The sequence below is a fragment of the Centrocercus urophasianus genome, unplaced genomic scaffold (genome assembly GCF_019232065.1).
Source record: "Centrocercus urophasianus isolate 14NV4802_14NV808 unplaced genomic scaffold, USGS_Curo_1.0 seq_10, whole genome shotgun sequence".
Taxonomy (NCBI): domain Eukaryota; kingdom Metazoa; phylum Chordata; class Aves; order Galliformes; family Phasianidae; genus Centrocercus; species Centrocercus urophasianus.
The window spans coordinates 94,431,754-94,573,515 of NW_024884142.1; the positions used below are offsets into that span (position 1 = coordinate 94,431,754).

At 42.7% G+C, this 141,762-nt stretch overlaps 7 protein-coding genes, 2 long non-coding RNA genes and 4 other non-coding genes across 14 annotated transcripts in view; 4 read left to right on the top strand and 9 right to left on the bottom strand.

Annotated features, from left to right (window-relative positions):
- The window catches only part of PCARE (photoreceptor cilium actin regulator), an 8,155-nt gene extending 811 nt beyond the window's left edge, over window positions 1–7,344 (top strand). The window contains exons 1-2 of the mRNA XM_042810170.1: window positions 1–2,953; window positions 6,997–7,344. The exon at window positions 1–2,953 is cut by the window's left edge and continues 811 nt beyond it. Coding sequence (XP_042666104.1) covers window positions 1–2,953; window positions 6,997–7,126 — 3,083 coding nt within the window. The 3' untranslated portion in view covers window positions 7,127–7,344. The remainder of the gene's footprint in view (window positions 2,954–6,996) is intronic.
- A 10,132-nt stretch (window positions 7,345–17,476) lies between these two features.
- On the bottom strand, window positions 17,477–53,258 carry TOGARAM2 (TOG array regulator of axonemal microtubules 2). The gene is made up of 20 exons (XM_042810183.1): window positions 52,983–53,258; window positions 47,859–47,984; window positions 46,759–46,893; window positions 46,001–46,195; window positions 45,487–45,707; window positions 43,801–43,973; window positions 42,503–42,549; window positions 40,520–40,710; window positions 39,573–39,732; window positions 38,461–38,625; window positions 36,577–36,718; window positions 35,303–35,408; window positions 33,366–33,601; window positions 32,054–32,212; window positions 30,963–31,080; window positions 29,984–30,084; window positions 28,460–28,658; window positions 27,230–27,446; window positions 22,103–22,189; window positions 17,477–19,769 (listed from the first exon to the last, which is right to left on the bottom strand). Exons 2-20 carry the CDS (start codon window positions 47,884–47,886, stop codon window positions 19,513–19,515), a joined length of 2,937 nt encoding a protein of 978 aa, XP_042666117.1. The 5' UTR covers window positions 47,887–47,984; window positions 52,983–53,258; the 3' UTR covers window positions 17,477–19,512.
- A 15,668-nt stretch (window positions 53,259–68,926) lies between these two features.
- On the bottom strand, window positions 68,927–91,256 carry WDR43 (WD repeat domain 43). Its single transcript, XM_042822843.1, has 18 exons — window positions 91,030–91,256; window positions 87,272–87,406; window positions 86,373–86,494; window positions 81,818–81,938; window positions 80,511–80,650; window positions 79,893–79,995; window positions 78,763–78,827; window positions 78,223–78,394; window positions 77,702–77,788; window positions 76,699–76,830; window positions 76,137–76,274; window positions 75,218–75,304; window positions 74,628–74,659; window positions 73,837–73,900; window positions 72,841–72,954; window positions 72,329–72,398; window positions 70,206–70,261; window positions 68,927–70,108 (listed from the first exon to the last, which is right to left on the bottom strand). The coding sequence occupies exons 1-18, from the start codon at window positions 91,249–91,251 to the stop codon at window positions 69,989–69,991; spliced, it is 1,980 nt and encodes a 659-aa protein (XP_042678777.1). The 5' UTR covers window positions 91,252–91,256; the 3' UTR covers window positions 68,927–69,988.
- On the bottom strand, window positions 77,252–77,330 carry LOC122166652. Its single transcript, XR_006170855.1, has one exon. It is a non-coding gene; the product is annotated as a small nucleolar RNA SNORD53/SNORD92 (small nucleolar RNA).
- On the bottom strand, window positions 80,319–80,402 carry LOC122166667. Its single transcript, XR_006170859.1, has one exon. It is a non-coding gene; the product is annotated as a small nucleolar RNA SNORD53/SNORD92 (small nucleolar RNA).
- LOC122166673 lies at window positions 81,559–81,642 on the bottom strand. Its single transcript, XR_006170860.1, has one exon. It is a non-coding gene; the product is annotated as a small nucleolar RNA SNORD53/SNORD92 (small nucleolar RNA).
- LOC122166656 lies at window positions 85,869–85,945 on the bottom strand. Its single transcript, XR_006170856.1, has one exon. It is a non-coding gene; the product is annotated as a small nucleolar RNA SNORD53/SNORD92 (small nucleolar RNA).
- A 122-nt stretch (window positions 91,257–91,378) lies between the features above and the next one.
- Window positions 91,379–99,333, top strand: TRMT61B (tRNA methyltransferase 61B). 2 transcript variants are annotated; one of them, XM_042822089.1, is made up of 7 exons: window positions 91,379–91,940; window positions 92,021–92,123; window positions 93,803–93,993; window positions 94,982–95,073; window positions 95,504–95,742; window positions 96,199–96,279; window positions 96,547–99,333. In XM_042822089.1, the coding sequence occupies exons 1-7, from the start codon at window positions 91,407–91,409 to the stop codon at window positions 96,588–96,590; spliced, it is 1,284 nt and encodes a 427-aa protein (XP_042678023.1). In that variant the 5' UTR covers window positions 91,379–91,406; the 3' UTR covers window positions 96,591–99,333. The 2 variants fall into 2 exon arrangements, with proteins under 2 accessions (XP_042678023.1, XP_042678032.1); XM_042822098.1 differs by lacking the exon at window positions 96,547–99,333 and having other exon boundaries at window positions 96,199–96,424.
- On the bottom strand, window positions 97,624–101,569 carry SPDYA (speedy/RINGO cell cycle regulator family member A). The gene is made up of 6 exons (XM_042822107.1): window positions 101,543–101,569; window positions 100,984–101,224; window positions 100,709–100,767; window positions 100,370–100,455; window positions 99,012–99,183; window positions 97,624–97,973 (listed from the first exon to the last, which is right to left on the bottom strand). The coding sequence occupies exons 1-6, from the start codon at window positions 101,567–101,569 to the stop codon at window positions 97,641–97,643; spliced, it is 918 nt and encodes a 305-aa protein (XP_042678041.1). The 3' UTR covers window positions 97,624–97,640.
- Window positions 101,570–103,116: 1,547 nt separating this feature from the next.
- LOC122161718 lies at window positions 103,117–104,639 on the bottom strand. Its single transcript, XR_006169259.1, has 2 exons — window positions 104,297–104,639; window positions 103,117–103,432 (listed from the first exon to the last, which is right to left on the bottom strand). It is a non-coding gene; the product is annotated as an uncharacterized LOC122161718 (long non-coding RNA).
- A 1,415-nt stretch (window positions 104,640–106,054) lies between these two features.
- Window positions 106,055–111,121, bottom strand: LOC122161723. The gene is made up of 2 exons (XR_006169263.1): window positions 110,972–111,121; window positions 106,055–108,996 (listed from the first exon to the last, which is right to left on the bottom strand). It is a non-coding gene; the product is annotated as an uncharacterized LOC122161723 (long non-coding RNA).
- EPCAM (epithelial cell adhesion molecule) lies at window positions 110,737–115,697 on the top strand. The gene is made up of 9 exons (XM_042821299.1): window positions 110,737–110,842; window positions 111,173–111,277; window positions 111,779–112,019; window positions 112,309–112,374; window positions 113,490–113,553; window positions 113,934–114,035; window positions 114,192–114,383; window positions 114,639–114,680; window positions 115,180–115,697. Exons 1-9 carry the CDS (start codon window positions 110,779–110,781, stop codon window positions 115,219–115,221), a joined length of 918 nt encoding a protein of 305 aa, XP_042677233.1. The 5' UTR covers window positions 110,737–110,778; the 3' UTR covers window positions 115,222–115,697.
- Window positions 115,698–118,485: 2,788 nt separating this feature from the next.
- Window positions 118,486–141,762, top strand: part of MSH2 (mutS homolog 2) — a 27,774-nt gene continuing 4,497 nt past the window's right edge. The window contains exons 1-14 of the mRNA XM_042814843.1: window positions 118,486–118,723; window positions 119,653–119,807; window positions 120,166–120,444; window positions 120,541–120,687; window positions 122,004–122,153; window positions 123,414–123,547; window positions 129,640–129,839; window positions 132,682–132,791; window positions 135,215–135,338; window positions 136,057–136,207; window positions 137,637–137,734; window positions 139,054–139,299; window positions 140,915–141,119; window positions 141,508–141,755. Coding sequence (XP_042670777.1) covers window positions 118,486–118,723; window positions 119,653–119,807; window positions 120,166–120,444; window positions 120,541–120,687; window positions 122,004–122,153; window positions 123,414–123,547; window positions 129,640–129,839; window positions 132,682–132,791; window positions 135,215–135,338; window positions 136,057–136,207; window positions 137,637–137,734; window positions 139,054–139,299; window positions 140,915–141,119; window positions 141,508–141,755 — 2,485 coding nt within the window. The remainder of the gene's footprint in view (window positions 118,724–119,652; window positions 119,808–120,165; window positions 120,445–120,540; window positions 120,688–122,003; window positions 122,154–123,413; window positions 123,548–129,639; window positions 129,840–132,681; window positions 132,792–135,214; window positions 135,339–136,056; window positions 136,208–137,636; window positions 137,735–139,053; window positions 139,300–140,914; window positions 141,120–141,507; window positions 141,756–141,762) is intronic.

Here is a 141,762-nt window from a genome sequence, read left to right on the forward strand (position 1 = left end):
GTGATTTGAAGGAGCACCCTGATCTTCTGCAACAACTACTGCAATACACAATCAATAAAATGCAGTTACTGAATGGAACGCTAGCCTCTCTCACCTCCGATGCCCTGCAGGAGACATGCAACTACCTGCAGACCGCTGCAAGCAACTTGGAAGGAAAACTGAAAGCAAAGCAAATGTTTGATGAGCGCCTGCTTCAGACAGTAAGGCTGCTTGAAGCCTCAACCGTAGGGAACCCTCAGTTCCATGGTGATGACAGGACTCTCTGTTCTGAGGACAGTGGCATTGGTGTGGACAATGAATCCCTCAAAGACTTCAGTCCTTTCAGCCATCTTGGAGCACAAGCAAGCCTTGATTCCTCTGCACATGGTGTTCTGTCCCAGAAGCACAGCAGAATGATGGAGCATATCCACAATGGGACAAGGCCACCAGGCACAGCCACATCTCATAACTCCACACTCGAAATGCATTTTAAAGATGTGCTTCATTCATCTGTACAGAGTAGAGAAGGAACTACTTGTCGGGGAGGAATACCAGAAGGTATTTCCACCATGGCACAAGATGCAAGCTTGAGTAAAAGCCACTCCTGTAACTCCTTCCAGTCTGACTCTACTCAAGAACATGAACATTTCCAAGTTGGTGAATCAATAGATTTTCCTTCAGATGATGATGATGAAGGGAGCACCCTGGGGGAGGATGACAACACAAGTTTATCAGAAATGGGGAAGGATGCCCTGCCAAAGAGGCCCCAGACCTCACCTGAAGTCACTGATGACACAAAAAGGCAGTCTATCAAAAGGACAGAAAATGCAGAAGCAGAGGAAATGATTCTGAAGATGAAAGATGCCATCAGTGAAAAAATCAAATTTGTCCCAGCTAAGTCTAGGCATAAAGAGTGGATGGAGGATGAGAGTGGAACTGCCATCTTAACAGCAAGGCCCAGTACAGCAACAGGCAGACAGAAAACCTATGGTAAACACCGACGATCCCGGTCAGAGGAGTCCCTCAGAAGCCAGGCAGAGGACCCAACCCTCCTAGAGCTTCAGAGAACTCAAAAGGAGCTCAGCAAAAGGCTAGAAATGTTTTATGAAAAGAAGGAGACAGATAACAACAAAGAGCCTAGGAAACTAAGAACAACATGTTACTTGCAGGATGAGCAAGTTACTTCTAGGTCTTCTAGCAAACTGAAGGCATGCCTCTCAAAAAATTTCAGCATCCTGCCTAACCAGGATAAAGTCCCTTCGTACATAGTTGATCAAAATCCTGCCCATCAGCTGGATGAAAAAAGAGACAAGAAGCCTTTGAAAGCTACTATGCCCACCCAGGAGACGTCATCAGGGAATGAAGAAAACAAGCCTTCTGGAACTCAAACGCTCAGTGGCAGCAGTTGTGCCCCCCGCCAGTCTGTCAAAAAGCTCATTGAAACATTCAGTCCCACTGATGAGTTTGGAAAAGCCGCACCTTTGAAATCTTTAGGACCAGTAAAATGTGTCAGAAAGTTTGGACTTCCAGTCATCCCACCCACTGTTCCCTTTCAGAGAGGCCTAGTGCCTTTGAATGTTAAGCATCGCATTTCGCCAGTAGAAGGCACAAACCTTTCAAACAACAGTGGAGTTTGTTCTAACTTTCCAAATGCCTTTCCTCCTATACCAGCAGCAGCAGAATTAAGCAAGGACGCAAAGGAAGAGACAGATGAAGATATTGAGAACTTGCCACCACCACCCCCTGAAATGCTCATAGACAGTACTTTTGACTCCTGTGAGATGGAAGAAACTGCAAGAATAGAAGGAAGCTCATCAGAAGATGCCAAAAAGCCTGCCAAAACAGAATTTCAAGCTACTAAGAGAACACAAGTCTCCCCAAAAATGAGGGCCTCTCTTCAGTCCATTGACTTATTACCAAGCAAAAATATCAATGGCCCCAATGTGGCTGCTAACAAAGTTCTAAGGAACAGTGAACCCAGGGATGATAAACTGCAGATATATTCTCTGGAGTTGAACCCTACCAATGTGCACATCCCTAGTCAGGAAGAGATATTAGCGACCCAGAGAAAAGAGGCTGCAGATTTGTACAAGCAAACGCATAAAATTATTCCTCTTCAAAATCCCAGCGGGGTTTCAAAACCACACAGCAACAGCTCAGAGAGCATGGAGGCCAATTCACCCACAACTTCAGTGCCACACCAGAAGCACGGCTCTCCTGACTCTCTCAGGAGAAACGAAAAAGGCTCAGTGTTCTCCAGGAGGGTGTCCCCAGCGAGAACCCCTCCTCCTTCTCCGCCAACTGAGAAACGGCTTTTCAGCCCTCCAACACATCATAGACACTCTCTGCAAGCTTTTAGCAGCCCCCAGCCCAGCTCGCCCACCATGCAGAGGAAACCCAGCCCCCCTGCCAGCCCCAGAGCACCCAGCCCTCCCTCACAGAAGAAGCTGCCCTCTCCACCAGCCCAGCGCAAACTGCTCAGCCCTCCTGCAGAGCATAAGCAGAGCTCATCAAGCCCACACCGGCCACCAGGCTCCCCAGCATACCGCCGTGACACAGCCCCTGCTCCATTCCCCATCGCCCCATCCCCACCAACCTCCCCATCTCGCTCCTACAGAGGATCAAGAGCAGGTCTGGATGCCGGGGATGAACCCCAGCCTTCCTCCACCAAAAAGGGCAGCAACGTACATTCAATATTTTGCCCAGCCACCTCTTCCTTATTTGAAGCAAGACCTCCACCAGCACCCAGCAAACCCTCAGAGGAGGTCACGGGTCAGCCTGAAGCCTCAAAACCTTCCCAAAAGAGCAGCCTGCTTTTCCAGCAGCTGGGAGCTCGAACCAGAAAGCTGTCCCTGAGCGCTGCCAATCCTCAGCCATTTGTGAAGAGAAGTTTCTCTGACCGACGACCAGGGGTCCGGTTCTTCCTTCCAGCTCCTGTGTCAGCTGCCAGTGAACCCGCTCTTAACCAAGCAAGGTAAGAATCTTTCAATTTTACATCAGGACAGTAGAAATATTGTATTGCCTTGGCTCTATAAACTCTGATGGGAATTTATTGTCTTTAAGAGATTCCTCAGAAAAGTTCTCTTTTCCTGCATGTGACAGATGGCTGGGGAAAGACAACATCATCTTGCCCCAGATTTCTATAGACGCCTGTCAGAGTAAAGGGAACAGCTAACCTTGCACAGCTTGCTCAAGCATTACACTGCAACCAGAGAAAGTTCAGTGTTGGGTTCATGGTATTGAATTTCCCTTATTTGCTTGGGGACTAAGAACATCCACATTCAACTCTTAAAAGCTATGGAATAGTCCTCAAGTGATAAACATCTTTAAATAACTGTGAGAAAATAGGCTGAGGTGTCTTAACTAGCATCAGCTTCTAAGCCAGTAAACTGCTCAACAGAAATCTATGTTAAAATATTTCAAATCAACTGGCAAGAATAATGTGCAGATGTAAACATCTGTATGACTATAATTATAGCTGAAACTTAGAGCTTGTCGTGTAGGCTTTCAGATCGAGGCACTAATGTCAAGTCTGGTGCTTCCAAAGATCAAATTCAGTTTTCAGAGTGAAGAAATTTCACATGGCTTTCAGGGATTCACTATTATGAAAGCATTAGATACAAGAAATTCCATCTTTGCAACCACTGGTGGACAGTTTTGAAATACCTGGGCTTGACTTTAAATTTTCTCTATCAGTTAAAAAGAAAAGCAAATAAGCTATAAAATACATGTGAGTATTTGGGAATAGTTAAAGATCAGGGTAGCTGTCTGGAAGTACAAAATGTTGTTATTCTAGTTTCTTAGCATCTTAGGATGTTTTAGCCCATTAAGCTTTAAGCTACGCAAGAGGATTAAGACCCTTCCCAGGCAGGCTTTCCTCACATGAGGAGTATTTTTAGTCTTGCTGCAGAAGAGCTAAAATCACACAGATTGTCCCCATGAGTATAGCTTGCAAGATCAAGCCCAACTGGAAATAAAATTGCACTTAGGAATGCACAAACATACCCTGCACTGAGTGCAGAGACACTTAACTATACTGAAATCAAGTGTACAGGCATTCTCTTCCCGAAGACAGGACAAGAACCACACTCATAGTAGAGGAATTAGCTAAACAAAAGGAGTGAAAGCTGCTAGGAGACAGTTTTGCGTTCTGGATTCTAATTTTGTGTTGTATTCTGACATTTGAAGATCATCTGAAAGTTGTCTACGTTGCTGTTGGGATCTCTGCTGTTATGTGTGGTGTGAAGCCAGCTTTGTCTACTCCAATGCCCACTAGAATTAATTAATGTTTTTGCAAGGCAGCTTTATATCAAATATTTTAAGACAAAAGTCCTGGGAGTTTTATGGCTCAATTTTAAAAACAGTCTACTATAAATTGTTAAATAATTCATGCCTCAATGGTGTGTGTTATCTCTCTATTGTAGTCTGTCACAACGCAGACAGTAGTATGAAGAAAAAACACTGTAAATAAAATCATCCCCCTGTCATGAAAAATATGGTATCTAATGTTATGATATACACCATTTCTAGTCATTTTAGAATAAATATATCCTGAGCCAAATTCAGCTTATCACTTATATAAACAGAGATCAAACGTTGTCCTATTGAGTCAGCTCAAATTTATATCACTGTAAATAGAAGGGAAACTGAGCCCATTCATTACCATGTACTCTGACTCAAGATTCAATATGCTATTGTTTGCTTTCTTACAGTTAAAATAAGCTGCTTAGAATTGACTTTTACAGACCTTGCTTTGGCGTAATACAAATATCACAGCAAACGTGCTGATGGGCAGAGAAGGGCTATTTTAGGAAGCAGCACGTAGCAGAAGCTCTGAGAGCCCCTCACATCACTGCTGCCTGTCTCTTCACTGAGCTCTGAGCAGCTGCCACAGCTGTGAGCACCTCACACCATGTGCAGATGCTGATCTTTGCTGTTATAGCAGATGCCACTCCAGAATAACCACCACACTGATCCATATTTCTCCTTCCAGTTTTTAAGCCATGCAAGGCTTCCTCTGCTTTGCAATTCACTCTGCTAACAAAGGACAGTTTCAAAAAACATCTCCCTCAAACATGTTATATTCCTAAAACTCTTCATTCTGACAGCGTTTGCATCTGGTCTCAAATCGCATGCTATTCCCACCTAACTCTCAGTGTCCTTTCCTTCCTTCCCTCCCTTGCTCTCCCTCTCCTCTTCAAGTTCAACAATGCTTCTGTGCATGTGAGTTTTTGTAAGTTCTATGAGCATTTTCATTCCTTATTTACAGGAGGGAGGGGAGACAGGCAAACCTGCAGTGGCATCACACTTGCATAGGTAAAGAAGTTTGAAAATTGGCAATGTAGCCAGTTTCTCCCATACTTGTGCAGACTCTGTTTTTCCATTTCCAGATATATCACTCCATTTTCCATGCCCAAGTAAAACATCCAATTTCTGGGAAAATACTAAATATAATCTGCCAGGAGCTTGTATGAACAACACATTTCAGTGAGTCATCAGGCAGCCCTTTCTCACCTATCCCATTTTAACAGCAACAACAGAAGCAGCAGCAGCTTCCATTCAGCTGCATTGCCAGGCACTAGATATCACTGCTACACACAGATTTGCATCTGCCACATGCTCACTGCTCCTATAGAAGGCAAGAAGTGCTTCTTTTCCACGTATGTCTGCTGCCCATCCTGTGCTATAAGAAATACCAGGACTTAACACATCATTAGCCTTAAAAAATTATAGCTTTTGTACTTAGTATTAGGGTATCTGGACTATACTTTCAGTTTCAGATTTCAGTTTCTATGTTAAGCAACTATTAGTTGAACAAATCAAGTAGAACATGCAGTTCCTGTTTGGACAGACTGTGGATGGATTGAAGTGAGCTAACTTTGCTGGTTCCCATGCTTGGTTATTTGACAATGATCAATAGTTATTGGTATATTATCAAGGCATGACATTTACAATTGTTCTGCTTATAGAAATTCTGTTAACCTGTATTACACAAAACTCAAATGCAGTTAAAATAATATTTCATTGAGACTGCTAATCTTCCAAGTGGTAGACCAGAAATGGAAGAAATGCTATTGCCATTAAGATATTGTTCAAGAAAGTCTTGGCAAGGGACTTCATTCATTGAATCAGGCCCAAAGCAAGTATCTGAGTGCAACTTCTGCATTTGGGGGTCATCTGAAGCTGGATTAGTTTCGTGACTGGAAATCTATCACAAAGCCCTTTCATCTAGCCTTTCAAATCCCTGTAGTTCTAGCAGATAGAATAGGAAGGTAAAGCTTGCCTACAGTCAAAAGTTAATTCAGTTTATCAGTTCATGTGCTTAAAATACAATAATGATTTTGGATAACTCTGGGGTATTTCCTTATGCTTAGCTTAAACTCTTAATTAGCTAAAGCAAGATGGAACAAATCTCAGCATGAAGGCCTGCAGACTGAGATATCCATGACTAGCTCTTTTGCCATAGTCACTCTTATTCACAAAGTCTCTGTGCCTCTAGAGATTGCTTCTTTGATGTCAAGAACATCACTTGTACTCTGTCTCAGTCTTCCTGTTTGTAAAGGGGCAGATTTATGCCACCAGAGCACATAGCATGGCAACAGGATGGCATCCTCAGAAGTCGCTGTAACCATGCAGGTGTATAACCTTGAGGTAAGGTTATACCTTAAGGTAAGGTGTATAACAGAGGTAAGACCTTTTGTCCAGCAGAGTCTGAGTTTGGAAGAAGACTTCTCACTCAAATTAGTCTCCATCTGCAAGTGAATCTAGATTCATACTGATTCCCTGTTAAACATTTTAAACATTTACTTCCCAAAGAAGTTTTGGAAGGGGAGAGAGCACAGTGTGTTTGGCATCACAGAAGAGAGCATATGCAGAAAGCATGCACACAAAAGGAGATAGGCAGTTACGTAGTACTGTGCAGCATTCGTGCCTCGTGAGTTAACATGGCCTAATCAGTGTTGTTTTGAAGAATAACAATTCATTAGCCTCTTAACTTGAGCATCTTTCCTTCTGCAGCATGGACGAGAGCCCTAGAAAAGCAGGCGACTCTTGGAGCAACCCTTGTGCCCCAGAAATCAAAGAGTCCAACAGATCTGCTTCCCACCCGGAGCTCTACATTGTGGGCCAGAGGCTGCAGAGGGACTGACTGCAGAGGCATGAGGAGGGAACAGCCTTACCCAAGCTTCCAAAACGCTGCTCCGTTATTTTTAATCACAAGGAAACAATATGATGGCACTGCATCTGAAAACCCAAACCTCTCGACCTCCAGAGGAAATACCAGAGTGATAACCAGCTGCTTCTCCTGATTGCAACTCAAAGGTTTGCTTTCAGCAACAGAAATGCTTGCCAGTTCTGCAAGTCTGAGGCAAACCGATTCAGTATTTTCATTCCCCTGGGTTTGCTCAGTGCAGAGCAGAGGAGCTGAGCGGAGGCTTCATGGCAGCTGCAGCTCCTGACAGGGAGAGGAGGGCAGCGCAGAGCTCTGCTCTGTGTGACAGCGACAGGGACGGAACAGTTGAGAACCAACTGAATTCTACTGCAAAATACAAATGGCTTCAGCAAAGTCACAACTTCACACTAGGTTATTTATGAACACTTGCATAGAGAGAAAAAGGCCAAATACAAGTTAAAGCAAAAAATAACCCTTTTTATTTCCAAGGGATATTAGGAATGTTATTTCCTCAAAAAGACTTTGATCTTCTAAAGCATCTTTGATTACCCTGTAATCTCATCATCTCTAGTTCTCGGGATACAAGGCTTAATCCTGATTAGAGTAGTTTTGTAACAGCCTAATCAAACATCCTGAGGCACTTAAGGACATGTTAAAAAAAAAAAAAAAAAAAAAAGAAAAGTGAGAATCCTGTTCCCTCAGAAAGAGGTTGATATTCCAGTTGACACAGTTTGAATGGATTTACTGTGACTTCTAGGCAGGTTCTTGCTAATGAAAACACAAGGTACTGACATCTGGTTAATCACAGGCTGGTATAGCACCCACTAAAATACTTCCATAATTTACTGGATTTTACTCAAAGAACTAGTTTGTCATCAGAATTAAGATGTAACTTTTTAATTTACCTAATTTGACTTGATTTTATATGCTACTTCAGGGACAGAAAAAGATCCAGAAAAAGACCCATTTCTAGTCCTGCTTTGGTGGGAATAGCTTTAGTTTTTCCTACAGCTTTCATGATGAACGCTTCATCTACGTAGAGAATTTATAACCCTTTCCCTTTTTAACCACCTTCATGATGGGGGAATTAAGGCTTGCCTTAAGCTGTACAAGGGACCCCTTTGTCTACTGAACACCTCTGAGTTTTACTACAGTGCCTTCATCACAACCATCCATCTTCAATAAACTCAGTGCCATTTTATACCACATAAAAGGAAACCTTAACTGTAGTATTTAAGATGAAGTATTACAAAGAAATAACTCATAGCATATCAATGCTTTGGATCATCAGGGGTTTGTGAGCTTGAGGTGACAAAAGTAGCTGTACCCAAGGTGTACATGTAGGAGATGTCAACAGACCCACATTGTGATCACACAGAGAAATACATCATTCCCTATTAAATAGCGAAATCAACAAGGAGATTGCAAGGCTCCTCAGCAAAGCAAATTCTGCAAGTCAGTTTTCCCCCCTCATCAGAAGTTTTGTCTACTCCCACTGCATTAAAATTACACATTTTGTATGCATTTTGGATTTGTCTATTCTGGTGTCATTAGCTGTCAGAACAGAAATAAACCAGAAACACGACAACGGAAATCTGGCACTTTGCATGCCTACATGTAGCTTTGAAGATGAAAATGCAAGAGTGGGGGCACAACTTGTGCTCAGTTGCTGCAATCATTTCAGCCCTTCATGTCTTAATGCTGAAATGTCTCAGCATCCACAATGGATGATAATTGAAAGTGTGTATTTATCCCTGAGCAGCAAATTCTTCTGTAGAGTAAGAGCTACAGCAGCACATAGAGAAACACTACAGTGATCAAGCTGAAACCTGCTCACACCTGTGCTGGCTGGACATGAATTCAGCCAAGCCACTTTCCCCTGATTAAAATAAGGCTCTCCTGAAGACATGTCACATAAACCATCATCCCAGTACAGCATTTGTTCCAGTTTTGGCTAAGATCATGTCATCAGTACGCTCATCGCAACCATAGTCCCACTTGAACACTGCAGCTGTTGGGGGATTCTAGCATTGCCCTAAGGACGTTTGTTGCAGCAAACTGAGCGTTACATTCAAGAAACAGAGCTTCTCCAGTGGTGATCTACAAATATCTGTATCATGAACTCATGACTACGTATAACTAGAAGATTCTCTTCAGCGCAGGACCCTTGCAATGAGGTGTTAAACTTCAGCTCGTATTGCAAGCATGAAGTTGAGAGTAACTAGTACATAGAAAACAACAGCATGACCGATCACTTTTTAAATAAGTGTTATTGTTTGTTTGTTGTTGCATTACAGATTTTTTTATATCGTTTCCATTTTTCCTAAATTCAATGTTTCTGAAATACAGTTGTTATTAAGACCATGCTCAATTTCAAGATGTATTTTTTACTGATGTAAATAAATCAGTTTTATACACAGGTTATGAGTTTGTGCCTTACATTCTGTCTGAAGTTAGCACAGTCCTCAATGTTATGCTATTGATTCCTTACTTGGTGCACTAAGGAGTGCCCTCTGCCATAAAAAGTCCTTTTGCTTCATTCCTTCCCACCCAAATACAAGTTTGTCTTGTTTTGTGTTTCACTGGTATGTCAGATAAAACAGATTATATTTTCATTCTGCAAATATGTATTTTTGGGCTACAAAGTCCAGCCTGGACACCAACAGACCAGAACAGAGGTCAGCTGTGCTTCCACCTTTACCTCTTCTAATTTAGCTTGAACTACCTGGCAATTCAGAGCTTCTACATAAAACCACAGCAAATCCAAGGTAAGGGTTAAAGCCATAGCACACCTGTTGCACTGCAGTCTCATGCAGAAGGGCTGAGCACATAGTAAAGCAGTATCAATTTCCCAGCCAGGACTTCATAGCTGCAAAACTAGCAGCTAACAGCTCTATGCTATGCTTCATCTGCAGACCTTTGACAAGCTGACAGCTGCCTTTGCTTCTAGGGAAACTACTCAAAGCTGAAGCCTTTAATGGACTCATCATTTCACACTCAGCATCTGCAGATGACCCAAAAGTACTATACACCTCCAGTTACTTTATTTGACTTCAAGACTTACCCCAGATATTAGCAACACATTTCATAATTATTTGTGAAGTCTTATTATTAAGATGAGTATTCTGAGAATTTATACCTTTTGTTTTGGGAATAGCAGAAATCACAGTACAGAGATAAAATAACCTGTTCCTACTGTCACAGTTCATCACTGCAGAACTGGCAACACCTACTGAAGAGATACTCCTCTAGATTAACAAGTCATGAAACCTCCCACACCAGATAAACACAGAGTCATCATGACTGCACTATGCACATTGCAGGTATGAACTTCAAACTGAGATTTTGGTCTTGCTGTGCAAGAGGATACTTGGTTTATCTTCACAACAATACATTGGGTTATCTAAAAACCCAGTGCAAAGGTAGCAAGTCCTTTCCATTGCTCACTTTGAATGAATAACAAAAATATTTGTCAAAAAAAGAGTGTCCAGATATGGTCAGTAAGTGCTCAGAGGAAGATCAATCAAGACCCAGGATCACGTTATCTTTCTGATCCCTTTCCATTCATCTCATGTATGCCTGCCCTGCAGCTATCCTGTACCACCACTGCTTGCACCAGATCATCTGCAGCCTTCGTAGGTTCAACTGCTGTCCCCTTCACTGATTATCCAAATTTCAAAAAAACTCATCATATTCTTCCCTTTCTCTTTACCAGTACAAAAATCTGAGTGCATTAAGTAACCCTATGAGGATTTCTGGAGACGAATACACCCTTTAACAATGTTATTTTAAAGGAGAAAGAGGCAATAAGCCTATCTTGCTCCATACAAATCCCTCCTGCTTCAATAAAGTTTTCCTTAAGGCATAGATGAGCTGATTATACAGCAATTAAAAAGAAACCAAAAGCTTTTGATGCTTCAAGATTGAGCCACTGGGTCCTTACTATATGAAAGAATCAAAGCTGAAGCTTAAGGATGCTAACAGAGACCCGTCTTTCCCTACAGCATCACTGTAAAGCTATGACTTCCCAGACTTTCCACCACAAAGATAAGCCCCTAGGCCAAGATCACTCTAGAGATAAAACCTAAACCAAGCAATTCACTAGCTGCTCAGTTTTTAAAAGCAAGTTTGAGGCAATCTAGTAGTGCAATTTCCATCCTGCAACCTTACTTCCTCCTGAGCCTTCTTAAACTGGGCTTAAATTTAATACCTCTTACTTCCTAACTGGAAATTAAGCCTGCCAGAGCAATATAATCACTTGTTTTTAAAAACTTTTCTCCCCACACTGTGAAGCTTTGTCTTTTTGAATGCAAATATAGTTAACGCATGGGCAATCAGGGCACAAGGCAACACGTTTCTGGATTATTCTGGATACTGACATTTTTAAATCAATAGCCCAATATCCACATAGGTCCCTTTATTTTGTACTTCAGAGAGAACATATGCATGTACACGTGTGCATTTATCATCATAACAGCTCCAGCATGGAAGCGTGTTCTCCATATTGCAGTTTTCTCCTGTGGATAACCCAGGGAACACCAAGAATGCCCTCCTGTCCCAAAGATCTGCAGCCAAGCAGCCAGTAAGACACAGCAGTCTTGGTGGGCAGTTTCCTATTCCTGAGCCTTAGACAAATTTCATATCACAGCAATCCATATAGTCAACAGCAACTGGTAGGGAAGAGTCCTAGGGTGCAAAATAAAGTAATCTAGAAAATACTATAGACAATTAAAAAAATAGTAGCATATTCTTCAAACTGAGAAACCTCCGCTCTACAGAACTACTTCTCCTAGAAACAGCAAAGAGAAAAACCACATGCTGCAAACTCTAAGCTCTGCTAGCCCTGACAAGTCAGAGATTTTCTATTTCTACAGCATTTTCTTATTCCCTTGACAGCCAAATAACTAGATTAGCTTTTACACAGAGGAAAAAAAAAAAAAAAAAAAAAAGAAAATACACTACCCTCTGCAAACACCACAGCACTAGGAATGCAGGAGGCATTCAGATGCTCAGCGCATTCCCAGTTTCCCCCAGCAGACCACTGGCTCTGCATCTCTCTACTCCCAACATACAGCGAAGGTTGCTGCGACCTCTTCAGATGCTGTTTACAGATCAGCAAAAATAGAAAGGCATTTCTCTAAATAAACAGCAAGCTAATAATTTAAGAGTAATTTGATAGGTTTGATTTAGATTGCTTTCAGCCAAAATGAGACCAGGACCTGTGCGAGCCTCTCTAACCTTTCTGATAATTTCCAGGAGACTGATACTTTCAGATCTACAAAGCAACAGTACTGAGACTGAGCCTCTCCATTCACCCATTTGTGCACAACAAATCAGTTCTGTGAAAAGATGAGCAGCACTGAAAGCTAGTGAGGTACCCAATGGATCCAATCATCTTGACTCAAATTTCCCTTTCCTCCAAAATTTGCATAGAACAGATCCAAGATGGAAGCTACAACTGAATTTAGTTTGCAAATCAAGCACATTATCAGTCTTCAAAAGTGTCAGAAAGAGGACCCTGCATCATCCACACTTGTTCACATGCATGTTTGAAGACTACAAAATGCTTCTGGCATGAAAGAGAAATGACCCCCCCCCCAATGGGGGGTTGGACTCGATGATCTCTGGAGGTCCCTTCCAACCCCTACAATTCTGTGATTCTGTGACTTTAAAAATAAAATGCCATCCTACAAATTGCATGGTTACCACTTAGACACTGAGTTTCACTACCTCTACTATTACATATTATGAAGTTTGGAGAGAATACTGGAATATTGGGCAGGTAATTTCCATAATTGCGCCCCCAGGGAAACCCTTGAAAGGATACATTCATTGTGCTGTAATGGCAACCCTACCTGCTCACAGGCTAAAGCAGGGATTCTTCCCTGTGATTTTGTCTACCTCTCCTGAGCTTTATGCAAAGGGCAGGATTAGATCCATAGTTGAACAAACACAGACACATGAAAGAGATTTTGTCCTTCAGAAAGCCTAATTAACACATCACATGTGTTTTTTCCTCTATAATAACAGAAATTGGCAACCATGCAGAATATGCTGTCAAAATGTTATGGTTTGCACTCGGCTGTGAAGGGTTTTTCCCTCAGACAGAGCAATAATGGCAACTACAAATAAAAATGTAAATTTAAAAGATTCAAGCGATTACGAAACAAGGTCCCTTCCAACCCAGGTAGTTCTGTGATCACACCATCTACCAAGAGCTTGGGCTGAACCCAGGAGTGCACGCTCCAGCTGCACAGCAGTTTGTTGCAAGGTAAAGAGCTGGCCCATGGCAATAAGTTATCACAGAGCTCTCTGCTGAGCAGTTGTTCAGGTATGGGTGTAAACACAAGCCATGGCAGTCAGGTGAAGTCCCCAGTGAGTGGAAGAAGAGAAACATCACACTTTTTATTTATTTTTTTAAGAAACAGTAGAAACGAGGACCCAGGGAACAACAAATTGGCGAGCCTCACCTCAGTGCCTGGAAAGATCATGGAAGAGATCCTCCCAGAAATCATGCTAAGGCATATGGAAGGCAAGGGCAAATTATGATGGAGTGGCTTCTGCGAGGCCTTTGACGTGATCCTTCACGATATCCTTAGCTCCAGTTGGAGAGCTGTGGATTTGAGTGATGCTCTTCAGTAAGTAATTGGCTGGATAGTGCACACTTGCAGCCCAGAAGGCCAACTGCATCCTGAGATGCATCAAAAGAGGGATGGCCAGCAAGGAAAGGGAGATTATTGTGCCCCTCTGCTCTGCCCTCACAAGGGCCCATCTGGACTACTGTGTCCAGATCTGGGGCCCCCAGCACAAGAATGATACTGAGCTGTTAGAGCAGGTCCAGAGGAGGACCGCAAAGATGTTCAGAGGCCTGGAGCATCTCTCCTATGAAGAAAGGCTGAGGGAGCTGGGCTTGTTCAGTCTGGAGAAGAAAAAGCTCCAGGGAAACCTAATTATAGCCTTTCAATACTTAAAGGTGTCTTTCAGTACCTAAAGGGAGTCTGTAAAATGGAGGGGAATCAATTATTTGAAAGAGTAGATAACAGCAGGGAAATGGTTTTAAGCTGAAGGAGGGAAGATTTCAGTTGGGTGGCAGAGGGAAGTTCTTTACTATGAGAGTGGTGAGGTGCTGGAACAGGCTGCCCAAATGTGCTGTGGATGCACTGTCCATCCCTGGAGGTGTTCAAGGCCAGGTTGGATGGGGCCCTGGGCAGCCTGGTATAGTATTAAACGTGGAGGTTGGTGACCCTGCCTGTGGCAGGGATTTGGAGATTCGTGATCTTGAGGTCCCTTCCAACATGGGCCATTCTGTGATTATAAGAAAAATGAAGATAAATATTTTGCAGGGCATATAGGGATAAAACAAGGGGTAATTGTTTTAAATGAAAGAAAGCAGGTTTAGATGAGATACAAGGAAGAAATTCTTCACTCAGAGGTTGGTGAGGCCCTGGCACTGCTGCCCAGAGCAGTGGGTGCCCCATCCCTGGAGGTGCCCAAGGCCAGGTTGGATGGGCCCTGAACTGGTAGGGGGCAGCCCTGCCTACAGCAGATGTTGGGGCTGAGTAATCTTTAAGGTCCCATTCAAAACATTCTATGATAAATGTACATTCTATGATAAAAGTATTTGAGAAACCTTTCTCACCTATCATTGGTCTCACAGTCAACCCCTCCTTCCACAACCAAATCACAAATAACACTATCTGGCTGCTGTTCCAGATAAACATACATGTACATACCATTTAAAAAGCAGTTTACCTTTTCCCTGTAAAAGACATCTCCTTTTTATATGTATAAAACAAGATAAAAGACACCTATGAGCCAGAAATAATTCAAATTGCACATGTGAAAAGCTCTGGGATTTGGGCCATGTTGACTTTGTTCATATTTATTGTGAGCACAGACTATGTCTACCTATGAAAGTGCATACAATACAGGATTTTTCGGGTACACTGTGTCCCAACCACATTAAAAAGTGATGCCATGCCAATGCTAAATATTAAACAGCAGTAACAGAAGGAACAAAGAAATCTTGGCAAGGAGTCCGAAGAACTCAGCAAAGAAATAGAGAGTGCCAACAAGGAAACATTAAAGCAGGTCAAATGTATTTCTGATTGGAATTGCATTACAGCAGGTCTGTTAGTCTGAAATAAAAATTTTCCTACAGGTGTGAAATGACCACTCTGGCCAGAACCAGAGTGCAGGCACAGCTGTTGCCATTACGTTCACTGGAACACTTAATTGCAGGATCAATAGTTGATGAAAGAGCAGCACCTGCCAAATCACACTGTGAGGTCCCACTGCTGCTGGAGGTCCAGCCTGCAAGAGTACCTACTGAAGCGAGTGAGATGATTTAGTATTGCACTGAAGAACACTGAAATTAAAAAGCTGCCAAAATAAACAGCCAAAGTAATAGAGATCCAAATATTTGCACAATTATACCTATATGAAAGTCGTCTTATTAATAGAGCCAGTTTTCCTTCTTGAACAGTAGTACATTTCAGCACAAGGACTTGTACTGACAGAAGTGCATCAGTACTAAGCAGCTTTATAGCCTATATTACTTACGCTGACAACATACACAGAGCAGGACAGATGTGCAGAGGAACACATAGACAAGCAGAGAGGGTGCATCTTCCTGCAGGTGAACCAGCACCACTCAAATCACATGGGATATGAAATTTCAGGCTGTGCCCAAGAGCCTGGGCACATCTCAGTACTGAGCACATATGTCCTGCAACACAGCAGGCAATGACAGCCTTCACTGCAGCCTCCAGAACAGTTTTTGCTTTCTGCTGTAAACACAGCAGAGGTGAAATGTGCTAAATGGCTGTGAAAAGAAGTACAGCCTTCATTTATCTGAGACACAGCTATAAACACAGAGAGATTTTAAAAACTCTTTTATCACTGCTGATTTCATTTGGATACCCTCTCGGGGGACTTTAAGGATACATGGAGGCAGTCTGTTGGCCCAGCACAGGCACTGTTCTTGTCAGGCACTGATACCAAGGCAGAGTGGAGGCTTAAAGGTTCAGGCCAGCTCTAATTTTAGCTGGAGTGGTTTTCTCACCTCTGCTTGCATCAAAGGCTTTATCCCAGGATCAGGATTCAGTGTCAGCTGGCAGGGATTTGTTAGCAATGCCAGCACTTTTATTCCCACCATCTCTACTTAACAAGGATGAAAATAGCCACCTCAGTGCAGCCCCTCTCCCTCCCCTTGACAGAAGGGCCCAGCAACTGGCTCCCAAGCCCACCCTTAACCTTGGCAAGAACAAATTCTGCTGCAATTACTGTAGCTATGCTCTACAACACAACACCTCAGCACGAGCACTCTCTTCTGGTGGATTCTTTCTTCTCCGCCCCAGCTCTCTTAGCAATGTGACAAAAGCAGCATCAGCATTATTTACTACATTAACCTTCAGTCTCAGCATGACAACTCAGGAACTTCCTTCCTGGTCTTCCTACTACCCTGTTTGCCATTCATTTTTCTATACCAACCCCATCCCCCAAGCATTCTTGGCACCAGCAAGATTGTATATTTGCATTCACACAGGGTTTTCTGGTTGCATGGCTGTAGAGAACCTGGAGAGTTGGGGTATAATACATTACTGTAACACAAGTGCCATGAGACCTAGACAAACCATATCACCACACACAAGCTTTGACTCTTGGTGATAAGAAAGTGCCCGTGTGAGTTTTGCAGAGTGGACTCAGAGCACATAGCATTGGTCTCTCCATCCACACAACTTCATCTTCCAAAGCTCCTGTGCCCCTTACACTGGGAGATGGCACAAGGTCGTTACCCAGTGTCTAGAGAAACATGGGCTTTCTGCATGTGGTACTCCTACCATATTACCCTTTCCTTATTACCCCACCATATTACCCCCACCTTCCATCGATGACAGTGCTCTTACCTTCAGCAGGAGAAGAGTGTGTGTCAGCAGGGATCTCTCCTGGGGCTCTGACAGGCTGTAGGGTAGAGGAAGCCAACAAACTAGATTGCCACATGTATTTTTTGCTATGCTATCTTCCATGGTCTAGTAAGCTGTACTGCGCAACAATCAGATGAGTTAAACTGGCCCTTGTAAGCATAGCTTGCAGTCTCCTTTCTGATAAGACTTCTAGAATATTACAATAAAGATAAGTTAGAAAAAAAAAAAAAGAAGAAACATTACAATCTTTTACTAGTTCTAGAGGAAGGTTCAACCCTGCCCTTTGCCTTGCTTCCAAATACTCTAAATGGCTGCACAGCAACTTCTTAAGTGCAAGCAGCTGGCAGGAGAGCTCACCTGAACTGCGTTAACACATACCATTTAACCCCTATTTCTCTCTACTTGCTGCAAACAGACACCTTAATGGCTAAATTTGATTTCTCTGTGGTAAGACAGTACCTCTGTCATAGAGAAACTGTCTTGGCTGGAGAGGTTTTCTGTTTCAAAAACAAAAGAGCAAACAACCACCTGGACAGAAAAGAGGTAGCAGTAGGCAGTGCTTTATTCTCACTTACTATGGGGCATGCATGAAAGTAATGCTCAAGGCCAGGAGGGAGTTAAATAAACCAGTTACACAAGTTACTTTTTAAACATACTTTGCAAGTCCTACAACTAAACACATAAAAAATAAGCTCTAGGAGGTTTCTTCTGAGGTGCACAAAAAAACAACTTCTCCCAAGTGCAGATACTCCTCTCTGCATCCCCAAGGACACAAGCACAGATAAAGTAAAAAAGAAGTTTCTACTCAGCCCAGCGAAAGCAGCTTGTGCACAACAGCATGTACAGGGCTCCAGAGGGATGATCCGCAGAGGGAAACAGCAAAAGCAACTCTGGATGTGGAAGAAGCAAGACCAAGTCCTCTAGGAATGCCACCTACTACAAAAATTATTGCCTGAAAGTAGAACTCATGCAGCAGCCAACTTTAGCAGTTTAATGAAGTGATACCATTCAAGATCAGCTGTTTAAACTCAGCCACCCTCCAGTATTCTTCATTATCCACTTAATATTTTGATGCATGGTGGTACTCTGCAGAACACCATCACACCTGGTTTTGGTAAACTGTTAGGATGCCAAACTGTAAAGCACTGCACCATCTCTACAGATTTCTAGCAGTCTCTGCAGGATCTCCTGACACACCAGTGTCTCAGAGCCAAGTCCCTCACCTAGATCCCATGCCATATTTTTGCAAAAAGAGACAAATAATTCCACCAATTCAGTTATGTACTGAAAAAGTGTTTCCTGAATAGGTGACTGAACGTGACAATATTATTTATTAAGTTGGAGTTCTTTGGCTTTAGACATACAAATCAGGTGCAGTAAATAAAAAACCCCAGTACTCTTGGGCTGGAGAGATCTCCCTGCTTATTCTTTGACTCCCAACCTCAATACAAGGTCCTTTTACCATAGCCCCATTGTGTCTCATACCATTCGTTTTCAATTTTTTCTTCTCTCCAAAACTTCCATTTTAATTTCTTTCACAATTCTGCCAGCATATGAGCATAGATCAAGCTGTTCTATTTTCTTATCTGAGTAAGCATCAGCATCTGCTGCCTTCAGCCTGTCCTCTTTTCTTTCATGATTTCTCCCCTTTGAACTTCCAAACCTCTGTGTGGCAAAGAACTGGCACTTACCTCCTCTCCTGAATCTCAGATCAAGAAGTGCTTATTCATCCATAAATAAGGCAAACACTGAATTTCTTAAAGGACAGGTCCTTTTTCTTTTTTATCTGTCTTTTTAAACGTTAAGAAAATGTATATGTTAAACTAAAATTAGGCTTTATTTGTTCCACAGTGCCAATCACAGCTTATAACACAAAATCTGGAGTGAGGTATCCTCAGCCCATTGCTGCCCCAGGATCTCTGTGCATCAGCCTGTTACATGAGGAAGGAAAGGGGACAATAGACAAGATACAACCCTTGGAATAGGAGGGGAATTTCAGCAAAGCCAAGGGCATTTCTCCTATTCTGGTACCAGAGAGCTTGACCTGTGCATCTGCTACTGCACTGACAGCAAGCTATCTAATTCTGCAGCTCATACGCTTACAAAACCCATCTCTTACACTGTAAGTAAATATATATGCACATCTCTCACTGTCCAAGTATGTATATAAATGTATTATTTCCTTTTTACAGTTACAAGTTGCATTTACACATGGGTTTTTATTTTTTTTTTCATGTCTATGTAAGTTCTGCAGGAAAGAGGAGCTCAAGAAATAAAAGCTTTGAAAAATATTTCCTTTTTTTAAAAAACAGCCTACATCAAAATAGACTATATACGTCTGTAGCTAAACTCTGTAGGATAAATCTGGCGCTTCAGAATCGGAGTAAAACCAATGCCAGGGTCTCTGCCAGCTGCACGGAGGACACCAAGCCTTCTTCACTGACCATCCAGGTCCAAAACGTGCCAGAGGTGTTTTGTCACGTGTGGAGGCTGGCTGGCAGCATGCTCCTTGAGGCTGGAGCCCATCTCTTGGTGGAGGCTCTTGGCAAGCTTGGTGACCGCAGCCCTGACATTGCTGCTTCGCCCGGGCAGGACACCGTTTCCAATCATGTTGCCCAGGAAGAACCAGAGCACAGGCAGGACATAGCGCTCGACCACGTGGGCTTTCCGGGGATAAACAGATGCCACAAGCACTGCCAGGCAAGAGAGACAAATTTCTTAACAACCTCAGTGCAAGCAAGTACCTGTAGTTTTGGTTCTTTGAAGGGTTTTCCAGTCAATGCCAACAAGTGAACTCAGTGATCCCCAAACAGGCTGACCGCATATTGAAATTAATGGATTAACTAAGAGACGTGGTTTAGTGGGGAAACATTGGTAGTAGGTGGATGGTTGGACCAGATAATCTTGGAGTCCTCTTTCAATCTTGGTGATTCTATGATCCTATGACTGCTAAGGACCATAATTTCTCCAGATCGGAGGCTCTGTGTCCAAGATAGACTTACTTGGCAAAGTGCATCATACACCTTTGGTAATTTATTTCACGACTTCTATATTACCAATGACAAAAGTGACAAACCTGTTTATTTCCGTGAAGAAGTTATCTAAACTAACTGAAGTAGATTTTGAAATGCAGCTTAGAGAAGTAATAGAAGTAATAGAAAGCTTTCTAATAAAGAGAACAATTTTTCTTTTGTGACCTTTGATGAAAAATGCATGAATGACAAATGATGAAAAATGCAACTGTCTAACCTGGCAGTGCCCTTTATTCTGTGGCACACAGCAAATGGCAGTACTATACCACATTTCAGAACTTCAGCCCACAAAAGACGCATGAAGCTTGACAGTCAAATTAGAAACATCAGTGACTAACTGATATCTTTGGCTGAAAGGTCTGATTTGAGCTTTTTCCCCTCATACTTGGTGGCCCCTAATGAGCAACTGTTTCCAACTTCAGAACACCCAAGGTAATAACCCAGATCCCACTGCCACAGCATTTCAGCATCTGAAAACTTCGATAGCATTTATCCAGGCAGTGCTCCCTGAAAGAGGGAAACGAAGACAGAAACTTTTACTTAATCTTTCATCAAAAAAACAAGCTCTGCAGCTCTGAAATCTGTTCCCAGGCCATTACCCAAACTGAACTGTATTAAATACAAACAAAAATTTACTACAGACAGACTCATTGCATGGAAGATTTTGCTGAGATATCAAAATCTGAAGTGGCCAGGAGACAGAGCTCTTATTTTCCGCTCAGTGGAAATGTTACGCAGTAACCATTCATTACTCTGCAGGGAAAGGACGTTGGTTTTCTGTATGCTGGTAACCCAGCTTCAGTCATTAACATTTAAACAGCTGCTGCAAGAATCTAAGAACAGTTCTGGAAAGCAGAACAAGGTTATTATACCTATTTTTAAATGGAAGTTGATTTGAGCTTAAGTGCTTATTAAGCACAGCAGTCGCTATGGACTTCCATAGGAGAAAGAGTTGCCTGTTCCCTCTAAATCCCAGAGAGAACATCTGCCCTCTCTAGAATAATCCCAATTTATGTTCAAATGTTTTCTTTCAAAAAGAGATTAAAACAACTGTAAAATTAAATTACATGTTTATGGTGATTTACTTTATTCAAATGATCTTTAAAGGCACTTTTACATTTGCTGTGGCTAAACATGTCCTTCTGAGATTCATAATGAAGAAGCAAAGCATATTAAATCTTGGATTAAAAGATGCTGGCATAATTAGCAGTGGATTTAGCCCTAATTAAAGCAAGGTTATAAATAGCCTCCACTAGCTTTTACTGAGGTTGTCATTTCTTTCACTCCTTGGCTGTTGCCACTCACAGTAAGCTACTATTATAAACCAATTATCAGCTGCATTTTTAGCATGTAGGACACCACTGATACAGAAATAGGCTGTTTGCACACCTTGTAATGGTCAAAGCACCATATCGGGTCTGCAGCACAGGCAGGGAGCCTCTGTGAGTTGAGCTTTGCTGCCCATTTCTGTGCCAAACCCTGCCCTACACATTAATCTTGCCCGTAAGATGTCAACTATAATGCCTGGGCTATGCAGGATGCAGCCTTCAGCATTTCCAACAGCAAGACAAGAGTCCTGTGCTGACAAATCAAACCAATCCTCAAAAATATCAGTTGCCACGCATTTTTCTATAGAATTGTCATTTGCTTCAGAAAAGGGAGCTCCCAGAGTCTTCCCTGACCTTTCCTGCACTGTCCTAAGATGAGAGGAGCAGGACAGGGTATTTTTAGCTCCTCTCATTCCCAGAGGCACGTCCTGAGATGCCCCAGTGAGAGCTCAGCACCCCAATCTCACACTGCACACCATGACAGCATGCAGGCAAACCCTACCAGACATGACTTCTATGCGTATTTTGCAGGGAAGACAAGCCACGGCCTTAAGGTGTTTGATGAAGCTACTGAACTGAATATTCAAAGGAATTCCCACTCAATATTTGCCATTTCCCAGGAGAATGCATGACTTAAAAGCAGAGGTTGGCTGAAGCAGGCAGTACCTGAGAGCTGCTCCGTGACGTCCTGCATGGCTCGGCCGCTGAGGAAACGCACTCGGTGAGCCAATGCTTGCAGCAGTAATGCATTGTCTGAAAGAGAAATGTTAATTTCTGCTCAGTAGAACAGGTCATTAGAAGGGGTGGGGAAGGAAGGCAGAGGTAATGGCGTTCTGTAAATAAAACATATTTCTGCCAGTTTCTGCGTTTGCTCTTTCTTTGAAGTTCACTTGGGAGGACTCAAAATTCAAAAACAAAGGTTTTCGTGTCACATCTGCACATATGAAGTGAAGTGCTGCACAAAGAGCAGTGTCACACATTTCTCATCAGGGCCCTCCAAATATAAATCACACATAAGCAATACACGGGTTTTGCACGACAGAACTTTGCGAGGTGAACTTCTCCAACCTTGAGGAGAAAGGTCAGGGAAGGCTCAGGAGCCCATACATCCATTCATTCCTAATGGATAAACCAGTGTTAACACTGTAACTCACCTGTTAGGACCTACATACCAGGATCCAAGTTACTTTTATCAGAGAGAATTACCTACTCATCATCAACACCATCTCCTCCCAGGGGCTGTTGTAACATCTCTGAAATCAGGCGTTGGCACAGAGGCCGAAAACTGATTTCCCAGTACTTGACCATCATATACGTGTACTTTTTTCCTATGCTACCCGTTATTGATATGGGGCCTTGTTTTAGTTATAAAGTGTTGTGCAGATTGGTCTGCAGTCCTCCAGTCTTACCACTTTGATAAGCTGAGTAAAGCTTCTCTCGGACAAGGAATGCTCATGGGGCAGTTTTAAATAGCACTGTACTATTAAGAGTTCCTTTTAACATGAGGTATAAAAAGAGAGTCCCTACTGATCTTTTGGCAAGCATACAGTAAGGAATTGATCCTGCTACTTCAATTAATTTTCTGCTTTGGTAATTACAGTCTTCTCATTCACCTTTCCTAACAGACACTTTGCTTTTTCACTCACATTCCTGCAATATTGGCAGCTGCTGTTCCTCTCCTGAGAGTAACCCTACAGCTGCTGCTTTGGAAAAAAAAAGTAGATAAAAAACCCCAAACTGAGTTCTAGAGATCTACACCAGCACAAAATGTTAATTAATTTATACTATTGGTACCTATGCAGGGTTTCATGGGAACACTTGGGATTTGGATGAGGAAGAATTGTTCATAATCACAATTCACCTTCCAATGGAAGAGCTTCAAAAGCCCTATGCCTTTCAAAACACTAAAAGCACCAGTCAATAACAAATTTACCCAAACTTTGCTTTAGCTGCCTCAAGAGACCGAAAGACTGAGTGGTGTTTAATTGCTGTTAAGAAACAACAAGACAGCAGTCAGTTCAATTCTTACTGACTTAGCTCTAACTCTCTGCATAAGATGTCAGCTAAACTGCTGGACACAGGACAGGTCCAGCACTCGCAATAAGAACAAAAGAATCTGTTTCTCCATGCTCACATTTTCACTGTGTTCAGCTCTTTGCTGTGCTGCCACTTATAGGAGAAGATTTCCCCTCCCCTGTTCAACAGAGCTGATGACTGAGCACTATGGGGGCTGCTCTTCTGACCCCACACCCTGGAGTCAGGCAGCAGCACATTTCTTTCATGACAGGGGACAGATTAGGACAGATGTAGGAAAACAAGATCTATGTCTTGGTGCCAAGGCTTCATTTGCCCCATCTACAAAGTGGCTTTGTTTTGTGTGGGTTTTTTTGTTGTTGTTGTTTTTACATTTGAGCAATCAAGTCATCTTACAACCAGCTTGCATGTCTGCATGTGTCATTAAAACTGACAGATGAGGAAATCTCACCTCAAACTCAGAATCTGCACCACATCCACACACAGACTCAGAGCAATAGCTGGGCTCTCAGCTAGGAAACTCAATGGAGCAATGGGGCAAGACATTGCACATACTCACTCACTCTAAGCTAGAAGCATCACACAATCCTTCAGAGAGTTCTGTTGTTGGGTTTTTTTGGTCATTTGCCATTTGATTTTAAATTGTAAAGGCAGAAAATTTCAAAGCATGAGGAAGATTTAGCTCAGATTTAGCTCAGGCATTTCCGTCAGTAGAACCTTCCTTCCTCTACTAAAGCCCAAAGTGCTGAAACTCCAAAATATATCTGACTCAGTTGCCTTTTTGAATTTGTTCTCATGCCCTTAAAAATGAACAAACCCACAAAAAATAAACCCTGCCTTACTGGCTGGAAAGTCTGTGCAAAGTCTGCCTGATAAGCAACAGACATGCCTTGCTCCTGTTCTGACATCTGCCAGCACTGAAAATTCACGATGATCTCTCAAAATTGGCAAGGGGGAAAGATGACTGAAAGCCCCATTCAAAACCTTGAAGGGATCTGGTTATCACATCCTCTATTAGGAGGATTGGCATCTCTTCCCCAACCTTCTCCCAAACACCACAAAAAAATGGGTCAGGACCAACAGCAGGACAGGTCTCACACCCTTCTCCCCACAACCCCATATTTGGAACATAGAAAGGCAACAGGTCAGCAAACGCACTGGATCCATAGAGGCTGGTGTGGAGAAAGTTGTTAATTTCCCTTTAAGGCCTGCCTCTTCAACACTAAATTTTTCAGGCGTGTTCACCCAGTGCTGCATTTTCAGAGCTGACATAAATCTGTGTGGCAAGGGAATTTACAGCAGACCTTGGCTATGTAGTTATTGGCTAGAGCGATCTTGCCCCATGCAGAACAACATTTGGAACAAGCCATCATTTACAGCTAGATTTATACCTGTTTGTTCTAAAGAAATGAGCTTGGCAAATCATGAATTCCCTTTAAAAAAAAAAAAGAAAAAAAAGAAAACCAAGAAGTAGAAAGTAGAAAGTGGAAAGTAGACAGGACCAACTAATACACATAATGTAGGGTGTTCCAGGAAGCTGTCCTGCAGGAGCTCTAATGCACCACTAAACCTTCACATCAGTAGCAAAGCAAATCATCTGGGAACTCAAACTGGGCCCAAAGAACCTCCAAAAGTCCCTTTGTCCCTGAATTCTAGCTAAGTTATACATCAAGATTTGTTGTTCTGCACCAAAGTGGACAAACAGCACTTGAAAGAAAGCCTCTCAAGGATCCGGGGAAACACTGGTAAATGTTCAAGCTTGTCTGGGAAGTGGTGTGTAAGGACTGCACCATCAGAGCTCCTGGTCACCCAGCCCACCAGTTAGAACTGGCAGGAATTCAGGGTATTTGATAAATAGCATAAATGATACGAACGATCGACAAACTTGGCATCAGTCCTAGAAGCCAAGCACTTTATCTGGAACCTGCTTTTCTCTAGTAGATTTTAATCAGTGTAATAAACTTCTAGAGAACACTTTTATTGATGGCATCCATCTTTCTGAAACCAAACTCCTTGCATGCAGAAATACACATCAGCTCTCATCTCACATTTCAATAGAAGTCACAGCTGCAGTAAACACCAGATGAAGAGCCTCCAGGAAATGGAAACTTCATGTGACAGCTGCAGAAATGGCAGTGGTAGCATAGGTATCATCAGTGTGCTTTTAAATCTACACCAGGAGATCAAGAGAGAAACAGAGAAGGCTGTATTCATCTAGCCAAATTTTAAACACTGCACTAGGAAGATGTAAACACCTTCAGCAAACTACAGGGATCTATGCAGGTGTCTCTCCCTGGTGGAAATGTGTGCAGGAAGAGAAATAGTCAAAGTCAACACCTCTCCACTGGATCCTTGCAGATAGATCCTCCAGCGGATCCATCTGCCTAAAATACAATGCATAAGAATAACCTAAGAGTCAGAAAGAATATTTTCTGCAAACTTAGAACTGTTTTTGAACCATGTCCTCTGGCTGCAGCCAACCCTACCAGCCCTTCCTTCGTATGGAGCAGCAGTCAGCTCTCTGTCCTTGTGCTCACTGTTGTGAATTATTAATATCAAACAAAAAGCAGAGCTGAGAGAAAAAAAAAATGTTAGTGGAAATTCTCTGTCCTTCCCCATCCCTTTATTTCTGCTTTTCTGATCTTCTTCAGGTGACTGCAAATTAAAGCAAATTGAAACCTACGGCATGAGAAGTGGGGAGCTAACCTCAGGGCTGTGTCCCATATGCATTTATTAAGAAAAACATACTACCCACGCACATATAATCAGTTTCCAGAGCAGATTGCAGTGGAATAGTTCCAAAAACAGTGATCAAAAAAAAACAAGGTGATCCTGGCGGGCAGCAGAACTATACACCCTGCAGCACGCTGTGTGGTTCAGGACACAGAGCAGATCAGAAGCTTACCACCTCCCTGCTGCAGCAATGCATTTTACATCTGCTGGCAGACTTGTGGCCTCTTGTCTGAGCATCCAGAATAAGGGATGATAATGGACTCCTTACCCTAGCAGAAGAGGGGAGCCAATGTATTTCTACCCTCCAGGCTGACTCTCCAGCAAGAATTTTCATCCTTCATCTGATCTCCCCTGCGATCTCTCATAACATATAATCTTATTAAATTCTAAGTCTCAATCTTCAGATTCAAAGTAACATTTTCATTTGAGATTCACATAGCTAAGCTACTGCCTAAAGACTGCAAAATGGGTGAATTCAAAGCCTTAGGTCAGCAAGAGCCAGATGAAGGCTCTGGGCCAGATGCTTGGGATAGCTGCCGATGCCTGAGCAGGGAACAAAGCCCAGCAGAGCAAAGAGCCTCCATCACCATTCCCATGACATGCTTCAAGGAAAAAGACATGTCACTTTCACCTTGATTCTCTGGACATAAACTTACCAGAATGCAAGTCTTAAAAATGTAATTCACTACAAACAAAAAACACAGAGTTTCCCAGGAAGAAAGGAGAAAATGGTCATGACGTGCTAGTTGCTTCACTCATGTTCTTTTGGCAGGTGCTTAGGCATCCTCTCTACTGAATTAATAATCAGGCACATAACCCAGATGATAAGCAGTATCCATTCAACTGCACATCACAATAAGATATAACAGATTGGGTTAGAAAGAATTCATGCAGGACTTCATAAACATCTTGCAGCTGCTGAATATTTCTCCAGGCAACAACAGGTTATCCACAGATGGCTGTTCACTTGGCTTTAAAATATAGAGCTCACAATTAAGAACAGTCAGTGTCCCAGGTCAGCCTTACCTAGGTGAGCAATGGATGCTTCCAGTACCTTCACAGCCGTGGTGTAAATCCCTGTGTGCTTTGAGTTCAGGTTGTCAGTGACTGCTGCCACCAGAGAAACCAGCACTGGGTGTAAGGTGTCTCTGAGAATGGGTATAACTGAAGCCAGAGCTGCCAGTGACTGCTGCTTCACCTTCTTATTGGAATCCTGAAGTCTCAGGACAAAAACATCAAAAATCTGTTAAGAAAACAAACAATGCGAAAGCTGGGTTAAAATGCCTGTCTTTCTACAAGGGATTTAGAAACAAATTCCCAGCCACTTATAGACAAATGTAACACTTTCTGTCAGGTTAATGCTCGCTAGCATGAATTTACTGTCTTCCTGAGGGATACTTACTATAGACTTTCCACAACCTCAGGCTGGGTTAAAAGATTTTCAGGCAGTATTACAAGGTTTGGGTGCGGATGGGAGTTTCTCTTTGTTTTGTCTCTGTCTCAGAACCTGGGTCTGGAAGAGTGCAGGGCTCTGATGAACTCTTGAGGATCCACACCACCTCTGAGGTGAACCATCTCTCTAAACTAGACTTCTAGAGTTTAAATTGTTGTGCCATTTCTCCTTCAAGCAATGTCAACCACTTTACCAGGCACCATATTCTCTGGAAAGGGGGAAAAAAAAAACAGGAAGAAGGAAGCCATGTCTATAGCTATTTTTATTACCTTTGCAAAAAGAAAAGAGAAGCCCTAAGAAGGGTGAGAACAGTCCTTCCCAACCACAAAAGAGGTGAGAAGGGAAGTGAGTGGCCTGAACTGTGCCTTCATAAAAAAAATAATAATAATTAATAATAATAATTTAAAAAAAAAAAGACAAAGTTTACAGCAGTATCCTTATTTTTAAATCAACACCCGCATGATACTTCTCTCCTTCATCCCAAGCCATTCTTCTATGGAAGAATTGCCAAGCGTTCAGTGTCTAGATTTCCTTTCTTTCCACCTAACAGAGTAGGAGACAACAAAAGCTACAGCAACAGTAAACTCCATCATTGCCTCCTGAACAGCAGCAACAATGCACCTGCCAGAGAAATACATCAGACTGAAATTGCTTGCCTTGAACCTGGAGCTGAATTAAATTATTTTGAGAGGGGACTAGCCAGTCCTGAATGGATACCATGTAGTGCAGATGAAGTTAATTTCACTGTGACAAGCTTGGGAAGGAAACTAAAGGGAAAGGAGCTACAGAGATGGACTGGTTACCTGGACAATATTTGCTGAGATGAGCTGGGGGTTGCTTTTGCAGTGATCTAGGAGGAGCATGACTCCCTCTATTCGTGTCTGAAACTCCTTTGCTGACAGGAGAATGTTAAGCTCCCTGAGTTGTTCAATCTCCTCCACAGTGCGAAGAGATGTGCGCCGAACTGTCTGACGGGGTAAGAGGAGGACATCAGAGCTGGACCTCAAATGGGAAAGTAAAAACAAAGTAAGTCCTTTTAGTAATGACATTGTCAGTTAATTGAGAGAAAAACATTTGAGGAGACTTCCTAATGAAGTTATTTCAGCTAGATGCTGATCGGAAAAGCAGCTTTGATCTCACGACAATTGTTACAGGATGCAGCCTCTAAGTAACTTTGTCACTACTGGTTACTCAGGAAAACCAAGGCACCAGGGATAGAATTCACCTCAGTTATCTTCTGATGTCTTCAAAGTAGTCATCTAGCATTAATCTGGAGGGAAAAATAAGCACTACTTCAAGGTTATGAGTTGTCTATATTACAAGGAAATGAGTTGTCATGGGGAAGCATCTCTATAATATGCATGGGAATCTGGATAAGTAGCTCATATGATCATATGAATCCCACTCAAAAGACATTAAAGGGCATATCTGAAGGGATTCAGAGAGTTGGTAACACAGATGAAAACCTCAGTCATTCAAGCCACTACTGTGCTCACAGTATGGCTTTTCTAGAGACAGATTCACAGCTTAGAAAACTCAGTGAAAACAATTCCCTTTGATCAATTTCTCCCTGGCATGAGCAGGGAAGCATCACAACCATGGTAGGGATGTATGCGGTCATCTTGTTATCACTGAGCACAACAGTATGCTCTGCTGTCAGAGGAAAACAGGTAACATGTAGTTTTCTCACTGGCATGAGGAGACTAACTTCCTATCTGGATGCTAATCTGCATCATTGAGGAGATGCTGTCCATCAGAAAACTCATCGTAGGTCTAAATGACAGACAGCTACACAAAAAGTTCACATTGAGTTGACTGTCTTCCAAAGCTGGTCAGAAGTTATCTTGCTGATGCTGTTTGAAAACGACTGATTGAGTTAGGTCAAACCACACGCATGGAAAGTGCCATTTTGAGATCGGCATCTTCATTCCAGACTGGGACTTCTCAGCAAAATTACCCACATAAAAAAAAAAAATAAAAGAAAAAAGATTTCACTTTGCTAAGAAGTCTTGACTGAAAACATAAGTCTGAAGTCAAACAGCAGAAACACGACCCTCTCACAGCCTCTACACCACTCTCCTAACGATTGCATTGGCTCTGAGCTGCCACTGGCAGTTATCTTGTCATCTCTCAATTTGAGGAAACCTACTCCCCCTAGAGAACTTGTTTCAGCTTAGAGCAGAAGCAGACTTTTTTCATCGTAAAAAGTTCTGTGGAGCAGGAAACATACTCTGGCACAGTTCAGCTCCACCAGAAAGATTTTACTGAGGAGAGCAAATGAAAAGCTTGTCACATGTTTTGTCAGATAAAACAGAAGAGTTCAGTACCCTTCATCAGAAGGCAAATTTTTTGATGTCATCAAGCCACTGTTCCTGGACTCCCTGCGGCCTTTGGCAGATGGAGGTTCAGACATACGGTCTTCTATCCCCTAAATACATACATTAAAAAAGCACTTTAATTTATCAAAGGTAAGACAGGAAATCATTTGCTTAAGCACAGATTATCACCAAGATCACACCTATGAAGAAAGGCTTAAGAACACATTTCATAACGTAGAGAGGGAAGAGGGCCAGAGATTCCTGCAGTCTCTGCTGGAGGTCTTGTCTTCACAAACCTAAGGCAGCTTGTAGGTGTTACCATGACGGGCAGCAGTAAATCATCAGTTATGAGCACAAATGGGAATAATGCAGACTAATAGGGAACACGCCTTCTCAGAGAGAACAGCAGAAAACTTTTGGACTCTCTGGAAGTTGGTCCATTATGTTAGAGAGTTGATTTGGTTCTCACTCTCCCTATTCCTGCACAAAGACACATTCTTTTCTGGAATATAAATGGAGAGGAACAAAAGGAAAAAGAGAGATGATTTTCTACTGGCTGCCAAATCCACAGAGCTTCTTCTGCAGTGCATGAAAGCAGGGCAGCATTCCCAGAACACAGACAGTATCACCACTGATTGTGATAGCTTTGTGTATATTTGTTTATTTGGGAAATTTGTTGGCACTACTGCTTCCTTTATTCTGTAGGGTGGGGGCAACAGGCTGTTTATATGGGGTTTTGGTTTTAGGGATTTTCTCCTGGCTTCCTACCCTGTTTGTTGTTGATATTCAACAGACAACCTTTTATTTCTAATCACACTGATTCCTTCACTGTTTGCTGATAAACACACTAAGAAACAACAGTTCATTTCCAGAAGCAAAATGATACAGCAAAAGAAGAACGAGATAAAGGAAGTTTAAACGTGCTTAATCTCATATTGGCAATCTTAGAACTTGCATAAAGGAGATGTGTCTCCTGCCAAGCACTTACTTTCTGCTTAATTGTTGCCATAACAACTTGTAAGTCACGGGAGGGGAGAAATTGTTTCAAATGTCCATCAAATTTTGGATGACTCATCAATATATTCAGCATCTTCCGTCCATAAAACCTAAGGAAGAGAGAAATGAATAAACATTTTAGCTACAGAGTATTACTGCAATCTCCCTTGCCTTGTTCATAAACAAAAGAAAGAATTTAATAGAATGTACTGTGATTTTCAACTCATCACTTGCAGTACCTTCACAGGAAGGCAGTGTCCATTCAGCAAAGTGAGATGTTTACCTCCATCTGACACCACTGCCAATTGAAGAGAAGAGCCCTCGAGGACAGGGGGGCAACAGGAGAATATAATTTCACAGTGAAATTCTGTGATCAAAGGATCCTATGGAGCAGATCCACTTTGCTATTGTAATTTATTTCCAGTGCTTTGCTGCCGTTCCACTAAACTTTCCTAGCAGAGAAGCTAGGACAAATCAATTCACACTTACTACTTCTTATTCTGTACTATGGGTATAAACATGGGCAGTTAGTTGTGTGTTCTTGCATCTACTAATGGGAATTTAGAGTAACAGAGAAAGTAAGGGGCCTTTGCTTGTGTTTATAACCTGCTATGAAACTCCAGCTATCTGCAAGAGGAAATCAGAAGTATGTTCAGCCACAGATAACATTGCACTGTTGGAAATAAAAAAATGTAAATACCTTAGACGACTAAATCTGCAGAAGGGATTTAGAAAGACTGAATGCTTTGCTTAAAGAAAAAGGAAATTTTTTCTAGGACAGTCTTAACCTCACAAGGAAGAAATGCTTGGGATCCTTATGTGATAATCAGCTAACACTGCTGATTAGTCTGAGCTCAGCTGATCTGAATTAAAAAAAAAATCATTCAAGTCACAGGAATTTAGCAGCAGTCCTTCTTGTTGGACAACCTCATTTTAGCCAGTGCACTTGTTTCCCAAGACATCATTATTCACATTAGGAAGTAACTTTTTAAATATTTACTCCATCTTCCCCTCTTCTGCTGTTTTATCAGTCAGACACCAAACAGCTTTCCATTTTTAGGCGATAAGATGAGGAACTGTCACCTTGTATCCTGATTGCAGTCCTGAGCAAGCTTGACCAGCATGTGAACAAGAAGCTCGACGCTGTCACGTGTGCCTGACAGGAGCTTCTCAGCTCCAATCTGCTCCATCACAGTCAGCAGGTGTTCTGCCGTGTACCTCCGCACCAGGACATTGCGGTGACTGGAAAAAAGGGAGCAGAGGGGAAAGGAGAGTCCAAAGGACAGGTACTGGTGCCTGTCATCACTGGGGAAGCAGGCATGAATCCTCACTGCAATATTTGCCACCAGAAAATGACACCGCTCTCAAACACATATGTTGGCACGATACAGATATGTACAGAGAGGAGGGAGGAATTCAGTCTCTCTGGACTATCAGATAATCATTTTCTTTCCTGAAATTATTGACTGTGAGAAAGAGGAAAATAAAAGATGCTTCCTGGTGACTCATTGGAGGGCTCCCACCACAGAGAGCACAGTAGTAGGATTGGGGCTTATTCCACCCACTTCTAAATCTGCCAACTCTTGAAAGAGCAGGAAAAGCTCTGTGGAGCATGAAGCTGCAGAATATGCAGCAGTACAGCCAGTGTTTTTTGAAGCTTGGCAATTGTTAAGTGTTTGGATTACCCTTTTCAAAAGTTAAGGAAAGGATAGTAGTCATTTCAGCCAAATTGTCTTTTCTAGTGTGCCTGTCCAAAACTATCAGACATGGCACTAATGTTTTAAGGCAGCATCTACTTCAGATTCCTCATGGGAGTCTGCCTGTGAAGGGACTCACCATCTCAAAGCCAACCCGCAGCATCAATCTGACTAGAAAGAGTAGCTCTGAGGACACGACCGTCCTCTTGGCAGGAGCTGTGCTTGTTGAGCAGGCTATGCCAGACCCAGCCCATCCTCCCCTGCATGCTCCATGACCCAGCAATTAGCATCCCTGTTTCTCAAGTTAGTGGCATAATGATGATGCATGTGTTTTTTTTCCCAGAGCCTCTGCGGTTAGTATTGTGAAATAGCAAAGGACATTCACTGCTGCAATTGCCATTGTCTTTTTTCCCCACAAAGCCACGAGGCCATACCACCAACCTCCACTGGGGCTTTCGCTTCCTCATCATTCATCATATCTAGGCAGTGTTGACAGACTGTGAGAGCAAATAGGTTACAGCAGGACAGAAGTAGATGAGCTGAGGAAGGGAGTAATTGGACACATTCAACTCTTGAGTTCACAGAAAATCCAGGATAAAGGACCCTTTCCCCCTCTTTCTGTCCTCCCTCCGTATCCCATCTGTTCCACCTAGCACACAATTTAGGTGAAGGATGTCACTAAGAGAAGAACCACATACTTGACCCCACCAGCCAGGAGAGCAGCCATTGCTCTTGCAGGAGTCACACTCCCCACCATGATCCCCAGGGATCGATCAGCTGCTTTCTGAATGAACTCGCTGGAGTCCCCTGTCTTCTGCAGCAAGGCCCGAGCGACCTCCTCTACCTCCTGGTCCATGTGTTTCTTCATGATCCTGAAGAGCTCTCCAAGAGTGCTGATTGCAAACCGAGACACCTTCGAGCGGAGGTTGTTCACCTGGGGAAGTTATGAGGGGGAAACGTAAGAATCATCTTGTAAAGAAAAAAAACCATTCCCCTGGACAGAAGTCCCAGGAAACAAGACTATTTTTTTCTCTGTGTCTGGGAGGAACAAAAGGGCAGGAGATCACAAACACAGAAACTCAACTTACTCTAACACCAACTTCTTTTGTGTCCTCAGCCACACTTACAATCCAATTTCAGTGAGCCTGCAGGCCTAAGAAACTTTGTTCCACACAGAATAAAGTACTCTGCTTAGCCCACACCATACACTGTTTTGATTTTAGGCCTTTCACTGAGAGAAAAAAAAAATAAGAGCTGACAAGATAGAGGAACAGTCCTTCCCTTCAGTCCAAAAACATAACACTGACCATTTGAGCACTCACTCAGGAAATGAAGTTCATGAGTTCAGGTCTACAACAAAATTCACAAAAGGAACTTGAGTCCATCTGCCTCTCCATCTACTCGCTCTGTTGGACTCAAGGATTCTGGAAGACCACTTGCAATTATAGGTGTCATCACCAGGCTTTTCTAACTTCCAGTGCTGCTCTGAAGTGATCCATGCTTCCAACAAACTCTCCCACAAGGGAAAGTAAGAAGGACTTAAGGAGCTGTGTGCTTCATTCAAAAGGCACTTTGGAGGACAGTCCAGCCCTTCTTTTGGCCAGTCTTGATTGTACTTGTTAAGAAAAGAGACTAACGGTCTACAAGGGCTTGTGAAAGCAAAATTTGGGGCTGGAGTGAAATAAGAACTGAATGATGTCTCTGCACGAGTGCATAGAGCAAAAAGGAAAAAAAATCCTCAGAAGCATAAAAATAACGTCAAAATCAAACAAGATAAGTTCTAAGGTCGTCTTCTCCTAACCTTGCTCTCAGTGAGAGAGTCTGAATTCTGCATACATAAAAAGTTTGAAGAGTTCAACACAAGGGATATTCAAACCTCCAATATCATTAGACACTGGATAAAAGATAAGGACTGACTTTCATGGAAAGGAGTTAAGTCTTACCATGTTCTGCAATCAAAGGAAAATTTAATATATTTGGCAGTCGTGTAGTAAAAGACAGCTTGCTCGGGCCATCAACAAATGCCAGGTTAGACATATTGTCACAAGTTTTTCTAAGGAGCTTAAGATGAGAATTCTGTTAACTTGATAATGGGACAGTAAAGCTGTGTGCCCAGCAGATCCCACAGCCAGGATGCTCCAAGCACAGAGGGCTGCAATGCAAAATATCACTAGTGCATGGAAGCAGTAGGGGTCAGTGGAAAGGACAAGTCACCAAAAAGCACACTGAAAGAAAAAAGGAGAAGAGATCATCAGGAAACACTGGAATATATACCTATATTTAATCCCCAGGATGCTGAGGAAGACACAGAGGGAGGGAGCTGAGAGGTGAAAGGTGCAGCATTTAATTACAGCTTGGGCAGCTATTTGGGTCGTGGCAAATCACATGATGAGTTCTTCATTTGTATATTGCATTATAATGACCATCTAGCTCAAAGAGGAGAGGCAAAGATATGCCATGTACCACTATACGTACAGACAGATCATATAGATAGGTGACATAGCTATTAGAGACATAGGATCTCAAAATTGTAACAAAGGCAGACATTGAGGTCGCATGTAAATAAGCAGGTACATAACTAATCTGTGCCCCATGAGCAGTGTATGTGGGACTTGATAAAAAACAATATTCCTACCTCTTTGGTAACTGCCAAGGTAACATCATGAAGTCTACTGAGGAGGATTTCCGAGTGGCAGATGGCCAAGCGTCTGATGCTGAAGAGTCCTTTCCCCTTCAGCTGCCTGAAAGGCAATTACCAAAGAGATTGATTTTTCTCACCACCCAAGGAGAAGGCAGCACCCTCACAAATTACTGGGGTGTTGGCTCAAACAAACAAAGGGAGGTGCTTCCTCACACAGCACATAGCTAAACAGTGGAATTGGTTGCCACTGGAGGCTGTCATGATCAAAAGCATCCACAAATCCAGAAAGCAAATAGATGGTTTCAGGGTTAATTTGTAGCCATTAAACAAAACAGCCTTCCTGAAAGCACTGAAACACAAATTTCCTATGCCATTCTTTCCTCACTGTATTCGTTAAAGACCTGAGCTGGATGAGGACACAGGGTAGAGTCGAGGCCTAGAGGGCTGTAGGGCAGATAACTCAGCACCACTGGGATCCCTGAGCACGACCTTTTCTGCTCACACCTGTAGCAGCTCTCTGCCCCTCACCTGTTCAATGTGGAGGGGAAAAAAGCAAAGCACCCGTGCAAGGAAGTTGCTTCAAAAGCTGGAGATTTTTCACAGTAATTGTGGTGTGAATGGAGCACAGAAATCAGAAGGACCCCCACCTGAAATTCAGTCTCCTGTTTTCCATCTAATTTCTGGTTAAATGGTGATTATCAACAAAATATCCTTATGTGACCCATAGGAAGCTGCAAGGAGGAAAAGTTAGTTTCTAGAAGTGCAAGGATTCTAAAAGATATATATATTTTTTTCTTCTGCCACAAGCACTTCAGAAGAAATAAGAGGTCAAGCAACCCTGCAGCACTTCTCAGTCTGTTTTGCAAAAATTGCAACACCCCATAGGCAGCTCCAGGGTGAAGGGCCTTCTCCTGCTGCCAGCAGCAGGACCAGAGAGAACTCCTTATTCAGTTCCACCTAGGGCAGCGTCCTGAGGGCTCCAAATCTCTAAAGTCAGGACTGCTTCTGGTGTCAACACTGTCTTGTTCCATGACTTTTTTCTTTCCTGCTAGAAGATAGCAGAGACCTGCTGTGGCTGTAAGCACTGCTATGGACCAGGACATGCAAGCGGCTGCCACTACATCCTTGCCCTGTGATGACTTTGCAGTGGTTCCACCAGTTCCTTTTGTCTATCTGGACTGCCTGACCATGGAGGTGCTGAAAGAAAACATTTTTAAGTTACCTTTTAACTGAGAGGAAAAAAGGATGAGAAGAAAGCAGGTTCTTACCAGTCATTGCTGCTGAGCCATGCGAGTGCATCGAGCAACACCTGCTCAGGATGAGAGAAGGGTCTGGTCTCCCTGGTGTCCCCACACTCAGGCTCTTCTCCCCACTCCAGGCAGCCCAAAGCAATGGCTGGCAGCGAGTTTGCTGTAGGCAGAAGGTCAGACATTGGCATTACATACCCTTGGCAAGGTATGGCACCACAGAGCATGCTGCAAACCACGCTGTCAGCTGAGGTTACATGTGGGTACAAACTGGCTTTGCCTTCAAGAACCTTCTCTGCTTCCTGGCTTACTGCTTTCCCCAGCACCCAAGCATCCTCCCTCCACCCTACGCTGGGCTCCAACTCCTTCTGTAAACCTGAAATCTGCACACTGAGTCCTGCTGGGCTCAGGCAAATCCCCAAGGAACAACCACTGGGGAACCAATACCTCACCCTCTAAATCCATCAGTGCACCTGTTTCCATTCATTTCAAGCATTCTAGACAGCAGGCAGCTGAGTGCACATATATTTTAATATACTATAGGGAAAGTAGTAGTTTATAGTTTTTGTTATTTTTCAAGCATTATGAATATTTACTATTTCGGTGGTACGCACTGGTTGTACTTTGAAGACACCAAGGTGAAATTTGTCATCAAAGGTACTCGTTTGCAAACTGTGCCGTGCCTAAGCTTTCTCTTGTGGAAAAATGCAATTTCTAGTCTAGATAGCTGTGACAAAAAAAAAAAAAAGCCTTCCAAACATGAATTAGGAGTATGTAAATATAGATGCAAATTGTTGGCAAACACGCTCTCTTGATGATATATGTAGAAGGCACAACAAAATTGAGATGACAAATGCGTTTGTTTAGAAAACTATTTTATAGTTTTCATGTCTTGCACTGAAAAGCTTATTTTCTAGAGTGTAGATGAAAACACCTGAGTTGTCTGGAAGTATTGAGTATAAACATTGCATAGAATCTAGATGAACTGATGTGGACTTTATAGAATATTTAAGCTTCCTTGTGTGTTCTACAAAATGTGGAGAATGGAGGAACTGTAAAATCAGCAGCAATTTTTTCAAAAATGCTCTGATAGGCCAAAATTCAGATCTCACTGATGTTAGTGTTGTCTGTACAAATACGTAGATGTACGTATTCAACATGAATGGAGAGTCATGTCAGGCTAGTTCTGGTCAATGTTGAAAAATCAATGAGTAGCACCTTCAGAATACACCATTTGAATAATGATTCCTAGCTCCCTTTTTCACAATTCACAACATGAGATAGGCCTGGGTTGAAAAGGACCACAATGATCATCTGGTTTCAACCCCTCCTCCCCTCCCCCCCGCTATGTGCAGGGTTGCCAACCACCAGAGCAGGCTGCCCAGAGCCACGTCCAACCTGGCCTTGAATGCCTCCAGGGATGGGGCATCCACAGCCTCCTTGGGCAGCCTGTTCCAGTGCATAGCACCCTCTGCGTGAAAAACTTCCTCCTAATATCTAACCTAAACCTCTCCTGTCTCAGTTTAAAACCATTCCCCTTTGTCCTATCACTATAGCTGATAGTAAGTACTAACTGATCGTGGTGGTACACATATATGCAGAGTGAGCTAGCCCTGCAAGTACAGCTGCCTCCCTGTTTAACCTACTGGCTGAAGCCAGCACCAGTGTTATATTTTGGACTCTCAGTATGAGGTTAAGACTTTATCACTGCTTTATTCAGTTAAACTTTTCACTGGATCCATATGGACCAGCTGCTCCAGTATCATTGGGCTGGAGTGGCTTCGAAGCAGGCTTGCTCTCAATCCTCAGGACAGGATTTGGACCTGAGGTTCCATCTGTGTTTGGGGTACAAGAAGTTTGTGCTCCTCTTGGGACAGAAGAGCAGCTGCAGCAGAGCAGACTTACCTGAGGAGTGCCGTGGGAAGCTGGTGTCCTGGCTGATGACAGGTATGCTGGGCAAGGAGGGCCTGTTGACCCGCTTCCTCAGCGTGGTACCAATGCTCGACCTGCATGCATTGCTGGTGCTGGAGGAGATGGAGAGTGCCCCGTTGACATGCAGTGGGCCAAAGTCTGCAGAGACAGAAAAGCACCTTGTGAGTAGGATGCTGGACAGGGTGGACTGTAGGCTTGAAAATGGCTAGAATTGTTGCTGGAGTTGGGTAAATCTGTTGTCCTATTATTCCAAGCACAACATTTTGCACGCTAACCTGGGACTGACAGCAGAATGCAGTGATATTCTCCACTCAAAAGCGAAGAAAACTCTGCACTGCCTTTCCTTTGTTTTACTGTTTCAAAGGCCAGATACAGAAGCTACGTTTCTTGGACTTCCACCTCAGCACTCCATACCAGCATTTCACAAAACAGCAGCAAATAAAAGAGCAGATAACCTTGCGTGGTGCCCTTGGGCTGGGTGCTGACTTCTTAAGATCACTGCAGCAGCACTCATGGTAATGCATGCTGCAGGACAATCAGAGCCTGTCAGCTGCAATTAAGTCAGCAAAGCCGTGCATTCATGTGGGTAAAATGTGAGTGATGCTAAGGGCTTCCAGTATGGCTCAGCAATGCAAGCTCCTCAGCTGGGGGCAGAATAATCTGTCCTATCACATGAGCAATAATTTTCTTTTTTTTGCCTTTTAACTGGAAATAGTCCAATTTCTGCTGTCCAGGTTGCACCTTAGTTAAGAAGCTTTCAGACTCACCCATTCACCTTCCCTGTAAGCTACTCTAAATTAGAGAGTCTGAAACACAAATGTCATTGCAAGACTTATATAGCCTGCAAGACTTGATAGGAGAAGGAGGGGAAGTTATTTATTTTCATGTCACTGACTCACTATGGGCTGTAGGCAAGACACTTCACACCTCTGTAATTTTCTTTGGAAAACAGAAATAAATCATATTCTAACTTCCACTCAGATGTAAGTGAAACAGCCTTCCAGTTTGATTTCATAGATATTTACAACACTATGCAAACAGTAAACAAGTGAACACAAAGCCCCACAGCTATAGCAACCACTCACCTTCTCCAGCCACGCCCCCAGGGTCAGCACTCCAAGTGGAGACCTGCAATGACTTCTCCTTTGCTCTCTCTTTCTCCCTCTCTCTGAGCAAAAACTCCATCTCTTTTATTTGCTTCTGGCGCATTTTCTCCTGAGCAGACTTGGATATGGTGATATGGATCTGGTTGTATAAGAAATGCATCGATGAGCATGAAGAGAGATGCACAAACTGCATGTGACCCCTCATCAGGAACACAGCGCTTGAGCATCATGGTCTCTAATGCATGTTCCACAAATATGCCAATTGCTTCAGAATATTTCCTCCTTTTCCTCATCTCAATACCAATGGTCTCTGTTTCCAAATCATTCCACTGGTTCAAGACACTGCTTTGTCCTGCTCAAGCCAAAAGGAGTGCCCCAAAAAGCATAGCCCACATTACTAGAGGGCAGACAGCTTGGTTCCTATAGGCCATGGCAGGAGAGCAAACACCACTCACATTCCTCCATTCTCTGCTCCTGAGGAACTCAGTTGCTCCCTGAAAAGCATATATCCAGAAGAGGATTCAAACAAAAAAGCCTGAGAAACATTGGTCTTAATGAAAAATTAAGAGTAGCACAGTTATGAGATACAGCAAGTAAAGTAACAAAAGAAAACTGCTCTTTTGCAACCTTGCTTACACCTAACGTTATGATCTTTGCTTCCAAGCATGCACACTGCACACGTTCACTGAACATATAACTGAATCTACCATTTAGATCTGCAATGAATTGGCTTTCATAGGTGAAGAATGCTTCTTTTTTTTTTTTTTTGTCTTAGTGCTATCTTTCAACCAGCATCTTCTGCACCAGCAAAAACAAATGCCTCTCTCCACATGAGAGGAAGATGATGATTTTCAGTGACATTTTGTTACTGAAGCAATCACTGACATTGAAAAAGAAACCTGCTCACCCCTACCCACAGCCCTTACCCTTCCACTGCTGTCCTTCCAGTCATCGTCCTTCAGAAGGCAAGGACTTGAAAGGTGATCCATTTCTTTGGCCTGGCTGAGGGGTAGATCTGCCAATGGGGGCACAGGTTCACACAGACGCCCCACAGACTTCATGCTACAGGCAACACGAAGCTGGGGAACAGGCAAGATGTGTTCCAGAGTCCGGAATTCTGAGGAGATATGAATATGCATTGTGTTTGAGAAGGCACATAACATGCAGAAGCAGAACTGTACTTCCTGTTGGCAAAACTCAAGTCTACTGAATGACAAAGGCCTCAGCTCCTGCTAAGTAGCTGTGTTTGAGAAAAGAAAGAAGATTGTCCTCGTCAGAAAGCTTCTTATCTGTTCCTATCCATTTTCATTTTAGTAAATCTTTTTTTCCTTGGGTTTTGATTGCTACAGGCCTTCATAGAGGTATCAATATTTCCTCTTCTTTGCTGGAATATTTTAGAGGTCATCTGAAGGAAAATTTGAGATGGCTGGAGTCATACCAAAAACAGAATTGTGTTCTCAAAGTTGTATTCATTCTCCCCGAGGAATTTCATTATAAATCGCAAATTAGCTCACTTCCTGGGTGGCCTCACTAAAAGCTGATTCTCTTATGGAGAATAGTACAGTACGGCTCATTCTGAAATGCTCTCCAACAGAGCTGTTAAGACTCAGAGAACTAATCATTCCTCACATGGCTTCACAGATGATAAAGTCACGTAATAGCTAAGTAGTAAAAAAAGGAATAACTTTTTTTAAATCAGGATTTTTTTTTTCCCCTGCTGAATGGCCAGGTCAATAATAAAGAGAGAGAGAAAAAGAGATAGTTTAATGATATAGCTCATTTCTAGTCCAGAACGTATCCACCAAAAATGTCACCTTACTTACTCAGCAATACTTCTCCCTAGCTGCATTCAGCATCCTAGCTTCATGTCAGCAATAAAGTAATCATTGCTACAGCGTACGCTCGTTATTTGGCAGAGTTAACACCAAGCTAAGAGACCAGTGAATCTTATCTCTTTTCCTACATCAGCAAAATTATTTGTTAAACTCTCATCTCTCTCATCACTCCAAGCTCACAGATGGCAAAGAAGCAGCAATGGTGTCATTGAGGTTTTCAACTTAAAAGTATTGGCTAACACAGATGCAACTGACACTCTATTTTATCTTGCAGAACTTTTATTGCTAGTCATAATGCAAGGGAAAAAACAACAGCCGACAGTCATCTCCTAACCTAGCCTGAATTTGCAGAACTGACAACTGCAGATAGAGTAGGGGAAGATATTCATAATAATAAACCTAGCTTATGTCATTTAAAGCAAATTAGTTGCAAAAAAAAGGAAGCTTCTGTTCATCGCTCAGCATTTGATTTAGACTTGTGTTTCAAGAGGATGGAAGGCTGAGTTCAGACAAACACTGCACTGACTTCAGTCCTTCATCTTTAAATGGAAAACTCACAAGAACTTAACGCATAAGATTTCACTACTTCTTCCAGTGTAAAAACATGAGATGTTTGTGAATCTACTTCACATCTCAAAAGAGTTTGGTTAAGGATGAGAAACTGCTCTGAGTGAAGGTTTCCTCCTCCAAGCACAGGTGGAATGAGTGTGAGCATTTCTCATTTCTCCAATCTTCAGACCATGAGAGAGCACTCAGGAAGATTAAAAACAAAAAACCATGAGTGTAGAAAAGAGCACAATGTGGAAAGGTTGAAAGAATTTCTTTTCCCGCTGTACATCTCCAGGATGCCAGAATAACCCCCCCTCCCCAGCTACTGCCATTCAGACCCCCTGCTGGAGTTATTTTCACTGGATCATCAGAGCCCTTCTCCCACTTACAGGGCTCTGAAGTAGTCAGCTGAGCATAGTAAGGAAAGCAAAAAGTTACAGGATGGTTTTCAACAGGAATTTCACAGTGCCAACCACAGGTCAGGATTCTCATGCTCATTTTAGGATAGCGATGACCTGTACCTACCCAGAGATGAAGGGGTCTTCTCTTCTGTTCTGCTGCCTGATCTTGGCCTTAAGAAAATTGAGAAAAGAATATATGAGTGGAGAGAGGTGGGGGGGGGGGGAGAGGGCTAGCTTTAAAGGAGGAAAAGTTCCTTAGCAAAATCATTCTGGTGAGGAAAGATGTGCAGCCCATAAAACCAGTGATACAAAAAGCTCATTAACTGCCATTAAGCTTTCAAGCTGTAGAGTCACACAGCTCCAACTGAAACATCGAGTTCCAGCTGAAGTGCAGGAATCAGATTCTTCAGTGTGGGCATTCAAGATCCAATTCTGCTATCTCTCTTTTGGAGCTAAGTGGCTCTCTCTTTTACAGACGCCTTTCTGAATCAGCAAGAGATGTTAAGTCAGTCTTCAGTCTGTACAGAGAGACAGCTACATCTACATTGCAGCAGAAGTCTAACTTTGCTGGGTTGTGATTTAAACTGATGACAGTATCTTGGTACAGATGATAGATAATACCACAGCTCTGTCATTAGACTAGTATTACATCTCCCTGTGCCTTCCAGAGAGAAGAGTTTTCTTCCAACTCAGCTAGTACATAATGTATTCAGATTGCACCTTAAGTGCTATACTGAAGTTTTTTTAATTGGAACCATGTTTCTGTTACTTCTTATTTACGGGTACAACAAGGATAAAGTTGGCAGCTAGATTTCCCTATGCACACCCGAGTACCTGTCCATCATTTACAGCCCTGTAACTGCTTCCTAGCACCTTGCCCTTTTGATCTTAAAACCATAGGTAAACATTACGCATCTATAGGATGATACATCCAAAAACAGATTTATCTTTGCTCTCATTCCACAGTGGAGACCCAAACAAAGAGAATTTAGGAGCAACATTTACAAAAGCAGTGCCTAAATTTGGTAGGCAGCTATATAATAGCTAATATTTGCCCCAGCGTATTTTTGCAGGTACAGATACTGGTTTCTTACATGCATAGACGTTGGCAAAGTTCACATACAAAACCAGATGCTGGATTCAGGTCTATATAGCACAGCTCCTAAATGGCATCACAAGGATTAAAAAGTGAATTAGTATCAGAACCAAGCAGAGCATCTGCTCTTAAGTTCCTCAGAAGTCCTGTCTCCATCTCCCCTGCCTGCTCTTTAATGTTGGGTTTGACATGTGGGATCACTATAGATACACAATCTGGTGAATACACAGAAATTTGTACAAATACATTGGAGAGTCAGCAGTGGAAAATAACCTCATGGGATGTGTGAGTTGAACAGAATACCAAAGGCAGTTACTTTGGCTTACCTCATCTCCAGGGGCTCTTGAGAAACCAAATGCTGCAAGCTTGGGAGAGGTATTTCAGTGCTGCCAGGATCCCCGTCAGATGGTCTTGCTGACTTGGGGATGGGAGGAATCAAGGCCACCCCCAGTGACTTCTTCCTTTCCTCGTCACCATAGTACAGAGACTGCAATGAAGCCTGGAAATAGGAGAGCAGAGCTCAGCCCAAGCACACAGCTCTCCTGCTTGATGCCACAAGCAGTTTAGCAGTACTCTTCCCTAAGACTCTGAGGAAAAGAATGAGTCAAACTACTGGCATGTCTTGGCCTGGGATGGGCAATGGAAAGTGGTGAAGGAGGGACCATGTCCCATGCTGTTGATAGCTCTTCCTCTTTGCTCACCTCTGTGGCAGCAATCTGCTTGGCAGATAGGATGTTCTGGGGTGGTGTCACCTCTATTAATTTTCCTATGGCATTGAAATGGGTTTAGATTGCTATGCCCCTGCAGTTCAAAGGTGCCCACCAGCCATTAGTGAGCCTCAGCCAAGTCCCCACACAGTCATTTTGCATACTGTGAAAACCTGCTTTTCTCAAGGCCATAATTCTTTTTCTGCTGCTGCCCTTTCAACATTCCCCTACCAGCCTTTTGGTCCAGATGCTAATGTGCTCTCCAGATCCTACACAATTCATCACTGTGGGCTCGCTGACATTTATTAGGTTCAGTGGAGCTCCCTACCCTGCCACTCTGTGTAAGGTCTTTCTGCCTGCTGAAATCATTCAGCTTGGCAACGTCACCCCTTCAAGCTCCCCCCACCATGGCTAGGGAGGGCAGTGGTAGGAGCAGAGCACCTTTACATAGTATCCTATCATTCTTCTTGTGGCCAGAGAGCAAATCAGGATCTGTTCAATCTCCACTGAAACCAACAGAGTTAATGTCAGGGATACATATGTTTCTGTAACTGCAGGGCTGAAGTGAAGTGCACTAACCTTCTGTTAATTTTTCCTCCTTATACTAAAGCTGCTATTCTTCTGCCCTCTCCTGCCCATCTTGACAAAAACAAAACAAAACAATTGCACCTCCTTCCTTTTCTGCAAAGCCAGTCGCATGGATAGAGCCTGGGCTCCACTTCTCCTGGCCAGAGATGCCAATTCCCATCACTTAACCCTGGGCAGACAGAAAGCAACAAAGCCCCACAGAGGCTGCTGAGCTCTAGCAATATTGCTAGAAGCAACTGTGCAGAAGTATATTTGCTGTACTTGGAACTCAAAGTTCAGTTTGCAGGACTGTCTGCTCCAGTAAACATCTTTTGCATCTAAATCAGAGCTGGTATAAGAAGCTGCCAATACACTGGTATGCCTGCAACAGTAACAGCCATGGATGCTTCACAGAAATGTATACCTACCAACTGTAAAAGGATATGCTTGGCCAGGTGAAACATATTTTCTTGCTCTGTGTGGTTAACTGATAGTTTTTCTTGGTCATAAAACCACAAGTGGAGCTCATAGAGAGCGCAGAAATATGCTCTTATTCATATACACTGGGGATACAAAGCACACTGCAAAGACAGCCTGAAATGCTGAGCACATCCACCTGAGCTCTTCCTTGGCTCAGCTGCCACCCTGTGCTCACACCATGGGGAAAGAGGATCTCGGAGCTCTGCCCACAGGAGTACACTGAAGATCCACTACATGTGATTTATCTTGTTTCCATACCTCTGATGTCAATTCCTTATGGTTGTCTTCATTGCCACCATGATCTGTGCCATCCTCCCTGAGCTCCTGCTCCCCATTGCTCATCCAGCCAGACTCTAGGGGAGGAAGGCTGTTCTGGATGGGAGGCACAGGCTTGGAGGTTACCAGGAGCCTCTGGGAAGCTGACCTGGAAATTGCTGGCTTTAGGGCAAGCACCTTTGGGTCACTGCTGTCAGTTAGACCTGCAAAACAGAGAGATACAGCGAAAGAGAAGCAGCATTTCAAACACAAAGCACCTGGAGCTAGATATTACATCTGACAGATTTCTTGGAAATCTGGTATACAGTAGTACACTGTGCAGTTAGCATACAGGTATGGCCCTACAGCAATGACAGGGCTACGTGGGAGATGGAGCAAGGAAGGTTACTGTAGAGGGCACACACAGGGGAGATACATTCAGTGGTAATATGCATTAGCTCTCTAGGCTGGGAAAGACCCTCCCTCCTTCTGAAGAGCAGGCAGGCTCCAGCCTTACCTCTCTGTGGGGCTAACAGGCCCTCAGACATCCTCCTCTTTTTCAGCTTGTCCTTGATCTGAGTAGTTTCCAAGGCAGCACTGCTCACCTCCCTTTCCTGGGGATGAGGAAGGGAGGAGAGATCACTTCCAGCCCCAGCATCAAGATCCTGCACACTAGCCTTGCTGTCCCAGCCCTCCAGGGACGAGATGGCTCCTAGGCATGGAATGGAAAGAAGTGTGTTAGTTGTTAACATCTCTGCTTTACAACCAGCCATTCCCGTGTCAGTCCTTGGCTTCAGTGAACACCACCAGTAAAGACCTGCACAGTGTTACATGTTTTAGTTCAAAGCAGATTTAGTAAGCAAGCAAACCACACCAGCGGCATCATCCAGTCCACAAAGTTAGATCTGAAAGGCAAGCAGAAAAAGAACTTGGAACTTACCAATGGCAAGGCGTGCACCAATAGCATGGGTAGATACAGAACTGGTAACACACGACAATGCCCAATTTAAGGCCAGCAGGGCTGCAGTCCCTATCATGGCTGGCAGTGGTCATCATTCGGATACTATTGATAAAGTATAAAGCATAACGAACTAATGATAATGATGTGATGCCAAGAGCACCTCCAGAGGAGGGCAGGATCATCCGCATCCCTGTCAGCCACCTGCTCTGACACAGAAGCACCAGAACTGACCTCTAACGATGATTTCTTCCTAAAAGCAAGATTTCTGTTGGGATAAGTTTGCCATCACACATTAAACCACCTTCCATCCTCACCTCTTTCTTCAGTAATCCATCTGCTGCCACAAAGCTGCAAGTTTGAATCAATGCTTCCAGCCCGCAGAGCTCTGCATCTGGGTTTGACTTTTGGGACGCTCCCACAGTAGACAGCAACTGGAGCATCATACTTAGCTTTAAAATAAAGACAATTACTTGAATTTGCAGCATTTAAAAAAGAGCAGGAAAAAATACATAGATAAGTAGACATCCCTTTTCCATATCAGACTGACACATCAGTATTAACTAACAGTCCTGACCTCATGAGCCTTAGTGACTCCATGCCACGATGTCTAAAGAGATGCTTGCATTTCAGCATTTTAATAGCTGAATGCTCTGGAAAATTACGTGTTTTTCTGGTTGCCTATCCAAGACTGCAGAATTTCATCGTCTCCTCTCAAAGGATAGACAACCTGCAAAGGTATCTAAAATTTGTCAATATCTAGTGAGTAGCTACTTTACAAATCTGGTTTGAAAGCTCTTTGCTTTCTGTAATTTCCAATCAATTTTCTTAGTTTTTATGTCCCTCCACAATAAATTAGTAGGGCACAAACAATGAATCACTGGGTGCTATATCTAAGAGGACTGTGCACTATACGCCCCCTGTATTCAATGAGCTCATTGGAATATTCTATCTGTAGGATACAAATTGTTCATTCAAACATTCTCCCTTGTTCTGTTTCACTGTTATTGGAGTTTATTACCCTGCTTCAAAGATGCTTCCTCTCAACTAACAGCCTGGCTCAGAGAAAACTTTTGATCTTATTTATTCCTGAAAATTCAAAGCTATGTATAACATGTTTCCCTGCCTTTCATCCTGGCCAATATATTCCCCATTACCCAGCCTCCAAGGCTGGGCTCTCATTCTTACAGAATGAAGAATAGCTGCTGCGCTTGCCAGCACAGCCAGCACCTCCGGGGCTACGTGATCAGTGCTGTGAATGCAGCCTTTATAGGGGCTCTGCCTCCCTGAGCCAAGCAGCATTCCTGACCACCAGCATCTCTGCTGCGAGTAAACGTGCTCCAAAGGCTGCAGCAGCAGGGTTGCAGCAAGCCCTGCCTGGAGAGCTAGAGGCCTTCCATCTGCTGCAGCCCCTTACCTGCTGCAAAGTTATCTTCTGTTGCCATGTGGAGATGATCAGCTTTGTCCAGACGAGAGGCTCCACGTGGTGCCTGTTGCTGGGTCTGACACAGCTGCCACTGGGGTCCTTTGCAGCATCAGGAGCCTGCATGGAAAAAGGACAATGCTAGTAAAGCTGACAGCCATCATCTTTAACCTCTGGTGTCACGCATGGAACATGGTAGGAAACTGCTCAAGGCAGGCAGCGTTAAAACACCATAAAAATGCATTCAGGCTCTGTATTTTCTACATTTTGCCAGAAACACAGCCAAAAACTGGAAAACGACTGTTGACAGCATAGCAGGGAAGTGTAACTCCAACCCAGCAGCTGCTGTTTCCATGGCTGGATGGTCATGGCATCCAAAACAATTTTCTCACCACACTCACTGCTGTTGGAACTGAGACCACACAATGGAGCTTTATAGTTTCATGTGTTCAGTGACAAAGAGCTGTAATGTTGAAGTGGATCTACACCAAGAACAACCAATAATGGAAAAAAATTTGAGGGGCAGAATGGTTTCCGTTTTCAAGCCAAGCATACCTACATTTACAGTGAGGTACATGGTCATCAGCCTGGTATGTACCCCTTTCCCATCTGAGAAGGGGTAGGAAGATCTAGATCAGCTTTTATGACACATCCATGAGTAATTCTGAGGTACAACTCAAACCATAAGCCAGATGCTTCCAGATCTGCCACCTTTTGGGAAAGGGAAGAGAGTAGCAGTTGGCATAACCTCTTGACATCTCAGAAAGTCTGAGCCTGTAGCACGAGCCATAAGCAGGGATGTCAGCTGTCCAGAAACCACCTTCCCTGCTAACACCAGCAAGTGCACATCCCACAGGGCTAGAGGACTTGGAGGCAGTATAATAGGGTGCAAGATATACAACAGTAAAAAGTTCACTCTCTGTGCAGTACCACAGCAAAAAACAACACTTTGCAGCTTCAGCTCCTGTGGTCTATTTCCTTACCAATTTGGCTGCTTTAAAAGCTCTGGAGATTTCTTTTCACCTTCTGGCAGAGGCTTCAGTCACCGTACAAAGCTTTGACTTCTTTGTGTTGGCCTACTTTTTACAGCCTAACCAGAGAGGTAAAAGGGCATTTTGCAGAGCATATCTTAGGATGAAAGGTCAGCATGGTAAATCAACAGTAAAATTCCTATAAATGTCAGTGGAAACAGAAGGATATCAATTGCTTTCTCAAATCTACTGATAGGTGCCTACAAAGCTCTGCAGAAAGAATGGCAACCACACGGTAGCTAAGTGCAGCCAGGAGGATCAATCACAGACAGCTCAGTTAAACTATTACAGCAGGAAAAGACACCTCTGCTTTTGATGGGAGAAAAAAGCAGGTACTTATTATCATGTTCTGTGAGCTTAAAACAAGTGACAAAGAATGCCTAAGCAAGGACTTCAGTCAAACTTACAATCAGATAAAATTGTGTCCTCAAGCAATTTACAGTAGAAAATGCTCATATAAGCAGCAAGGCCCTGTAGCCCTATCCCCTGCCCAATACATTTACATCTCCTCCAAAGCTGTCAATGGCTTTATCTGTAATAAAGCAAGCAATTCCAGACAGACTGGAGTTAGCTGTTAACCCATTTCTGACTTTAAACCTTTCTGTTATACTACGTAAATTCAAAGAGACAGCTTAAGGTCAAGGAACAAAGATGCTGAGAGGGTCTTTAGAGCCTGACTCCCATTATTTTCAGTGAAAGTCAGACACTAAATATCCCTAAAATACAAATCTTGGTCTATTTCAAACTGTGCACATTAAAACAAGGAATGAGAGATGGCAGCGTGAGCGGGACAACGGCCCAAAGCAGGGGTTAAGGTATACTATCTTTGATTTCGTCACGTAGGATGAATATCTAGAAAATACATCAGTGGTGCTTCTGGCTGGTTGAGATCACCTCCCAAATGAAGCTGAGCATGCCCCATTGCTGAAAGTATTAAAAATACCCAAGAGAAAGCACTAGGTACCAGAAATGAATGTATCTTGTAACTAGGATGGAAGGTTCCCTCTGCCACTGGCACATTCTGCGATGAAACTGGCTCAACGTGGGCCAGTATCTCCATGCCTCAGTGTTGTCCTTCTGCCAGGCTGTTGTCCTACATACTAACAGAAATGGAAAGGGCATTACTTGTAGCCCCAGAGGCTTAACTGCCTCAATTCAGGGCTGAATTCTCAATTCAGGCCAACTACATGCTATGGAAAACCCCAAATGTATGCTTATATAAGGTCACCTCATTTTTTTGAGGAGGATAAAAGGAACAGAAGACTGCACAAAGTCTGGAATTATAATGGAAGAGCAATTTTCCTGCAGCCTCACATGGAGGATTCCTCCTCTGCCACTGATATGTAAACAGTATGCTAAAAACTGGCTTTCTGAAGAGGAAAATGGAGCAAAAATGCATCTGAGCAGCCCCAGGCCTTGGTGATGTTTCATTATACAATAACTGTATGTCTTGCCATTCCGCTGGGTTAATCCACAGGAAACACATCCTCTGGGATTTTCAGCTTATTTGGATCATTAGCACTCAGTAAATGAAAATAGAAATTATTTAATACTGCCATTACCGTCGTCTCTAACTAACAACCTATTTCTCTGGTGGCTTCCCAGCACAGCAAACACACACGTTGCTTTTTGCTCTGTGTGTGTGTGTTCTGCCCTCATCTCATGTTTGGAAGGTATTCAAACTCAGTGCCCCTGTGCAAAGCTCCTGTCAGGGCTCCTCCTCAGCAGAGCAGGGCTTCTCAGCCATGAAACAAGAGTTACCATAAGCAGCAGCTTACCCAAGGCAATGAATCAAGAGCTAGGAATAAGCTAGTCCGAATGCCAAACCTCATTAACTCCTTCTAACACAGCCGATCAAACCCTCATTCCAGCTCTAATGAGGTGCCCTGCTGGACACAGTGGTTATGGGAGCACTGTACACAAGCTTGTGATGGTCTCTGTTGGAGATGTGACCAAAGGTGCCAGTTCCCCAGCAGTGGGTGATGGATTGCTCTGTGGACTCCTGTGCTGGTTAGATACAATGAGGTAACAAGGAGCCAAGTACACTGACTCATTGCCTTAAGCATAACCTTGACCAAAAGCATTGGAAGGATTTTCTTTATGGAAGTGTTTTGGCTACAACTCTGGAACCACAGGGTCCTGAACTCATACAGGGCTTTGCTCACCACACAGCATTGCACTGGCTTCTTGTGACTGAATTTTCCTTGGAAGTATCACCCCAGTGCCTCGCAAAGAGAGCTCTCCTGCCCTATCCCTGCCTCTTCAGTAGTAAAGGATCACTAAAATATGCCCTCTACCCCATGCTCTGCTCCCTGTGAGGCCTCCCATACTGTTCCCTGCATCTTTCATAAAGGCACAAACAAGTGCAAGCATAGACACCTGCATAAATCCAATGTAGCTCCAAGAAGCATCCCAAGGGTTCTGTCCTGTTCTGCGTAACCAACAGGCAGGGAAATTCTCAACGATCTGTACCAATCTCATTCAGCAGCACTGTGGGATCTGAGTTACATATTGAAATTTTTCATTGTGAGTAACAAGCATTGGGAGCACAAAGGCTCTAATGAGATGGGTTTAATTGTCCATTTTATTACTCTTATATCTGTTTCGCTAAGTTCTAGTGCTGTTCTTAGTGCCGTATGAACCTTGAAACACAACAGTTCCCACTGCTCAGAATTTACTCCTTGCTCCTTAGGGCACTTAAACACCCCTCTGTCACATTCAAGATCTAAGTCCACCTTTCCAGCATCACCGATATTTTTAAAGTCTCCATTCACCTCAGCTACCAGATATCACCTAACTCCATGAGCATTTGGATTCCCAGACCTCCACAGGCTGCTGCTGAAGAACAGGATGAAAAGTGGACATCTGCAAGAGCAGTGTGAACTCTGCTACCATCTTGCCACTCAGCCTGAAGCAAAATGTAAATCTTAAGGTCAGGAAAAGAGAGCCTCTAAACACAACCTCTGCATGCATGAAGTTGAATAAGTCAACTTCAGCTGATTACAGGTCAGCATCTCCAGCTAAAATATGAGAATGATTCTTGGAAGCTTCTCCAAAAAGAAAATCCTCAGTGTGACAAGTACTACACAAGTGCAAGAGGCTCTTGCTGTCATCACAGCTGTGGTCCCTGCAGCAGAGCCCCAGCTTGCTAAATTGTGAGGGTAGAAAAGGAAGGGGAAAAAAGGGAAGCAAAGATATTCTCTCTAAAGAGAGAAAGAAATGAAGGGAGATTAACCTGCCAACACCTGTGATAACGAGCATCCTCATATCTCAGCCCTTCACAACTTGGTCTGGCCCCACTCTGCAGCTGAAGCAGGCCAGCATCTCTGCACCTCAAAAGGAACACAAGGTACATCAGACTGTTGGAGGGTTCTTCCCTCCTCGACCTCCTGTACCTTCCACAGATCTAGTTCTCAGAAGTCTGTACTTCTTTAAACAAACCTCTCTGAAAACAGAGGCCAAGCTGAAGGAAAGTTTGTTCCTCAGGTGCTATGCCTTTAGAGCCAGACAGCCAGTAAGTTATGCAATGTTCTCTTTCTTTCTCTGCTTGGAAAAAGCAAACAAAAAAACACAATTCTACTTCTCCTCTCACCCTTTTAAGTGAGGTGCCAAGGTTCCACTTAGTGAAACACAGCCATTTAAACAACTGTCCAAAGCGAACTTGGTTACCACCCCACAGGGAAGAGAGGCACACCAGGAGCTGCAGAACCGTGCCCTAACCCTCAGCAGTGACTGGTTCAGAAAGCAGATTTGATTTTGACCTCTCTTGGCTCTACTCAGAAAACAACAGTGTGAGCCCCAGAAGGGCCACAAGTGCAGTCTGTGCTTTCATCCCATTTGGAGCAGCTAGGCAGGGACTTCTCCCTCTTCCTGCGCACAGCAAAGAGGGGATGTTGTGCTTGAGCTGAGGTGGGGGTTCTCGCTCTGCTGCTACGCCATGGCAGGAATCACTCTGACCCTTTTCATGTGAAGAGTGGCTTCCTTGTCATCAGCACCCAGCAGCCTGGCCTGCCCTCCCCTCCTCTATCCGTCACCCCACACGCTGCTTTCCCACCGCAGCAGGAAGCAGCCAGGGCTGCTCACCAACCTCCTTCACAGACAGCTGAGGCCTTCACTTCGCAAACCTCGCTCCATGCCGAGAAGCTCGTAATCCCCCTGAGAAATGTGAATCCCTGCTGCAGGTCACCTCCCAGAAGGCAACAAGGATTTCTGGTGCTCCAGAGCCTGCGTTTCCCAAGCCGGGAGCTGGGACAGCCATTTGGCAAGGCAGCCCCCTCCTCCAGGAGGAGACCGGCCCACCCCGCCAGGTGCAGTAGCTCCACGAGCAAACAGTGTCACGTGCCAGGAATAAACAAGGCTGCATAGCAACCGCTTCTCTGAAGAAATCTGGAGGAATATCTCCTGCCTGCAGGGTTGGCAGGCAGCTCCTCGGGTGCTGCAGCAGCAAGCACCCCTGGGAGATCAGCAGCACCCAAACCACAGCGCACGAGCAAATAGCAAAGCATCGCTGGCAGCTCATAAAAGGAAGAGGAAGTTCTCCACCCCCCCTTCGCCACAGGATTAAGAACTTGACAACTTTGCTTGGATCAACAGCGTGAGCTTGGAACTATTCTTGCATGGATTGGTGTAAATCCATGCCTGGCCTACAAAAAGGATCATATTCAGGCAAGATTAGCAAAAGAGGAAAACTAATTCTGCCCAAGTGTCCCTCTCTGATCCAGCACAGCCACACTTATTGCCATCTCCACTAAACAAGAATTTCCCACCACCCTCACTGCAAGTACTTTATGCCTCTCCACTGCGCTATGGATAACTACAGGAAGTTGAACAGATGCTTGGTTTTACTACTGCATGTTTTGTTCTTGCTGTGCTTACTCAAAAGCTATCTTTCAAATGTGAAAATAATGACTTTTCCCATCATTTAAGTGGCAAGTCTTGGCGTGTTCCATAACAAAGTCACCACTGGCTGTTTTTACAAACAAACACACACAAAAATAGAACTTTTGAGCAGAGGTGAACACTGTTCTCTGTTAACAACAAGGAACAGAAGCTCATTCTGTCTGTAGCCACAAGAATATTCTGAAAAGAAGGAATTCTCCAAGAACTGAGTCCTGAACTCTTGTGCAGCTTGCAAGCTAACAGGGAAGCACCAAGGCACCAAGAGGATTTTTAGCTGGAAAAATGTGCAGTAATATAACTCCTAGGAAAACAAATAAAAAACAAACATCACTAATCCTTTCCCAGCAGGACAGTCACCCCATTGTGACATGGGGAAAAGGCTGACACCTCACTCAGCAAAGCAGCATCCAAGCCAATGGAAAGCATCTTCGTGCCTCTGCTGAATCACTCTGTCAGCAACAGCAGCGTAGGAGTCCAGGATTCAGCCTTACAATGTGTCAAATTTCAACCTCCCAAGACTTTCAGCTTCTCCAAGGCCGAGTAATTAGGTCCATGAGAAAATAACAAGCCTATACATCACAGGATAACAGAAAGTTGGCCAACTACAGCACATGGGTGTCCAAGTATGACATTACCTGCACAAAACAGGAGAATTCTCAAAAAAGTTTTTCCTCTTTGCTACAAACCAGCAGAGAGCTGCCACAGACTCCAACACTGCTTTATGCTGTTAGAAAGGCTAGGAAAACCCTGCTCCAACTCTGTGGCAGGCTGCAGGCAAGACTTAATCTCATGCAGCTCCTGCCTGTAAAAACAGCATAGCAGAAACGCTGCTTGTTCACCTCTCTCCTGGTTTTCTTCTTGGACAATAAATCCTTCAGGCCAGGGAACTCTCTTTCTACAAGCACATGTCATCTAGTGGAGACATTGGTTAGGGACAATTCCATAACATGGCAGTGACACTACCTCTTAAAAAAATATTCCCTGGTATGGTGTTCAATCTGTTCCCTTTAATTAAGCTGAGTAACGAGCTACCAGCTCAGCTCTAGCAAAAAATGTAAGCTGCTGGGTATCTCAAAAGAGCAACTCTATGGGAAATCATCTTTAGGAGAGCTGAAAAGTGTGATCCTCATTAAACCACCTAAATAATGACTGAAGTTGAGCAAAGATTGTCAGCCGGTCAGATTGAGACCACCTGGGAGTATCCAGCAACCAGTCTCCAGCCTGGAGTACTGACACACCTTGCCCTTCTGATGGTGAGGCAGATTCAACAGCCCACATGCTTAGCCTGAAAAACAGGGAGACAAAGTTTTATTTCGTTCTTCCTAAAATGGAAGAAAAAATGCTGCTATCAGAGGAAAAAGGAATACCTTCGCTCCTCAACCTCACATCATCCCACTTCATCTTGGGCAACATCGCTCCCAGGACACATTATGTCCCCTGCAGGCCCTTAATGACACAATGCATTACACAGTGAAGTCCTGTCCTGTGCACAGCCTAGACAGCCTAGAAATGAACCTGGTTGCAACACTATTCCTTGAGGCATCCCTCCCAGTAGGTTAACAAAACTACTTGCCATGAAATCCCTACACGTGAAGCACAGCCTCTTCATTTTAACAAATACATTTTGGATGTATTTGGCTAAACCTCTGCCCTCCCTGCTTTGATCTGCTCTCAGGCTGCATTTTCCTACAGCAGCAGAGAAGCCTTGAGGCTAAGCGGAGCTTTTCCCCTGTCCAGAGCAGGGATGGAAATAATGCCATCTTACACACTTGTAACCTGAAATCTACTTAGTTACCCCTCTCGACACCTTTTCTTTCACAGAGCATACTTGCTGGGCAGCATGGCCCTTCGCAGCAGCCTCACAGCACACATCCAGCTTCTTACTTTGTTCTCAGGAACCGCTGCTAGGTTGGGAACCCTTGGGCTTTCCCCATGGCAACCTCATCTGTGCACTGGGCAAGGGCAACCAACGCTGTGTGGCATTTGAGCCTACAGGAGAAATGACCCAAGCACGCGGCCGGTCTGGAGCCAGCAGGTTTATGCAGACCTTCTGGCTATGCGACCAACAAGCAGAAGCAGGTTATTAATTTAGCACCGAAGGTGCCAGTGAAGCTTTGCAGGCTGAGAGGAAACAGATGAGCTTCACTAACAAATACAAGCTGGGTTCCAAGCCAATGGTAAAAATTGATGCGAGCTGAAATATCAACATACAGAAAAAAGAAAAAAAAAGTGACATGAAGGCTTTTTATTTTTTAAATACTCGTTTCTTAATCAATCCTGGATTCCTTACAGAGAAAAAAACAGGCAAAAAACACAATGAATGGAGATGCTGCTGCACCTGCCTTTCTTCAACCTACCTCTGCTTTGCTCAGCCTTTGGTCAAGACCTCCCTGGCTTTTCCTTATTAATTAGATTCAAATCAGCAGGGCCTTCAAGGCTTTGAGAGGGCCACTGTCTTCTGCTTCCTTCCCCCTACCAAGTGATGTCACAAAGAATAAATCAAATAATCCAAAGAATGACAGGAGAGGTGAGGCAGGAATGCACCCTCATGCCAAGATGTTAGAAGCTAGTAATACACAAAACACACCATGCATTGGCAGCCATGCCCATGACAGGGAGTTGGAACTGGCTGGTCTTTAAGGTCCCTTCTGTAATTCTATGCAAATTGATGTGATGGGTGAAAAAGCGCTCGTTTCAACTATTTCCACTCAAAAAAAGTTTTAAAACTGAACATTTGACATTTTTCTTAAATTGCCCTCATCCAATTGTAAAATGGCATCCATTCAGAATAACCCTAATTCCTAAGGGTGAATCCCTACCTCAGCACAGAGCTGACCTGCAGGCACCCTCTGATAACTCAGGGCACTACACACACCGTGCTTCCCAACCTAATTCATTTAGGATCGTATGGTCTTCAGCTAAGCCTGCTTGGTTCCCTATGTTGCTAATCTAGTTAACTGCATATTGGCTAATTGCAGGCTTTAACTCACTGCCAAATGTGGCAAGTCACCGTCTGGTCGCTCTGGCTACCTGAAAAGTCAGCAGCCACGTGAAGCTGAGCCTCAGCTGTGGATGCAGAGAAACCAGCTGGTGGCACCCGCTATCCAGCACAAGTTGCATTGCATTTACTTGATCATAATAGAATGGTTTTCATGTAACATGAGGAAAAAAGAATAAATAAATTTGCATATCCTTAACACAAGATCTGGGGAGTAACAGGAAAAACATGACTTTCCTATAGGTCCAGATAGCACTTCAAAAGCATGGCATGTGAGTCAATGTGTTAGCATGGTGTGATCAAAGCCTCTCCCTGGCTTTGCCAGAATTTAGCCCTAATCCTTTTGAAAACTAAACTCAGCTCCTACAGCTTTCACCCTACAGTGTGTGTACTGGCCTGCTGGAGGCAGGAAGTGAGCAAAGCCCAGCCAGCTTCAACAGATGCCACCCCACCAGCCTCTGTTACAGACCAACATGCAGTGCCAGCAGAAAATAATTTAATAAATAAAGGATTTGTGCTAGCTAATGAAAAAACCATGCAATGATAGTAGCAAATCTATACAGTAAAAGTGGCTGAGACTTGAACTGAAGATACAAAGAGAAGTCAGGCTTGCAACTTATTCTACCTGCCATCAGCTTTGAAAGGTCCAGAAAAACACTTCCATCTTGCATCGATCCCTGGTGAGAGCTTGGCAGGGAGCAATACTGCAAGCTGGAAGATGCCCAAACCTGCAGGCAGGTAACAGCCCACCTCAAACAGATGGGAAGGCTTCTTCCAAACTCTCCCACATTGAAGAACATTATTACAACAAACAGAGATGAAGAGCTCAATTTCCTTGCTAATGGCTTTCCACTCAATTCTCCTGCGGCTCCAGAAATTAGCTGCCTGAGCACCAAGGGGAAGGAAAAACAGGCACAGGAAGGTGGATTTTTCTCAGAGCTACAAAGCTGAATATTTACAAAGCCTTGCAAAGTCATGGAGAAGACTGCAGTGGTAGGTAAGCTCCCCATTTTACCCTCACTGTTTTAAACAACAACTCGGTGCCTGCAGTGGAGAAAGCTCTGTGTGGCTTTGTAGGAAGTAGAAATAGCAGGAAACAGGGGGCTGAGCCTGACCCCACTGAAAGTAAGCAGCTGCAGTGCGTAGCTCATGGGTGCTTTGAAAAAATACTCCTCTTCTGAAATGCATTATCCCCGTCAGTCCTGGATGGAAAATTATTTCCAGCCACTAGCCCACAGCAAAGAATAATGATGGATGAAAAACGGCCCCGCTATCGTTTTCCATGAGATGCCAGAAATGAGGTATGGGGGATTGCTGGTGGGAATGCTGTGAGGTGGCAGCACAGAGGGAACAGCTCATTTAGCAGCCAGCCCTTCTCCACACCAGCAGCTGTGCACCAAGCCTTTAGCACAAAGCAGAGCACATTCACAGCAAAGAGCAACCAATGATCCTATTGAAATGCCATAAATCCTACGTTGGCAGAGCTCGAAGCAGTTCCAGCCTCCACACAAAATTAGGCCTTATGGCTGCACCTAAAGGCAGGCAGGTAATTGAAAGATGAGAACATTTAGAAGAGACCCTGTGAGCAGCAAGAAAGGAAAGCTTTGGGGGCAGAAAGAAAAACTCACAACCAGTGCCTGGGTAAGGTGACTGCCAACCCATTGTGGACCCCACAGCTCCACTGCGGCAGCTGCTAATGAAGCAAACCTTTCTTCCTGCTCCTCACGTGGTGTCATTCCATTCCTCATCTGAGTGAGAGCAAGAATGTCCAGAGGTGCACCATTATCTTAATGCAAAGAGCCAGGACTTTGCCATTCTTCTCAAATATAAAAACGCATCACCCAGGTAACATTTCCTGAGACTTCAGCAAGGTACGTTTTTACAAGACATGCTGCCCCTGGAGCAGAAGGGATGAGTGAAAGTTGAGATATGGGATAGAAAGTTGAGATATGGGATAGAATTGTGCTCTGGGGCAGCAAGTGACCTTACGAACAAGGGCATTTCCTTCTACCAACATTGATGGGTTTTGATTTGCACTGTACCTAGGAGCACCATACTAGGCATCCAAAGATACGCCCTTGAAACCTTGTATAATGACAAGGTTACACCTGTGCCCAGGCTCCTCTGGAGACTCAGGCATGGGCCTATTCCTCCCTACAGCTGCCAAAGAGCTCTGAGTCTGTGGGGCAAATGCTCACCATGAAATTACCATCATCCCTAGGATGGATGGATCCTGGCTACTCAAGTCTTTTGTTTTGTGTATGTGTTTGTCTGTGTTTTAAACCACGGGAGCTATAGGAAACCACAAGAGGATGTGACAGTTTGGGTCTTAACTCATTCCCATCAGGACTGGTAGCAAAACTGTAATTAATTTTAAATGCCAGGGAATAACCTTCAGAGTACAGCCTGTGATGTGGAACCAGGCTTCTTCATGCAGTCTGTCATCTGCACATTTTTAAAACAATACAAAAAAAGAGTCTTTGATAAAAAGATTTCTTTCTCCAAACACATCCATGAGCTGTGATCTTTCATTTTCCACAAAACAGACGAAGAAAGGATCAAAACAATTGTCAGTTGAACAGTAGTTGAGATGCTTGAAAACACTTGGCAAAGCCACGGAACCATCTGAAACAAGCTGCTCCCATTTTGTCAGATGCTTTCCTTGTTAGATATTCACTTTAAAATGATAATCTGGCTAATATTTGTAATATTTTTGTGTCCAAACTTGTAGGATCTACCCAGTGAAGCAAAGGAATGTCATGCCAGTGTCTCCTTGGTACACACAGAAGCCCTAAGGAGAGATGCAGAGTAGCTGCGGAGGGGTGAAGCATGCACCACACTTGTGCAAATTCCTGGCACAGCATTCAGCAGCAGAGCCTTGCTTAGCAGAGACCACCCTGTGCCACCAGTTCAGCCAGCAAAGAGGAGAACACAGAGGCTAGCTGCAGAGATACAAAGCCTGGTACACCAGGCATTTAAAGCAGATCCAGCTGCACGTGACTCAGTAAAACCACAGATCTGTTCCTTGGACAGACCCAGCCATCCACCTCTCTCACTTCAGCTCCCAGCTGAGCAGACTTCCTGGTCTGCAAAGAAGTGCAGCACGCTGTTTCTTTGAGGATGAGAGTGAGACTTTCTCAGAAGTATAAAACCTCATGCAGCCATTATACATAAAGCCCTTCGCTCCAGAGCCATCGGTCCATCCCACAGGAGGCAGGGAAGGAGCTCGCATGGATTTAATCTGTTTTTGCGTGCATTCTGCTAGGAATAACAAAGGCTGCTATAGTTCTGTCTTCTCCAGGGACCCTTTAAAAATTTTTATTGTGACTATAACTCCAGTAAACGCACACAAGTAAAATCTACTCCCATGCAGCCAGCCAAGGAGTTTGAGTTCCTTTGGCAAAAGGCACTAACCGCAAAATAAATAAAATGCTTGCTGCAAGAATGACAAGAAGGGAGACCTACCTTCACCTTTGTTTTTGTTTACATGCTTCCATTAGTACCCGGGGAAGTTTAACTCTACCACGCTGGGTCCCCAGCCCCAAGTCCGCAGGTCTCAGCACACCTCTGGCAATCCACCACCCTGCAACTTCTCCTCAGCAATTCGGTCCCGATGCATTAAACTGTCACCGCTCACTAAGACATCAGACCTGATGACACCTAAGCAGATTCATTAATGTATTAGGCAAATGCAATCTGATTGGCTCCTTTTTTTAGGCGTTCAGCAAGCAGCATGCAAATAAACCTGGAGGATGAGGTTCTCGGGGGAGGGAGGGCAGCTTGCCAGTGTTCTTGCTTAAATGGAGGGAAATAAAGCAGCAGCTCTCCCACAGTCACACTGGAATTTGCAGCCTACTGCTTGCTTCAAGACAGCAGAAGACAAAACGTCACATCAGCCTCCTAAGCCTTCCAAAGACACAGTGTATCTTTCACATATACCATGCATCTTTAAGTGCTGCTCTGCTTCCAAGTGGTGTGGTATTAGCTATGGCCACACCAAATCTCAACCACCAAACTGCCCCTTGCACTTAAGGCAGAGGTAAACCTGAATTAATTGAACATGTTGCAATCATAATACATCTGACTCCTGCAGGCAATTTGCCCTTAGTACCATGGGCTACAATCTCATTAGACCTCATGAATTAAGCAGAACCAGACTGGAAAGATGCTCAGAGAAGAGTCCAGAAACTCAACAGGAAGCAGGATGAGCAATTCTCACTCTTCCAGGTGACACCAACACATCAAGAATGTGGTAAGACATTCTGTATGCAACTACAAAACATGCCATCAAACACAACACAGATCCTCCCCAGTAATATCACAACGTGATCACATCTTGTATTCATAAAGACATAAGGCAACATTTCTCCAATCCACTCAGCCCCCTCCATTGGTTTTTCCATCATAAGACATTTAGTAAGCCTGAAGGTCTGGACAAAGCAGTGATTTGCTGCAGAATAATGCTTATCAGCAGCAGGGTTTTGTGAGCACATCTTACTAGACAGATTCTCAGGGCCCTGTCATAGCTCAAACGCTGAAGATGACTTTGCTTTTCTGTGTCCCTAGCCTCTGGAAGGATCTGTGCCTGTCCACCAGCAGCCCAGCCCTTGTTTCACCCAACCAGAACACTGCACTTGTCTCTCCTGAGGAACTGCTGGATGAACACAAACGTATTGTGCTGGAAGGCAGCAAAGTATGCAAGCAGTAACAGCTTTCAGCCCATTATTGCATTACTTGGGTTTCAGTTGGATGCAATAGGAAGGTTATATGATGGGAGACCGGGACCTGAGTAGGAGGAACTATGACCATATGACTAAACCATCGTATTCTGGGGAAGCGAGTGGGAGAAGAGAAGAGGAAGAAGCAGCACACTGCAGTGCTTTGCCTGCTTGCCACAACCCCCATAGCATTTAACATACTGTCAACATCTTTTCACCACCTGCAAAAAATTTATGCTCTTACACGGCACTGAACAGTTAAATATTTCTGCACATCACTCCCCTACCTCTCCCCTCCTCTTTCCAAGGAGGAATCAATTCCTTGTCCCGCTGCACATCTGGCCATTGTTTCCTGATTTTTTGTGTGTTTGTTTTTAAGCTGTGTAATTAAAAGCTTATATAAAGTTGATTTAAAGTGAGCCTGGCCTTGGGGTGACTCCATGAGGGGGAAGTAGGGGTGCTCAGCAGGTCAGGGATGGGTTCATCTGCTTGTTCCCTGGGACAGCTGAACTTTGAAGGAGGGCTCCCAGGGAGCAGAAAGACTCTACACAGCAATGTGACTGGAAACCAGATTGCTCGGGGATCTTGAACTCTTATTTGATTCATAGATTTAGAAAAGGCTCACACACAGCACTGCAAAGCAGAGCGCAGCTGAGTTTGTGCCCTCCATTACGATGAAATATTGCATTCGCCCACCATGGGGCTCTGGTGCCTCTCTCTATAATATCAAGTCCAGGACCCTAGAGATGGGTTTCTGAACAATACAGTTTACTTAACATCAATCCAGTCTGTCAATTCAAATATTCAATTCACAGGGCTAGAAGTGTGCACTTGTGGCCAAGAAGGCCAATGGTATCCTGAGGTGCATCAAAAAGAATACATCCAGCAGGTCAAGAGAGGTGATCCTCCCCCTCTATTCTAAATGTGGCCACACCAGGTAGAGTACTGTGCCAGTCCTCGGCTGCCCAGCTCAAAAAAAGACAGGGAACTCCTAAAAGGAGTGCATCAAAAGGCCACAAAGATGATAAAGGGCGTGGAGCATCTCCCATATGAGGAAAGGCAGTGTAACCTGGGTCTGTTCAGCCTGGGGAAAAAGACTGGGGGGGGGAAACTGATTCATGTTTATAAATATCTAAAGGGAGGTGGGAGGCAAACAGATGAGGCCAGGTTCTTCTCAGTGTGTAGCAATAGGACAAGGAGAAATGGCCTTAAATTTGAACATAAGAAATTCCATATAAACACATGGAAGAATTTTACTGCAAGAGCGAACAACTGCCCAGAGAGGCTGTGGAGTGTCCTTCTCTGAAGATACTGAAGACCTGTCTGGATGCCTACCTGTGCAACCTGCTGTAGGGAAGTGCTTTAACAGGGGGTTGGACTCCACGATTTCCTGAGGTCCCTTCCAACCCCTGTGATTCTGTGATAGTGGTGACTGAACACACCTCACCTCTGTCCTCTGCAAAACAAGCTTTTTAAATCAACTGCAAGTTTATCCCACTTAGAAACCAACCTCTGATTTTCAACTAGCTGATTTCACATGCATTTGCAGCCACATAATCAGCAGTTTATTTACATATGAATACCTTCTTCATAAATAATGCCAACAGGTGATGGTAACGACTCCAGAACCAGGTGCACACTCCAGCATTAGAGCACACATTGATGTCTGAACTCTCTGAACACAAGAAAAGGAAAAACGCTGCATAGCAATGAGGAAAAAAGTGTGAGAAACAGGCCTGTGAGCACCAAGTGGGACAAAGAGAAGGGCTGAAGCAGAGATCCCCGAGAGCCCACTCTGGGGCCGGAACATCCCCAACAGTCACTGCTGTATCATTCCCTTTCAGAAATGAATAGGGCTGCATTCAAGCTCTCCCTCTGAGGAACATGTCAGAGCTGCACAGTCACCCATTTTTGTTTCCCACACCTCTAATGAAGGAGGATTTCTTACACTCCCACACACCTCCCCCTTCTGATCTCTTTTTTCTCTCTCTAAATACCAAGCATGAGCTGAGCCCTAGGAAACCACACCTGAAACCCTTACAGGCTTCAGAAATGCAAAACATCACAGATGAGAGCTGGAGCAACTGAGACTCCCCGTTCTCCCCTCTCTTCAAGATATTACAGCACTATGATTCAAAACAGCATTAAATGATGCTACGTTTGGCTCTAGCAACTGAGAAATGATAAAGGAAGGACTGGCAAACAGAGGGACTCCAAGAGGAAGGAGAACAGGCAGCCTTTGGAGACACCAATCCTGCAGCTGGAAGCATCAAGCTGACTTGGGGGTTAATGGAAGGAAGATTCGTACAGGGGGATCTATTGTAATCCTTCAACAGCTATAATGCAGTGACACTGGGAGCCACTCAGCATGCACTATTTTTGATGTTCAGAGCATTTCTTATCAGATGCAATTAAAACTCTAATCTTAAATCCTTGAGAGAAAATACATCCCAGGCCTCAAAGCTACACAAGATCACCTTCCCAAACCAGGCCTTTCCTTCCTGAGTGACACAGTGACATCAGGCACACCAGACCTGCTTCTCAAGCTGCCTCCTGAAGTCACGAGAACTACAGGAACCCTTAAGCAAATTGATGAAAGCTAAGGTTCTGTGCACACCATTAAACTTCACACATCAGAGAAACACACTTTACAAATTAATTTGGACACATAGACCATGCTTATTTAACTCTCTTTTCTGTAGATACGTGTTCTCATAAGGCTTCACTTGTCATCTGCTATGGTCCCTGAGTACACTTAAGTTCTGCACATCCCCAGAAGTGCTATTACTGTTTTACATTAAAAAAAAAAGATCACCACCAGTCTCTTCTTTTCTGGCATCCCAGCATTTTAACCACATTGCAACAGCTTTCCCACAAGACAACATGCACACGCAGTGCAAGACAAGGAGCTAGAAGGCACGGCCACAAGAGTGCACCTTGTGTGTGCGGCAGAGCACAGGGCTGGGGACAGCTGCCAGCAGCACAGACACAGGCTGAGCACCCAGTGGTTTTGTACCACATATATTTCCCCCACCATTTTGCAAAGCAATCAGCAGATTGGAGCTGTGAGTTGCAACATGGCTAGGAAAACCTTTTATGTTTACTACAATCCCAAAACCTGTATCAGCCCTCCTGAGGGTGCAATAGGTGTTTCTTTGCCTTGGCTCAGCAGGGGAAACAATTGGACAGCCAGCATCAGCCCTCAGACACTTCAGAGTACAGCACTGTTATTGACATGTGTATCACCCCACTGGTGTGCATAGGCTGCTTTCCTACTCACAGCATTTTGCTAGCACTGGGAGCACTGTTCTGCTCAGACTTCTGTACAGAAATGTCAGTGCTAACTTCTCCCTTGTCCTGCATATGAAACATGAACTGAGGCACAAAACTGTTATCATTCCCCTCCACAAAGCAGCAGTTGGTACAGCTTTCAGCATCGTACAATGGGGTTCTCCATTTGAACAACCTTAGCTAGACAAAAATTTATTTATTTATATATATAGAGAAAAACCCTTCCTATAAATATGAAAATATTTCACTGGAATTGAGGAAACTGTAGGAAAGGAATCGTCACTTTGAAACTCCTCCAGAGTTCATACTTCCCAGAAAAGCCATCCCTTCACCCTATTAGTTTACTTACCCTTTTGCCATATCCTTAATTGTAAAATTGTTTAAGTTGGAAAGGACTCTTGAATAGTATAAAAATAGAGGTATGTAGCTGCCTGACCAATTTTCAGATAACCCAAGAAGTGAATTACTCACAAGCAGGTAACAAAAAAGAAACAGCCTACCCTGTTCCGAAGATAAAGAGTTCACTGGAAAATACCTTAAAGGAAACAGTCTCCAAGAAGAGATCCTTCCCTCTTGGCTGCCAGCCTGTAAATGAGGTTAGGGAGGTCATATAGGGGAATTACTTGCACCTGTGTTTCCAGGGCTGGCTCCACCCCTTCACCAGGTGCTCAATCACTGGTTCAGGCTGGGACCTAACGGTTCCCATGCAACCATTAAAGGCCATCTACTCCAATCCCCTGCAGTGAGCAGGGACACCCACAGCTCCACCAGGTGCTCAGAGCCCGATCCAGCCTGACCTTGGGTGTCTTTAAGGACGGAGCACCCACCACCTCTTTGAACAACCTGTGCCAGCGCTTCACCACCCCCATAGTAAAAATGTTCTCCTTATATTCAACCTAAATCTCTTTTCTCTAACTATCCTATCACCACAGATTCTACTAAAGAGTCTGCTTCTTTCTTGTAGCTCCCCTAATCATCCCTGTATTTCAGCTGTACACCTTGATTTGAGGAGCCTGAATGCAAGACGATACTACGGAGAACTGCAAGTCCAGAGAGCACCCAAGCCTGCAAAGTGCTGGAAGCCCCTCAGCTGAAACAGCAGCTATGGATGCCCATGTTCACACTGCAAGATTTTCTGCATTACAGAAATCTCTGAAGCAACACAGAGCAACTCAAGCAAAAGCAGATTCTACAAATCTTTGCTGTTAGCTGCTTTCCCAGAAAGCCCAGATGATGGCAGAAGATCCTATCCAAACTTCCAGCCTGGAACAGTTGAAAGTCATCAGTTCTGTTACAGACATTGCATGTGATACCATTTCTGTCTGACTTACCTCTACACCAAATCCTTGGGAGGCACCAGAGATGCCTGATGCAGAGTGGAAAGATTTTTTGTAGTTTCATTGACGTGGACACGAGAAAGTTCCTTGTTGATGCCAGTCTCCCACAGCAACTGCTGCCATGGTTATAAATCATTTATTGCCCCCCATTGGCGAGCAGCTGAATATAAAGAATGGGTTTACTATGTGCAGGAGAGCATAGCAAGCACACAAACCTGCTCCTCCCAAAACGTGCCAGCAGGCAGCAAAGTGCTGCAGGGGTTTTGTTGCAGGGCCTTTGGGAAGTCAGTGAAACAGCTGACTGACAAGTGCTCTCTCCTGCTGATGAAGGCAAGCAGCCCTCCGGCTTAGACACAGAAATTGAGGGGTCCTGAGTGCAAGGAGCTCAGAGACAAACTACTCTCACAAAGCCAGTGCAGAGCTTGATGGAAGCGTTTTTTTTCAAGGACAAAATCTATGATTAATTCCTTAAGATATGCCTAAATAACTTATAGTGCTTGTTATCAAGCCAAGACATTTGAAATAACCTAGTTAAGCCCATCTCCGTGATTAGAAGAGCTTTGGATAGGCTCCAGGTCTGACTGTGACTTCATTCCCCCTCTTAGATAATGCGAGATCCACTCACACAAATCTCGTTTCCTCTCTCTCATCCCTCCCTGCAAAACAGCATTACATCCTGCTGCCAGAACAGAAGCACAGAAAAGCACATAGGCTTTTCCTTAGAGAGAGACCCAGGCTCTCTTCCAAGCAGGATTTTCTTCATGATCTTATTGATCTTACAAGGAACCCACGCTCCAGGAGGGAGGCAGGGAGTGGCGTCTCAGACAGGAAGGGTACGGTTGCCTGGCGCCTAGGTGAAGTCATCCACTTGGAGCAAACTAGGAGGAATCATATTTCCTTACATCAGTCATACTGCTCTCTGAAGTAAAACTGAAGTTTCAAGCTAGCCCCAGTTCATTAACTCACAGCATATGGGACTTCCCCACAGCCCACCTCCTGGATGGTTCCTCAAGGTCCCACAGCAGTGAGGCCAGACACACGTGCAAGGAAACTACTTGCAGTGACCTCTCCCCAAGCCCCTCCTTATAGAGGACAAGGAACCAGCATCCCAAAGGCTGATCCCCCACGGATTAGTCCCCTGGAGATGGGATCTGTGTTAATAGCCTTAAGTGAAACTTACCTATAAGGTCATACACCCTATCTCAGTAGCAGCTCTTACTCCGGTACCACACTGCAGAGAAATGCTGCAATATTTAGCAAGGGAGGCAACAAGAACCTTCAGCACAAACCCTTGGCATAGTAGGAAGTTCCCCTGGAAGCAGAACCGTAATAAGAGAGGATATTGTGACTGACACTGTCTCACAGCAGGATGCATTCAGCAGTGCTAAGACGATGCCATCCTCAGAGCCACACTTCACAGGTTGTTCTTGATAGCCAAGGTACGTACCTTTTGTGAAGCTACTGTGACACCCTCTGGTCAGCTGTGGTATCGCTCTTTACCGCAGATGTCATTTAGTGCAGCAATCTGGAAATCAGGCCATCATCACGTAAGAACAGCAAAGCAGTACCCCTCACATTTGCAGAGGTGCCCGGAGGATCGTTAAGTACACACCTATAAATGGAACACAATACACATTGGGCATATAAAAGCAATATACGTCAGTTTCCATCTCATGGACTTGCTGACTGTTTAACCACTGAGGCTTGCACTGAACACATCGTGGACATTATACATGCCCCCACCCAAACTCCACTGCTCAGAACAAGCAGCTGGTCTACCTCCTGACTCCCTTCATTCATACAGACACCAGCATCAGGGCTGAAAGGCAGGGCTACTCACTCAGTTCCCAAACCCTTCCTCCAGATGATGTTGCATCTTTGAAAAACAAATACATGAATGCTTAGTCTATCAGCTGGCTGATGCTTCACGCAGACACAAAAGCAGTTTCAAAGGTTAGAAATTGCACAGAACAGTCAGTTATCAACTCAGGTGCAGGTAATTTTTGCAAGGACCCCAGTTGCTTGCAGTTGGCACATCCAGTTTCAGGATAGCTGCTTGAAGATGATGCAAGTAAAGGCTCACAGGATACAGCACGACCTGGCTGCCAATACCAGAAAAGAGCAGAACTCAGACCCACTCTACCAACTTGCTGAACCAGGCTCACAGAATCTCAGTGTTGAGAAGTCACAGATTTTCCCTTCCTCTTCCTGCTGCCGGGTTCTTCCATGGTTCCTCTCCTGCAACAGGCTTCTGTTGTGCTGAAATAATGGACACAGGTAACGCCCACCTTGACTGCAACAGACTCACAATCCAACAGACAGCAAAGTACCCAGCCCACTGCTTGACCCAAACCCACAGTGCTGTTTTGCCCTCTAGAAAGGCTGAGACACAGCTGCGTAGGACATTGTACAACTGAAACACAGGTGCTGCTCTTGTTACTCCACACCCCAAGAGCTCACCAGGTCAGCACTCACCAGATTCACCAGACTGTCATTCACATTCCTCTTTCACCAGATTCAAAGCCAGCCTGTCTACAGGAACATCAGTACTGCTTGAAAAGCTACACATCAGATTAGCCTATGACACAATCCACTGTTTCTCCAGACAACACTGCAGCCCCAGTGCAACAAGGAGCTAAGAAACCAGTTACAGATACTTTGCTTTGTAACCTATGAGGTTGCGTTCGTCTTCCACAAGAGATCTGGTTTGCACAAACAGGGCATTTCATCCTTCACCACCATCCTTAGGTATCTAAGGGCTCTCTCAACAAAACCACAGGACAGATTATTTGGTAAAGGAGATGTATATTTATTCACTTTACAAAGAGGGCAGCATTTAGTTGCAACAGCTCCATTTATAGACAAATATATTGTACATTATAGTGGTGAATGGCTCAGACCTTTACCATGTTTTGCTCTTAAAAATGTGTTTGTACCTCTTCAGCTTCCTTTAGCTGAGCAATCAGTTGTCCTTGCTTTTGCCACTGAGGTTAAAAATTGATAATAAACAGATAGCTGTGCGCTACGTATTCACAAGTATCCACCTTCTCATTTCCCTGTGTTACTCCCCTCTCCCCACCCACCTCAGTCTATCCTCTCGGTTAGCATTAATCTTATATACAGCCTCAATTAAAATGAAATTAGGGAACAGTGATAGTTCTAATGTCTTTTTAAAGCACGAGAAAAATCATTGATTCTACATATAAAAGTCTCAAGTTCAAATTTGTTTTTTTTTAAAAAAAAGAAAAAAAAAAAGCTGTTTTTAAGCCACTTTGGCATTTAGACATTGCCAAGGCATGGCTGAACCAATGGAGGATGGGAGGAAAGAAAGGAAATCCATTGGAGAAGTTAAACGTTACAAAAATAACTTTTTTCCTTTTTTTTTTTCTTTTCCTGGAAAACAACAACAAAAAAAAAAAAGCAGCAGGATGCCCACTTGCTATTGCTAACTGAAGCATGGAAAGAAGGTATAGATCAGCTGTCTTTGATCCTTGAACATTCGAAACAAATTCAGTGTAAAGCTGAACCAAGTTTACCACACAAACAGCGGTGGCAGATTTATTTCACTTGAGATACAAATGCATGTCCACATGACAGGCATAATCTGACCATGAGAGGTGGAAGAAATGTTTCTATAGTAAGCGCAGGGAAATAGGGCAAGAGAAGGCTGGCGTGGTTAAACATTCTGGATTCAGAAATGCACAGTGCCCCACACGTGCCCCTGCACATAGGCTGCGCATAAGTCTGCACTCCCTATATGCAAATATGGCATCTTTCAGCAAGATGATCCAGAATTAGAAAGTTCTGGTGGCCCACTTCTTTAAACTGATAAGTTTATTCTTTTATGCCGTTATTCTTCTTCACTTTCGTTTTCTGGTTCCAAATCAGAATCACCATTAACTTCCTTTTCAACAGTCATGTCTTGTTCATCTGATTGCTCCTCTTTCTCTTCATCTTCATCCCAGTTTTCCTGGAGGGTTGAACAAAACAGGAATGTTTGAATCTTTGACATTAACACAACTTCTGTGACAAATGACTGGGAGAAGATTCAATCCAACTCCACTTACATCTGAGTCTTTATCCGCAATCATCTCATCATCTGAACCTTCCTCCTCTGAGGATTCTGCAAAAGAAAACAATCCCTCAGTCTGGACAACAGACTTGAATATGTTCAAACAAAACTCAACTCCACATGCTGCTAAACCTCCACTAAACTGTGCTATTTAAATTCCAAAACTCATTCCATATGAAGACTAGGTCGACCAACAAATTAGGAACTAGTCACTTTGCTATGATTATACAGTATACAGCTGTAGTAGAAACTGCAGGCCCAAATGAAGTATATATGCACACACTGCTGTGAAGTCTCACTGACTCAAACGTAGCAGCTCCTTGACTGCATCTACCTCAGCGTAAGGGCAGTTAGCACTAGAAATCCAATGTCATCAGTTAAGTACTTCAAGATCTTTCAATTAATTGATTCGTTAATTTGTGACTCAGGAATCACAGAATCACCAAGGCTGGAAAAGACCTCCTCCAAGATCATCCAGTCCAGCTGTCCACCTATCGCCAATACTTCCCACTAAACCATCGTCTCAGTACAACATGCACACATTTTTGAACACCTCCAGGGTCGGTGACTGCAACCCCTCCTTGAGCCCATTCCAGTGCCTGACAACTCTTTTAGAGAACAAATGTTTCCTAACATCCAATCTATGTCTCCCCTGGTGCAACTTGAGGCCGTTCCCTTTTGTCCTATCACTGTTACATGGGAGATGAGGCCAACCACCACTGCGCCACAACCTCCCTTCAGACAGTTGTAGAGAGCAGTTAAGATCTCCCCTGAGCCTCCTCTTCTAAATAATAATTAAATAACCCCAGATCCATCAGCCACTCCCCATAAAACTTGCGCTCCAGACCCTCCACAGCTTTGCTGCCCTTTTAACAACCTTTTCCTCTTCCACCAAGCGGGTCACTTGATCATAGGAGATGAGGTTGGTCAAGCAGGACCTGCCTTTCGTGAATCCATGCTGGCTAGGCCTGATACTCCAGATTTCCCACAGATGCCGTGTAATCTCTCTCACAACGATCTGTTCCATAACCTTCCCTAGCACTGAGGTTAGGCTGACAGGCCTGTAGCTCCCCAGAACCTCGTTACAACCACTTTTGTAGATAGGAGTCACGCTGGCAAGCCTCCAATCCTCTGGGAACTCTCCAGTTATCAGGAACGCCGAAAGATGATGGAAAGTGGCTTGGCTGTCACCTCTACTAGCTCCCTCAGCAACCTCGGGTACATCCCATCTGACCACGGACTTGTGGCAGTTCAGGTAGAGTAGTAAATCTCTTTGACTGTTTCCATCTGAATTGTGGGGGGTTTATTCTCCTCCCCATCCAAGACTTCCAGGTCAGGAGGTAGAGTTCCCTGATGAGAACTGGTCTGACTATTAAAGACAGATGCAAAGAAGGCACTGAGAACCTCAGCCTTTGTCAAATTCCCTGCCACATCAGAAAAGTATGGAGATTCTCCTTAGCCCTCCTCTTACTGTTAATACATATTTGTAAAGAAGTTTTCTGTTCTTTTTTTTTTTTTTTAACCTCAACGGCCAAGTTGAGTTCAAGTTGGGCTTTGGCCTTTCTAATGTTCTCCCTGCACACTCTAACAACTTCTTTGTACTCCCCGAGCTGGCTGTCCATTCTTCTACAGGAGGCAGATTTTCTCCTGGAGCCTCAGGAAAAGCTCCCTGGTCATCCATGCTGGTCATCTTCCCTGCTGTCTCATCTTGTGGCACAGGGGGACAGCTTGCTCCTGTGCCTTTAAGACTTCCTTCTTGAGGAGAGATCAGACTTCTGGGACCCTTTTACCCTTCAGCACTGAATCCCAAGGGAAGACCCCACCAGGGTCCTAAACAGTTCAAAGTTTGCCCTCCAGAAGTCCGAGGTTTTGCTGGCCTCCCTTCTGACTTCACCAAAAAATAGAAGGGAAGGAAACCAAAGGAGGGGAAGAAAGACAAAATGAACTGTAAGATGCCCACATGATTAATCACTCACTTGCCTGCCATACATTTCCCACAAAACCTCCCTGCTTGGAGACTGTCCACTACCAATATCGCAGTAGCAAGATGAACAGCCACCACCTGTGAGCTGTCACAGAAGTTCTGGAGTTGAGCTACATCTAGCATACAGCACTTACCATCCTCATATACCAGCTTTGCAGTCCGATTAATCTCCATCACATCCTGAACTGCTTCCGATGCTGCAACCTGAACAGAATTTGCAGATTAGCCTTACATGGAACCACATTTTCCACAAACTTCGAGTCACTATGACTCTCATCAACATAAATGAAATCTACACAGAGGTTAACATGCATTCATTTATTATTGTAGTTTAACAGCCGCATAAATAGAAAGGACAAAGTAAAATTTCAGAGGCATTTGCTTCAAAGCAGCCCAATACCTCCCATTTATTCCCATTTAAAATGCTATGAGTTAGTACACTCATCTGGCAGGACAGAATGTGCAACACTTTCTGTGAGCATGGACTGACCAGACAGTCAGCTGCAGTGCTTTGAGTATTACCACTATAGCCGTACAGCAGCTGCACTGAGTTCCTGATGACAGGTCCCATTGGATGCTCTCACAACAGAAGGCTAAGCCTGCAAATAACACTTCTACATATCCTGTGTTCTTCAGCTGAACTTACCTGGGTGACAAGAAGGAAGAGCCTTCCATGTAGACGGGAAAGCTTCTGCAGAGTTTTCACTCTGCTCTCCATTAACTGGTATAGCATTCCCAGCTGAGGAATGAGGTCTGGCAACTTACGAGAAAAAATGGATGAATTAAAACAAAGCTGTTACCCAATACATAACCTGTATCTTACTTTTGCATTTTTAAACTATCCTCACACATTTGGGACAAACAATCCTTGCTGACATCACTGTGGTCAGAAGGAATTGCTGAGGATTCACAGAAATCACCTGCAACCCAACCAGTTAATACATAGGCTTGTCTAGAACCATAACCCCTTCCACTTACACTACTTTTTCCTTCCACATTTCCTAACAGCACATTTAGGAGGGCTTCTTGGAAAGCAGTGTGAATGGAAACTGAATACATTCCAGTACACAAACCCAGTACTAGCAATGCATACAAGTTTTGACACAACTGTAACAAAAGGGAGATCCCCAGGAATATAAAAGACTAACAGTGTCACAATACGTTTGTTTGTTTTGTAAACTGAGCTAGAGTGCATTATCCAGGGAAGGCTGGATTTCCACCCAGAAGCTACTACATTGCCTGCTACTCTGCTACTCCACCAACTTTGTCATACCTTTACCCTATATATCCAGTCATACTCAGTACAGAAATTTAGTTCTGTAAGTGTTAATGACAACAGCTAGATTATGTTTGACAATTATTTGGCTCTTTCCCATGACATAACTGGTTTGGGCTTGACTTTGAGATGCTATTATTATGTTTATCTTGGTAATCCATGACAATTAGTAATAAATATCCATCAATTCAGCAAAACGGTGAAGTACAACCCTCTATACATTGGTTTGAGCATGTACCATACCATGGTATGTACTCTCATACCATGCACAGCAAGAGACACATTCCTGAAGGAAGAATATACGTACATTTAAGCACTTAAGTCTAGTTTCAGCCATATGCATTAACTTTAATGTAAAATACTTACCGTGGAAAGGTAGGATGCATGTAGAGTAAAAACAAACTTCAGCCATCGAACCATTTGTGAGGCACTGCAAATGATATCATAGATATTGAGATGCTGGCTGACAACACACATTTCACTTTCTAGTTGCTAAGCTGTTCTACAAGAAACGCTTGACTTTCATTACATAAAAAGAAAAACACAGCAGGAAATAAAATAATTTGGCTATCTAGATGAGATACCCAAGTAAGAGATACTTACTGGGAAAAGAACTGACATTTAAGAGAAAGATGAGAACTACACATGCTCAGGGATGTTTCTCATGGTTTTTCATTGGAGATTTCAATGAAGATCAAACTAATGCTACTTCTTTCTTCTTCTACAATTTTACTTTTTGTTGTTGTTGTTGTTTTTTTTTTAAATCCAGTTACAGACATCTAGTCACAGCAAAGCTATTACTGTAGCAATATAGCAGGATTGGCAGGTGCAGGAAGAGCTGTGTGTTCTTCTCAAATACAAGCTACACATCTTAAAGTGATCTGAGTTGACATACTGATCATGTCTGAGCTGTCTGCTACTTCAGATACACGCTCACTTCAAGTATCCCTTCCCCTTTTTAATTTCACTTATGTCAGCACAAAACAGCACAGTCTTAATAAAAGTTCACCTTTGCACCCACAATCAGGTTACCTCAGGATTCTATTAACATAACTGTTCATTACAATTACTATGGAAGCTTCACACGGAAGCACAGGCCATAAAACACAGAATAGACGTTTTCAGATAAGTTGAACTGTGGGCAACTTGCTTCTTACCTGTATGGGTTGCCTTGCAATCTCTTTGTAAGCTAGAGGAACAAGAACAGTAACAATTAAAAGCAAGAAATGCATAATGAGCTTAAAGCTCATCCACATGACAGCCCAATGTTTGGGTAGAAAGACTAGTGCCACAAGAATAGATTTTGAGGCCAGCAGATTAAAGTGCAAGAGAAATATAACCGTGACTAACACTGCTATTTCCCAATTTCAAATTATCAGCTACTTTAATAATATTAAATAAGTAACGTATTGTTGGTTGGTTGTATTTTTCTGCCACAGATTGAACAAGCTTTAGCTTAACCTCTTCCTTTTTTCCTGCTTACTCATTTAAGATAGCACCACATGATCTATGGCTTTTCCTAGCTTTGACAATGGCACTTTGTCCTTTGGTTAAGCTTCAGCCAGATGAGGTAAGAGTAAGACAGAAATAAACTACAAATAAGTTCAGTATTGTAAAACTACTAAATCAATATCATTTGACTTGATTTATTCATTGAAATTGAGAGACCCATCCATAATTTTCCCCAGCTAAAAGGCAAGCCAAATGTGGTTTGTATGACAGATACATGAAATGCAATCTCTCCTACCTCATGCAGCAGTGGAATGACAGCGTGTATAGGCATTCTGGCTACTGTGTTCTTTATTAAAGTTTCCTTTCTTGTGGAAAGCACTTTCTGTTAAAATGGAAAAATAAATCAGATGATCATCCAGCTTTAACACATGTGGGAACAAAAATGAAAAATTCCTGGGTTTAAACCTCTTTTTCTGCTCCGCTACCTCTATATGCTCAGATGAGGGTAACGTATAAAATAAAATTCACAATGCAAAGGAGTTCCATTTTTCAAGTCAGCTACAATTAACAGAATAAACACTTGATTAACCTGTCTAAAACAGTCAGCCATCGCCCCTAGTCCACCCATCTCATATTAGAAACAAAGTATAACAGCCATATTAACAAGAGCTTCCCTTGCTATTTTTCTATTCCCATGCTTCACTTCTGTAAATACAATGCCTTTCACCTGCACTGGTGACAAGTAATTTCTACTCAGTGACAAATCCTTAAGAGATTTCCTTTTCCTGCCCCAGAAGTATAAAATCCTCCTAATCCAAGTGCAGCCACAAGCTTTTCAGGTCAAACGGTGGTCATAGATGCATTTTTCAAACACCTACCTGGAAACTGTACCCTCTAGACTGAGCACAGATTGTTCTCTAGCTGAAACTGAAAGGGAGATGATTGCACTAGGAATATGACTTGTAAAATATCTGAACTCTCACACAACAAACTTACCATAAACAGAATTGCTACAAAGTTCATGTGATGTCTCAGAAAAAGTAGCTAGCATTAAAATACCACTACCACCATTCATAATACCTGTGCCTTATCAGCACATCAGCAAAAAGCAGCCAGGAGTAACAACAGGACCTCGACTGCTCAGCTTCCATAGCAGCTCCCCACAAATCTCAACAAATAGTTTAAACAGCGTACGGTGATCCTGCAACACTTACATTCAAGATGTCTTCATCGTTGCTTTCCAAGCCCTGAACCAAAAGCACTGCAAAGCTATCTGTTTGTGGAAGGCCACCTGGAGTTTTTACTTTGCTCACATCAATATCCAACGCCCCTAGGCGTTCCTCAATGCTGTCCTGCAGACAAAGAAATAAGAACAGTGTTTCATGGCCATTTCTTAGAAATATCAGCTGAAAGTAAAGTAGCTAATATATACCACTCCCTCCTATCCTGCTGGAAAACATCATACTGAGAGGATAGCTGGAAAAAGAGAAGATGAAGTTTTAACTAAGAAGCAGTAATGTGTTTTAGCACAGAGAGACAGGCAAGTGCGTAACAAAGTTCTGCAGTAACAGGCAGATCTGTGGGCAATGTAGTCAGGGCTTCAGTGAGAGTAAGGTTTTGACCAAAGGGAAACCCATTTCCTACAAGACAGTATGATTCACTTTGCCCTCATGCAAACAACAAAGGCAAACAACTCAATATACCTAAAGAAGCTGCAATGATCATTTATGGTTGCTTTTCAAATGACTGGTGGGTTTAAATGAGGAAGCACTTTACCTCTGTCTCTCCTGGTTTCCTTTTGCTTTTCTTTTTCTCCTTTCCTGAGGACGGAGTTTTAACAGCTGCACTGTGCCCTGGAATGCCAGGCACTAGAACTTTGGTGTCCGAGTTCACAACTGGCGTCTTTACCTGGTGGAAAGACAGAAACACATCAGAACGAATTGCTAATAACTCAATCTTCCTTCCAGTTTTAAATACTGATTTTATTTCAAGATCCTCATATATGTTAAAAGCAGCCTGCCACAACCTATTGGGAAATGCTACATGCTACTTCCAGAACACTTCTTTCATAACAGCAGTTCAGTGTCTTTTTGAAGTACCCACCCAGCCCTGTGTACATTACGGGAGCCATGCTGAGTGCCCACTAAAGTGATACAAATACATATACTGCAGTGAGCATTGCAACTTCCAGATGATGTGCGTACAAGTCATATTTCACAAATAAAAAACTGATTTCATGGTTCAAGAACTTTACTGGAGAAAAATAATAAAATTAAAATACTACTCACTTCGCTCAATACACAAATCATCACTTTTCTCTCCACAAGGCATGCTCAGACAGCCAAGAGAAATGAGTCTTCACTGGAATTCAGCAAAAAGCGAAACCAAGATGGAGATCATCACTGCATGCCAGGGAGCTCCCACATCTCTCACTGCATCTCAGCTCTGTTACCCTGCAGCTCCAGGACCGGGGAATTAGCACAAAGCTCCACCAGGCTGATGGAGCACCAGAACTGGTAGCTAACCTGAGGGTTAGAAAACCAATGCTGTCTGCTCTCTATACCAATGTTGTCAGCTGTGACACGAGCTACAGGAAGGTAACCGAGCAAAGACCTATCAGTGCACACAGCAGCCAAGGGCTGTGGGTCTCTGAAACTACACTGCAGCTCTAAGCAGGTTCATTCAGAAATCCAAATTTATTTTAGAAGACAGCAGAGAATTCTAGAATTTTCTAAGTAAATCAAGAGATGCAAGACCATTGTATTTCAAACGAGCTCACCTTTGTTACAGCATCATCTGTTTTAAGCGCCAACACTTTCTGGACGTCCCTTATCAAACATATGTGGGATTCATTGGTGTTCAAAGACTGGAAAGAGAGGAATAAAAACAGTGAACTGACAATGAATCACAGTGGTGATTCACAAAACTACTATGTTCATGAGAACAAACCAGAGGTACAAACAAGAATGAGCTCCTTATCCTCCCCTAGCGTAGCAGTTGCTCTGCACATCTGCCTTTTGTTACCAGATCCCTGTGCTCTGCAGAGAAGCTCACGCAGGCAGATTGAAAGTTTTAGAAAGTTTCATTGGCCTTATGTATTAACAGCTGAGACAGCATGAAACAGCCAGCAATAATGCCAAGTCACACTTCAGCTGAATGAGCAGAACGCACATCCCCTTTCTAAACAACACAAGGGCAGTAGTCATAACTCCCAGAGAAGGGAGAAAGAGTAAGTTCCATCTCACGCTGCAATTCCAAAAAAGAATGAAATCCAAAACCTTTCCAATATGTCTTACATACCACTTTCTCTATGATGGGCTGTAAGGTGTTTCCATACACAAGCAGCAGAGACTGTTTGTCTGTGCAAAATGCAGCTGCTAGAATAGGGACTGGTTTTGGCGTGGAGTCTCCATCATTTCCAGGCGTTGCTATCTGGATAGTACAGTTTGATGTTAAAGGTTTTTTGCAGTAGCTGAGGGGAAAGAAAAAAAAGGAAAGGAAAACAACAGCATGTTTAGGTTAAAGACTTCCATATCTTGCACAAGTATACACCCTTCATTATCAAATCCTTAAACTCTACTAGTTTACATCCTTTACAGATAGTTTAAATGAGATTAAATCAGGCAAAATCTTGGCTAAAGCAACAAAGCACAGCATAACCCCCAACAAATAAGCTCCCCTGCATTTCTTGAAGCATGTCAAATAACCCAAGACAAAGAGTCAGTTGGAATTCAATTTGTGAACAGATGAGTTCAAAGGCAGCAGCACAACAAAATGAGCTTTGCCTCCCAGTAATCCCAGACCTTGCCGTATATACTCTCAGAAGGAATACCTCCTTACCCATTTAAGATGTGTTCAAATAAATGCAACTGCCCATCTCTGCAAACAACTGCTAACTTCACAGGCTGAAAGAAGTCACAATAGAAGATTCTGATTAGACCAAACGACAGACATCCGCAGGTACGAAACATCAAGAGACATCTGCAGGTTACAATTTGACTCTACAGCAACTACATTAGAGATACAACTAAATCCATACAATTAGATCAGACACACATCTCAGGAACACTTACAGCAGTTAGAAAACAAAAACATAATTCAAATCTGTGCTTTACTGTATCAATATTGAAATATTCAAACCTAATTGGCTACTAGCAGACATGAGTATAAGCAGCAGTGTTCCAAAAATATAATACCCAAGGTGTCTAGATGCACTGAACTACACAGGCACTACACACTACATACGTTCACAGGAAAGAAACTAAAACAGAGTACAAAGTGCAGTTAAATTCCAGGTGCACATCACAGAATATTCCCAGCTCCTACACATGCAGTGAAAGGGCACAAACGGAAACGCTAGGAGTTCTAGCATGAAATACTCTTTTTATAAGGGAATCTAAAGGCAGTTGGGGAAAAAAATGTTTTAAGTAACTACAGAAATGATTTGTGAACATTTCCTATGCAGACACTTTTCATAAGACAACTATTCTGAAACTTCTTGCTGAAAGAGACTTGAGGAATGTGCTCAGCTACATAAATTCATAAAGGCTAGTTAATTCCAAACACAGTTATACTACCATAGCCATCTGAGAAAAGACAAAAAAACAGAGCCATGCTCAAATTGTATTTCAGAAAGAAATCTTCACTGGTTTTTACTATTGAAGTCTAAGAAACATTTTGATTACTAACTTGTTCCAAATAGGAAACAAATTATGTTTCTGCCATCACAAGCAAAATTTTTGAAGGAAAGATGGAATTTGCACTTGGTAGCTATGAAAATAATTGTTTCAAACTGCTAGCTACACAAATGCACCTATAATAAATATCCTCACACTACTGAACTTGCATTCAAATCTCATCTTTGCGTAACAGAAACCAAATACAAACAAATTTATTATTTTTTTTAATGCCCTAAAAGGAACTTGGTGTGAAACTGTTGGACATATCTGGTTACAAACTACTGCTCCTACCTCTTCTTTGAGTTCTGACACGGTCAGGTCAATAAACGTTGGTTCATCTGTTACCGTGAAAGACATCACAGCATTCTTTTCTTTCCTATCTGATCTGATCTGCCTGGAGACACAAACAGCACACATTATTTAACATGGCACAAACAGCATCCTCCACATCTGAAAAGCAGCACAGTGTTATAGAGCCTACAGATCATGCTCTACTATTGTCACTATCACAGTACTGCACACCTCAGCCAAAAATACTGATGTCATAATCGCAGCTTTCAGCTTTAAAAGGTGTTCAAATTTCAAATGCAAAGTAGCCACCAAGCAGAATTCAGCAAAGAAGAAAACAAACTTCACAGCAAACACAAAGAACAAGAAGCATACCACGCACTGCATTCCTAGCATATGCTGGGAAGTCAAGTGGCAGCTACTGGAAACACGCTCAGACACAGCCAAGGAAATTTAGGTCTTCATTCAACAATCAGTGAATTGAAACCACTACTTAAGAGATCATCACTGCATTTTTCCAGAGCGCCTCTTCTGCTTCATCAGAGTTCAGAACATCATTGTTCAGTCTATCCTCAGTAACAGTCGTAATCAAAGTTAAAAAATTAAGAGAAGTTCACATACCAAACACTCAGTAACCGGTCATGTATAGCCCCAGACAAGAAATAAAGTCCTGTAATTCCATCAAAGGGTTTATTTTCATTCATAGGTCTCACTGTGGTAAACATTAATGATGACACTGATGTAGCATGGCCTGTGAAATGCTAAGAGAACGGGGGTGAAATTCAATTACTGCCATCATCAGCTATATGACAAAAACTAAAACATTAGTTAAGAAAGAATGTTACGAAAGATCCAAAAATCAAAGTTAGCAAGAGTATTTCAGTGTTTTTTCTGTTTCTCTAACTGGTGATCAGATTCCTTACATTCCTACACGTCTCAAAAATGTTTCCTGACACTTCATCTACTTATCAGAATTAAAAGATTAATGGGGAATCAAAGGCAAAATTACTAAGCTCATGTGAAAGAAATCACACCTGCTTGTACTGCTGTTACTGTCAGAAAGCATGTCACACTTCACAACAAAACTAGATTTACAGTTTAATCCTCAACTTGAAGATGATCACACAGGTCTGATGACACACTAAAGCTGCTGAACAAAATGAAATAAAATAAATCAACGCTTCAATTTTTATTTTCACAGTGATTTTGGTCACTATAGGATGCAGACACACACAGTAGTTGCCATGTGCCAGCAAGCCCATAGTAACACGTGTGCACACTCAGCTGACAGCAAACACCAGAAACCCAGACTTGCTGCTTCCTATCTGCTGTCATACAGTGGAACAGGACTGCCTTTAAGGAACAGCCAAAACATGCTAAATTCCTTGTGTCTGAGCCCTGCCCAGAGAACAACATTTTTGTCCCTCTGCCTTCCAATTGCTTCCACAGCAATACTGATAACACCTGTTACACAGAGTTTAGCTAAGAGACCTGAAGGCTTTAAAGAGGTACTCAGCACAAAGGTACAGGAGCTCTCACAAAAACACATCAGCAAGAACTAATAGTGCAGTGAACCGAGCTCCCCAGTAGAAAGGCTTCAGAAAGGGACACAGTGAAAGAGAACAGCACCTATCCTTATGCTATGGGATCCAGAAAGGCTGCTGGCAGCATTCTCAGACACAGCCAAGGAATTCAACGTCCTCATTCAACTGTCAGGAAGTTGAAACCACAGTTGAAGGTATCATCACAGAAATAACTTCCAGCAGCCCCAAAGATGCCAGCTGTCTCCTTCCACCCTACCAAATTTTCAGATGTCCCATTAGGAAACACTAAATGCACAATGCCATTAATCAAGAAGAATATGTACATATACATATTCTTGTATATATATATTATTTTTTGATGTCTAGTTGCACAAAGTTACTTACTCTGTAGACTTCTTTGGTCTCCAGGTCCCACAGTTTTATAGTTCTACCGGCTGACAGCAGCATTTTTCCATCTGGACTGATGCACAAAGAGCTGACACTGCTGTTGTCACCTTTCCACTTGCTAGAATTCGGATGGAGACACAGAAAAGACATTCATTAGCATAACTTCAAAATGCATGACAACTCTGCTGGATAATCTAAGGAAAAACATACTTTAAAAAAAGGCTAAGTAGTCAAAAATTAGGTCAAAAATCATTCTGTTTCAGCTCCTCAATTTCAAATTAGTTTCCTCAAAAATAAAGAAATAATTAAGACTAGTTTTTGTTCATTTTGCTTTGCTGTTGTTTAAAAAAATACATATTTGCTTATCCTGTTCTCATTATCCCCCCCTCAAAGTTCTCTGGTACACAGCATCAGGCAAGAAGAGCCACACCGTTAAGACTTCTCTTGGAACCACAATCCACAAAGCTTCCATCAACTTATCAGAATGGACTTTGGAGTTTTAAGGCCCACCCAGTTCCTGGCACTCCTCCTAAGCCTGTCAGTGACACTGACAATAATAACCTTGGCCTCAAAGGTTTAAGAACTCCATGGTTGAAAGCACTATCTAAGAAAAAGAAAGATGCTGTCACAGAAAGCTTGTGCCTGCCTAGAAAGAGTCTGAGTATTGCATATTTCTAAGAGGACAAAATTACAAGGAAATCATTAACGCAAACCCTCTATACATAATAATCACGACCCAATCACCACGTTCTGATGGTGAACAGCCCCTTCCTACATACTTCCTGAGACCTTTCTTATGCCAAGCAGCACCTCTTCTGTCTTCTACAAGTGAGCTCATTTGCACCATCAGCTCTGCTAGATTTCGTAGAAGCTGCAAGTTTATTAGCTACAAACTTGACAAGCAGTATTATACCTTACACAGAGTATAACAAAATTCTGTATTCTCTTCCAAAGTGTAAGTCAGGACTAAGAATTTCAGATCCATATCCATTTAATGTAGCAAACCCAAGAAATTATATTCAAATGTACAACTAGATGGTCCTTAAGGTCTCTTCCAACCCAAGCCATTGCACGATTCTATAATTCCAATATCTTTTACCTCAGGCATGACTTGCAATACATGACTTCTGATGTGACTTCTGGTAAAAAGTCTGATATTACAATGTCAGCATACTTTTCATTTTTGCACTCCAACAATAATTTTTCACTGCCATTTTCAAAATTAGAGATCACAACGCCTCTAACAGGCAGTTCATTCACCAAATCTAGGAGTACTTCTTGGCATTTTCCTAAGCAATTACTGCTTTCTAACTGAAAACAAGGACTGCCACAAAGTATCCTTACAGCCAAACTTTGTGCAGCTTGTAGGTGGTGTTCTCCTCAATTCAATGGAGACGACTCACATAGGAGCAGGCATGTCCTGCTCACCAACACCTTATTGGCTTGTCTAACCACGGGACTCTTCCAGCTACAAGGACTGCTGAGGGGAGACAACATTCATCTTGCAAAGTGGGACAAGAGCAATTTTGTCCACAGGCTTGCTAACCTAGCAAAGAGGGAACTGACCTAGGATTGGTGTGAGACCAGAACAATAACCAGTCACAAAAGAAGCGGGGGTATACAGCAACGCAGAGGGAAACACCCAGGGTGAAGAGCAGTAGGAGCAGCTCTCACATTTCACGAGACAACAGCATGGCTGGAATCCATCCCAAGTGGCTGTGCATGAACACAGGCTCTATGAGACACAAACAGGATGAGCTAGATATCCATGGGGAGCTTCGTAGTTTTGATCTTACTAGAGATCATAGAGAACCAGTGGGATAGTATGCAAGACAGGAATACTGTAGTTAATGGACTTTTAGGAAGGCTGTTTAGTGAAGACATGTCAGGAAGGCGCAAGGAAGAGGTGGTTTTCTCTACACATAAAGGTGGCTTTGAGTGCATGGAGCTTTGCTTTGAAACACGCCAAGAGCCAGAGAAGAACTTACAGGTATGTATTAGAAGAGGCCAACAAGGATGATGTGCTGGGCATCTGCTACAGAGCAAGTCAAACAGCAGAATTACAACTCTGGTCTTCGTAAAAGCAGACTGCCACTTATTCAAGGAAATGATGGGCAATATTCCACTGGAGACTGCTATAAAGAGCAAAAGGTGCTCAGGAAAGCTGGTTGCTCTTCTAGGATAACCATCTTAAAGCATTAGAATGGCACACACCAACACGAAGAAAATCACCAGGTGTTGCCCTGGCATGCAGGAAAGCCAAAGTTCAGCTGAATGTTCAGAGCAGCAGGAAATATGAAGGCCAACAAAAAGGAGATCGAAAGGCACATCAGCAGCAGTAAGGTTAGGATTGAGAAATGTGTGGGCCCAGTGCTGAATGGTGTAAGGATCTGTTCAGGACACAGAAAAAGCCACACCACAGAAGAACAAGGACTGCTCTCAGGCCTCCCACATTCCCAAATCCAGCGCCAGAATCAGAGGGAGCAGAATATTATCCATAAAAAAACATAAAAAAGATAATAATAATAAAGATAGGTAAAATCAGGGATCACAACAGCAAGTTGGTCACACATGCAGCTGCTAAAATGGAATGGGATGCACCAAAAATATTTAAGTCGGTGATGCTGCAAGACCCCTCCATCATCCCTGATGAGTGCACTGCTCAGGAGAAATTTCTGTTGACTTGGAAAAACGACAAACCTATCTGCAAAAAGAATACAGGAAATGAGAGGAAATGTGTGATTATACACAGCAAATCCACCTGGTAAAGATTTCCAAATATACAAAGGTCAGAAAAGCAACTGGAAACAGCAATCACACTTAAAAAGAGAAAATCATCCCTAACCAACCTGCCTTTGATGATACACACTGTACACTATTTAAATTGAATTTAGCAGTGCTTCTGACAACATCTCACATTAGGCTATGTAATTCCAGTTTGGTTGCAAGGATACTAACTGAGTTGACTCCAAGGTAGGATAAGAACTGCGTGGAACACTGAGCTCAAACACCTGCAATCATTGCCATGAAATCCAGCTGATGGCCAGTTATTGGTGTCATTCCCCAAGGACATTCCAATTCCATTCAACCTCAGTGTTTGCTCAGGTCTTCATGAATGACCTTGAAAACATGACAGTATGCATCCACTAGCAAGTTCAGTGGCGTTAAGAAATTAGGGAGATCAGCTGATAAGTATGCTGGAGGGCAGAACTGCTCATCTCAACAAGCTGGAGAAATAGGCAGTCAAATCTCCAAGATGAAAGGATTGGGTAAAGCATCTTCATGTGTGCCAGGAAAACAAAAATAAAAATGTCATACAGGCTGGATTCAAATGGCCAGAAAACATATTAGCAACAAAGGAGGTGGGGATCCTTACAGACCACTTTAACATGAGTTAGCAGTGAGTACTTGCAGCAGTGAGGTCAACCGCACACTGAGCTCTACTAGCTAGAACATGGCCAGTAGATCAAGGAAAACGATTCCCCTTTTCTGTGCAACATCTCTGAAACTACACCTGAGCACTGCATCCTGTTTGGAGAAGCTACTGACACACTGCAGTCAATCCAATGAAGGATCACAAAGAAAGTTTGGACGCTGGAGTGTGAGGAGGAAAGGGTGATGGAAACAGGTCCCTTCACACCCAAGAAGAGAAGGCTAATGGGAGATCTTATCATCACCTCTTGCTATTTTGCATCAGGGTCTAAACATAAGGACACCTTTCCTTCCTAAGGAAATTGAGGAGGTTACTGGGAATGGTCTGTCTGCAGTGCCCAAACATCTTCAGCAAAATCTGTAAAATGGTGAAATAACACAATGGGGAAATTTTACAAAAAAAAAAAAAAAAGTAGAAGACAAGGGTCAAGGTGCCAACACATTCCAGACTTTCATTAAGTTAAGATAAACAGAATAACTAACAGAAGACTTCGTTTCCTAGAGCTTACAACGAAAGACTGACTGTACTGAAAACGAAAGCAAATACCTACCCTAGACAACTTGTTAACTCAGCACTAAGTTTTGTTTGGCTCAACACAGTTTAGATGGCAGCAGCCTGCTCAGACAGCCAAGTGGAATTGTCCCCACTGCACATCAGTAGTGAGCGAAACCATTTGGGTATCATCACAGCTAGGCCCTTGGGGCTAAGTCAGGTGTGCACAGTAGATCTAAGTGGGATGAGGTGTTCCAGCATCTGCTTTACCCACACTCCTAAGAATATTTCTAAGAACGTGGATTTTCAGTGTCTGAAAAGCAACTGGAAGCCCATATCTCACTAAGAGTTAGCATGGAGAAACTCCCATCCCTCTTAGCAGCGAAGCATTGTATTTCGTCCCTCCAATACACAGAGGAAGAAATCCAACTATAAGATTTACTCTTTTATCCCTTACTCAAACCACTCTGAATTCCTTTAAAGTAGTAATTAACTGCTAATTTAGTACAGCGAGCACAAAGCCTGCACAGCAGAGCGCAGCATTTCCAGCAGCACAGTGCTGACACCTGTAAAGGAGGAAATACACAAAAGCAAGCGACAACAAATCAGAGCAAGAGGATCACTCACCACTTTACTTTGCAGGTCTGTGTGTTCCATTCCACAATGTGTTTGTCTTCTGAACAGCTATACAAGCAGCAGTTGTCCTGATGCCACCTCACACAATTTATTCTATTGTCATGACCACCATCCTACAAAACATGAGAGGGTTACTTACGAATAAAGAGGTACTGCTACTGAATCTTCCCCACATCAACAATGAGAACAAAGTGCTCTTTCAAGAAATGAATCCAAATCACAGATACCTCAAAGGGGAGCACATAGCATGCAACTTGTTTTGTGCTTTTCACAACCAGTACACATACAGAGCTGCAAGTTAAAGATACTTCATATTTTCACCTGTGCATGTATTCATTATTGTTCTACTACTTCAGTTAACAAAAAGTTGTCCTGCACTACTGACAAACACAGCCAAAGCTGCTGAGCAGTAGCACAGTTAGCACAGGTGTCTTGATAACAGATATCTAAGTGCCTGCTTGCTGAAGTCCAATCAGGATGTACAGAGGAGTCCATCAAAGAGTACCACAGCTTAACCAAGAGCTGATGAATACTTCAATCCTGCCCTCTCCTCCTGTAGCCCTAGAGAGGCACAGGGGACGATATGCCCAGGGAGAACTTAATTGTTCACTTAGACATTTCATCATTATGAACATATTTGATGTAAAATAAATCCACACACAATGTTAGGATACTGCCAAACCAAGAGGTTCATATTGCCAACAGCAGTACCACTCAAAGATTCCCAAGAATCTAAATTATTGCAATTCTATTCATGTATGCAGTCATTAAGAAAAAAAGATCTGATTAACTAGGTCAGTTTAGTCCATTTTTAAGCAACAGAAAGAACAGCATAAGCTGACTGAAACTACCATTATTTGGCAGCAAGTGACAATGAGTGTGTAACTTACTAGCTTGCTCTGTAATTCTCCTTTTACTGTGCTGTACAACAAAATGCTACCAACTGCTGTGCCAATAGCCAGGATGTCTAACTGCTTGTCCACTCCTGTAGCTTCAGACTTCCGTTTTTTCCTCTGGGGGCCATCCTGCAAAACAGAGAATAAAAAAAAAGGAATTAATTAGTTTGACCTGTTATTCTTAAGTGCTAAAGCAGGGGGAAGAAACCTCTCCAAGTCAGATCCAGTCAGCCAGCACAAATTCTGCTAAGACACAAGATGTAGACGTGGCAATTTAGAGGTTCATCTTATACCTCCACGTTCAAGGTAGCAAAGTTGCTGAGTCTCTTGGAAATGCTCAATAGAGGCCATTTTGTTAACTTAGTGACCACACATGGAGGGAAAAACATTTGTTTTTCAGAGTTCATTTCCCAGAGGCAGAGGTAAAGATTAAACATGACCAAATTACTTCATTCCCAGAACAGAAACGTATGTTAAGTTTTATTAGGAATCATCAGTTTACCATCAGTCTTGCAATACTAAGTAACCACAATGCCTCTTAAAAAGAAAGTGCGACCACACCAGACAGAGAGAAGCAACCAGGAATTGAAACTATGTCATTTATCCTAGTCCTGGAGTCCATTACTAGGGGTCTTCCTACAGCCTATCAGGCAATTCTCAAGTCTACACCCTCCTGCTTCGCAAGGGATACCAACTACTTCGATAAAGAATTTCATCTTGCTTAACCAAAAGCATGCAAAACTTGAGTAAAAAAAAGGCAGAAGAAACAGTTGTGTTTATTGTGACTGGGTAAACCCAAGTAATTAATCAATAAAATAAAACGGCTAATTCAAGTTGGATATTAGGAAACATTTCTTGTCCAAAAGAGTGGTTAGGCACTGGCACAGTCACCATCCCTGGAGGTGTTCAAGAACCATGGAGATGTGGCACTGAGACACACAGTCAGTGGGCATGGCGGGGGTGGGCATGATGATCTTGGGGGACCTTTCCAACCTTACTGATTCTATGATTGTCATCTGTCAGATCGTATACATCATATAACGTACATAATTTCTACAGCTCCAGAGATATAATGGCTACCAGACTTTGGGGGTTTTCAGCAAATTAAAAACTTTAACAGCACAGGGTAAACAGTCTCAAAACTAGTTTGAAGTAGAGCCTTCCTTTCCTACATATTTAACATACACACTTCCCCACCCCCAAGGAAAATGGTTTCATTCAAAGCCAATAAATGCAAATATGCTGTATTGCTTGTTAAAAACAGCAGTGGGCTCTAGAGAAAAGTAAGGACGTTGGTTTTTGCAAGGATTTGTTTAGGCTTCACCTTCCCTGGGAAAGAAAAGTGTTTACAAAAAAAGAAATGAAAACATAAGTGCTGAGAAATCACCACAGTTACAAAGCACAACTAATTAATCAACCAGGTTTTAAGATAATATAAGGAGACTCACGCACTGAATAAACTCGTTAAATTTCTGGCAGCAGTGCCAACTCAGCCACCTCAAAGCAGTTGTTAGAAATGCAAAGACAGGGACCACATTGCCACTGGAGACGTAAGCACAGCTTATATGTTTCCAGAGACTTTTCAAAATCTGTATATCTAGTTCTATTAATTATCGCTCCCAATCAATACTGGGAACCAAAACCACAATTAAGAGCAGATTTTGTTCTTGTCCCCTGAATAAAGCTTTAATTAAAGCTCATTCAATCTCCATATGGTTCATTATGACTGATTTCCCTTAAAGCAAACCAAAGGCATCACTGAGCATCACAGGGTCCCGCTGAGGTCCGCAGCACTACCAGTGTTATGAAGAAAGTAGGGGTACTGAAGTTTTCTCCAATTACTTTTCTTACACCCATTTCTTTAGTGAACAGCCTTCATCAGCACTATTCATGGGGTGTTCTGTCTCGAAAGAAGCATCGATGAAAAATTCAGACCTATTCATGCTGGAAGGGACTCCAAAGAAGCACCTAGCTCTCATGGAGAGGATAGAGCAGCTGAAGTGTATCAAGCATCAGCTTCTTTTGAACATTTTCAGATTTATGGAAACTCAAACTTACTTTAAAATACTCAAAAAGCTTAGCTTTAACTAGCAGAGATACTTAGAAAAAGTCATTTGCAAATGAGAATTTCCTTAACATTCTTTCTTGTGTAGGGCAGCTGCTGAGAACGAGACTTTTCTTCTAATTAACAGAAATCTCATTTCTCTTGCTAACATGTTAAGTAAAGCTCTTAAAACCCTGAAGAGCCTTAAGAGCTGAAGATGACAGAACAGCTGCAACTTACTAGGAAGGAGATGGAAGAAACTACTTTGAAAGTCAGTGGTCCATATGCTCTTGCAAAAGACACCACTTGTTGGGAAGGGAGGTGGTGAACAGGACAAGCAGGAAGCACTAACGCTGCAAAAGCACGTGTGCAGAGAGCATGCCAATAAGTCACCACTGCATCAGCAATTCCAGGGCCTGGAGTTCAACTCTGCGCTCCTCATGCTCCCCTCTAAACACCTAGCCTTCATTAACACAGAAGCAGTCCAAAGCGCAGTCGAGGTGTAACCTGACAAAACACCAGGCGCCTACTGTCATGGTTTTACTCCTGCACACCAGGTACTACTGCTACCTGGAGACATCGCATTTCAGCAAAAAAGAATAAGAACTAAACAATGCCATAGGAAAAAAACAGAGGAAGCCAAAGCTTGCCTGATGAAATCCTTTTTGCATACAACCCTAAAAACAGCTATGTTGGAGCATCTGTAGTCTTTAGGGGTGGCTGTCTAAAATGGCCCTAATGTTTAAGCACCACTCAAAACCTCCTGTGCTTGACCTAAGGCAGCACGGTACGTCAAGCTTTGAAGCTGCACTGCACACAGCAGAGGTGAGCATCAGTTTCAGTTTCTGTTAACCTGTTCAGCCTTCCCATTAATGTATGCATCTTCTTTTCTTCCAAGCTGAATTAAAAACGAGCAATGAAGAGGCCAATCTGAAATTAATTCTTCCTTCCACTTTATATAGCTCATGGATTAAGCTGCTCAAGTAACAAAAATGGGGCAACACAGCCTTCCTTTGGGTGGGTAATCTGAGTGCACAGAGCATTTCAAGATACCTGTTGCAGTATTTATAAAAAGCTTTTACCAAAACACATTTAACTCGTTGCTTCTTAGGGCAAACCGAGTGTATTGCACAAATCCATTCAAGAGAAGCATCTTGCTCAGGAAGTCGTTTGTTACAGTGAGCAAAGTAAGGACTACCTCGATATAAACGAGCCGAAAAAGTGATTTAAGGCGTGCACTACAGAGGCTTTCTGCTGGAGCGTCCCAGTGAGCTTAGCCAGAAGGCGGAGATCCCCCGAGGTGCTTGGAGCTGCTGAGCGCAGAGCACGAGGCGCGGGGTCCTGAGGAGGGGAGAGCCGGGCTGCGTGCCACATACCGGGCTACTTCAGGGCGCGCTGCTTCCACGCAGGGAACGCGAAAAGCAAACGGGTTTCGCCATCAGCACTTTGGCTGAGAACACCTTTAGTTAATTTAGAAGAGAAAATTAAAAAAAAAGAGAAGGATGCGCCGCGCTCCCCGCCACCAAGTGGGCTTTCCGTCCCGAGCAGCGGCCCCACACGTGGCGCGGGCCAGCCCGGTCCCGTTGGCGCTGCCGGGCCTCGCCGCATGGCGCCGGGAGGGCGGGGTGAAGCGGCGCGGCCGCACCTCGAGGCCGCGCGGGGTACGAGCGCTCCTCCCGCGGATCCCTTCCCCCCGATCCGCCCGTACCTTGTCGGGGGGCGGCCGTCCCCCCGGCGGGGCCCAGGCCAGGCAGGTGCAGGCGGCGCTGAGGTGCGCGGAGGGCACGTACTCGTGCTGTAGGCGGCTGCTCGCCGCGTCCCACACGCGCAGCCTCCCATCCGAGCCGGAGACTGCGAGAAAACGGCGGTCGTGAGGCGAGAAGGCCAAGGGGGGCCGTGCCGCCACCTCCCCGCCGCACGCCGCCGCCATGGCGCTCCCAGCTCAGCCCTCCGCGCCTGCGCAGCTCCGGCCGCGTGCTCGCTCCGCGCGCGTGCGCCGCGCTCCCCGTGACGCGACCGGGATGGCGTCATCACAGAGCGCGCCGCCTGCGGGATGGCGTCATCACAGAGCGCGTCGCTTGCGGGATGGTGGCTCCCGCCCGGCTTCTTCGGCGGGCCTTTTCCTCAGCGTCCGACGGGCGGAGGTCGAGAAGGGCGTGGGAGGCTTCGCTGTCGCCTTTGGAGAGACTGAAGCGGCTGCTGCCGCCGGAGCAGGCTGCGGCGGTGGAGCGCTGCGCGGAGCCCCGCTCCTCGGCCTCCCCGCAGGCGCCTCCCGAGGAGAAAATGGCGGCGCCGAGTGCGGCGCCCACCGCAGCGCCTTCCCCGCAGGGACCTCGCGAGGAGAAAATGGCGGCGCGCCTCAGCCCGCTCCGCGCGGGGGAGCTGGCGCTGGCGGAGCTGCGGAGGAAGCACAACGCGACGCTGAAGCTGCTGTGCCGCTTGGAGGCGGGCGCGGTGCTGAACTCGCACGGCGGGCTCCTGCCGCACCGGGACATCATTGGGCGGCTGCCCGGGCAGCTGCTGCGCTCCTCGGCCGGGGCGCGGCTGCTGCTGAGGCGGCCCTCGCTGGACGAGTACGTGCTGCTGATGCCGCGGGGACCCACCATCGCCTACCCCAAGGTACCGGCGGGACGGTCAGGGGGCCGGGGTGGGCCTCACCCTCGTTTCAAAGTAACGTGTCGTGACTTTGTCTCCCCTAGGATATCAGTGCTATGCTGATGATGATGGATGTCCACCCAGGAGACGTTGTGTTGGAGAGTGGCAGCGGGTCTGGTGCTCTGAGCTTGTTTCTGTCAAGAGCAGGTAAGGCTCTGCTCTTAGAAATGCAGTGCAATTATCAGAACTGTAGAATCACGAAAATTGAAAAGGACCCCTAAGATCATCGTGTCCAGCTACTACCCCCACCGTGCCCACTGACCACGTCCCTCAGTGCCACATCTAAGCATTTCTAGATTGCCATCAGCCCAACAATCCAGCCTACCCACATCCCGCTGTAAGGCCTTTCCATCTTCAGGCTGTTCAGTGCTTCCTTATGTTGTTTTTAAGCTGATCAAACAGTTGCAGTCAACTCTTAAAAGTTCTGCAGCACTTTTAACATTCACATATACTCTGCTGACTTAAAGGAAGCCTGTGCCTGGCCCTATGCAGGAACTATACTTTGTATTTTGAGGGTTGTTGTATAAAGAGTCACCCTCCTGAAAGGTAAGGCTTAGTTCTCATTACTGCTGGGTTTCTAGTGCACCAGAGCCTTCCTCCAGTCTCCTTCCTTTGTGACGTGAATAATGAAAATGTTGGTGTTGTTTGTTTTTTCAAGCCATGAGCTAGCCTGGTCTGACTTAGATTTCATTGCTCTAGAAGGTGGAGAGCTGTTGCACTCAGTCGAACTGTTGTGCCTTTTCACTTGTGCTTGTAAACCATTTAATGCTATTATCAACTGTCTTGGGAAGGCAATCTGGCAGAAGGCTGCTCTTCCTCTTTTTGTAGACTGCAGGTTTAGTTTCTTGCCATTTCAATTTCCTGTCCTGTTCCCTGCATGGTCAGGAGCTGGTAGCTGCAGAGGGGAATTGGCAGGTAAATGGGGCTGGGGCAGGATGTGGGCAGAGCTGCCCCTCTTGGCTGCACCCCACAGTAGTTTAGTTTTCCTGGAGTCCATCTGTTTTGTAGTTGTTTGAGGTGAAACAACCTGTTTTCTTTGCTTTTCTGAAAGGATTCACGGAATCAAATAGATGAAGAAAGGAGCCTGCTGGCTCAGAATAGCTTAAAAAGTCATGGTGAGCTGTTCCTTGTGGAAAGCTGTCTTTGCCCAATAAAAGTAGCGAGGAGTAAGAAGTTAATGGGATGGTAGTGTTGAGAAAAGAGAATCATACAAGCACAGAATAATACAGCAATGTACACACTGCTGTCTTTGCCTGGAAAGCCTGATAACACTTCCTCTATGAAGAATGTTGTGAATTGGACTCATAGTGAAGATTTCAAGATAGTAAGTTTATACTTACATAATAAGGCAATTATGGTTATAAACAGTAACCATGTATAAATCAGGAAGTACACTTGTAAAGCTTGTCCATGGGGTGAGGTCAGTGAGCAGGCCTGGGGATTTTCCTAGCCTTTGCTGAATTCTAAAGGAAAAGGTGGGGGGAGAACAGCAAACCTTTGTTTAAAAAAATAGTAATAATTTAATACCATTGCTTTCAAATCTGCTTTATGGTATCTAAGGGTAGCAAACTGCATTGCAGCTTTCGCAGCTGCTCCCTGGTAGCTGTAGCAGAAGAATCAAGGGTTCACAAGGCCGCAGGTACTCAAGTCATCTTTTCCTGCAGAGAGTTACTTTGCAGGAAGACATTACATATGTGCTTATTTCCTAAAATGAATTGGAGATTTTGAGGCACATTTCTTGTCACTTACATCGCTATCTTTTTTCTAAATTACTCAGTAGGGATGGGAAAATAGTACATCTCGTATTTTGTTGTTGTTGTTTTAAGTTGGGCACGAGGGACGTGTTATCAGCTATGAAATCAGAGATGACCATCACAACTTAGCAAAGAAGAACTACAGGCATTGGCGCACAACGTGGAAAATAGGACATATGGAGGAGTGGCCAGATAACGTGGATTTCATTCTTAAAGACATCTCAAAAGCTGCTGAGGATATGAAATCTTTAACATTTGATGCAGTAAGTCCAAATAATCCATACGTGACATAAATCAACAGTTGTTTTCTGTGTGACTTGAAAACTCAGGTGCTGTCACTTGCAGTGGGATTCCCAAATCTAACTTAACACCAGCTAGCAGATGATCCTGATTTTTTTTTTGCACCAGGTTCCATCTACATTTTCCCAAATGAAAGAATCAAGCTGCAGTAACAGAAGAATAGCAAAATCTTGTTCTTGCCTTGTAAGGACATACTTACCTGCTTTGATTTTGGAGAAATGCAGAAATTCTTGTATATGAGTAAGGCATAATATTTTAAGCATTAAATTTAAAGAAATTACACAAGCTTATTGAAAATATGAATATGTAAACACTTGGCTATCAGCTGCACAGAATACAGAATGTTTCTAAAAAGACAAACTAATTACATTAATACTCCAAATGACAACGTGGGAAAAGGGTTTAAGTGAAGAAACAGAATAGCTAGCATAAAAATACATGATCTTTAAAAACTTTAAATGCAACAGTCCACAGGAAGGATCAGATACTGCATTTCTCACTGTTTTACAATTTGAATAGACTTCTACCAAAAAGAAATAAAGGATGGGTAACTGAGACTGAAATTTTCTAAACTTTGAAACCAGCAGCAAACTACACATTTAGACCGTAGCCTGATCATTTCATCACACAGATGCATTTGAGCTTGTTAACATTTACAAACAAGATACCCAAAGGTGTTAGTAAATGCAGCTTTAATAATATTACAGAGTTTAATTAGTAGGAGGTTTAATGTTAGTACAGGACTGCCTTGCTGGTGAACACGTGACTTCCTGCAGTAATAGAAATTCAGGTGGAAATAGCATGGGCTTGTTTTTATAGATTGGGGAACTCAGGTTTCTCTAAGCTGTTCAGGAGCATTAATAAAACTGCCTTGCTGTAGCATGCATCAGTTTTCCATACATAAATGTTGTTTTTCAAGTATTGTAACAGAAAAACATAATTCTCTTGCAGATAGTTCTGGATATGCTTAACCCTCAATCTGCTCTGCCTGTTGTACACCCCAGTCTTAAAGAGGGTGGTGTGTGTGCTGTGTATTTAGCTAAGTAAGTATTTACTTCTGGCACTTCAACATTTATACAGGCATTGCCTGAAATTGTTGCTAAACCATGCTCTCCTAAAATACCCATCCAACTCTAATGGAAGTAACATATATATATATGCTTTTTTTGTTGTTGTTGCATTTTTCATTTATTTCCTTTTTTAGGAGTTGCACTCGGTATAAATCACACTTGTCTACATCCTTTGGTTCCTTCAGAACACTTACTGTGGTCACTGAGAGGTTTTAGTTAATGACATCCTCAAAATAACTATTGTGTTCAATTCAGTAGTCGAGTTGCTAGTTCCTTTATCCTAAAATGGAAGGATGTGCAAAAAACCCTAAGGTAAAGAATATGGCAAAGGCAATAGAACTAAGTCTATAATACTGATTGGAGTTCTTAAAATATTCCTTTATCCTTTGCATTTCTTCAAAAGCATCACACAGGTTATAGACCTTTTAGACAGAATACGGACATGCAGGCTCCCTTTTGCCTGTGAAAAGATCGTTGAGGTAACTCATAGAAATTGGTTGGTGCTCCCTGCTAAAATCAAGAACTGCAAATCAAGCCAAAGAGTGGAAACTCAAGAAGATATCGAGGAAGATCCTCAACAGAAAGAATGTGATGAAATCCAAACTCTGGATCAAATAGTTCTTAACGAAGGTGAAGGCGATGGTAAGAATAGTATTGTTAATAAGATTGTTAGTGCAATTTTGACAATCCAAAGATAAAAATCCGGGCTAAACAGAAAATAAATGACTGTCTGCAAATACAGAACGACTGTCCTTCCTGATTGTTTTGAAATTTTTAAATAAAATTCAGTCCTTTTGCTGAGGATCGTGATGGGCTGAAGGATTCCCTATGGAAATGCTACCCATATGCCCTGTATTCAATTTATACTGTCTTAGCAAGTAAAATATATATATATATATACCTTATATAAATATATGGCTGATATGGGGTTGTGAAATTCAGTGTAGAGCAGAGAGGTCTGAAAGTACTGATAGATGACAACAAAGCACTTTGAGAGTGGGATAAAGAAAATGAATGTGCATCGGTAGCTGCAGTCTGAGGGGTGCATGTTCTCAAACCTGTTGGAAAGAATTATACAAAAAGATGTACTTCCCACAGAGTCATTTCCTGATGATGCTGAAACACACTGCTCAGCACCTTACGTTGCGAGACCATCGCGTTGGCAGGACGCTCATTCAGGTGAGATACTTGAAAAAATGCTTTTATTGTAAATCTTAAAATATTTTCAAAAATAACAACTTCTATACTAGCACTTGACATATTACTATATCACAAAATCATGACACTTATAATAAACTAGAAATCCAATAGAAATTCTAATAAACTAATAAATAAACTAATTATAATAAACTAACTATAATAAACTAATTATAATAAACTAGAAATTCAATATTAAAAACTTGAAATTGAATACTGAAATAGTAACTAGTTTTGTTTTTCAATTAGCATTCCTCACCAAGCTGAGAAAGTTCCGACCACCACTTTCTTGATGCTGCTGCTGTTAGCTGCTAACCTGAGGTTGTATGGGAATAAAGAGTTACAAAATAGCTATGTTTTGCAAGTTTTGTAACTTCTAGGTAATTGCTGCTTTGATTTCTACTGCCTATCAGACTCCTAAATCCTACTTGCTATTTAAAGGGAAATGTTTTAACAGTCATCGTGTATGGCACGGCAGTGCAACACCAATTGTTCGGCAAAGCACAGCCTCTGTTTCTTTGTTCAGTGCATTTCATTCTTCATTCTTTGTAAACCAATCCATGGAGTTGTCTTGGTTCCAGGTATTATCTCTTCTCCTTTTGCTGGACAGGCTCTGACAGTCTACCAGAAATCAGGAGGGGGAAGAAAATTGGTAAGAAAACTTTTGAGATGCTAGTGAAGCAGCTTCCAACTTGGCTACATACCAACTGGTTGCTATTGGGTTCTGTAAGAATAGTGTTTGCACAACTGTAATGGAAACTGAAATTCACTGAACTTGTTCTTTAGATAAAAGCTGTGCTCGTTTCTAAGAAAAGATACCAGTTGTTGATAAGAATAGCTTTTTTTCCAGAAACTATGCTGAGATCTGCCATGGTGTTTATTAGCTTTGCTATGAGGTACTCAAATGGTCAAATCAGACACAGAGCTGGAACTTGAAGTTTAATTAATTGAAACTCTAACCCTTAATAAGGAAGTAATAAATAATTAATACTAAGAACACTGCAATATGTCTTTGCAGAACAGGGGCCTTAGCACAGGAAGTTTACATCTCCGGGGTTCCACTCTCAACTGTAATGAAAGATTAGACATAACTGCTCTGAGTATCAGAGGCTTCTCATGTAAAGGCCCAGGAGACAGCTTTGAGTAGTTCGCTATGTAAAGATTCTATTCTATAAAACAGTTTTTGCAATGAACTCCTATATTCTTTTCCATACATGCCCCAACTCTGAAAGAGTATCTTGCATAAATTCTGTCAAAGACAGAGCTGCACTTAAAGGAGACAGATCATCTTACCACACCAAGGATAAAGCGGTCCTTACTGTGGTTTAAAGGGAAATACAGCCTCAGTTGCCTAAACTAATTCTAAAATATTTGCTGTGTTTAACCATACCTTGGGCAGAAGCAGGAGAGTCAACTAGCATTTTTTCAATTGCAAAGGTGTCCTTCAAATCCTGGGATGAACATAACTCTTCTAAACTGCCAGCAGATGAGGAGGAAGATGACAATCCCAGTCGTACAAATCTTCCTTTGTTACCACAGACGTAACAGGGGATAGGAGAATTATTAGGTCCTCGTGGCAGAAGAATTTTATCTTTGTTGTAGTTCCTTATGGCTCCACTGTGGTACACAGAGCGTTCTCGCTGCCAGATGTAATGTGTTGGAGCAATAGCCATTACCTAGCAGAGCAACCATTCCATCAGAAGTGAAAATAACTGGCAAACATACAGCTGAGAACAAGGGATCCAATTCACATATAACAAAATTAAGACTAGAGAAGAGGTACCTTGTCTGCCTCAGTCTCACTAGTTTTGCTAACACAGGTGAGAATAAGTGGACTGGTTGTATTCAGATGTTTAAATGTGATAAGTAAAGCATCACAAATGCCAGGTTATGCTTTATTTGTTGGACTGAAGTTGTTGTCTTTTACTATTAAACATAAACTAGATGGATCTTCTGGCTCACGAAGTCATTAAACTCACAACAACCAAGTTGGTACGGTGTGCTCTGAAGCACACTCCACTCTTGCCTCATTGCTTGTATTTTTCCCATAAGCATCTCATCCCATTCCCAGAACAGATTTTCTTTTCCACCAGCTGTAGTAAACATTATGTTCTTCAAACATAGCAGGGCTTTTTCAGACAGACAGATGTCATCTGGAAAGCAAGGAATGCCTTTTACCCCCCAGTATGTTTGAAAAATGGAGGTTGTAACAACACATTAACAAAGCATGTTAAAAGCATGTCCTTTCTTTTTCGAAATAAAGTGAAAATCCATTGCCTTACCAAGTCTATTAAAGTTACATTGTTAACTTTTAAGAGAGTAAAATTTCACCTGCGGTGCTACTTAAAGGTTTCACTTTGTGTACAAACTCGGAATTTGTAAAGCAAAGATGCATACAAAAATATTTCCGCAGTGAATGACGTTTAGCAGCTAATAATATACTTTAAGCAAAATTATTTGCACAAAGCAGAAAGATTCTTGTCCTTAGAGCTTGAAACTGTAGCATAACAAAATATTCTAGTTTACCTTAAAACCATTGTTTCAAAGACTGTATTTTGAATGCAGAAGAAAAAAAACTGATGAAGGAAAAGCTCCACCTTTTCCTTCCTGTGGCTCATCTACTCACTTTAGGGAAGAAATTGTTAGCGTGGAGCTATACTGTTAATTGGTATGAATTGTAGTTTCAGCATCTACGGTATTAAAACTGTCCCTACCTCTTCACAGCAACGTCTGCTTACAATAGCCCTGTAGTCAATTCTACTCCACAGATGATCCCTTAACTTTAAGAAATCAGGAAAGAGCATTCTCCAGTTATTTCCCAGAGCCCATGGGAAAATCTCATACTTTGATTCTTCGTTCTCTTCTTCCACTGTATTTGCCAGATACCTTGAAATATATATATATGTTTGTGTCTGTTATTCAATCTCAAATTGTCATATGAATGTGAGTTCTAACACTAAGAGACATATTAGTTATTTTTCCTAATATTCTAAGGAAAAAAATTTCTAATAAAGCAGTCTTCTTTCCAGATAACAATATGTTCTCAGTCAGAAAGTTTTACATGTATCTTTTAGATAAATATAAATTTATGGTAAGCTATTATTGAAATACTTTACCCAAGAGCCTCCCAAATAAATAGGTATGTAAGAATTCATACATCCTGACAGCTTTCACCTAATTTTAGTTTAATAACCCGTACAAACCATACCTGAAAAAATTACTACTTTTAGTCTCCTCACTTGCAAGACTGCAAGTCTTCTCTCTAGTCCCAGCCCAGTGAGACCCTTTGGCCCTTTCTAGTCCTCTATCAGTTCTGGGACTGCTTTTTCTCCCATCATAGGAGCCAGACAACTTTCTCCTCCTTGATCTATGGATGTTCATGGCAAAAGAAACAGCCGCCTTTCTCCCTGCACTGGTGTGCAAATCAGAGCAGCTTCTAGTATAGGAAAAGATTACCTGTGCTCTGTAACTATGAAACAAAGTACTGAATCTGTCAGTATGCTATATTTTCTTGGCCAAATACAGAGGTATATAGGCTCAATAAAGGCTTCATCATTGCACCTCTGTTTCAAGTATTCAGGAAAGCGATTCTCAGAAATTACTTAGCTATGTTTTTACTGTTGACTCAAATCATCTTGTCAGAAACTTTATTAGTAAGTTGTGCATCATTATGAATCCTTTCAGAGCAAATGACTTGAAAGCTTGCAAAATATTAAATGGGGTCTTATAAGAGAAACATAAGACATTTCTATCTCTTATCTATCGTCCTGCATTTATTTTATTGCATATTTATTTTAATCCATACAAAGATCAGAGATTGAGAGTTCTGTAGGCAGAGGTCCATGCTATAAATTACAGTACCAATGCAAACATCCCTGCTACTCAAGTTGGAAATCAGGAAAACAACGTTCAATTTGCACTAACTATATATGATGTGAAGATCACGTTTTTTTGCTTCATATAGAACCCAAACAACTACAAACTGGTTATGATGTCTTACTGTGTATCAGAATCATCAAAAAGCAACAAGCTAATGCCAAAATTTTGTTAATAATTATTTAAGAATACTTACAGAGCAAGAAAGAAATTGAGTCTGGTATGCTCATGTATTGTGAAGTTAGCCCTCTTGAAGTAAACGAATGTCATTGCCAAAAGATACTGTTGTAAAATGTGAAGTGTTACATTCATTATTAAGCATTAATACATTATTTCAATATAACAGTACAGAAAACTCTTAGAATGTTTGTCTCACACCAAAGTGCCTTATCAACAAAGAAAGCATAAATTGGGTTTTCTCAAAGCCTCCATAAAAACGTATTAGGAAAAAAAATACAAGTGGTATTCTTACTGTAGTATCAAGTGATTAGCAGCAGACTTTCACTCAAGATAGATTAGCATTAACTACATTTACCTTGTCTGCAATTTTGCAGCAACTGTCCATCCATAGGAAGTCTTGAATTAGATCATCATCTACAACAAAGATGCTCGTCAGCAGTTCAGTTTACAAATACAGCCTCCCTGTATTTTAATTTAAGCATTAAACATACACTGGAATTTAACAACAATAAAACACGTTTAACCTAAGGCACAGCTGTTAGCATCTATATCAACAGCATCCCCAAATTTAGAAAACAGACTTGAAGAGCTTCCTACAGTTCAGTCAATCGGTATCTAATAGCGACCTACCAAAGAGTTTAAAGAAAGCTGTCATCTCCTGGCGCTGAATAACAAGGCCCGGTGGCTTTGGCTGTCCGCAGGTACCATTACGAACACGTTTCTCACAGTTTCCTAGCCTCTTTCGGGAAGAACGCCGATTCGGTCTGACCACCTTTTTCTGCTGCTGGGCTCTGATGGCGCTGGGCTTCAGGTGGGCAGCAGGAGGTGTGTCACGCACCAGGCTGTGCCACATGGTGGCGAGCCAAGGTCCCTGCAGGGAAGGACTTGGTTAACTAGAAGAACGGGCACTGAGCAGCGCTGCCGTGCTTTGTTCACACCACGCGTCTTCAGCGGAGCCGGCCTGCCCGCCGATGCTGAGATGAGCTGTATTGCTGCTGAGCCGGGCAGCTGGCTTTCCTTTAGCTCGTTTGTAACCGCAAACGCGGGGATGCCAAGAGAAGCGCGAGGAAAGCTGTCTTTCATCGGGAGAAAGCGACTTTACTCCTCCAGCAGGGCCTACGCAGAGGGGAGGCTGTCCGAGGCAGGCTCACAGCAGCCCACTGAGTAAGAACTCAGCCGACACACTTACGATAAGGCTCACGAGAGCCAGCAACATCATTCGCCTCCCGCGCAGCGAGCGCTTCAGACACACCGACCGCCTCTCGCAGCGACCCGCCCGCTCCTCAGCGAACCGCCTTTCACGCCACGCCCCAGCGCGAGACGGCGTCCTTGGCAGCCAATCGGAGCGCGGGAGGCTGCCGCTTCAGCCAATCAAGCGGCGAGGCATTCTTAACTTCCCCACCCGCCGACAGCCCTGGGCGGAGCCCGCCCAGCCAATCAGACGAGTGCACGGCTGTTGCTTGGCAGGCGGCGGTTGCGCCGCGGTGAGATGCCGCTGTCTCGCAGCGATGAGCGGAGCTGTTGCTCTTCCCTCTCTAATAAGCTGTACCCTCTATAATAAGCTATTCTGAAACCAGCTGCCTGCTGTCTAGCAACGTTGTAAAAGCATCCCTCTGTTTTAACACGACACCTTTAGCTAAAGAAACACAATACTGAAAAGACACGACTAGGCTTATCATCAAAGGAAGGCAGGGCTCCACACGAGGCCAAACTGCCTCACACCAGGAGTAGACTGGGATGCAACAGGCAGATGTCCAGATACTCCCCTTCATCCTCCTTTTCCAGCACCTCAGTATAATTTATCTCTATCCAAGGACAAGCAGATGTTCAGACTGGCCAGTGCTGAGTGAACAAATGTTGTGATTTTGGCACCTATAAATTACTAATAATAGACGTTCTACTGAGCATGCATCAGTGGAGAACGTTCAGCTAGAGAGGAAGACCACTGGATGAAGTAAAAGGCATCAGTTGGACTGGTCGTGATGCTAAAAGATGCTAAATAGTAGAAAAGACCACGGAATAGAAGACTGGGAACTTCATAAATCACTACCTGAGATAGACACGTGTATGGTAATTATCCCAAGGGCAACTGATGAATATGTGCTATCTGTGGAAACATAACCGACTCTGAGTCGGTCTCTACTGGGTACATGGTAAGAAGTTATTTAACAGGGTAAAAACAAGGAAACAAAACTTTATCAGGTTGTAGATCCTGTGTACGGTACAGAGGACCTAACCGGTTCTCAGCCTGGCATATCATTAACTACAGCGTCCAGGAGTTCGTTTAACAGTTCATCCAAGCGTATCTGAAAGAAGTCCTTAGTTCTCTGATGTGCAAGTAGCTCAGTGAACATCAGGGGGCACTGTTTCACTTAAAACAGAAACAACGCAGCACTTCTCTGCTTTCCTACATAGGCTTAATTCTGAGTCCTTCCTAAAGGAAGAGGTTAGATCAGTTGAGCTATCTTCGTCTCTACCTGTTGTTTCAGTGCTTTTCTCTATAGATAATGATTAAGATCTGTGTTTGAATTTTCACAGGATCTTATTTTTGAAAAACAAAGAAGATCGTATTCATGCACTGGAACTCAATTGTGACACAGGGTTACATAGCTACTCAGTAGCTAGGTCCAAAAAGGTGAAGGGAAGGCAGTTTACTTACTTTAAATTACAAAATAACAATTAAGGAGTTTTCAGTGAATGAGTTATTTACATATAGATTAATAAGTATGGCAGAAAAAAAAAATTGTACAGGAGGAAAACAAATGCCTTTGACATCCAGTATCCTTTTAATGGGGTTTTGTTGTTTGAGAAAGATAAAAGTCCCACTGGAAGAACACCTGGTCTATCTCTTCTCAGGAGGTCAGGAAGATGGTTCTTCTAAGTACACATCACTGTTCACAATAAAATACGCATTTTTCCAATGATAGAATTTTCTTATTGCCGAGCATGAGATGAGAGGAAAAAAAAAAAAGAACAGTTCTCTTCCTTGTAGACAGGACTCCTGGCCTTGACAGGGGAACCCAGCCTCAGTCAAACATGTTGTAGATGAAATGAAACATGCAGGATGAGAACTCCGTTCCTAAAGACATGTAGGGAAATGCAAGCATTCATCTCAAAATGAAACCCTGGACATATTTCTTTTAAAATATACGCTGTAGTAAAGCACGTGAGTGTCAGAAAATTTAAAAAGAAACAGATACACGACCTGAATCCACATCTCTCACTGGTAACCTTTTTCTTTATGTGGGAAGGGAGAGTAAGGATTTAGAGGAGTTGCATGAAATAGCACATCACTGCAGCACTTGAGTTCCTGGACTAGGGCCACACACGTAACAGCCTGAATATGGCTTACTGTTTGGTGCTCTAACCAGCAGCTAACGATGTGAGAAAGGAGCCTTCATGATAAATCCCTGCTGTCAACAAATGCTACCGTGTGATTAAAATTAAAATGCTCTAGTGCCACTTAAGTGTATGTCAGTGATGGATGGATGGACACGGAAATTGTTGTCTGCTTTGTTTACCTGAAAAGAACTTCTAAGCATTCATCAGGGTTTTCTAATACATAAGGCCAAGAATAGCTCTGGTTGCTCTTGAGAACTGAGAAATTCAGAAACTATATTTAAAAAATCATTTAGAAATAAGGCAGTGAGTAAGAAATGTACTGCCTAGACTAAAACAACAAATGGCAGAAGAATGTCAAGGTCACCAGCAAATCCAGTGCATGTCTAAACACGCAGCTTCTGAACAGCCAGGTGCTCCATAACAGCACATCTAGATTAAATACTGGGGACATAAGTCTGAACTTGCTGTTCACTTCTACTTCTATAATAGATGGATATATCCTGTATGAACCTAACCCACTCAAATCAGTGGAAGCATTTAAGATTTATTTTAAGAATTGGCTCTTCTGTGCTGGTTATAAAATGAAACAAAATAGTCTTACCTCAAGAGTTCCAATTAATTGCCAAAATAAACAGGTGAGACTATGCTAGGTCTTCACCATCGTGTCACAGCAAAGCTAATGAGGAACCAACGCTGTGTCTCTCAACATCAGCAGCTCCCACCTCTTAAGTGCGTGTTTGCTTTAAGGGGAAAGGACGTGAGGTGTGCAGTACTCTATATAGTGATTTTTTTTTAACCTCCTGATGTCTCTCACAACATTTTAACTTTTAGCAGCCACTGGAAGTTGGGTATTTGCATGTTAGTGAGCAGTTAATAAGCATGGGTATTCATTACCCAGTTGCGCTCTTGCAGTTTCTTCATCCTGTATTGTGCAAAGAGCCCTAATGAACCAGACAGCTCTGTGCTGCCATGACCCACAGCCATTTCTTCCAGCTGCAGAGCAGCAGGCTTCCCAAGACACAGGTGCAGGAGCAAGGAGCAGGTGTGTTGACCAAGCCCCAGAGCTCCCAGCATATTGCGCATGTGGAGACTACCCACATTTGCAGTGGAAAATGTAAACACTTCGGTCTGTAGGTATTCCCTCTTTCCTCTCAGGAACAACAAGCAAACACCAGGCTTCAAAGATCCTACCAATGAAAACATAGCTGAAGCAATACAACTTCCAGAGCTTTTACTTAAAATAAAACGTTTATATAAAATCACGCCAGCTGAAAATTTCCCATTCACGTCTAGTGAACAGCAACACGCATGCACAGTCTCATTAATGTTGATATATATGTGCACCGTAATACACAATATTGTGGCACATATGGGCAACTTACTATCCAGTAAATAAATCTATCTTTTTTATCTAGGGAAATAATACACATAACAAGTTTGGTGCCTTCAAAACAATGCCCTAGTATTTTTCTGAAGGAGAATTTGCCATTACTTGAACTAACAGCCGGCTGCGTGGATGAGGAATAGGCAAGTGCCTTCAGACTCTAGTTAGCTGGCTTATGATTCTGTAGTTGGGCAAACTGTAAATCTTTCTGATCTCATGCCCCATTCCTAAGTTCAGCTTTAACTCACGGTTTACTGTTGCATAATTCAGATCGCAAACTCTTTCAAACACAAGGTATCTATTTATACTGTTTTTATGCTGCTGATCACAACTGAATCTTTGTCTATGACCACAGCCCCTGTAATACGAAACAATAGTGGTAATTAAGAGAGTATAATTTCTCTATTGTCAAGAGACTTTATTTTGACAGCAGGGCACTCAGAAGACTATGACAGGATTAACCAACAATAAGGCAGCAGTAATTTCCAAAGTAAGGAAAGACATGTTTTCAGATGCAAGTATTTTGTCTCCTATCCTCCCAATGCTGTGATGAAAGAAACAGCTCCAAGTTCAGTAGCAGAAAGGCAAAACTTAAAAGACTAAAAACAGGTGAATTACATTGTGAGCTGGAGAGCCTCAACATGTGTTTTTTTCACTGCCATCCAATGGTCCAAGCTCCAAAGGGTTAAACGAGACTTGCCACAGTTTGTTAAACATTGAATGCCCCTCCCAAGAAGCAATGGGCTCTATAATTACCCCCCTGTGCCAGGTCAAAAAGCTCTGGTTTGCTTGAGATCAGCAATCACAAGTTGTAAAAGTTTTTTTTCCCTCAGAACCTGAAGCAATAAAATTACTAACAAGGGCTGTAAATTAAAGTGCAAAGGAAAACAGATGGACTTTGGTAGCAGCTAGTGCTAACCGAAACAGAAATAAGTAAATAAATAAATAAATACAGACTAAAGTAGGAAAGGAAAGGTGTTTCAACACAAAAGCCATTTATTTCAGTTTCACCACACAGTGTGAGCTATGGCACACCTAACTTCTTTACCCCTGCTCTGTGAGGCTCACGGTGCTTTGCTCAGTGATGTTTGTGGGCTTAGATTTTTCTGCTCGTCTCATCGCTCTATTTGTTCACCTTTGCTTTGGGTATGACTACACATACGTGTTGCAATGAGGCAAGACTGGGTGGGGATTTACAGCAGGTTCGCCGCTCCATGGAAACTGCCTGTGTGCTTGCTGTGACCCTGTTCTCTTTGAGGAATAGATGTCTTCTGCATACTGCCAGGTCCAACTCTGTTCATAGGCTGCTACTGTGCATTAGCTGACTGACAAGCCACAAATCTACTCTAGCTTGTCTTGTAGTGACCTGTGCACGCTCAATCCAACACAAGGAGATTTAATGGCAGACACCTCCAGGTCACAAGGGAAGTACTGCCACCATACTGAGAAACAGGACAGCTATCTGCCCGTATAACCACCTGTTTTGAATATGCTTGCCTCCCAGCTACAAAGTAGTCTGGATATAGACTTACTCCAGTTTTTACTTCTCATGCTGTGCATTTTAAGCAGCTTTGAATGCTGACAACAGATGTTCTAAATACTCTGTAGGTATAAGAGTCATGAAGATGCGTTTCCAGGGCAGTAAAGTGAGGAATGATGAGTCAGTTAGTGACCCCACCCACTGGGGCTAAGACCAAGCCCTAGAAGAAAGGTGAGGATGCCATGATGTATCAGACAGGTTGGTTTCTATAATCCTCAAAGATGCAAATAGAACACACGTTAATTACATGAGCATTTCTCTCCTGTGGTTGCACCCCGTCTAGTTTTAAGAACCTCTGAACCAACAGCTGTTTGCTTCAGACACTCTTACTTTCAGCCAAAGGTTTGCAGCTTGATGGAGTACCAAGCTGCGAGCTTCTAAGATGAGGACAGGCTTTTGAGTGTTGCCATTGCCTCTGATCTAATTTCCATCTCCAGTGTGCACAACAATTCCAGCAAAACAAACAAATACTGTTACTTTTATAAACTTTCAGTATTCAAAACTATCTGGAAACAAGGCAAAAATAAACACAATAGTACTTGACTGTATGTAACACTGCTCAAAAATAAGTCAGTGAGCAGAAGCACGCATTGGTTTGTGAAGGTCTGGCATGTTCAGAAACATATAGTGAACAAGACACTATATGTAATTTTTCAGTTTTGTCTCTTCTTATGGTCCTTTCAAGGCTTCATTTTGTGTAGACAATAGAGTCTGCAATAAAAAATAAATAAAAATAAACATAAAAATAAAGATAAAAATAACATTATACAAATATCCTAATAGGAAGTGTCTGAGTTTACAAAAAACTTGTCACTGGAGTGCAGAACTGTTCCTGTTTGTTCATAACTTCGTCAGACCTAACCAATCATCACACATTTTCCAACATCGTTCATTTTGTGGGCAAACAGCAGTAGCACTGTCTTTTGTGCTTTGGCATAATACAGGGCCTATTTGTTAGGGACAAACCTTTGGTCATCCTCAGGAGAGCACGCCCAAAACTGGCCAGATTTGAAGCCTCTAAAAAAATCTCAGTTAGAGCTAGATTGCCAAATACTCCAGCGAAACCTGTCATCCTCTCCCCACTCATCTCTCCATCTGTTGACCACAATTCATGTCACAGCCCCACCTTCAGCATTTCCTGGTGCTTCAGGAGTGACTCACAGATTCTTGCAACTTTCCCTGAAAGCAGATTTTGGCCATTTACTGTGTCTGTGGAGTGTCACAAGCCCATTCATCCAAATCACGTGGTAAAGACCCAGGCTGTGTCCCATTATCACCCCAATTCCTACTGGCTTCTGAAAGAACTGGATTTATCTCCTCAGACCTGATCCACAGTTCACTGACATCAATGGAAAATCTCCCACTGGCCTCCACAGCTCTTGAAGTTTAGCTGGGAAGTGAACTAACTTTAGTCTCTAAGCAGGTCTGGAGATATAAATTACATAAATGATCAGATATGAAGCTGATCATGTAAGTTTGTCAAAGATGGGTTTACATGTTCCCCTGAGCCTAGTGATCAAAACATTTTTGATGCATGATAGAACCAGTAATGTGTTTGTAGCATTTAAACTGTAGTAAGTCTGAGCTATAATTATGCTTTAATAAGTGTAAACCACAACTAGCCTACACTGCACTGCTTCATAAGCATTCAGCTATTTGATAAGAAGAGGTATCTCCAACTGCTGATGAAACTGTCCTATTTGTAAGCAGTGAGCAAGACCCTACCTTGAGAGCTGTACAGTGAGGAACGTTTATTTAGGACAGACATTGAATAATGTAATGTATTTCCCACCTTCTCTCCAGACACTGACTGGGATGTCCCTGTAATTAAGGAATTTCAATACTCATGCTGTTTTACCATTTTAACCACATGCCTGATCCACTGGCTTGGATTCTATGGAGAAGCTTCCTCAAAATAAACTGGAAAGAGACTAAAATTCATGCTGTTGAGAATAGTCTTTCATTCCCAAAGCTTTGCTGTGGAACAACATCATGGAGAGCAATTCCCTCTGTTTCTAAGATACTGAGCAATGTCGATATATATAAACAACTTCATTCTATGTGGAAAGCTGAGGAAATAAAGATAATGAAATCTGCATTCATTCTGCAAACTGGGGCGAAATCAAATGCTGTTCTACAGAAAGCAATGCAGTGCACCTATCTTTTCACTGCAGTTACAGTAGGGCTTCCTACTGCTGACAGTTGAGCGAGGATGAAATGAATCACCCGAAAAGGCCAAAATTCACTGAATTGGGCTTCCTCAGGCCACACAAATATCCTAAGTCTGTTCCATCTTCAGAGACTGAAGGTGGTGCCGTTGTACACTGACAGCAAAGACCCGTCCAGAGTTTGGAGGCAGTTTGGAGGCTGTGGAACTCTTCATTTTGGGGAAAAAAGAAAAAAAGAAAAAAAAAAAAAAAAGGAAATGAACAACAATAAATTTAAATACAAAGTGAGGTTTACAATCAAATGGGCTTTCCTGAGCCTACTGACCCTGCCCATCTTTAAGCAGAATGACATCATCTGACAGCAACACTGCGAAAAGTCTATGCCTGAGATTTTCCAATCTTTCCAAGATTTCCCTTTGCTAATGTGATGCTGTTAATTCAAGTCTCTTAAAACTAGACCAGAAGACTGTTATTAAGCCACTCAAACCTGCAAGAAAAATCAAGAAAATTCTGGAAGAGTCTCAAGCAGGCTCAAGCCCCTGAGAACACTCATTTAACTGAGACCCATAGGAGACAGCTCCTCTTTGATTTCAGCAGAGCCCTTTAGACCATAGTGAATACAAAACCCAAGATGCAGCACAAACACAGCTGTGCAGAAACAGATCGAGAAGACAGCTACCCTGTGCTTACTTTTCAGAACACACAAAGGTTCTAAACAGTTTCATTAACCAAGATCTGCACCTAAAAAGGAGTGGCGACATGTTTGTATTGTACAGCCAATGTAAATACAGGCAAGAGGAAGTTTCGACTGTCTTTGGAAATTTCATTGATTTCTCACAAATGCAGCACGTCATTCTGGTTTTCTCTTTCACTAAAACCACTTAGTTTCCAAGACACTGCTATATCTTCCTGAAAGATCCAGGTATTTGCTTGTTTTTAATCGAAGAAACAAATACATTAAAAAAAAATAATCAGAAACTATTTTTGGTATCCCTTGCCAACCTTTTGTCTTATGCTTTGACATCACTGTCACAGTTTGGAAAGCCATTCTAAAAACAGCAGCAAGCTTTCCTGCCTGACTTCCTCTCCTTTTACTCTACTGACCGTTTTGTGTTCTGTGAAGCAGACTGCATTTTTGGGATGAGGAAAGTGCATACCCTGGTGCCAGAGCAACACCTTCCAGAGCAGGCCTAAAGCACAGCGGCCTAGCATGGAGTTTACCACACTGCTTTTGAAATACATGTAAAGAAGAAGAACCTTAAGAAAGTGTACCCTGTGTGCACTGGTGATCTAGTTGGTTTTTTTCTGTTTGGTTGTTTTTCCCGAGGGATTATCATTATTTCTGTTAAAGAGTTCAGTGTTTATGGAAAAGTATACTGAATTTGAGCAACGTCAATCCTCAACTCCTCAGCCTGCAACAGCACGACCACAGAGACCCCGAACACCCATGAGTGCTGACAATAGGGCAGGGCAGGGCAGAGCAGGGCAGGGCACGACGGCCATGAGAGGAGGCAAACCCAGTGGCGGTGCGCAGACCCGAATCCCAGTGACTCGCTCTGCCGGCAGCAGGGACACCATCCCCTTCCGACACCCCAGAGCCGCACAATTTCACCCCTTCTTCCTCAGCACCGACCGCGCCTCAGGGCGCTCCCACCACGCATCCCAGCTTGTTTCCCTGCTGGGCCGCCGGAAGAGGCTATATTTGGGCCGGGGAAGGGAAGGTAGGTGAGATCGGGTCCGCCCTGCTCTCTCCAGTTTCGCCTAGGTGCGGGGGGAGGAGGAGGCGGTGGTTTAACTGCCCTCGCAGTCCGAGAGGCGGTGCCGCCGCCCCCCGCCCGTCCCAGGTGTAACCGGAGCCGGCAGGGCGCGGCGCACCACCACCTGCCCGACCTGTCGGGCGGCTCACACCGGGTCCCGCCGCGCACGCAGCGCTCGCTCTCCCCGGCCCGCTCCTCGGAAGCCTTTCCCCGGCCCCTCCGTGCCGCGAAGCCATGGAGCTGCTCCGCGGGGCCGCGCTCCTGCTGCTGCTCTGCGCCGCTGCCTGCGCTCAGGACTGTGAGTGCCCGCGTTCCTCCGCACCGCGACCCCTCGCTCCCCGCGGAGCGGCTCCTGCGGCGCCACAAAATGGCGCCCCCTCTCCGCTGGCCCGAGGGCGGCGGTGCCCGGCGGCCGCGCTTCTCTCACCCGTTGGTGGCTACGGCTGCCGCGCCGTCCTTGGAGCGGCCCGGCTTCAATGGGTGGGCGGTGGGCGGGAGGGTCCTGGGGGGAGCGGTGCTTCGGGAAGGGAGCCGTCGCGCTTCAGGGACCGAGGGGCGGCTGCTCGGCCCTTCCCTCTGCCGCCTCGCCCTAGGGAGCGCCGTGCTTATGGCCGCGCGTCTCTTGCAGCGTGCACCTGCACAATGAACAAGCGCGTCACCAACTGCAGGCTGGTCGACGGCGTCTGCAACTGCAACTCCATCGGCTCCAGTGTGTCCGTCAGCTGCGAGACCCGTGAGTAAAGCCCGCTGCTTTGAACCCCCCGGCTGCGCTCAAGCGGAGATGTGAAAACGGGCGGTGAGCTCCTGGCGGAGATAACGATAGAGAGGGAAGGAAGGGCTCTCCCAGGCCTCCCACGCCAACCAGCTGGCGACGGAGCCTTTCTGATTCCGACCGTGTGACTTGTGTGGATGCTCTTTAACAGTTCATCCCTAATGGCAGGGGTGTCTCAAAGACTAATTCTTGGCTTCCTTCGAAGTAATCATCCCGACTTCCCCCTCAAACCTAGAGCTTCTGTACCAAAACCTTACTCTTAGTTTGAGGTAGCCTAGAGCTCTTAAGCGCTTGCTTTCAGATCCCCCTGCTGTGTTGATGTTGTGCACACCTACATCTTGGGTGCCTGCTCTTCCTTGTAATGGCGTCGGGTGCCGTCACGTCTGTTGTAACCTTGTGCTTTCCCAGCCTGAGTTCTGAACGCTCCTGTTGTGTAATGTGACTTTCTGCTGGTTATTTTAGTGACTTCCAAATGCCTGTTGATGAAAGCTGAAATGGCAAACACGAAATCAGGCCGCCGTGAGAAACCCAAAGGTGCGCTTCAAGATACTGATGGTCTGTACGATCCTGAATGTGAAAATAATGGTGTCTTCAAGGCAAAGCAGTGCAATGGAACCACCTGCTGGTGTGTGAACACAGCTGGTGTCAGAAGAACCGACAAGCATGACACAGACCTGAAATGCAATCAATTAGTCAGGACGATGTAAGTCTTCTCAATAGGGTGTGCTGTAACCTGAAAACCTTCCTGTGTTTGGATCAGCCTTATGGGGTTTGTCGGTATGAATAATGCCCTAGGACTGAACATGGAGCAATAAGTACTTGTCACTTTTTCCTTTGAAAATAATGGGGAAGAGGGAAGATGTTTGGTGTTGTTCTTTTTTTTTCCTCAGTGCGTTTTTTTTTTTTTCCCTCTCATGGGATTAGAAACAGTAGCATGCACTTTACGTGTGTGTATTTTTAAGAATATTAACTGTATTTACATCTTACTTCAGGTGGATCATCATTGAAATGAAGCATGCTGAGAGAAAAACTCCTCTGAACGCAGAGACGTTAACAAAGTAAGTGATGATTGGAAGGTCTTGCGAAAATATCTGCATGTACTATCAGATACCTAATGTACTTCTAAACAACTGCGTGCTTAAAAGCATTGTCAAATGTGTGAGCTCATTTGTTTATGAGACATCTTGGATGTGACTTATGAAGGTCCTTAAAACTTCTTTTGCAATGGAAATTGATCTTATTTTGGAAACTGATTGCTCCTGGTAGAGGAAGAAGTAGAATATAGGTAATAAGGAGAAACTGGCAAAAAATTAAACTGGCAAAGATGAGGGAGGAACTGTGAAGAAGAAGCAGGAGACAAAACAGGTTAGCTGTATTTTTGGCTGAAGTAAAATCCTACCTTTTTGTCAAAGGTCGTAAGGCAAGAAAAGTGTTTGTAGCTGTGAAGTTTATTTTGCTTATTTTCTTGGGAAAAAAAAAAAAATCCTACTGTATAGCTCCTCTTCCTCTGAATTCTCTGTTAGGTCGACTGTTAGGTCTTCTGCTTTTTGCCAGTACAGTAATTCTTTATTTTTCCATAAGTGCAACTTCACTTTTGGGAATCAACAGAACTCTGCTATGCTGGGTCTGGCTGTGTTGGAGTTAACTTTTTTTCAAAGCAGAAGTGACCGAAACTGTACTGATAAGCACCAGTGTTTGAGCTGTTGCTGATCAGTGCTTACATACTGTCAAGGTCTTTGTCTCTCTCTGCTGCCATGGTGAGTAGACTGGGGATGGGCAGGTGACACATCTGAGGCAGCTGACCTGGATTCACCAGAGATACCTCAGATCGTAAAATGTCACACTTGGCAATAAATCGGGGTTGGGGGGGAGTGGTTCCAGAGTAGCCACTGCTTGGACACTGCCTGGGGATTTTTTGTTTTTTCCTCCCACCGCTTCATTTAGTAAACTATCATGACCCATAAAGGATTTTTTCTTACTACCTTGCCTTCTCTCCCATGCTGCTAGCAGGGAGAAAGTGAAAGTCTGGGCTGGAGCTTACCTGCTATCTAGGGTCAGCTTTTCGCAAACTGCAGGAGGAAAAAACGTTACTAGTCTTTCCTACTTTGGAAAAATAGTTGTGTATAATTGTACTTTGCTTTTTACAACGGTTATGGTTTTAATATCCTTGCAGATTTCTTAAGGATACAATTACCAGTCGTTACATGTTGGATGGACGCTACATAGCTGGTGTTATGGTAAGAAGCACATAAGTTTTAGTGAAATAGGAATGTTGATTACTTTGAAAACGTGAATGTGCTACAGTATGTTACCATAGGCTTTCAAAATAATATTGCTTACTGAGCACTAGTGAGTAGCTGTATCTGAAATTAAATATTGGAAAGTTGCATGTCTGTCTGCTTAGTCTATATATGAATTATTTTTCACTAGAACATGGAATTTGAATTATACTACAAGAACTTTGCTTGAGAAATACCATAAAGTTGATTTAGAATGTGATCTCACAAGTTGGATCACATTCTGTAATACTTTGCTGTGTATTTAATAGTTGGATCTAAATTAGTCATTTTTTAATGGTGTGTGTTTTATTGTTTTTTTTTTTTCTTTTATATTCCAGTATGAAAATCCCTCTATTACTATTGATTTGAAGCAAAATTCCTCAGATAAATCCTCTGGGGATGTGGATATAGCTGATGTGGCCTACTACTTTGAAAAAGATGTAAGTGTCATGGGTAAAGTTTGAAAGACTAAGTGTGTATTGCATTATGTTCAGTAGCCTTACTGTGTGCTGGCTAATGCAAGGTAAATTGTTGGAATGCCTGTGTGATGTCTATTGCCAGCTGAACAAGCAAGTCTCTTTTACTGTCTGCCCTAGGTAAAAGGTGATCCCATCTTTCTTAACGCGCTGAACATGAGTATCGATAACGAAGCGCTGACTTTTGAGAACATGATGGTCTACTATGTTGATGAAGTACCACCGGAGTTTTCCATGAAGTCTCTGACTGCTGGCGTTATTGCTGTCATTGTTATCGTAGTACTTGCAGTAGTTGCTGGAATTATTGCTCTGGTAAGTTCTAAAAAGCTGCCACAATAGTAGTGAAATTTGGGAGATAATGCACCAGGGTAATGGGACTCTCAATAGGTTTTCCTTTGTAAACTATAATGCTAGATATTGTTTTTGAGACTGGGGAGTAGAGAAGAGGTGATGGGATGCACCATTATGACACAAGGGTGTTGTATGGAAAGTGAAGGGTTGGAAAAAAGCACATTTAGGTCTTCACTTAAAATTAAACTTGACAATTAACCTGTCCTTTCCTTACAGGTTGTCTCAAGAAGGAGGAAAGGGAAGTACGTGAAAGCAGAGGTAATTTTTGTTGATGCTGTCTGGGGAAATTGAACAGGTTAGCTAGAATCCAAATTTGATCAGGAGTTCTGGTGTAGGTTAAAAGCTTGCATTAGGTGCTGCAGGTAATTTTAAGTATGAAGAATAAAAGAGTGTAAAAGCACTGAAACTCTGTAACCGCTCTTTCATCCCTGTAGTCGACCGTGTATTTTCTGCAGTAGCTTCAGAGGCAATTGGCGATTTGCATTTCCTAGGATTTAGGCGGGTGGCGGTACTGGAGTCAAGTACCGTTTTGCATATCTATAGCAAAGGCTGTGCAATCCACAGGAAGCACTGGTAGTCCTGTTCTATTACAAACATCATTGCTTGAGGTATTTGCATGAGCCTTGCAGTTCCCACTGAATGGAATGATGCCATTGTATGTTGCTGCAGCTCCAAGTGCAGAGTGTTTATATAGGAATCCAAATGTTGTAACTGAATAGTCAAGCTGACAGTGCTCTCTTTCCCCACTCACCCCCAGATGAAGGAAATGAATGAAATGCATAGAGGACTGAACGCATAACTGAAATCAGCTGAAGACAGAGTGTGACTCAGATGAGGAAACGACAGAAAGATGGGAGGCATGGATCTTAACTCTTGGAAGATTCTTTCTGAAGGGGAGTCAGTTGTGCTCGCTTAATCGCTGTTAAAACAAAGCCTAGACCAAAACGAAGCCTAGACCGGCAGCCATGATCCTTCTTTTGTTATCTGTTGAGAGTTAAACGCCCTATTTTTACTCTAGTCCAACTATCACTCCCTGATTTTTGTAATGAGATATGCTGACAACTGCTGCTACTAGGCTTCCGGAGCATAAATGTTTAAATAGTTCTTTTAGTCCTGTGGGAGGTTTTTTTAAAAATGATGATCTTTATAGCCATGTCGTAATGACAGTTTGGCTCATGTATAATGAAACATGGCTTTGTTTTTATGGCAATTTGTACATATTTGAACTAGCTGTAACTTTTTTTTATGACAAAACAATAAAACTTTTGAAACGGGCTTGTTATTCTTTCATGTTGGAATGGTGATCTATGAGCTATCATACTGCTAACTTCAATAGTTTAGTACTTCCAGCAGTAGTAGCAAAGGCGAAAATGTTCTAGAAACACAAGGAACAGTTTGTATTAGTTATCTACTCTTGTAGTAACCTGATTATTTCCTTAATTGAAATTTATGCTTTATTTTCAACTCCTCATGTGTAACAAGAGTAAAATAGTAATATGGATTGTCTGTAGAAAAGAAAAAATGTGCTGTAAAAACAGCTATTTGAGGAATATGTAGACTACTCCTTCAAATTGGTATGTAAGTATTTATTATAAAATGTTGAATCACTGGTAGGGTTGGGAGTGGGTAGATTTGGTATCTGCTCCCAGAGTGCCAGAAGAGCTCTTATACCATAATTTCCATAGTTAGCCATTGTGAACTTGTTGCACGGTTAAACTGCTTTTGCTTTTATTACTGTTTACTGTCCACAGAGGCGGACCAAATTTAGCAAACTATCTACCTCCCAGAAATTAGTGTGAAGGAGCTCGTTTTGGCAGTCAGTAATGCATATAATGTATGCTGTCAGGTAAACGTGTGTAGTCCACCTAGCATCTGAATTATAAAGGAGACGCTGTAACTCCTGTTGCCAAAGAAATAATGAGATACAAGATAAGGAACTGAATGACAAATCTGATTGTTAACGTAGTTTGTTTTGATTTCCCCCTCCCTAAAACAGGAAAAGTATGCTAAACTAGTGTGATTGCTACCTATGTGCTGTGTTTATAAATGGGAGACATACCCTATGTGTCTCCAAAATAAAATAGGAAAGCTGCTGGGCTGTGCTGACCCTACGTATGATGTAATAGGTCACCAGCATACCTTCCGTTTTTAAATAACGCATCAACTATAATAAGGTTATATTACTGTGCTGGGTGTTGATGTTACTTGTTACTAGCGGTGCCTACTCCTTCAATTCTTCTGACTTGTGGTACTATGAACTTAGCTGTCTATGTACAAATTGAATGTAAGTGGGGTAAGTGGAGGCACTCAGGTCAGTTGCTCTGTTGAGCTGCTGCTCCTGCCAACTAAAAAAATCCCACTGTAGGGGATTTGCTGGAGTACCTTGCAACCTTTCATTTGTGCTTGTCACTGACAATTCTTGTAGTGGCAGCAAGACTGTTCTATATACCCCTCTCTGCCTTGGTGTGCAGTTGAGTTGCTGAGCTATGCTAAATCTCATGTAATTCTATAAGCTGTTAAATGATGTCTGGTTTTCAGTAAGGTTGTGTATACTGTTGAGTTTAATATTAGCCTATTGTATATGTGTGCACACAGGCATGTGCACCAGTTACAAAATTTACTGGTGATAGATTGATATATACTGATTATATTTGAATACTAATTAAGCGTTGGTAAAACAGGATTTATCTTTTTTTCTTTTGAGTGGTTAAGGGGTATCCATTTCCTTAACTGAAAACAAAAATCAATTTTTCTGTGTATGCTAGTTATGCATAAGAAGGATGCTAAGTTAATGAAGGTTTAGATTAGCATCTATTTCCTATCCACTGCGTGTTTAACAGTTACACCCATCTTCTCGTTCCTTCTGCAAGCAACAGGATGATGAAGTAATCACAGCTCATCAAGGTTGATGGTCTGTACCCAGACCTGTGCTGATGAACCAGGGTGGTGAACAGAAGAGGGAAGTGGCAAAAGCTCAGCAGAAAGGCGATTGATCCAGTGAAATGTTCAGCAGCTGTCACAACAGAAAGGGTTTTTCATGGACTGCGCTCACCACAAAGAATGTTAGCGGCAGGTTTGGGTAGTGGCTTTCTGTAAGTGGGAGATTACAGTTCAGTAGAGTTGCCTTGAGCAAACTGCTGAAGGAGAAGGTGTAACCAGCCCCGGAGTGAGAATAAACTTTAACAGGCAGCAATTACACTTAACAGGTATTTATCTCTTTTGAAGGTGGTAATGAGGTCCCTTGAGCCCACCTTCTCTCCAAATGTTCATGAAAGGATGCTTATTTACTTCTTACGCTTTCATCTGCTTTAGTTGTAGTTATCAGTGAGTACAAAGAGAAGTAATCCTATCTATTTTGGTCAGACCTGGCTTTAACACCTTACTATGCATGCCCTGCAGAAGGCTGGGTGTTTGAATGGTAGTTATTAAAGCCTAATTTTTCTACAGGAGCACAGCCTCAAGCAAATGATCTTGGTGGTCGGGATTATCAGGGTAGGTGGTTTAAAATAAGGTCTGAGAAAGTATGCTTGTCGAAACCGAAAATAAATCCAACAGCCCCTCCAGAAAGGTGTTTTAGGAGGTAACAGGAAGATTTAAGGCTATTAAAAGCCACAAAGGTTCTGCTGACCATACATGCGGCCTTTTCCTAAGGCAAGTGTTGTGAGCGCTGATCTTCCACCCTCTTCATGACAAGAATCACCCATGTTCCTTCAGCGAGTGCATTGGCAAAAAGGCTTCGAAGGCATTTTCTGAACAGTAACAGGAATGCATTTAGCAGCAGACAGAAGCATTGCCACCGCGTTTATAGCCGAAAGTGGCTCTCCAATTGTCTCGTTCATCGAAACGCAGCGGTCATCTGTACTATAACCAGGCGGGACGGGAGGACAGACGGGCAGCCACGCGTGCCCCCTAGGCAGCGCCAGGCGCCGTGCCCGCCCGCCCTGCCAGCCGGCCGACCGCCGTCCCCTCAGCACCGCCCCACACCGCGCGCGAGATGGGCGGCCGTGACGCAGCCGTGCGGTGATTGGTTGGCGACTCCGGGGCGGTGCGCGCGCGGCGGCCGATGGCGGGAGGCGGCAGCATGGCGGCCGAGGCGCCGCGGGAAGCGGTGTGGCCGGAGGGCGCGGGGGCCGAGGCGGGCTTCGTGCGCGCTGTGCTCTCCCTGCTCGAGAAACCGGACACCACCGTGCGCTTCTTCGAGCGCGGCGACTACTACTCGGTCCATGGCGCGGACGCGCGGCTGGCCGCCCGCGAGCTGTTCCGTACGCGGGCCGTCATCCGGCAGCTAGCGGGCGCGCCAGGTGCGTGCGGAGCTGGGGCGGCGGGCGGCTCGTGGGGCGCGGCGGGAGGAAGGAGCGGCGTTGTGCTGCGGGCTGCAGATCCCGGGGGTCTTTTCCAACCTCTGTGGTTCTGTGTTTCTGTACTGCTCGAGTGCGGGTGGTTCGTTGGGTTGCAATGGTGACGTTCACGTGTGCGAATCGCCTGTTCGTACGTGATTGACTCACGATGGACTGCAGCAGGGTATAACGTCTAATTATGCATTGCTCAAGATTTTCTCGATCTGCCTCTTGCTCCTTTTTGTTAATCTTTTGGTATGCAGAGGTAGAGCTTGCAGACATCAGATGTAAGACTTTGTCAGAAGAGGCAAACCTTGCTGTTATCACTCATCTCAAGTAGCTTAATATTGCAGAGCTTATACTTAATAAACTTGATTGGAACCGGTTCGTGATGAGTGAAACTTTTTTTATGCAGTGGCAATAGAAAGAGAATGGCACTGGAATATGCTTTGCGCTTCTTGGCGTGAGTGATGGGCTGCTGCATAAGAAGAAAGCTGTGAAGATCTTAGAAAGTGTGACAGTGTCAAGGCTGGGGTTTGGAATACCTCCCAGACCAGGAAACGTGTATGGGCCCCATTTCTGCGTTATGTTCAGTGCTGCTCAGTTCAGAGATGGAAGCCTGGGTCCTTCAAGCTTTGGTTTCAAAACATTCCACAACAGCATTATCTGGTGTCTCTGATTGAAAGCTTTCTTCATGTCTAATGTGAATAATGAAACGTTTCGGGTTTGTGTCGTTTCAAGGGTTTTATGTTATCTTCAGTATCAGACAAACATCAGTTCTGAAGGCTGTAAATTCTAACTTGGGGGGAGTCAATTACAGAGAACAAACATGATGAATGCATTCAAGCATCTTACAAGTCCCCCTTCCCCTCCCTCTTCTTTTCTTTCCATAGGAAATCAGAAACTGGAGAGTGTTGTGCTCAGTAAAATGAACTTTGAATCTTTTGTGAGAGATTTGCTGTTGGTTCGTCATTACAGAGTGGAAGTTTACAAGAATAAAGCAGGGAGTAAATCTGTCAAAGAGAACGACTGGTATTTAGCATACAAGGTACAATTTCTACCTTTCTGTATGATGGTAAGAGGGAAGGGGATAAAGAAATGACTCCTGCATCCCTCAGTTTGGAGTTTCAGTGACTGCCTCTGGTGGTATGATGGTAAGTAGAGCAGTTGGTTGTATGTTGACGTGCTTTCAGCTGCTGGAGGAGCTCATCCTGTGTCCTTGCCATAGGCTGCAGGTCTGAAGAAGCCTGAGGTAGTTCACTTTCTATAGATGATGTTTAAATGGTTTAAAAAGCTGTGTTTTGTATTAATGGTCTGTTCTTGCCAATTCTTCTTTGTTTTGTTCGGTTTTAACAAGTGTATCCTGTGTTGACACCTTTTTAAAACTAAATTTCTCCTGCATGTAGGGTTCTCCGGGAAATCTTGCCCAGTTTGAGGAAGTTCTCTTTGCCAACAATGATATGTCAATGGCCATCGGGGTTGTGGGGGTGAAGCTGTCTTCTGCTGATGGACAAAGAGTAATAGGAGTAGGGTATGTGGACACTACGCTGAGAAAACTGAGCGTCTGTGAGTTCCCAGATAACGATCAGTTCTCAAACCTTGAAGCCCTGCTGGTTCAGCTAGGACCTAAGGAGTGTGTGCTGCCAGGAGGAGACACTGCAGGAGAGATGGGAAAACTGCGGCAGGTAAGGGCAGCAGTTCTCTCAGGGTGTGCTTCTAGGTGATGAGCAGCTGTCCAATGAAAACTGAAATTAATTGGTGACTGTATTTATGGCAAACAGGTCATTCAGAGAGGAGGAATCCTGATTACAGACAGAAAGAAGGCAGATTTCACGACAAAGGATATTGTTCAGGATCTCAATCGCTTGTTAAAATCCAGAAAAGGAGAACAAATGAACAGTGCAGCATTGCCAGAGATGGAAAAGCAGGTGAGCCCAGAGCACTGTTTGATGTGCCCCTGTTTTTTTAGAAGCAGAGTGGTGTGTGCACCTGTTGTAAGATGATCTCTACCCTTCCTGACCCTGTTGTGTGCTGGATTCCCATACCTCTGAGGGTATGCATTGTGTTAAACTGCATTCTTGCTGAAGCCCTTAGCAGTTCTGCTCTGCATGAGTCTTTGTGTCCAGGAGTCCTGGAAGAATGTGAGATATCATGTATCACTTTCAAGTAGTAAACTCTGGTAAACAAATTGATTGCTAACAAGAAGTGCTTCCTATTCATAATCAATCTACCTAAGGGCTGAAATATAATCCTTTGATTATTTTGCATAATGGGAAAACTCATATTTGGAAACAGAGTGCTGTTTATGCTAATGCTATTGTGATTTACATCATCTGACAGCTCAGTTATATGATGTGTGTTGCCCTGTCCCTGGAGGTGTTCAAGGCCAGGTTGGGTGGGGCTCTGGGCAGCCTGGTCTAGTATTAAATGTGGAGGTTGGTGGCCCTGCCTGCAGTGGGGAGGTTGGAGCTTGATGGTCCTTGAGGTCCCCTTCCAACCCAAGCCATTCTATGATATGATATGATATGATATGATATGATATGATATGATATGATATGATATGATATGTAGTGCCTGAATATCAGCTGAGCATGTTTGTTCTCTTAAGTCAACTACAAACAGTTAATTTACTTAAGAGGAAACATATTTAAATTTATTTTAAAACACCTTTCATTATACCTTTGCAATGGGCATCCTCTGAGTTATTCTACCCTAATGTGTGATTTCATAACAGCTTAAAATTGTTGGAAGTCTTTATAACCAAACAAGTCAGTAATCACACTCACTGTCTTTTGTGCTGGCATTAACATGTGTAAGGTCTTACAGTGAGCCAGATCAGATCCTTGCTCTGTCTGTCTGTAACCATGAAACCATGTCCTCAAATGATACATGATATCTATCTGCTATAACTTGTTTCTGTTCCTGGGCCAGAAATGTCCTGATAAGAGCTTTGGCAAGTTGGCGTGGCGTGCTCTTCACATCTTTGTTTATCAGATTAAGCAAGTACCTCGTTTGTTCTTCTTACACCTACCTAGAAAGAAGCTGTAGTGCCCTAGAAAAAAGTGATGAATCTCCTGTAACCCTGTTGAAATTGTCGTAGCTCAGAGACTTTGCTTGACTATTTCTAGTAATTTTCTTTATTATCAAATGCTCCACGGTTCAGGAATATTTCTAACTAGAATATGTGGTGGTCAGTGTTTTTCTTTTCTTTCTTTTTTTTCTTTGTTTTTTTTTTAATCTTCAGGTTGCTGTTTCGTCTTTGTCAGCCGTTATCAAGTTTTTGGAGTTGCTGTCAGATGACTCTAACTTTGGACAATTCGAACTGACTACTTTTGATCTTAGTCAGTATATGGTTCTAGACAATGCAGCTGTCCAAGCACTCAACCTGTTCCAGGTAAGAAATGCATGCTTGGATTGATCTGTGTTTTGCAATATACTTGTTTAGCTGCTTGATAAACAGTCACAGCTTCCCACATTCTGATAACATCAGCTTCTGCTTTTTTAGCTTTGTTTTCAGTTACTCTCATGTTTTGTATGTTTTAAACAGTTCGCAACTGTTAACACTCTTTGTTCAGTTTTGTTCCCTTGTTTGCCTTTGAATGCAGAAGAGAGGATCATAAGAGTGGCAGGAAGGTGTAGAATGCAGAATGGGAAGTGCCTTGGAGATAACCTGCTTGCAGCTGCTGAGGAGTTGGCTAGGCAGTGGAGAGAGGGCATTAGCTTTCCTTGGTTGTAGTCAGTGGCAGGAGCAGGTTTGGGGGATGGAGGAAGAGTTGAGTTCAGTAGTTGTGTGGTAGGACAGGGAACTCAAAAATAATTTCTACAGTCATGCCATTTTTGGAGAAGTCTGAATGTGTGAAGTATGTAGGTGAAGTTCTGATGATGCAGCAGATGCAGTTGATTGTACAAAACTGTATGTGCTGGGGTAGGTTATTTGTGGTGCTTTCTTGGATTCAGGAGTTTTTCATACACTATTCTGTCCAGAACACTGAAGGTATGAATAAAATACACTCTAAATTATCTGGAAGTTAAACCATCAATATACCCTCTTGCTGAATGTCCTCTTGTAGTGCTAGTTCTATGTTCCAGCTATTTACAGACATCCAGATCTGTTGCTGGTTAACTCCCTACACACTGTTTTAATTGCAGGCATTCTGGCATAGAAAGTGACTGAGGTTTTAATTTCAGAGTTGTGAGTTGAAACAAGGTCATTTGTTATTTGTCAGTGTTAAACACAATTTTTTTGCTTCCCAACTGTTTGTGCAAAACAACCAAGCAGAAATCCTAGAAAAATGACCATAAGGCTCTCTTGAGTGCAATTAACATTAAGCCAAAAGCAGTACTAAACTATGGTAAGCTGTAGTCTGAATAGTCTTATTCTGCTTTTTTTTTTATTTAATGGATGGGATCCTTGTTTTTTCACCTTACAAAGGGCAAACTAGCAAGTATCTAGATATGTTTCCACTTCTCCTGTTCAAAGAATATGCTACCCAATGAGTAGGTATGTTCCAGGAAGCAGTGCAGGTGCCTTAATGCAGCGCCTTCTTTGATGGTGCTGGGTCTCATACAGAAAAGATGGATTTGTTTTTAAGCAGTGAACTGGACTGCCAGTCAGTGGGTGTCAGTAAACTTAACTTTTTCTTTTCCTTTCCAGAGTTCTGTGGAAAATGCTAATAATACACAGTCTCTGGCTGGTTTACTAAACAAATGCAGAACCCCTCAAGGACAAAGACTGGTTAATCAGTGGATCAAACAGCCGCTTATGGACAAGAATAGAATTGAAGAAAGGTAAAATTGTCACGTTTGCTGGACTTTATGCAAGTTGTAACTGTTTTATAGAAGGTCCCTTTTCCTTAAGCAAAATACTATAACCAAGAAATCAGTTTTTCACTTTTAGAAATGGTGGCTGGAGTTTTTGTGCGCTATACTCTATTGTAGTTCAACAGAACAGAAAGCCTGCTCAATGAGATGCTTACTGACTGTTAGATCATTTACAATTACAACCTTTTAGGCAGGAAGTATAATATGGTCAGATGACTCATGCTATAGGCTAAGGTGCTGCTTTTTAACTTCACACTGTATCTTGATGCCATTTCCAGTTTACCGATGAAAAAAGAAATTAAGCAGTAGTGATCTCTCTGTATTTCTAGAAGCCAAATCCCTTAGTATGAAACAAGGCACTCTTACCGTATCTTCTGCGGATACTGTGGCCCACATATGGTCTTCATCTTCCTTGCTGTTTCACACTGCTGCCTGTCACCCATGTCAGCCCTACCAGCAGAGAGCAGCATCAGTCAGTACGAAGCTTTTCAGCATTTGACAACTCACTGCTGAGATAGAACGGATCGTTCTCAGTCCTTCAGGAAGGGAAACTACAAACATCTTACTCCCCCAGAGCGTATATGCTCATTTCGTGTTATTCTCCACACAAAGAAAGCCTACAAAACAGCTCATATATAAGTATATATTTAAATATAGCTGTCCTCTATCACCTAAACACAAACATTGTACAGCTCAAGTAAGTGGTAAGTTAGTGCGTTTTGAAGTCCGTTTGTTTCTTTAAAAAGCAGAATAAACCAGAAAACTGAATTTAACTTCGATACGTTGTCAGTCTTGTGTTTCAGATAAGGCAGTGCAGGTATTTCTGGCTATGTTGTTGGGCTTTAACATGGATCAGTAACGCCACAAAAGAAATTTCAGCTTGGACACACAAATGTTTAAAGAAGCTACACAAGGAGTAGTCTTCTTTCTAGATTTGTATAATTTTATATTTTCATGTGTGTTTTCAAGTAATTTGCAGAATGATGCCTAGTGACTTGATCCAAACATGTTTTAAAATGTTTCTAGCCTGGGAAGTATTTGTCCCCAGGTTTAACGAATGCTGTATCTTAATTTTGCATGCATTAGTAAGCTTTCATCATTACTTCTTGATTACATGCCCAGGATGTTCTACTTCTGTCAGTTTCGGATCCTAAAATCCATGCCAACATTAATTATACAGTTAACTTGATTTTAAGATTTTGAAGTGAGTTACTCCCATTTGTGGTTTTCTTGTAACAAAGTAAATGTTGGAAATCTAAACTTTTCTGACAGTTTTGTTTGATCATTATTGTGTGCCAAAAGTCCTGCAAGTCTGGAAGAAAGATGATGTTTTGTTTATGAAGTTGAGGCAGTAGACAGAAAATGTGACTTCTGTATGGTTAATGTTGGTTGTATTTAGCAAAAGCTGCATTTAAAGGAGGAAGGGAGCACTTCAGTAGCATTAAGCTATCAGTGAAGCTTGCAAAGGTGGATTCCATTATTGAGTTTGAAAGAGTTCATTGATAGCCTCCTGTACCTCATCTAGCCACCAAATCAGCTGGCTTGTGCTTCATGAAATGTAGTTAGTTTTAGTCTGTTGTGCTTATGGACACACAGTCATACCTTTCACTTCACTCAGCAGCATTGCTGTGCCACAGTCTGAATGCCTGCAGATAAAAGCAGTGCATTTTGCTCAAAAGCTGCTGATGTACTACCCTCCCAATCTTAATGCTGTTCAGAGTGTGTAGGGCTGCACTTATTTAAACATAAGGAACAAACATAATAAGACAAACCATTAGTGGAACTGATAAGAGGAATTTACAAGTTCAAACACCTTTTGAGAGATTTGTGGTTACAGGGCGGTTTTCTATTTCTGAATTTAAGAATTCAGAATTTCAACATGCTATAATTTAGAGCATATAGATAGTTTGAGAAGAAAACACCCTGAGTTTTGGTCCAGATAGAAAAACAGTGGTTCTTTTGTCATCTAGATGGGTTCCTGATTATTTCTTAGCTTGGATGTGTTAAAGCACTCCACTTAACACTGATGCACACCTCTCATCCAACTAGTCTAAACCACATAGATTTGACTGATGTTAGATGACTTTTTATTGGAGTAAGCCTGTTGTTTTGGTTATCCAGAGTTGGATGTCTGGCAGTTAATTCCAAAACCTTCGGAGTCAGACTCTTGTAACCCCCTGCTAAGACCTGTAGATGGTGCAAGTCATCTTTTGGAGCTAAATGGATTAACTTTCAGTAGTTTTTAACTTGCAATGTGTTAGGGTATTTGTGGATAAGTAGAACTGGATGTTATGTCACTAATCCATATTAACCATCAACACAGGATATGGTAACATCACAAACTAATGTATGTAGTGCATATGTTTTAGATAACATAATGTTTACCTCCTCAAACAGCTTCTAGCCAGAGCAAAGAGAATAGAGGGTTCTGGTTCTTGTCTGTCTTGAAAATCATGGTGTTCTGCCTGTGTCTGGCTGGTTTCCCAGGTATGCACAGTCCAGCCTTGCTTTCACCATGCAGCGACTTCAGATGGCTGTTCAGATGGTGCCTCCTGTCTCTTCTTGGAGTCAGCATATCTCTGAAATTAAAAGGTAGCTTCAGAGACAGAAAGTGCAGATCACATTCTGAATAGGATTTATTGGGTAATGATTGTAGTGAAGTACAGAAAGCAACTTCAGTATGTTTTGTTTATTTTTTAGATACTGGAAAGTTTGAGATATGTGGGAGAACGTTAAGTAGCATTCTTTCTGTTCAATCTTGAGGGAAAAGAATATGCTGAATGTGAACATCGTTTCATTCAGAAAAATGAAACATATCTTTTTGCACATAGCACAAATGTAGGATTCCATTCAACTGATATCAGCCCCATTTTGAGTGAGAACTGGGACTACAGGCCCTGAATTCCCTTCCCACATCAGTTGGTCTGTGATAGGTTTTCACTATTTTTGCGTTCTTTGTTAACCTACAGCTGCTCCTGCAAAGTACTGCAGGCAGTCTGTGTTGCTACAGTCATTTTGGTTATCTTTGAAAGGACCTTCACTACTTTTGCAAGTGCAGGTCAGTACTTGTCTAGAGCAGCAAACTGATTTCAGGCAGTTCAATTAGTGGCCTGCATCCTTGCTAAGGGAGGGGAGAATGTGGCCAGCTTGGAGGTTTGTCTAAACAACTTAATTAAAACACACTTTAACTAAACATTGGGAGTGCCTTTAGTGCCTGCAGAGACAGTTCTGGAACACAGGTTGAACCTGAGCTAACTGTAAGACAGGAGTGTGATTTGATTTTTGTCATGCATGTCATGGTGCAATAAATGTTTTGCATGAAAGAAGCTGTCATTTAGTGATAATGTAAATGGCACTGGCTTTCCAGTAAGCCTCTAGAATGTTAGAAAAACATCATTGTGTCATTGTGTAAGTCACAGCCTATGAGTTCACAAGTAAAATGTTTGTAACTTGAAGCTCTCAGCACTTCTTTAATGCTATTTCCTTCAACTATGGTTACTACTTTCAAAACTACTTTTAGACTGCCTGTCTTTTCATTTATTTTTGCTTCTAAAACAGGTTGACAGTGAGTACTGCCTAGAAACTTAAAAGCTCTGCAAGTCGAGCACATGTCAGGCATGTCACTTCTTCAGGAACAAATTTCCATCAAAATCTGAAGCATTTGAAAGCAAATACAAAGTTTAGATTCTTCCACTGCTAGAAATTTACTTTTAGTTTTCTTGTCTGAAGAGAATATGAGGATGTAAATAAAAACAAAGATTTCTTTCATGACACCTTCACATATGGGAAAGACTGCATTGCTATTTGAGCTGAAGGAGGGCATAAAAGCTGTTTGTATTCTTCATGTTGTTGGTATCATTTGTCTTCTAGGTCAAGGATCAGCAATCAGTACCATAAATCTGTATCTCTTAGGTGGCATTGGTTGTCTCAGTATCTCTCTGTTGGTACTTTCAGCTCTCTCACTCCATCCTGACAGCCATTGCTTGGTGCATAGTAAATACAAGGATTAAGCTTTTAGTCACTTTCTCTTGCATCTGATTTTTGGGGCTCAAGTGAAATCAAAACTAAACTGAAACTTGGTTAAAAATGTCAAATCAGTTTTCAGATCTTTGTGCAAGAAATAATCAAACTGCTATTTTTATTTCTTCTTTAGGGAAAAGTGATTGTGTTGCTGTCATACTATTATTTTGCTCTCAACCTGTCGAAAGAAGGTAGATGATAATTACTGCAGTAATTACATTTTGCTTGAAATCTGTGTTTGATTAAGGAATTGTAGAACGACCTCGATTGAAAATGACCTCTGGAGGTCATCTGGTCCAACCCCCTGCTCAGGCAAAGCAGGTTGCCCAGGACCTGCATTAGAACATCTCCAAGGATGAAGACTCTTCAGCACCTCTGTGTATCTGTTCCTATACTCAGTCACCCCCCGAGCACAATCCTGATGCTTAGACAGAACCTCTTGTGTTCCAGTTTGTGCCCATTGCTTCTTGCCCTGGCACAGGGTGCAGCTGAGCAGAGCCTGGCTCTGTAATCTTTGTACCTTTTCCTCATGTTTTATAGATGTGGATGGTTCCTCCCCAGCCTCCTCCAGGCTGAACAGCCTCAGCTTTCTCAGATTCTCCTCACAGGAGAGGTTCTCCTTGGTCCCTGATGGTCTTGGTGGCCCTCTGCTGGATTCTTTCAGTACGTCCACGAATATCCTTAATATCCTTCTTTTCTAAGTGGCATTTCTCTGATAAAAGTGACTATAGTTAGCTTGAACGCTTAAACAGGAAAGCTGATCTTATTCTGCAGTCATAGGAAGACTTCAGCAGGTGGAGGGTGTGAGCTCTTTAGAAGGCTCTACTGTTCTGTGGCTGGGGACGAGGAGTTAAACCTTCAAGATGTTCTTTAAAAGTAATAGCTGAGCTTCTCCCATGAAATAGTGCATTGCTCATTTGATTTCATTATTAACATATTTTCTTCCTTGTGTTAATTCAGTTATTTCCCATGAAAGCATCTGGCAGAACTTGGGATTTTGAATTATTGCTCTGCAGTAGTGATATCTTATGGATTCATGCATGGATCCAAGTATCAAAAACTGATAAAAACCATCCAGTCCTTTTTTGGAGCAGTCCTAGAAGTGTTCTTGTTCCTGTATGTACTACTGGTGTTGGTTTTGATTTATATCACCTGAGATTTTGAATTTGCACATTTGAACAGCTAACTGTCTTGAAACAGGGATTTCATTTTGCTTTGATTTCTTCCCATGTTTTCTTTGTTTACTTAGCCATAAACTTTGTATTACAAAAAAGCCCTTCCCCTTGATATCTTTATTACTTGTGAGCATTAGATGTGGCTTGTGTTACGTTAACATAGCTCTTCAGCAGCCTTGTATGTATTCCTACTTTATGGGAACCTGTTCTGCAAAATGAACATGAACCTGTCAACCTTACGCGTATGGCTGGCAAATACAGGAGGGAAAAATAGAACAGTGCTAGGAAGGTCATGAGATGTTAGTCTAATTAGCATAGTTTGGTAGAGGAAAATTGTGTCATGCAGATCTGAACTCTTTGAACCTGTCATTGTAGTGGACAAAGGCAAAAAATATGAATAAATTAGGTAGTTAAAATGCCTTTCACAAGTTCTTTTGCAAGAGGCTGTTGAACAAGCTGAGAATTGTGGGATGAAAGAGGTTTGTTTGTGTATGATGTAAAAAAGCACAACTGAAAAAAAAGGCAAAAAAGGTGAGCTCGTGAAAAGCAAAATACAGGCCAAGTGGTTGGATAGAGCAGTGAGTAAGATTTTGATCATTGACTTTTATGATGCAAGGGGAGATTAATTTCCAAGTAGATTCTGAGCTTTGAAATACCTACTGAACAGATGTTGGCAGTTTGAAATGGTTTCACTTCAGTGCTGTTCATCAGATGCCCAGCTGTAAAATTCACAGAGCGTGATACAGTGTGAGTATCCTTGCTGAGACCGAAACTTCCTTATAACCGTTGCTGTTGTAATGGCAGATGTAAAAGAATTGCATACCACGTCACGCTCACCCTTACATCTCATTAAATCTTAATTAGGTTGAATTTGGTTGAAGCCTTTGTGGCAGATACTGAACTGCGCCAGGGCCTTCAAGAAGACCTTCTACGCCGCTTCCCAGATCTTAACCGGCTAGCAAAGAGGTTTCAGAGACAAGCAGCAACCTTACAGGACTGTTACCGAATGTATCAAGCTATTAACCAACTGCCTAATGTTGTCCAAGCACTAGAAAAATATGAAGGTAATGCTACTCCCTGTTTTCAGTGTTTTATAACGCATTGAGACTGCCAAGGAATAGTGTATAGATTTCCAATGGTTACGTTTTATCCCGTATGCTTCTATTGCAGGAGTAAAGCTTAAGGCATTTAAATTGGAACTGTGCTGGAAAATACCAGTCAGGTACCTAAAAACAAAACAGACTGTTGAGTGCTGGGTGCTGTAGTCTTTGGCAGTGGCTTATCTCTAAGTATCTAAGATATCTAAGTACGCACTATCACATGCATGTTTGTGTATCATAGAATCACTGAATCATAGAATCACAAGGTTGGAAACGACCTATAAGATCATCTAGTCCAATCCTCCCATCACCATTGCCACCACAAGCACTAAACCAGATCTCACAGCTCCTCATCCAGACGCCTCTTGAGCACTGCCAGGGACGGCGACTCCACCACCTCCCTGGGCAGCCATTCCAGTGCCTGACCACTCTGAGAGAAAAAGTTCTTCCTCATGTCTAACATGTCTTACAGTTAAGATAACTCTTCATACAATACGATGGTTGGTTTTTTTTTTTTGAAGACACAATTCTCAAATATGTAAACCGTTGACAGTTGTAACTACAATATTTTTTGTGTTGTTTAAGCTTCAGTGGTGTCATTTGAAGAGCATTTTGTTTTTTGAAGTAGTGAAGTTTTCCTGCCATCGAGAATAACGTGGCAGGCTTTCTAATGATCTTCAGTGGTCGGAAGCTTAATGCTATGACAGACAACCCTACAAAATACAAAGGTTACTATTTTCTTTTCTGGATGTTACCAAGAAGATGCAAGATAAGATGGTATCAGCGTAAGAGGAATGTGCTTCAATACAGCAACAGCTGTCCTAGCCTACTAGAATTCATATTTTTATAGAAGGCCACTAAGTTGACAATCCCTTTGTGTAAATCAAGCACTGAAACCCTAAAGATTAAGAATTTTTGAAGTGGTATGGTTACAAATACTCCCTTACTCTATTTGAGCAGACACTGAGTGAGGTTATCCAGTACCTGGCACTTTTCTGTACTGTAAGTTTCTGACTTCAGATAATGACTCTTCTAAAAAACTCATCAGGAACTAAGTGTATTTTTTGGATACTGCCTGTTTCTTCCAAAAGCAGTTAAAATCTTAAAACTGTGGAAGAACTGATAGATAAATAAAATATATAAAAATCTTTGTACATATTTTGATACAAGGGCCGTGCTGCACTGAGTTGGCTTAGTCGTGTTCTCCCTTTGGCTTTTTCGTACAGACTGCTTGGTTGTGCCTTGGTGTGGCACTTGGATTTCCATCATCAACATTTCAAAATGCTCTCTTCCTGTCTTCATCTCTTTCTGTTAGGTGTCACTTGGATCAGTAGAGTTTCTTTGTCTTAACACTGAGGTATGAAAACAAAAGCTTTGAGAGACCACTAAGCTCACTGTATGCATAAATTCCAAGACTGCAAGAGGTTCCTGTTCTTCTACACATTATACAGAATCAGTCTGCCTAAGTAGGGCATTCATCACTAGTATATCTAAAATAATTTGAAATAGGTGGAATGTCGTACTGTTATTGCAGCTATACATCTGCAGCTGCACCACGCAGTGATTAGCAATGATTGCCTTTCACCCAGCACGAAGCATTGCTTTGTTGAGATGTTTGTTTTAATGGATGATGAAAGCTGAGGAGTGGGGTACTGAGTGAAGGCCATTTTTTATTTTTTAGACATAAGAAACCTGCATAAGACAGGAAAGGACACTGAGTCATCAAATCATTTTGCTGTTGCTGGCAAAAGGAAGCAGTTCTCATTACTCAGATTGCTGGGCATAAAATCTAGGTACTTAGACGTCTATCTTTAAGAACTGCCAAAGCACCTTCCTTCTCATTTCAGACTGACACTCAATTTCAAGCCTGCAAATATGCAGGATACAGGATTTGTGTGCTGTGTTCTGGGTGGACTTTTACCGTGTTATATACAGTATCTTATGAATACCTCCTCATTACTTTGGGAAATACCTGTTTTTTTATTATGCACTGTAGTGCTGGTCATTCCTTGACTGTTGTACCGTTGTTCTACATTCCTTACCATTTCCAGTGGATTATTTCCTTACTCAGAGCACTTTTTTGTCTGTAACTACACTGAAACTTACTAGTAAACTTTGCTTTGTTTCTGCTAGCTCCATTTTCAAGGACGTTTACTTATGTTTTTGATTTATTTTCTCCAGTTTCCTCTGTTATCTTGCACGCTGCATATATTAGTGAATTTCATAAGCAACTTTCTTTTGTTTGTATGTTAATATCATTAATGCTCACATCTTCAAAAGATTAATGCCTGTACAAGCCCTGGAGGAACAGTACTGCTAATATCTTTCCAACTCATTCATCTTTTGCAAGTCATGGGTGTCCTCTTTATCTGCCTTTTAATCTCTGTATAATCATGAATCTTGTATTTTAGCATCTTGTGTAACACACTATTGAGGAGTCCAGATGAGGTCTGTGGGTTTCTTTTTGTCTCAAAGACAGACAGACTTCGTGGTACACAGGCACAATCCACTTTCAGTAAAGCTATACTCCATTTTAGTTTCTCTTTTGCACCATGTTCTTTTTATAATTTGTATATATTTTTTGTCCAATGAAAATGACAAATTTAAGTCATTTTGCTTTTTTTTTATTTTCCCTTGGTAGAACAGTGTTGATTTCCATATTTCTTTTTGCTGCCTAGCTGACTGTAGAAATGTCTTAAGTTTAAAATAAAAAACATTCAGCTCTATAGTTGTGCTGTTTATCTTGGGTACATGAATTCTGGTGAAGTTGTGAAATATTGTGAATAATTTTCTGTGTTCTTAACAGGAGCTCACCAGATGTTGTTATTGGCAGTGTTTATAACACCTCTTAATGACATCCACTCCGACTTCTCAAAATTTCTGGAGATGATAGAAACAACATTGGATATGGATAAGGTATGAGCTGGCATGGATGAACAGGTTTACTTTGCTATTAAAATTTCTTACTGAACTTCTCAATCTGCTCCACACTCAGTAAATTAATTGATCGTCTGTGGAAGTTGTTACTGTTAGATTAGTCATGGCATGTGTGAGGAGTCATTAATCTTTACAGTGGAATATCCTAACTGTGTGGCCAATGAAAAAGTGCTTCGGTTACATAGATGCTGGAACTTGTTTTCAGAAACCTCATCAATATTACAAGTGGGGAAGTTACTTTGCCACTTTTTTGCTTTTTTTCCCTCATAATTTCAGTGTTACTGTGATGTCTCAAATCTAGGATGTAGCCAGAGCTTCTTACATATTTCTCTGCTTTGTCGAGTTCAGGAGACATGCTTTTGTGTGGTGAGAGAGTCTTCATAACTAACAGTTTGTTTGGAAAATGACTGACCTCGATACAAAGATGAAGTTTACTTTGCAGTGTAAAGAAGTTTCTTGATAGAGAAAAAGCCACTGAAATTAATTTAGCCTCTCATCTGCACTTATAAAACATTACTGCAGATAGGACTCATTCTGCAAGCAAAACTGGTTTCTGTTCCAGAGGAAAACTGGCCAAAGAAAGGAGCATTAATCTGTACCAGAAAGAAGGGATAGGTACAGATGAATGGTTTGTTGTTGTATAGGACTGAACACTTTTTGTTTTTGGCAGTCTGGTTACTGAAAGTGAAACAGTGCCAAAGTTTTTGGTGCAGTTTATCATCTTTGTTGGAGAATTGCAGCGATGCACTCAAAACGCACTCATTTTTCTAGTGTTGCTATTTCATCTGCTTGCTCAGACACCTGCTTCATGTTTGTTGCTGACGAGATGCTTCAGTCATTTTGGAAAACCTGGGGGGCTTTTAGGATTGTCATCAATGTCAATGTGTGCTGACTGCAGAGAGATGAGCTCTACCTGACGGCGTGCCAAGGGTCGGGACAGCAATTTGTTGCACTTTGGAAAACTACACCGACCTTAAAAAATTTTGAACGTGCATTTTTTTCAAGCGAAAGAACACTTTTTTCTTTCTTTGTGCTGTGTTCATCACCTGTGTTTTATACTCTTTAAGGCTGCTCGACTGACGCGTGGCTGTAATTGATCATGTATGCTAATGAAGACATTTATAGCTATCTACTAGTTACAGACCATCTGTTGATGGAACTCTGTATTCTTTAAAACAAGCAGTTGTTTCAGCATTCACCCAGCTCTTCACATTTCTTTTCAACTTTAGCTTAAATAATATTTTGTCGTTCTTCTACATAGGTTAGAGAGTCAGTTATTTTTAACCAAGGCCCCTAGGACCTGTTGTTGAATTTGTGGTTGTTTTTCCTTCGAGATACTGGGATCAATTGAAATGGCTACAGGTAAACCAACATTGGTTTTGAGAAGAGGGAACCTTCTGCGTAGGAATCTTCAAACTTGAACGTTTGGCTTTCAGTTTCTCTTAGATGTTTGGGTATTCATACAAAACGCTGAGCTCTGTTCTGAGTGTGATTGAAGGACAGGTTGTCATAGCAACTACATTATGCCAGGAATCTATTCAGGGTAAGCATTCTAATATAAAAAGAAACATCGGAGTTCAGAAAGTGTGGGATGTGGTTATTCATTTACCTAGCTGTTTAAAAAAATGTAAAGTTGAGAAACAGTCACTTCCATTCCTGTATTTCTTAGATCCATGAGGGGCTGTGAAAAATGATCTGCTCCAACCTTCACCTCAAGTTGGGACAACTTCAGAATTTGTTATTGCTTTCGTTAGGCAGCATTTTGATTTTAGCTCTAAGAGCACGGCCTTTCACAGAAGGACTTGCTTTTCAAATTAATTAGCTAGCTCAACATAGCACCGGAGTCTGCAAATCATTTACTATCACCTCGTTAAATTGAGAAGCACTTGGAACCAAGATTTACTTATTTCACATAATGAACATATCCAGGTATCAGACTGTCATCAGTTCTGGGTTATTAGTCTGACCTGTCATGACAAGGCTTGGCATTCTTGGCATTTTCAGCCTATCCTTTCTGTTTCAGAACCAGGATCTGCCCTATAAAAGCAGGAATGTTCTGCTGTACGTTGTCATAAATATTCATAGCTGTTCTTTTTGCAGAGATATGAAGGCAATAGGAGTAACAGATCTATCAACAGGGCCGTAACAGGGAATGAATTTGTTTGTGCTGCTTTCACAACGTCTGCAGGATTCAGAGGGATCTCTAAAATCACATAAATGTGTGGAGGCCACGTATCTGGTTAAGCAGCTGGAGAACATCACTGCAGTATGTTGGCACGCAGCAAAACCACAACCAAAATAGCAGGCTGAGTGAAATGCACAGAGAAGGTAGGCAGTGAAGGAGATTATTCCTTTTATTACCACCTCACTTGAACAAATTGTTTTTTCGTTTTTCCCCCTAGGTGGAGAATCATGAGTTCCTTGTAAAGGCTTCTTTTGATCCCAACCTGACAGAATTGCGAGAGAAGATGAATGAGCTGGAAGAAAACATGCAGACCTTATTAAAGAGTGCAGCCAAAGAGCTTGGTAGGGGATGGAAGTACCTTTATTTCTTACCTCCTTATTTAATTATTTTGAGACCAAGTGATGAAAACTGGCTTAGAGTAACTAGGTGGGGGATGTTTCTGTTGTTCTATTTATCATTTTCCTTAGTTTGGAGTGACTTTCATTGTTACAGTGTTGTCTAATGGCAACTGAGATATTGCAGGGCTACGACTTGGCTTTTTTTTAGGATAGTATTACAGAATATTTCGATGTTGCAGTATACTGCGTGCAGCTCATCTCATTCTTAATTAAGCCCAGGGTTTTCTGGGCTTAATTTATGTATTTAAACATGATACCTAGATATAAAGAAGGAAAGGCAAGGCTGTGTAAGGATGAGAAATCCCACCAGCAATAGTATGTGTTAATGAAAGAATCACAAGGCTGTACACGCTGTGTTTACAACAGCAAGCAGAATGTCCTTGCAGCATGCTGTGAATGGTTTTCATTTTTCTGGGGAATATGTAGCAGTACAGTAATGGTGCATCTCATTTCCATATGCAGTTTGAGGGCAAAGGTAAGAGCAGGGAAGGAGACAGTAAAATTCTATTAGGTGTAGGTATTTCTCATGTATGTACAGAACCAGAACAAGTGTACTGAAGAGCATGTTAGAGAGGCTGTGAACTGGGATTATTGAGCAGAAACAGCACAACCAAAAGGATTTTGATAATAGTATCTGTTGTTTTGTCTTTTCCTCTAAAAGGTTTGGAAGCTGGTAAAAGTATCAAACTGGAGTCAAATTCACAGTTTGGACACCACTTTCGAATTACTTGCAAGGAGGAAAAGGTTCTCAGGAACAATTCAAAGTACAAGATAACTGATACACAGAAGAATGGTGTGAAATTTACAAACAGGTATGAGGTAATACTGGTAATCTTTTGAGCCTGTTGCAAAAGAAGCAGTTATTCCTCTCTAGCTTTTCCACTAAGCAGTTTCTTGTACACCTTGAGTGGCTGAATTTTCACCTTTTCGGTTGGCTCACAGATTGATACACTGAGCAAGACTGAGGAGAAGTCATGCAGTGTCTGTTAAAAGCACATGCCTGCATTCCTCATTTTCTTTGCCAACTGTTAGCTATTTTTGTTCATCTGACTTTGGCTAATTTATCTGTTTTAGCTGCACCTACCCGTGTAATTGCATTCAGTGTGAGTGTTTATACAGACGCTTTTACAAGCTGAAATAAGAGAAGAGCTATTTGTGTTTATCACCAAATATGACATGCAGCAGTTTTGTTGGTAATTATCTTTTCCAAATTTTGCTGTAATCTCTGTTGGTCTTAAGTATTGGACTTGTGGCCTGAGGTTCTATAAGCTCAGGGAGAGTTTGGACAGCACTCTCAGTCATAGGGTTTGGATGGTGCTGTGTGGAGCCCAGGGTTGGACTCACTGATCATTGTGGTTCCCTTCAATTCAGGATGTTCTGTCATTCTATTCTATGAAGCTACAAAACTTAAGAGGATCTCTTGAGTTTAGCTGGTCCATTCCCTCTATTAGAACAGAGTCACCTTTGAAGCTAGATTCAATCTCGCAGTTAAATGAGGTGGCTCAATGTTGCGTCCATTTGTCTGTTCTTCAAGCATCTTTCATAGCCTGAAGGGACATGAGCTTCAGTGCTTAATGCCTCCTTATCACATGTAATGAGAATTTACGTTGTGATTTGAGTGTTTAGTATCATTCTTTTTCTCTCCACCTGCAAGAAGAATTTGATGCCTCTCCTTTCCAAATTGAAAAAGCACGCTTCCTTCCCTGTATCTCCAGCTCTTTTATGTAAAGCTGTTTTGTAGGCATCTGGACCATACTTGGTCTGTTCTCTGACATGAAGTTATTCATCCCACATGCAGGACTTTGTATTTGCCTGTGTTTTGAAATTCTTGTCCACCTTCTTCTCTGGTCTAACCCAAGGAAAGGCAGCCCTGTCCCACAGTGTAGCGGCGGCTGATCTTAACGTGGTTCTCACAGCACTGCTGAGAATGCATTTGAAAGTGTGTTCAGTTCCGTCATCCAGGGTGTAAATCGAGGCATAGTGTCAACCCCCAAAAATGCTGCTACTAATCAACCACCAGATGGACTTCAGACTGGAGACAAGTTTGTCTATATCTGCTTCCTGTATGGAGTGGTTAAAACAGCAGCAATTAATACATGGTCTGTCTCAGACAGACAATGAAACTGTGACTTCAGGTGTAGCAGTTACTGCTGGAGTTACCATTAGAGAAGTGAGTTTGTTGGGAGGTGGCCAGAGAGCAGAGGACATGACAACCTCTAAATGTTGCCGTTTTGTTCACAGCAAGCTGAGTGCCATCAATGAGGATTACATAAAGAACAGAGAAGAGTACGAAGAGGCTCAAGATGCAATTGTTAAGGAAATTATTAACATCGCTTCAGGTGAATATGTTGTTGTTGATATGCGTGGCAGTCTGGAATGCTGGGAGGAGCAGCACTGCTGTCACTCTGTAAGCCCTTCTGCAGAGAAGGACTTTAACCTTCCCTAAAGAATGTGAAAAATTTGTTTGGGGCCTTTAGTCTGTTGTTGAAAGTGTGAAATACGTTGTCTTATGGTCAGAACTTTCCCTGGAATTGATACAGATAAGCAGTGATGCGGCACATGCAAATGCTTTTCTCATAACAGGGACACAAATATGTCCATAGAGGCCACATCTATCATCCTCTTCCCTCCCTGACTGTAGGCATCCCCACTCTAACAGTAGGAGGCAGAATGGGTAAAAAAAACAAAGGAACTGAGGGACCTCAGGGCTGTGAAGGATGGTGAAGAAAGAATATTATGCCACAGAAGAACAAATTAATCATTGATTATATGGCACAATAAACAACTATTGTTTTCCTTAGTTTTCCTGTATTTTGTTCTAAGATTGCCTACCTGTAGGGTATTCTTTGCCATCCTTTTCCAAAAGGAGAAGACACACCAGGGAATGTCAGTCAGGAGGATTCTGTAAATACTATGTCTCCCAGCGGCACAAGATCCAGCAGAACAGGTCTTAGGTCTTTGAAAGGAGAAGTGGAAAGTGAAAGCACTAATTAATATGAAGCAAAGGCCAAACGTATTATAGATAGGAAAGCACTTTTTAAGAGAATGCAAGAAAATTTCATTGTATTTCATTGTAAGTTACACTGGAAATCTTTGACCTTTTAGGGAACTTGCCAGTATACTGCAAAAGACTTTTTTTAGTGTGTGTGTCTTGGTGATTTTCAAGTGGTGCTTGTGGGTGGGAAAGTTAAGTTTGTGTGTATACATATAATATGTGGAAATTGAGTATTATATAGTAGGAGTAGCCACAGTACATCATCTGCAAATACCAAGTATGTTTGAGAAAAAGTATTTTGCTGCTGCTTAAGGTTTGTGATGTGCAGTAACAGACTTGCAAGTGTATAAGTCTTGGGAAAAAAACACATTTTTCCTCCTGTGAAGACAGACTAATTAAAAAGACTGGATTGATTTGTAATTCTTGAATGAAAGTGACTGGAAGTCTTCTGTATGATCTATACCTAGCCAAGTTCAAGAAATAATGTTGGAATAGTGAATGCATTTCCTACAGATAGGATTCTTTCTGCAGGTCAATACTCATCTCTTCCTATATACGCATTCCTATTGCAGATGTGAGATGTTTCACCTCTATAGCTCCCTGTCCATCACCTCTTTCACATTTCTAACTGTGTTGAATTTGTCTCTCTGTAATCAAAAACAGGTTATGCAGAGCCAATCCAGACCATGAATGATGTAATAGCACAGTTAGATGCAATTGTCAGTTTTGCTCACGTGTCAAATGCAGCCCCAGTGCCGTATGTTCGTCCTGTCATTCTGGAAAAGGGACAAGGAAGGATTGTGCTGAAAGGTGCCAGGCACCCTTGCATCGAAGTGCAAGATGAGGTGGCCTTCATCCCCAATGATGTTACATTTGAGAAGGGCAAGCAGATGTTCCACATTATTACTGGTAAATGTTACTTTTTTTCGCTTAATACTTAGGTTTTAAACGTTTCAAGTATTTCCAATAATGATGCCTTTTGAAACAAAAGGGAAGGGAGGGGGGAAAGGTATGTTAGAATAATTTCTCTAATCAAGAAAGTGGGAGCAGTGAGCAGCTTATTCATGTGTCTCTACATGGGCTGAGATTTAACTGGGAAGAATGTGTTCTATGGTCTGATATTTGGGCGGAGCAAAGAGTTGGTGCTGATGATCCTTACGGGTCCTTCAGTTTGGGAGATTCAATGATTCTACATAATGAAGAGTGAGCATTGCTTATATATATATATATATGTGTGTGTGTGTGTGTGTGTGTGTATCTGTCCATCTGTCCACAAAGTTCTTGTCCTATTCCTCCTGCTTACGGACATAAAGATATCTTCCAAACTACCAGTCATGGAGTGAGTTGTTATGACTGTAATTATGGTGTGCACTATTTGAGAAGTTGGTCACTAATTTAGAAATAGTTATTTGGGAAGAAGAGGGAGGCTGCTGGGATATCAGGAAGTAAGAAAACTCATCCTTACTACATGTATTCTTTGTTTTACTGACTGTCCCTTCGCAAGCCAGACAGCCTCAGGAGCTGGAGAGCCTAACCCTACTGAAGTGAATTGGAAAATTCCATGAGGCATCAGTTGTACTGTAGTCATCATGTAGGCATCTGCTGTAGGCAAGATTTTAAACACCCACTTTGATAATGTTTTCTTTGTTCCGTGCTCATCAATTTAAAATGCCAAGCATGTTTTAATGACCATACTTTTTTTTTTTCTCCTCCTAATCTCTGGTGAAATTAAGAGAATTTTACTCTACAGGAAAACCTTTTTAGTGTTTATACATTTAATTGAATTTTAATTTCCATTCAGATATGCTTAACACATTCTGAGTAGCAAAGATCTGAAATTAGAGAATGATTAATGAACACTTCTAAAACGATCAAAAAGAAAAACTAAGAATCTGAATAAATGCATGGCAGCACTCTTGTTTTTCTGGTTGCAAAAGCGTAAAATTGGTTTTAATTATCAGTTTGTTTGGAAAGCACTTTTTATTTCATTTGTGCTTCAGTTAAGTTCTAATTGCAAAATGTATGTTTTTGATGATTCAGAATCCCTTTAGATTGTAATTTAAGTCACCAGAAAGCTTGAACCCAGTCTGTTAAGTAAACTGCTTCATTTTTGCAGACAAGTAGTGTTTGTTGTTTGAAGTAAAAGCAAATTATTTTTGTTCTTAAGCAGCAATACTGGTGACTTTTTCAATGAAAGCTTGTTAGTTTTAGGTATGGACGTGCATTTTAGATGACTGCTTACACTTCTGAAAACTTACAAAACTTATGAAACCTTTCATTCTTCCCTTCTCTTAAAAAAAAAAAAGAAAGAAAAGAAAGGAATGCCTGTCAAAACAGTAACCCTTAGTAGTAGTAGCCCTCCTAGCTGCACCTGTTAGACAAGTCTTTTGTCTCCCAACAAAAGAGTAAGTTTATGTGTTGGTTTTTGTTTTTGTTTTTTTTCAATAGCCTGCTTTCCTTTAAAAGGAGTGTTGAATGGTAAAAGATACTGGTTTTAAATTCCTTTGCAAAATTTCTTCTGTAGGCCCTAACATGGGTGGAAAGTCAACATACATCCGACAGACAGGCGTCATTGTTCTTATGGCCCAAATTGGGTGCTTTGTACCCTGCGACTCTGCAGAAATAACCATTGTGGATTGTATCCTGGCTCGTGTAGGAGCTGGAGACAGTCAGCTGAAAGGTGTGTCTACTTTCATGGCTGAAATGTTGGAAACTGCTTCCATCCTTAGGTAAGTCCTGCACTTCTTTCATTTGGTTGGTGTTGATTGGAAAGGATGCGTTCTGAGAATGTTACATCTTAGCATTTTCTTTTAGCATCTTAAGATTTTCTTTTAGGATCTGAGACCTCAAGTCCTTTACCGTAGGGCTGCAAGTTCTTGAAGTAGCCTACTATTTATTTCAGCCTTCAGACGCAGCTGCTACCAGGAGGCCAAAGTCTAGGTGGGCCAAAGAGGCTCTAACTAGGAATAATTTGTGACACTACGTGTACTTTTTTCATATGATGTTCATGTAAACTGTTGTTGTCTTGTGCCTGATGTTGTGCTCTACAGTATGATTTGTGGTAATCCAGTATCCAGAGTTTATGCTTTGCCCAAACTTAATTCTTTTCTGTTTTAGGACAGCATCTGAAAACTCTTTGATAATTATTGATGAGCTGGGAAGAGGAACTTCGACCTACGATGGCTTTGGCTTGGCGTGGGCTATTTCAGAATACATTGCGAGCAAAATTTGTGCTTTCTGTATGTTTGCTACACACTTTCATGAATTGACAGCTCTTGCTGATCAAGTTCCAACAGTAAATAACCTACATGTTACTGCTCTCACCAGTGACGACACACTGACAATGCTGTATCGTGTCAAGGCAGGTAAGAC

Bases quoted from the DNA above. Each gene is read 5' to 3' on its own strand.
- TOGARAM2 (XM_042810183.1), bottom strand. From the start codon at position 47,886: ATGGCAACAGAAGATAACTTTGCAGCAG. The intron at 28,659-29,983 runs GTACTGAACTCT...TTCCCATTTGAG, and splicing joins AATTTGCCTTCTGATGAAGG to GTCCAGCTCTGATGTCCTCC. The intron at 19,770-22,102 runs GTACTGCCTGCT...CTTGCCTGGCAG, and splicing joins CGTCACGGAGCAGCTCTCAG to TGCTTGTGGCATCTGTTTAT.
- WDR43 (XM_042822843.1), bottom strand. From the start codon at position 91,251: ATGGCGGCGGCGTGCGGCGGGGAGGTGGCGGCACGGCCCCCCTTGGCC. The intron at 87,407-91,029 runs GTACGGGCGGAT...TCTGTTTTGCAG, and splicing joins GACGGCCGCCCCCCGACAAG to GATGGCCCCCAGAGGAAAAA. The intron at 79,996-80,510 runs GTATGTGAACTT...TTGTGTCTCCAG, and splicing joins GACCGGTTACTGAGTGTTTG to GCAGATCAGATCAGATAGGA.
- TRMT61B (XM_042822089.1), top strand. From the start codon at position 91,407: ATGGTGGCTCCCGCCCGGCTTCTTCGGCGGGCCTTTTCCTCAGCGTCC. The intron at 95,074-95,503 runs GTAAGTATTTAC...TTTCTTCAAAAG, and splicing joins TGTGCTGTGTATTTAGCTAA to CATCACACAGGTTATAGACC. The intron at 95,743-96,198 runs GTAAGAATAGTA...TACTTCCCACAG, and splicing joins TAACGAAGGTGAAGGCGATG to AGTCATTTCCTGATGATGCT.
- SPDYA (XM_042822107.1), bottom strand. From the start codon at position 101,569: ATGTTGCTGGCTCTCGTGAGCCTTATC. The intron at 101,225-101,542 runs GTAAGTGTGTCG...CCTTCCCTGCAG, and splicing joins TGGCTCTCGTGAGCCTTATC to GGACCTTGGCTCGCCACCAT. The intron at 100,456-100,708 runs GTAAATGTAGTT...ATTTTACAACAG, and splicing joins GCTGCAAAATTGCAGACAAG to TATCTTTTGGCAATGACATT.
- EPCAM (XM_042821299.1), top strand. From the start codon at position 110,779: ATGGAGCTGCTCCGCGGGGCCGCGCTCCTGCTGCTGCTCTGCGCCGCT. The intron at 112,375-113,489 runs GTAAGTGATGAT...ATATCCTTGCAG, and splicing joins AACGCAGAGACGTTAACAAA to ATTTCTTAAGGATACAATTA. The intron at 113,554-113,933 runs GTAAGAAGCACA...TTTATATTCCAG, and splicing joins GCTACATAGCTGGTGTTATG to TATGAAAATCCCTCTATTAC.